This window comes from Rhinopithecus roxellana, chromosome 7 (assembly GCF_007565055.1).
Source record: "Rhinopithecus roxellana isolate Shanxi Qingling chromosome 7, ASM756505v1, whole genome shotgun sequence".
NCBI classification, from domain to species: Eukaryota; Metazoa; Chordata; class Mammalia; order Primates; family Cercopithecidae; genus Rhinopithecus; species Rhinopithecus roxellana.
Genome location: NC_044555.1, coordinates 33394730 through 33531684, shown reverse-complemented (window position 1 = coordinate 33531684; position 136955 = coordinate 33394730). Strand labels below are relative to the sequence as shown.

At 48.3% G+C, this 136955-nt stretch overlaps 1 protein-coding gene and 1 pseudogene across 3 annotated transcripts; one reads left to right on the top strand and one right to left on the bottom strand.

Annotated features, from left to right (window-relative positions):
• Positions 1-36240: 36240 nt before the first annotated feature.
• On the bottom strand, positions 36241-38411 carry LOC115898755 (annotated as a pseudogene).
• Positions 38412-39014: 603 nt separating this feature from the next.
• Positions 39015-129914, top strand: IQSEC2 (IQ motif and Sec7 domain ArfGEF 2). 3 transcript variants are annotated; one of them, XM_030934550.1, is made up of 15 exons: positions 39015-39951; positions 69740-69769; positions 106016-106277; positions 107246-107647; positions 110977-111872; positions 113268-113429; positions 113914-114036; positions 115344-115510; positions 119336-119475; positions 120882-121007; positions 123506-123605; positions 124497-124658; positions 126296-126469; positions 126961-127010; positions 127608-129914. In XM_030934550.1, the coding sequence occupies exons 1-15, from the start codon at positions 39245-39247 to the stop codon at positions 128571-128573; spliced, it is 4467 nt and encodes a 1488-aa protein (XP_030790410.1). In that variant the 5' UTR covers positions 39015-39244; the 3' UTR covers positions 128574-129914. The 3 variants fall into 3 exon arrangements, 2 of the variants coding, with proteins under 2 accessions (XP_030790410.1, XP_030790411.1); XM_030934551.1 differs by lacking the exon at positions 126961-127010 and having other exon boundaries at positions 127608-128289; XR_004058428.1 differs by lacking the exons at positions 39015-39951; positions 69740-69769; positions 106016-106277; ... (10 more) ...; positions 126961-127010; positions 127608-129914 and adding exons at positions 80117-80220; positions 95171-95904.
• The last annotated feature ends 7041 nt before the right edge of the window (positions 129915-136955 follow it).

Here is a 136955-nt window from a genome sequence, read left to right as displayed (position 1 = left end):
GCGTGAACCACTGCACCCGTTCAAATTCTGACTCTTTGGACTTCCTTGCTCAATTCATATCCATGGGCCTCAATTTTCTTCTCTGTAAAATAATGTTCCAGGTAAAATATAGTCCCAGGTAGAACAGTCATGTCTACCTGATAGGGTTCTGGGAAGATTTTCTTAGATACTGTATGTAAAGCATCCAACACAGGGCTTGGTATACACTAGGTGTCAAAAAACTAGGAGTGATCACTTTTTTTTTTTTTTGAGATGGAGTCTCACTCTGTTACCCAGGCTGTAGTGCAGTGGCACGATCTCAGCTCCCTGTAACCTCTGCCTCCCGGGTTCAAGCAATTCTCCTGCCTCAGCCTCCTGAGTAGCTGGGACTACAGGCGCGTGCCACCATGCCCAGCTAATTTTTTTGGAGTGATCGCTTTTTAATGGAAGCAAGCGGCAAATGTGATTGGAAAGATTTGAATCAGGGTTTTGGAGGGCCTGGAATACCAGGACTTCTTCTTGTGACACTGAGAAACCTTGACCATCTTGTGAGAATCTATGAGATTGTTCCCTCAGTCTGGTCTGAGGAGGGAGCAGGAAGCCCTTGGCCCAGCAGCTCTTGGGTTAAAATCTTCGTCTGCATCTGAGTTATTTGTAACCCGTTGTCATGGCAACAAGTTTGGCAAGCAAGTCAGTGCTGCAAGCTCCTGACAGTGCGGAGGGGAGGGCAGTGGGAGAAGACGGAAGATTTGGAAGGGGGGTGGTCTGTGACCAGCGCCTCACTTTCCTCTGATTTGTCTGAAGCTTTCAGCTGGAGGTGAGAGTGACCGTCCTCTAGGGAGAATCATTGGACGCTGGAGACTCTCCTCCCCAATCTCCTGATATTTCAGATATGAAAATAGGGCCAGAGAGGTCCAGCAACTGGCTCAACACCACACAGCAAGTCAGAGACAGGACTAGACTTTCCTAAAAAGGACTTAGGGCCATGGAACTGAAGCATAACAAACCAGGAGGGGACCTTTGGAAATGTTTCGTCCACCTCCCCACCAACACACACATGCCTTTTTGTGTTGTTCATATGAGGAACCTGGACCCAGAGTGGTTCAGAACAGACTCAGCTTCACACAGCAATTCTGGTGGTGACTTGGGATCAAAACCCAGAGGACTCGGGCCTCACAGACCTGGGTATTTCCTGAGGAAGTGGCAGTCTAGGAGTCACAGTCCAGAGAAGCCCCTCTCTGCTGACTGCCAAGACAGGGCCTCCCAGAGTAACATTGATTTGACCGCCTTGGCTTCTGACTGCCTTGGCCTTTGAGCTCCTCAAATCCAACACGCATGTGTCCGGGTCACATTTCCCCTCCCCTGCGCCCTCTTTTTTCTGCATTTATGTGTGTCCTCCTGCCTGTGACATTGCTGTTGCCCAAATGGCAGCCCAGCCCCACCCCACCCTGGACCAAACACACCTGCCACATGCTTCCCATCCATATTGCCTACGGGGCTAGGCATTTCTTGAACATTCTCTTATGTAATTCATTCCTCCCAATTATCATTCTCCATCTCCCAGTTTAGCAGGTGGAAACCTAAAGGACCAGAGAAAAATAGTGACTGGCCCAAAGTCACACAGTGAGTCTTAGCCCGAATCCCTCCTCCTCATAATGATCCTTCTCATTTTACATGTTTCTGCCCATTCTATCCCACACTGATTTCTCAGCGCTCAGAGTTCCTCTGGCACTTATCTTTGTCTTAATCACCCCCTTAAACTTGTGCAATTTCCTCTGTGTTTTCTGCCTTATGTGCAGCCTAAAATTCTCCTGTCTCCTCATAGCTGATTCCTCACCAAGTCCAGTTGAGTCTCTCCTTTTTGTATGTCAAATCTACCTTCTTTCCTCATCTTCTGCCACTATCCTGTTCCAGTCTCAACATCCCTCACATGAATGACCCCAAATCTACTCCCTAGCTTCCAGACTGGCCATTTTCAACCTAATATTCGGCACACCACCAGTGAGAGGGCATTGATGCGAGTCAACACAACCTTTCCTTCTATGACACTCCATACCCCACAGGGTAAAGTCTAGCTGCTTGATTGGTAATTAAGGTCACATAAGTTCTGGCCCCTGTCAGACCTCTTGAGTCTCATCACCTGCCACTCTTGGCCTCACACCCTGTGCTCTGACCACTGAGCACATAACTACAAGTGTTTCCTAGACTGCACGAGTTTTGTTTTGTTTTGTTTTTTCCCCTAGGTGTCTTTGCAATGTCTTCTGCATGAAAGGCCTTTCACACTGATACCCAAACCCCATTAACTCAGCTGTTCAAGTGTCACTTTATTCATGCAGCCTATGTTTGTTCCCAAGTTGGATGGGATCCCGTCTTCTGGGCTCCCACAGCGCCCCTCTGCTCCTGTACGGTGCAGAATTGTTGTCTGGGGCTCTCTCCTTTCAGACAGGAAGCTCCCTGAGGGCAGGAATTCTATCTCCAGCAAAGCCCAGCACCTGGATGGTCCCAAAAGGAAGGGTCGGCGAATTTTCATTGAAGGAATCCAGGAGCATGAATGGCTGAATGACGAATGAAATTTCTTTTCCGCTCGTTGATTGCGCACTCTAGTTCGAGGGCCTGCGTGACGTCACTTCTTGCCTAGCAACAGTTTTCCCTCCGCCCCGGGTCGTGGCTTATGGGGGCGTGGCTTGTGTCAGCTGACGCAGGGTAAGGTGGCCGAGCAGCCCAAACCAGATAGATCTTCAGCAGGGAGGTATGGTAGAAGTGCGGATAGAAAGTGAGAGCCTTATGAAGAATGTGATATTATTTCCCCTCCCCCGATAGGTAAGAAAACTCAGGCACAGGGAGACTTAGGTGACTCGCCAAAGTTACACAGCTAAGTACCGATGTGGTGGGCGCCCAACTCTGATCAACTCCGTCACTTTTCACATTGTCCCGACCTCTCAGCATTCCCTTTGGACAACAGGGTAGTTAATGGCGAAGCCGTGCCTGGAACCTGGGTCTTACAGAAATAACTGTCAAGGTAGAAGAGAGAGAAGAAATTATATTTTGAACACCTACTGTGACTTTGTGCAGTGGATGGCCCAGAGGTAGAATGCCAGGCCAGACGGGGCACTTTTTTCATATTTAAAAAAAAAAAAAAAAAAAAGAGCCTGGGCCCGGTGACTCACACCTGTAATCCCAGTGCTTTGGGAAGCGTAGGCGGGTGGATTACTTGAAGACAAGAGCTTGAGACCAGCCTGGACAATATATTGTGACCGCGTCTGTATAGTAACAACAAAAATTATCCAGGTGTGGTGGCACACGCCTGTAGTCCCAACTACTTGGGAGGCCACGGTGGGAGGACCACTTGAGCCTGGGAGGTGGAGGCTGCAGTGAGCCGAGATCACACTACTGCACTCCAGCCTGGGTGACAGAGCAAGACCCTGTCTCAAAAAATTGTTAGGAACTCCTTAAAATATATAGACATGTGCAAATGTTTCTGATGTTAGAAGTAAAATTCATTAAATACATTGAAATGTTTATCTTTGGGTGTAAAGAGAGTAGAAATACAGGAGAAAAAATAGAATTAACAAGCAAAAGGAATCAAGAGAGGAGCCTTGAACAAACAAATGATGACTTCTGTCCCACCGGAAGTAATGTGTTCATTGATGAAAATTTAGGGAAAGAAAAACTTCCTACCGTCTAAATACAACCAATGTTAGCATCTTGGTGTATTTAGGCTTTTATCTAGGCCTAGAAAAACCATATTTGGGATCATGCTGTATGTTCAATTACATACTGCCATTTTCACATAAACTTTTCCCATTAAAATTTTTATAAACATCCTTTAAATGGCCACAAAATATTCCATTGAGTGGATATACTTACGGAATTCCTTTCTGTGTGGGTTTTGGCATTTATTTTATTTTTTTCTTGCTTTCTTTAGATTTGTTTGGCCAGGTTTTAGGTTTGATTTTCTCTGTGTCTTATTTTGGGAGATAGCATAGAGAGATTGTTGTTTGAGAGAAGTAAGGGACAGCAGGGTAGGCTTTTGGGAAGCAATAGTATTTGAGGGGAATTTTGAAGCATGTAATGCATGCATAGGATAAAACCTTCAAGTGACACAAGAGGTTATACAGTGAAAACTCTTTCTCACTGCTTATCCTCAGTTCCCCAGATCTCCACTGGGGCTCTCCACTGTTACCAGTTTTTTGTAGGACCTTTGTGTGAACATTCTAAGGCTACACAAGTGTGTGTGTGTGTGTGGGGGGGTGTGTGTGTCTATTTTTTTGTCATTTTAAACAACTTTATTGGGATATAATTCATTTACCATACAATTCACCCCTTTAGAGTATAGAATTCAATGGCTTTTAGTATACCCATAGAGTTGTTCAATCATCACCACAATCGATTTTAGAATATTTTTCATTGCTCCTGTCTGTTTTCACACTGCTATAAAGAACTGCCAGAATCTGGGTAATTTATAAAGAAAATAAGTTTAATTGACTCACAGTTTTGCATAGCTGTAGAGGCCTCAGGAAACTTACATGGTGGCAGGGGAAGCTGGCACGTCTTACATGATGGCAGGAGAGAGAGAGTGCGTGTGAAGGAGGAATTGTCAAACACTTATAAAACCATCAGTCCAAGGAGGTTGGGGAGATTGTCAGTAACAGAACTCCCTTGGTAAAAAAAAAACAAAAAAAAACAAACAAAAAAAAACCATCAGACCTCGTGAGAATTCTCTCACTATCATGAAAACAGCATGGGATAAACTGCCCCCATGATCCAATCACCTTCCACTAGGTCCCTCCCTCGACATGTGGGGATTGCAATTCAAGATGAGATTTGGGTGGGGACACAGAGCCAAATCATATCAACTCCAAAAAGAAACCCTATACCCCTTAGCCATAACCCCCCAGTGTCCCCATTTCCCATCACCAAACAACCACTAATCTACTTTCTGTCTCTGTAGATTTTCCTGTTCTGAACATTTCATATAAAAGGAATCATACAAAATGTGACCTTCTGTGATTGACTTCTCACTAGCATGTTTTCAAGGTTCATACATGATGTAGCATATATCGGTATTTCCATTTCTTTAATAAAAACATAGAGACTTTATTTTTATTTTTTGTCTGTTTGTTTTATGAGACAGGATCTCTCCCTGTTGCCCACGTTGGAGTGCAGTGGTGTGATCATGGCTCACTACAGCCTTGACCTTCCACCTCAGCTCCCTGAGTAGCTGGGACCACAGCCATGCACCACCACACCCAGCTAATTTTTAAATTCTCTGTAGAGACGGGATCTCCCTATGTTGCCTAGACTGGTCTCAAACTCCTAGGCTCAAGTGATCCTCCCATCTTGGCCTCCCAAAGTGATGGGATTACAGGCATGAGCCACCATGTCCAACCCTAGACTTTATTTTTTTGAACTGTTTTAGGTTTACACAAAAATTGGGTGGAAAGTACACAGAGTTTCCATAAACACCCTCACCCTACTACAGTTTCCTCTATTATTAACATGTGATACATTTGCTAAAACTGATGAGCCAATATTGGTACGTTATTATTATTATTATTATTTGAGACAGAGTCTCACTGTGTCACCCAGCCTGGAGTGCAGTGGTGTGATCTTGGCTCACTGCAACCTCTGCCTCCTGGGTTCAAGTGATTCTCCTGCCTCAGCTGCCTGAATAGCTGGAATTACAGGTGCACACCACCACACTAGGCTAATTTTTGTATATTTAGCAGAGAAGGGGTTTCACCATGTTGGCCAGGCTGGTTTTGAACTCCTGACCTTGTGATCCACCTGCTTTGGCCTCCCAAAGTGCTGGGATTACAGGCATGAGCCACCGTGCCCAGCCCGGTACATTATTATTAACAAAAGTTCATAGTTTGCTTTAGGGTTCACTCTTGGGGTTGCACATTCTGTGGGTTTTGACAAATGTCTAATGTCATGTATCCACCATTACAATATCATACAGAGTAGTTTCAATGCCCTAAAAAATCCTCTGTGCTTGACTGGGCGTGGTGGCTTCTGCCTATAATCCCAGTACTTTGGGAGGCCAAGGCTGGTGGATCACGAGGTCAAGACATTGAGACCATCCTGGACAATATGGTGAAACCCTGTATCTACTAAAAATACAAAAATTAGCTGGGTGTGGGAGGCTGAGGCAGGGGAATTGCTTGAATCTGGGAGGTGGAGGTTGCAGTGAGCCGAGATCGCGCCACTGCACTTCAACTTGGCAACAGAGCAAGACTCTGTCTCAAAAAAAAAAAAAAAAAAAAAAAAAAAATCCTCTGTGCTCTCTACCTATTCACCTTTCTCCTTCCCTCAAACCCCTGGCAAATATTGACTGACCTTTTACTTTTCCATAGGTGGCTTTTCCCGAATATCATATAGTTGGAATCATATAGTATGTAGCCTACAGTATGAAGAAAGGATTGGTGTCCTCCACTTAGCAATATGCATTTAAGGTTCCTCCATGTCTTTTCATGGCTTGATAGCTCATTTTTTATTGCCAAATAGTATTCCATTGAATGGATGTACCACAGTGTGTTTTCTCAGTCACCTTGGTTGCTTCCAAGTTTTAGCCCAAGTTTTAGCAACTTTGAAAACAACTGCTATAAACATTCATGTGCAGATTTTTATGTGGACATAAATTTTCAGGTCATTTTGGGTAAATACCAAGAAGCACGATTGCTGGATTATATGGTAAGAGTGTGTTTATCTTTGTAAGGAACTATTCCAACGTGGCTGTACTATTTTACATTCCCACTTTGCAATGAGGATTCCTGTTGCTCTACATTCCTTGTCAGCATTTGATGCTGCCAGTGTTTTGGATTTTAACCATTCTAATAGGGGTGTGGTGATATCTTATTGTTATTTTAATTCTCAATTCCCTAGTGATACATGATGTTGAGTATCTTTTCATATGCTTCTTTGCCATCTGTATATCTTCTTTGCTGAGGTGTCTGTTCAGATCTTTTGCCCACTTTTAAATTGGATTGTTTACGTTCTTATCGTTGAGGGTTTTTTTCTTTTTAAAAAAGAACTATTGGCCGGGCGTGGTGGCTCACGTGTGTAATCCCAGCACTTTAGGGGGCTGAGGTGGGTGAATCACGAGGTCAGGAGTTCAAGACCAGCCTGGCCAACATGGTGAAATCTTGTCTCTACTAAAAATACAAAAAATTAGCTGGGCATAGTGGTGGGCGCCTGTAATCCCAGCTACTTGGGAGGCTGAGGCAGTAGAATCACTTGAACCTAGGAGGCGGAGGTTTCAGTGAGCTGAGATCACACCACTACACTCCAGCCCAGGCGAGAGTGCAAGACTTCATCTCAAAAAAAAATTTTTTTTTAATTGTTTTTTCTTATAGGGATGGCAATTTGCCATGTTGCTCAGGCTGGTCTTGAACTCCTGGACTCAAGCAATCTACTCACCTTGGCCTCCCAACGTGCTGGGATTACAGGCATTAGCCACCGTGTCCAGCCTTATTGTTGAGTTTTAAAAGGTCATTGTATCTTTTAGATACCAGTTCTTTATTAGATATGTGTTTTGCAGATATTTTCCCCATTCTGTGGCTTGTCTTTTCATTCTCTTAAACGTGTCTTCAGCAGAGCACAGGTTTTTAATTTTAATGAAACCAAATTTATCAGTTTTTTCTTTTATGCATTGTGCATTTGGTGTTTTTTTCTTTTATACATTAGGCATTTGGTGTTGTATCTAAAGAGTTATTGCCAGCCTAGGCAACATGGCGAGACCCCGTCTCTACTAAAAATACAGAAAATTATTTGGGCATGGTGGTGTGCACCTGTGGTCCCAGATACTTGGGAGGCTGAGGTGGGAGGCTCACTTGAGCCTGGGGAGCAGAGGTTGCAGTGAGCCTGGATTGTGCCATGCACTCCAGCCTGGGTGACGGAGTGAGACCCTGTGTCAAAAAAAAAAAAAAAAAAAAAAAATTAAAAGTCATTGCTAAAGCCAAAGTCACCTGGATTTTCTCTTATGTCACCTTCTAGGAATTTTGTATTTTTGCGTATTATACTTAGGCCTATGATCCATTTTGAGTTAATATTTGCGAAAGATGTATGGTCTGTGTCTAGATGAATGTTTTTGCATGTAGATGTCCAGTTGTTCCAGCACCATTTTGTCGAAAAGGTTATCCTTCTTCCATTGAATTGCCTTCACTCCTTTGTCAAAAGTCGGTTATATTTGTGTGTGTCTGTTTCTGGGCTGTCTATTCTGTTCCATTGATCTATTTGTCTATTCTTTTATCAATACCACACTATCTTGATAACTGTAGCTTTATATAGTAAGTCTTGAAGTCAGATAGTGTCAGTCTTCTGACTTTGTTTTTCTCCTTCAATATTGTGTTGGTTATTCTGGCTCCTTTGCCTTTCCAGATAAAATTTAGAATTAGTGGCCGGGTGCGGTGGCTTACGCCTGTAATCCCAGCACTTTGGGGCAATGAGGCGGGTGGATTGCTAGGTCAGGAGTTCGAGAGCAGCCTGGCCAACATGGTGAAACCACGTCTCTACTAAAATACAAAAATTAGCTGGGCTCAGTGGCGGGAGCCTGTAATCCCAGCTACTGGGGAGGCTGAGGCAGGAAAATTGCTTGAACCCGGGAAGTGGAGGTTGCAGTGAGCCGAGATCGCATTACTGCACTCCCAGCCTGGGTGACAGAGCAAGACTCCATCTCGGAAAAAAAAAATAGAATTAGTTTGTTGATACCCAACAAATAACTTAGTGGGATTTTGTTTGGGATTGTGCTGAATCTATAGATCAAGTTGGCAAGAGCTAATGTCTTGATAATATTGAGTCCTCCTATCTATATACAATAAATAGCTCTCCATTTATTTGTATTTTCTTTGATTTCTTTCCTCAGAGTTTTATAGTTTTCCTCATGTAGATCTTGTACATATTTTGTTAGATTTATTCCTAAATATTTCGTTTTCTTGGTGCTAATGTGATACTGTGTTTTTTATTTTAAATTCCAACTATTCATTGCTGGTATATAAGAAAGCACTTGAGGCTGGACACACCTGTAATCTTAGCACTTTGGGAGGCCAAGGCAGGAGGATCACTTGAGCCCAGGAGTTCAAGACCAGCCTGGGTAACATAGTGAGACCCTGTCTCTATTAAAAAAAAAAAAAAAAAAAAAAAAGAAGGCACTTGACTTTTATATATTAACCTTGTATCCTGCAACCTTGCTATAATTGCTTATTAGTTCCAGGAGGGTTTTGTTGTTGTTGTTGATTCCTTGGGATTTTAAACATAACAGTCATGTCATCTGCAAAGAGAGATTGTTTTATTTATTCCATCCTTATCTGTGTAGCTTTTCTTGTCATATTGCATTAGCTAGGACTTCTAGTATGATATTAAATAGGAGGAGTGAGAGCAGACATCCATGGCTTGTTCCTGACCTTGGGGAGAAAGTTTCTAGTTTCTCACCAGTAAATATGGCACTAGCTATAGGTTTTTTGTAGATTTTTTTTTTTTTTTTTTGAGACACAGTTGCGCTCTTGTTGCGTAGGCTAGAGTGCAATGGCACAATCTCGGCTCACTGCAGCCTCTGCCTCCTGGGTTCAAGAGATTTTCCTGCCTCAGCCTCCCAAGTAACTGGGATTATAGGCATGCGCCACCACACCCAGATAATTTTGTGTTTTTAGTAGACACAGGGTTTCACCATATTGGTCAGGCTGGTCTTGAACTCCTGACCTCAGGTGATCCACCCGACTTGGCCTCCCAAAGTGCTGGGATTACAGGCATGAGCCATCGCACCTGGCCTTTTTTGTTTGTTTGTTTATTTTGAGGTAGAGTCTCGCTCTGTTGCCCAAGCTAGAGTGCAGTGGTGCAGTTATGGCTTACTGCAGCCTCAACCTGCCAGGCTCAAACACTGCTCGCACTTCAGCCTCCTGAGTAGCTGGGACCACAGGTGCATGCCAACACCCTGGCTAATTTTTGTAGAGACTAGGTTTTGCCACATTGCCCAGGCTGGTCTCAAACTCCTGGGCTCAAGCAATTCGTCCACCTTGGCCTTCTAAAGTGCTGGGATTTTTGTTTTTTTGAGATGGATTCTTGCTCTGTTGCCAAGGCTGGAGTGCAGTGGTGTATTGTGGCTCACTGCAATCTCCGCCTCCCTGGTTCAAGTGATTCTCTTGTCTCAGCCTCCTGAGTAGCTGGAATTACAGGTGCCCACCACCACGCCTGGCTAATTTTTGTATTTTTAGTAGAGACAGGGTTTCACCATGTTGGCCAGGCTGGTCTCAAACTCCTGACCTCAAGAGAGCCACCTGCCTTGGCCTCCCAAAGTGTTGGGATTACAGGCATAAGCCACTGTGCCCAGCTTTAGATGTTTTTTAGCTATGTTTTTTCCATTAGGATTTTTTTGAATTTTTATTTTGACAATTTCAGACTTACAGAAAAGTTTCAAGAATAGTACAAAGAATTGCTATATACTCTTCACCTAGATTTGTTAAATGTTCACATTTTACCACATTTGTTTAGCCTACTCTGTTTCTTCCTCTGTCTCACAGATGTATTCTGTTCCGTTGATCTATTGATCTATCTATGTATCTATCTATCTTTATATTTATATGTGTATTCTTTATATATATTCTTTGTATGTATATTCTTTATATATATTTCTATTTTCCCCTGAACCAATTGATAGTCAGTTGCAGACATGATGCCTTTTTATTCCTAAATACTTCAATGAGTATTTCCTAAAATAAGGAATTGTGTTATATAAACACTGAATAATTATTAAAAATCAGGAAATTCACATTGATAACAATACTATTATGTATAGAATCTACAGACCTTATTTAGAACTCACAAATTTCCTCAACAATAGTCTTTATAGCAAAAAAAAAAAAAAAAAAAAAAAAAAAAAAATCCTCTGAATAATGTGCATTTGGTTGTTATAGCTCTGTAGTCTCCTTCCATATGGAAGAGTCCCTCAGTCTTTCTCTGTGTTTCATGACACTGACATTTTTGGAGAGTGCAGGCTAGTTATTTTTGGACAGTCCCTCAATTCGAGTTTGTCTGATGCTTTCTCATAATAATAAGACTCAGGTTATGCATTTTGGTAGGAATCTCACAGAAGTGATGCTGTATCTCTTTTTTTTTTTTTTTTTTTTGGAGACGGAGTCTCCTCCCTCTGTCGCCTGGACTGGAGTGCAGTGGCGGGATCTCAGCTCACTGCAAGCTCCGCCTCCCGGGTTTAGGCCATTCTCCTGCCTCAGCCTCCCGAGTAGCTGGGACTACAGGCGCCCGCCACCTCGCCCGGCTAGTTTTTTGTATTTTTTTTTTTAGTAGAGACGGGGTTTCACCGGGTTAGCCAGGATGGTCTCGATCTCCTGACCTCATGATCCACCCATCTCGGCCTCCCGATGCTGTATCTCTTTCAGTGCATCATATCAGGATGCACATGATGTCTGATTGTCCCATTAATGGCAATGCAAACTTGCATCACTTGGTTAAGGTAGTGTCCATCGGGTTTCTCTGCTGTAACGTTACCGTAGTATCTTGTGGGGAGATGCATTGGGTTTATGTAAATATACTGTTACTCAAACTTTCACCCACTAGTTTTACCGTTCACTGACGATTCTCACCTGGAACAATTATTATGGCCTAGGTCGACAAATGTTGATTTTCAAATGCCATCTTTCTTTTGACGTGTCTTGGTTGGCTTTCCAGTATAAGGGAGCACTTTTCTTTCTCCTACGTTTATTTATTTATATCCTCATGGACTATGGTCGTCTCCTTTACTCAGTGGGTTATAACACATTAAACTATTCTTTATTTTGATGTTTAAATGTCCCATATTTGACCAGTAGGACATCTCTAATCTCCTCTGTCCTTGGACACATCTTCATCTCTCTTTGAACAATTCCTTGTTTTCTGGCACCACAAGATGCTGCAGGCCCATCTTATACTTTCCCTGCCGCAGCCCTGGAACCAGCCATTTTCCCAAGGAGCCCTGTCTCTTTTTACTAGAGAACGGCATTTAGTAACCTAGATTTGGGTACTAGGTGTTATAGCTATATTTTAAGAGTTTTCTTTCTTGTTTGAAAAAAAAAAAAAAGCTGAAGCCACGTTACTGACAATCAAATGCTCTCTGTTGGAAGTGTTGGGAAATAGGCAATATCTGCCTATAAAGGTTGTTGGGTGTTGGTGTCTTCTGAAAGCAAGTTGTACCTTGGGATGTGGTACCACAGAGATTCGGGGGAAGGAGCAGAAGTAGAGGTGACTAGCAATGAGGGTGGGCTGGAACAGTTGAAAGGATAATAATAGCTTATAATATGCATTTAGTGAGCACTTACTGTGTGCCAGGCAGTGTGCTGGGAGTTTCACATTTTCTCTGATCCCTACAATAATTCTAGGAGGTGAAGTAAGGTTGACTTACTGGCTAGTAATAACTGAGCCAGGATAAGAACCTAGAGAGGGGCTGGGCACGGTGGCTCACGCCTGTAATCCCAGCACGTTGGGAGGCTGAGGCGTGCGGATCACGAGGTCAGGAGTTCGAGACTAGCCTGACCAGCATGGTGAAACCCCATCTCTACTAAAAATACAAAAATTAGCCGGGCATGGTGGCTTGCGCCTGTAATCCCAGCTACTCAGGAGGCTGAGGCAGGAGAATCACTTGAACCTGGGAGTTGGAGGTTGCAGTGAGCCAAGATTGCGCTACTGTACTCCAGCCTGGGTGACAGAGCGACACTCCATCTCAAAAACAAACAAACAAATAAAAAGAACCCAGAGGGGGAGGAAAATGGTGGGAGAAGCCATTGAAGGGTGAAAATGGCATATCTCTGGATTTTGGATAAATCACTCCAGTGTAATAGGTTAGGAATTTGAAGACTGAGGCTCTAGTCCCAGCTCTGCTACCCACTGATTGTGAGATCAGGGATAGCCACATAGCTTCTTTGAACTTTTGTTCTCTTGCCTGGCTACCTCACAGAGTTGTTAAGAGAATCAAATTAAATAATGACTCCAAAAGCAGATTTGTAAACCATAAAGTGCTATACAAATGGAGGTGGTTACTATTTATTTATTTATTTATTTTGTTTTTTAGAGACAGGGTCTCACTCTGTCCCCCAGGCTGGAGTGCAGTAGTGTGATCACAGCTCACTGCAGCCTTGAATTCCTGGGCTCAAGCGATCCTCTACCTTCACCTCCCAAGTAGCTGGGGCTACAGGTGCATGCCACCATGCCGAGATAATTTTTTTTTTTTTTGGTGGGGACAGGATCTTGCTTTGTTGCCCAGGCTGGTCTCAAACTCCTGGGCTCAAGCCATCCTCCTGCCTCAGCCTCCCAAAGTACTGGGATTATAAGCATGAGCCACGTCACCCAGCTGGAAATGGTTATGATCTACTTAGCCTTATGAGCCTAGGGGTTTCCTCTTCCATCAGAGACCATAATTCTCTTGAAAATATAATTGATCACCGGGCATGGTGGCTCACGCCTGTAATCCCAGCACTTTGGGAAGCTGAGGCGGGCAGATCATTTGAGGTCAGAAGTTCGAGACCAGCCTGGCCAACATGGTGAAACCCTGTCTCTACTAAAAGTACAAAAATTAGCTGGGCATAGTGGTGGGTGCTTGTAGTCCCAGCTACTTGGGAGGCTGAGGCAGGAGAATTGCTTGAACCTGGGAGGTGGAGGATGCAGTGAGCCGAGATCGCACCACTACACTCCACCTTGGGTGACAGAGTGAGACTCCGTCTCAAAAAAAAAAGAAAAAAGAAAAAAAGGCCGGGTGCAGTGGCTCAAGCCTGTAATCCCAGCACTTTGGGAGGCTGAGACGGGCGGATCACAAGGTCAGGAGATCGAGACCATCCTGGCTAACACGGTGAAACCCCGTCTCTACTAAAAAAATGCAAAAAACTAGCCGGGTGAGGTGGTGGGCACCTGTAGTCCCAGCTACTCGGGAGGCTGAGGCAGGGGAGTGGCGTAAACCTGGAAGGCGGAGCTTGCAGTGAGCTGAGATCCGGCCACTGCACTCCAGCCTGGGTGACAGAGCGAGACTCCGTCTTAAAAAAAAAAAAGAAACAGGCCGGGCGCGGTGGCTCAAGCCTGTAATCCCAGCACTTTGGGAGGCCGAGGCGGGTGGATCACGAGGTCAGGAGATCGAGACCCTCCTGGCTAACACGGTGAAACCCCGTCTCTACTAAAAATACAAAAAACTAGCCGGGCGCGGTGGCGGGCGCCTGTAGTCCCAGCTACTCGGAGGCTGAGGCGGGAGAATGGCGGGAACCCGGGAGGCGGAGCTTGCAGTGAGCCGAGATCGCGCCACTGCACTCCAGCCTGGGCGACACAGCGAGACTCCGTCTCAAAAAAAAAAAAAAAAAAAAAAAAAAGAAACAGAAAGAAAAGAAAATATAATTGATCTAGGTTACAGGAGAACCCCAGTGATCTGTGTCCCTTATTTACCTCATGTGCCAGTGAATTTCAGGGACACTCCTTCAGCAAATTTTGAGTTAGTTAATGCTACCAAACCTACCATCACTTATACTTCTTAGTAACTGTGGCAGGTAACCTCTAAGATGACCCCCAATGATCCAGACTCTTGGTATTCACCCCTTTGTTATTTATTGTTTGTTTGTTTTGTTTTGTTTTGTTTTTTGAGACGAAGTTTTGCTGTTGTTGCTCAGGCTGGAGTACAGTGACGCGATCTCGGCTCACAGCAACCTCTGCCTCCTGGGTGAATGGTGTGAACCAAGTGAGCCAAGATCGTGTCACTTCTCTCCAGCCTGGGTGACAGAGCAAGACTCTGTCTCAAAAAAAAAAAAAAAAAAGACTGTGACTTCTGACCGGGTATGGTGGCTCACACCTGTAATCCCAGCACTTTGGGAGGCTGAGGCAGGATGATCGCTTGAGCACAGAAGTTTGAAACCAGGCTGGGCAACTTATTGAGATCCCATCTCTACCACAACAACAACAAAAAAAAAAAAAAAAAAAAAAGAAGAAGAGAAGAAAAGAAAAGAAAATTAGCAAGGCGTGGTGGCATACACCTGTAGTCCCAGCTACCCAAGAGGTTGAGGTGGGAGAATCACTTGAGCCCAGAAGGTTGAGGCTGCAGTGAGCTGTGATCACGTCACTGCGCTATAGCCTGGGCAACAGAACAAGGTCCTGTCTCAAAAAACAAAAACAATAACAACAAAAAACTATAAAACTATGCTTTGTAGCTTGCTAGACTATGATTATCTCTTTTTGTTGGCTTTGATGAAGCAAGCTGCTATGTTGGGGAGGTCCATGTGGCAAGGAACTGAAGAGCAGCATCCAGCCAGAAACTGAGGCTGTCAGTCTAACTGTCTTTGACGAATTGAAAACCTGCCAATAACTAGGTGATCTTGGAAGTGGCTCCTTCCTCTGTCAAGCCTTCAGATGAGACTCCAGCCCTGGATGACACCCTGATTACAGTCTTGTGAGGGACCCTGAAGCAGAGGACCCAGTTAAGCTATGTGTAGATTCCTAACCTACAGAAACTATTAGATGAATAAATGTTGTGGCTTTCTTTTTTTTCTTTTTTCTATTTTCTTTTCTTTTTTTGAGATGGGCTTTCACTCTTGTTGCCCAGACTGGAGTGCAGTGGTGTGATCTTGGCTCACTGCAACCTCCGCCTCCAGGGTTCAAGTGACTCTCCTGCCTCAGCCTCCCAAGTAGCTGGGATTACAGGCATGCACCATCACGCTGGCTAATTCTTTTTTGTATTTAGTAGAGATGGGGTTTCATCATGTTAGTCAGGCTGGTCTCGAGCTCCTGACCTCAGATGATTCACCTGCCTCAGCCTCCCAAAGTGCTGGGATTACAGGCATGTGCCACTGCGCCTGGCCGAAATATTGTTTTAAGCCACAAAATTTGTGGCCATTTGTTACTCAGCAATAGATAACTAATACAGTAACCATCTTTTATATAAGCCCCTTTTATCATCTGCTCGCTCCTGTATTTCTTTTTATTTTTTGAGGCAGGGTCTTGCCATGTCACCCAGGTTGGAATGCAGTGGCACTATCATAGCTCACTGCAGCCTCAAACTCCAGGGCTCAAGAGATCCTCCCACTTCAGACTCCTGAGTAGCTGGGACTACAAGCATGCACTGACACAACTGGCTAATTTTTATTTTTATTTTTATTTTATTTATTTATTTATTTTTGTAGTGACAAGGTCTTGTTATGTTGCTCAGGCTGGTCTGGAACTCCTGGACTCAAGCAGTCCTCCCATCCCAGCCTCCCAGAGTGCTGGGATTGCAGGTGTGAGCCCCTACACCTGGCCTCGCCTGTATTTCTTACACTCTACATTTTCCCTCCCTTGAGCCATTCTTGAACTGCTTTGCTTCCTTCAAAACCTTTCTACTGTACCTTCTGGAAATCTCACTCTATAGTTAAGAAGCTCCCCTTGGCCGGGCGCAGTGGTTCACGCCTGTAATCCAGCACTTTGGGAGGCCGAGGTGGGTGGATCACGAGGTCAGGAGTTCGAGACCAGCCTGACCAACATGGTGAAACCCCGTCTTTACTAAAAATACAAAGATTAGCCAGGCGTGGTGGTGGGCACTACTCAGAAGGCTGAGGCAGGAGAATCGCTTGAACCTGGGAGGCGGAAGTTGCAGTGAGCCGAGATTGAGCCACTGCACTCCCGCCTGGGTGACAGAGCTAGACTCCGTCTCAAAAAAAAAAAAAAAAAAAAAAAAAGCTCCCCTATAGGATATAATATATTTGGGGTTTTTGTGTTTTGTGGGGGTTTTTGTTTTGTTTTGTTTTGTTTTTTGAGATGGAATCTCCCTCTGTCGCCCAGGCTGGAGTGCAGTGGTGCAATCTCGGCTCACTGCAACCTCTGCCTCCCAGTTTAAGCAATTATCTTGCCTCAGCTTCCCAAGTAGCTGGGATTACAGGCGGCCTCCACCATGCCTGGCGAATTTTTGTATTTTCAGTAGAGACAGGGTTTCGCCATGTTGGCCAGGCTGGTCTCAAACTCCTGACCTCAGGTGATCCACCCGCCTCGGCCTCCCAAAGTGCTGGGATTACAGGCATGAGCCACTGCCCCCGGCCAGGTTTTGTGTTTTTTAGAATGGGGTCTCAGTCTGTCACCCAGGCTGGAGTGCAGCAGTGCGATCATTTCTCACTGCAGTCTCTAACTTTGGGGCTCAAGCAATCCTTCCACCTCAGCCTCTGGAGTAGCTGGGACTGCAGGTGTGAGCCACCGCACCTGGCTGGATATAACATATTTGAATAAACAGGGAGACATACCTGGTTCCTGGATGGGCAAACTCATTTATTAAAATGTTAATACTCTCCAAATTAATTTATAAATTTAATGCAACCCAAATAATTTTTAGTTGATATTACATTTCTAAACTGTATCCCTTTAGAAGAGTAAACATCTAGAAATAATCAAGAAAATTCTGAAAATGATTAATGCGTACCAACTATTCTTAGCACTTATTGAAAGACATTGTGAGGCTATAGGAATTAAACAGTGATACCAGCACAAAACTGACTAGATCAGTGGAACACAATAGAAAGTTCAGAAAAAAACATGGACAGTTTAGTAATTGACAGATATTTTAATTCATTGGTGAAAATATAGATTGTATAATAAATGGTGTTGGGATAACTGGCTTGTGATTTTGGTGAAAATGAAATTGGATCTCTATCTAATTCCTTACACCAAAATAAATTCCAGGTGTATGAAATAAATAAATAAATAAATAAGGCCGAGTGCCCAGCCTAATTTTTGTATTTTCTGTAGAGACAGGGTTTTGTCATGTTGCCCAGGCTAGTCTCAAACTTCTGACCTCCCAAAGTGCTGGGATTACATGCATGACCCACCATGCTCAACCCTGTTCCCCTTCTAGGAGTCAGTCTTGCATCTTGTCCCTGGGGAGGGGGGGGCAGCTTAGTCTGCTCAGGTGCCCAGGCCATATAGCCTGGGGTGTCAGAGGAACTGGTACTTCAGGTAGGACAGATATGTGTCCCAGCCCAATGTCAGGCCGTTGATGTAGGTGACTCAGAACTGGGAGTGGGGTGGACACAAAGGGAAAGTTCACCAGCGTGCAGCCGGCCACATGCACCAGTCAGCCTTGTAGAATTCCCAGAACTTGTCCTGCAGCTCCTGGCAGCTCTCTCCCAGCGTCTGGCCTTTCAGGCAGCCAAGGCCCAAGAAGTATCATATGCTCGGCATGGGAGAGGCTACCAGCTGATCCATGAGGACCTTCCTGAGGGCATTTGGGAGGCCACAGAGGCTAGACACAGGGAGTAGGCAGTCCAGACAGAGGTACCAGTAGTGCGGGAAAGGATCCACGTTGCCATCCACTGCAAACATGCTCACTGAGTGCCACCTGTGGAACATCTGGTCAGGCTGGGTGCAGACTTCCCAGGACTGTCACGCACTGTCCCGGGCCACCATAAGCATACCACAGCCCAGTGTATTGATGACCAGCAGCACACAGCCATGGAACAGGGACTCCCCCATAGTCCACAGGCCATGCAGCCAGTGCCAGTAACATTTGGCCCTGTTGTTACTCAGTTGTTGTCTGAGTAACATTTGGCACTGTTGAGCTCTCCCCTCCATTTGGAAGATTGGCCCTTGGTTTCTGTGACACCACACTCTCCTGGCTTTACTCTTTACTCTTTGGCCACTACTTCTCAGTCCCTTTTGTGGGCCCCTCTTCCTCTGCCCTTTCCTTAGAATCTGGTGTTCCATAAGGCTATGTCCCAGCCTTTTTCTCATTTTTGTGGAAATAAATGAAGACTCACCAAATAAGAAAAGCAAAGCCTATTTTTTCAGAGCTTGCTATAGCAAGGGAGTCGGCCACCATCACTTTCCTATTGGCAGAGACTCAAAGGCAGGCAGAGCAGTGGGAAAGCTTTAGCATGGAGAAAAGGGAAGGCTTCAGGTGTGCCCTGACTGGAGGCTGTTGGTGGGGGAAGCTGGAGGCGGCTAGCTAGAAGCGGGGTGGCCTTTGTGGTTGGTTGGGGATACATATTTGTCTTTCTCTGGTTAGTACTAAGTTGGAAGCAGGGACAAAAATTAGGGAAACTGTTAGTTATTCATCAAGTCCTGGCCATTTGGGCCAATTTTTTTTTTTTTTTTTCAGACACAGTTTCACTCTGTCACCCAGGCTGGAGTGCAGTGGTATGATCTTGGCTCACTGCAGTCTTTGCCTCCCAGGTTCAAGTGATTCTCCTGCCTCAGCCTCCAGAGTATCTGGGATTACAGGCACATGCCACCACGCCCAGCTAATTGTTGTATTATTAGTAGAGATGAGGTTTCACCATGTTGACCAGGCTGGTCTCGAACTCCTGACCTCAGGTGATCCGCCCACCTTGGCCTCCCAAAGTTCTGAGATTACAGGCGTGAGCCACCACGCCCGGCCGGGGCCAATTGTTAGAGAAATATTTGCTTAGCTTCCTGGATTGTCACTAGAGGTGGCAAGCTGGTTTCCTGCAAGTCTGACTTAAGGCAGGCTGGCTTCCTGGGCTGTTTATTATACATAAGAAGTGGGCTTCCTGGGCAGGTTACTGCAGGTTGTAGGTCAGAGTTCTGTTTTTATATACGGTCTGGCCATTGTCCATTTGTACGTTCAGGCTCTCATTCTGTGCAGTCTTGGTAGACGACCTCACCCATTCCTATAGCTTTAATAACCATCTACGCGTTGATGGTTCCCAACTTTTTCGCTCCAGCCTATATTTCTTTCCTGCACTTCATATTCATATGTCCAGCTACCTCCTGGAAATCTCCCCTTGGACATTCCAGACACTTGAAATTTGGCAGGTCCAAAATTGAATTCAGTATTTTCCCCAGAAACCTGTTCCCCTTTGGGTGTTCTCTGTCTCAGTGAATGGTTCCATCATCCACTCGGCTACCTCAGCCGTTAAACCCAGGCTTCCTCTCCGACCCACTCTGTCAACCATCACATACAATCCATCACTAATCATGTTGATTTTTATATCCTAATATTCTATAAGTCGGAGATTTGACACATAGGCTCATGGATCCTGGAGGATTCCAGAGCATCCATGAATGTGCTGAATTATAGACAAAATTTGGTATGAAGATGTCTAGTGGCATTTTTCTGGGGGAGAGTGTGCAGGCCATCACTTTCATCACATTCTCAGACAGGTCTGTGACTGAACAAAAGGTTTAGAACCACTTCTCTAAATGCATCCATTCCTTGTCATCCATCCTCCCACCCTGACCAGATGCAGTCACTACAGAGGACTGTGTCTCCCAATAACAGCCTCTTTGCTCTCTTACAGCTGCAAATGAGGGGATCTTGCTGTGGCCATGGACAGAGGCCAGCAGGGCTGGATGCTCTGGGCCCCAGGTGTGCCAATGTGGCCTGCTCCCCTCCCCACATGCCCACAGATCACTTACTCTTTTTTCCTTTCCCCCCTCCCCTATCTCTTTCTTCATCTTCTTTTCTCGTTCACTCATTCTCTTTCCCTTCCCCAGCTTGTCTCTTGCTTCAGTAACACACTGATTGTAGGGCACTGGGATCTTTGACACACATAGCTTGAAGCCTCTTCAAACCAAGACTAGAGGCAGCATTTACCCTGCTCATTGGCTCCCACTGGCAGAGCCCTCAACACCCTTCCATAGAAGAGGAAAGGGAAGTGGGAGTGGGACTGATCTTGGAGGTATGGGGCCAGTAATTAGGGAGACCTCGGCCCCAAGAATAGCTGTACTGTTAGGAGGAATATGGGGGGCAGCTCAAAGAATCATAGACCCGAAAATCCTTGATTAAAACTTAAAGTTGGGAAGACATTTTACATTCTCTAACCTGATCTTTCCCCCATCTCTTACAGATAGTCCTCGATTCCTTCTTTTTCCTCAATTCATATTTACAACAACAAGTTCTGTTGGCTTTACCTCAAAATATATTCCACTCTGTTCTATTGATCTCTGTGTGCATTCTTTCTTTAACACCGCGGTGATTAATATAAAATGTGTATTTGGTCTTCCCCATTTCCTGATATACAACTCCTAAAATCCTTTAAAATCTCCAAAGTGATGGCTTTTTATATGTTAATGAGTTGGCTGATGGCCAACAGCCCCTAGGTAGCTTCAGGACTGGGGATTGGTCCCCAGAAAAACCAAGGCAGGATTAGAGAGTTGGGACTTTCTGCCCCATTTCCCCACCTCAGGGGAGGGGAGAGGGGCCCAGAAGGTTCAGCTGATCACAATGTCAATGATTTAATCAATCATGCCTGCATAATAAAGCCTCCATAACAACCCAAAAGGCCAGAGCTTGGGGAGATTCCAGACAGCAAAACACGTGGAGGCTCCTGGAGGGTGGCACACTCAGAGAAGGCGTGAAGCACTGTGCCCCTTCCCACAGGCCTTGCCCCATGCATCTTTTCATCTATATCCCAAGTAATATTCCTTATAATAATCCATTACCCTTTTGCTGCCTGACCTCTGCCATCATGGGTCGCATGCATGCTCCCGGTGGCTGACATTGACTTCCAATGACGTGAAGGAGCAGATTGACAAACTGGCCAAGGGCCTGACTCCCTCACGAATCAGATAAGGATGCTAAATGCTATCTGATTCTGATAGCCGGATTCATCATTTGGCCCGATATTATAACACCAAGCGAGTCCTCCCTCTTGATTGGAAATATGAGTCATCCACAGCCTCTGACCTGGTCACATAAATTGTCTATGTACTCAAGCAATAAAATGATTATTTAACTAAAAAAACCCCAAAATCTAATAAATATAAGTGCCGGGCGTGGTGGCTTATGCCTGTAATCCCAGCTCTTTGGGGAGCTGAGGCGGGTGGATCATGAAGTCAGGAGATCGAGACAATTCTGGCCAACATGGTGAAACCCCGTCTCTACTAAAAATTAAAAAAAAAAAAATAGCTGGGCATGGTGGCATGTGCCTGCAGTCCCAATTACTTGGGAGGCTGAGGCAGGAGAATCACTTGAACCTGGGAGGTGGAGATTGCAGTGAGCCGAGATTGAGCCACTGCACTCCAGCCTGGGGACAGAGCAAGACTCGTCTGAAACAAACAAACAATAAATAAATAAATAAATGTATGTATGTATGTATGTAAGTGTTTCCTTGAGTTCTGTGAAGACCATGTCTAATGGTGAAATAATGAAACTTTGACAACTTCCCCTTTTCATTGTATCTGGAATAGAAACTTTTCTGTGAGCTACTCTAACAAATTAATGGAACTCAGTGAGGGGGTTGTGGAAACTCAGTTTATAGCCAGTCTGTCAAAAACACTGGTAAAACAACCAGGAGTCACATCTGAAGGCGGAGGTGAGGATGAGGGAGGGGAACATGGCATTCTTGGAGACAGCTCTCAACCTGTGAGATCTGACGCCATCTCCGGGTAGTTAGTATCAAAATTACATGAAATTAGAGGACATTCATCTGGTGTCCACAACAAAACTGATTGCTCATTTAGTGTGTGTACTCCCACACATCTGGTCACAGAAATCTGTGTTGATTGTTCTGTGAGAGCAGAGCAAAAACAGTTTGTTTTTTTCCACACTCAACCACACTGTCTTGTGTACCATAGCTTTATAGTACTGTGGTATCTTGACATTAGATAGTGCGAATCCTCCAACTTTGTTTTTCAGTATTGCTATAATATAGCTTGCTGAGATTTTGACTGAAATGATACTGAATATATACATTAAGTTGGAAAGAAATGACATCCTAAAAATATTGAGTCCTCTTTTTCATGAACATGGAATAGCTCTCCCTTTATTTAGATTTCTTTCATTCATGTTTTATAGTTTTGTAGATTTGGGTCCAGTACATATTTTGTTATATTTATTCCTAAGTATTTCATTGTTTTACTGCTATTGAAAACAGTATTGCGGCCGGGCGTGGTGGCTCATGCCTGTAATCCTAGCATTTTGGGAGGCCGAGGTGGGTGGATCACTTGAGGTCAGGAGTTCGAAACTAGCCTGGCCAACATGGAGAAACCCTGTCTCTACTAAAAATACAAAAAAAAAAAAAAAAAAAAAATAGCCGGGTGTTGTGGCGTGCACCTGTAATCCCAGCTACTTGGGAGGCTGAGGCAGGAGAATTGCTTGAACCTGGGAGGCAGATGTTGCAGTGAGCCGAGATCATGCCACTGCACTCCAGCCTGGGCAACAGAGCAAGACTCTGTATAAAAAAAAGAAAGAAAGAAAGAAAGAAAACAGTATTTCTTTCCTAAAATTTCAAATTCTAATTGTTCATTGCTGGTATATAGGAAAGCAATTGATTTTTTTGTGTATTGACCTTGTACCCTGTGACCTTGCTATATATATTTTCATTAGTTCCAGGAGTGGTGCCCCCTATAGATTGTTTGGGATTTTCTACTATCCCACACATTTTAATAAGTTGCATTTTTATTTTCACTTAATTTGAAATACTTTAAAATTTATCTTGAGACTTCTTCTTTGACCTCTATGTTATTTAGAAATTTGTTGTTTAATTTCCAAATATTTGGGGATTTCCTAGCCATCTTTCAGTTACTGGTTTCTATTTTATTTCTTTTTTTTTTTTTTTCGAGAAGGAGTCTGGCTTAGCCACCCAGGCTGGAGTGCAGTGGCACGATCTTGGCTCACTGCAACCACCATCTCCCGGTTCAAGCGATTCTCCTGCTTCAGCCTCCCGAGTATCTGGGATTACAGGCACCCGCCATCATGCCCGGCTAATTGTTGTATTTTAATAGAGATGAGGTTTCACCATGTTGGCCAAGCTGGTCTTGAACTCCTGACCTCAGGTAATCCGCCCGCCTCAGCCTCCTAAAGTGCTAGGATTACAGGCATGAGCCACCGCACCTGGACGGTTTCTATTTTCTTTCTTTCTTTTTTTTTTTTTTTTTTTTTTGAGACAGAGTCTCGCTCTGTCCCCCAGGTTGGAGTGCAGTGGCGCGATCTCGGCTCACTGCAAGCTCCGGCTTCCGGGTTCATGCCATTCTCCTGCCTCAGCCTCCTGAGTAGCTGGGACTATGGGTGCCCACCACCACTCCCGGCTAATTTTTTTGTATTTTTATAGAGACGGAGTTTCACCATGTTAGCCAGGATGGTGTTGATCTCCTGACCTCGTGATCCGCCCGCCTCGGCTTCCCAAAGTGCTGGGATTACAGGCGTGAGCCACCGTGCCCGGCTCCATTTTATTTCTATTGTGATTTGAGAGCATACTTTGTATGATTTCTATTATTTTAAATTTGTGGGTTTTCTTTTCCTTTTTTTTTTTTTTTTTTAGAGAGAGACAGGGTGTCAATCTGTCATTCATGCTGGAATGTAGTGATGCAATCATAGCTCACTGCAACCTCGAAATCTTGGGCTTGTGAGGTCTTCCTGCCTCAGCCTCCTGAGTAGCTGGAACTACAGGTACACACCACAATGCCCAGCTATTTTTTTTATTTTTAATTTTTTTGTTGAGACGGGGTCTCGCTATATTGCCCAGGCTAGTCTTGAACACCCAACCTCAAACAATCCTCCTGCCTTGACCTCCCGAAAGTTCTGGGATTACCAGTGTGATCGCCACACTCAGCCTTTTGAATTTGTTAAGGTGTGTTATATGGCCCAGAATACAGTCTATCTTGGTGCATGTTCCATGTCAGCTTGAGAAGAATGTGTATTCTGCTGTTATTGGATAGAGTATCTATAAATTTCAATTAGATCATATTGATTGATAGTGCTGCCCAGGTAAAAATCTATTTCAAATCTGTCCACATATCTTTCTCCACAATCACTATCCTAGCCCAAGCTATCATGGTCTCTTGCCTGGACTGTCTAACTGGCTTCATAACTAGCCTCTTAGCTGACCTTCTTGTTTCTGGTTTTGCCTCCACTATAACCCATTCTCCACACATCAGACAGAGTAAGCTTTAAAAGACAAAATTCAGATCATGTCACTTCCAGCTCAAAATCCTCCAGTGGCTTTTCATTGTATCTGAAATAAAAACTAAATGTCTTCCATGGCTGTCATGGCCCTACACCATTTTACTCCAGAACTTCTTTCCTACCTCATCTAGTACCAGTCTTTCCTCTTGCTGTCTCTAGTTGGACTTCTTTCTGAATTCCCTTGGATACACCAAGCTCATCTCTCACCCTGGGATCCCATGCCTCTGGTTCCTCAGGAAATGACTGACGACTTCTTGTCATTCAGGCTCACCTCAACTCTCACCTCCATGGAGAATCCTTCCCTGACTAACCTATTTCATCTTGTTCTCCATCCTTACCCTATCATACTACCTTTGTACTGTTTTTTGTTTTATTCATTTGTTTTCATAACACTTTTGACTTTTTGAAATGTTCTTGTTCATATATTTGTTTGGTTGTTTGTGTCTGTTATCCTTTCTCTAAAATGTGAGCTCTGGGAGAGCAGGGATCTTCTTCACCACTAAGTAGCCAGAACCTAGAACAGTGCCTGACACCCAGATATTTACTGAGTGGCTGCACTTCTACTTGAACATTTCCAGTGACTTGGAATTGACTACTTTGGTCCGTGGGGTGGCTAGTGCTTCTTTGGATAGTTTTGTATGTTAGAAATTTCACCTATCTTCTTGAACTAAATGCTGCATTCTTGACCATATAAACAGATTAGAAGAGAAAAATGTATGATCATTAGAAAAGATGCTGAGGAAGCATTTGATAAAACTTAACTCCTGTTCATAAAAAAAGAGGTTCTTAGCAAGCCGGGCATGGTGGCTGACACCTGTAATCCCAGTACTTTGGGAAGCTTAGATGGGAAGATCGCTTGAGCCGAGTTCCAGACCAGCCTGGGCAACATGGTGAAACCTCATCTCTACAAAAAATAGCCAGGTGCGGGGGCACACACCTCTGGTCCCGGCTACTTAGGGGGGCTGAGGTGGGAGAATCGCTTGAGCCTGGGAGGTCAAAGCTGCCGTGAACTGTGATGGCGCCACTGCACTCCAGCCTGGGCAACAGAGCAAGATCCTATTAAAAAAAAAAAAAAAAAGGAATGAGAGGAAACTTCCCTAACCTGATAAAGTGTAAAGAGTATCCTCCAAAATCCTCCGAATACTCCAGTGAAGACCATGTCTAATGATGAAATATTGACACCTTTCCCCTTTAACATAAGTAACAGCAAAAGGATGCCCATTATCATCCCTTTTGGTCAGAACTGAACTGGAGATCCTGCACAACAAGGCAAAGAAACAAAACAACAGGAATACAGATTTAGAAGGAAGAAACAGAACTGTCATTTAAATCTGCCTTCTTGGGTGGCTCACGCTTGTGACACCAGCACTTTGGGAGGCCGAGGCGGACAGATCACTTGAGGTCAGGAGTTCAAGACCAGCCTGGCCAACATGGTGAAACCCTGTCTCTACTAAAAATACAAAAATTAGCCAGGCGTGGTGGTGTGTGCCTGTAATCCCAGCTACTCAGGTGGCCAGGGCAGGAGAATTGCTTGAACCTGGAGGCAGAAGCTGCAGTCAGCTGAGATCATGGCACTGCACTCCAGCCTGGGCAATGACAGTGAGACTCTGTCTCAAAATAAATAAATAAATACATAAATCTGCCTTTTCATAAATCGTACTCACTGGTCCTCCTTGTTTTTTCTGGAGGCCCACAGAACAAAGCTGTCCCCTCTTCTGCATGGTAGCCCCAGGTCTTCTTCCCTCTCTGGGCCTCGATCACCTCATCTGTAAAATAAGGTTATCCAAAAAGCTCCTTGTGTTTCTATGCTTCCAGGCTCCTCTGAGTCCATATCCTCCTTCCTACAGGCAAGGCATCTCCATTTCCCTAATAGCGATGATTTCTACATCCCTCCTTTCCTAGCAACATACTCCATTTTGTTTTGTTTTGCTTTGTTTAAATATGGTGCCCAGAACTGGAGCAGAAGGTGAAGAAAGGCGAGGGCACAAAAAGATGAAAATAGAAGGAGTTAGACTGAAAACAGAGCTTGAAAATGGTAGAGACAGGCAGCCAAGGGGAAGGGCTTGGGGGAGGGAGGACAGAAGAGGCAGGGGACAGCCTCTGAGACAGAAGTGGCCTGGTAGAGCCAGCTTGTGGGCAGTGCCCGATCTCCTTATTTCCCTGGGAGGGGAGGAAGGTCCCCTCCATAGTTTGGGAGACGGTGATGACCACAGAGTCTGTGGTCAGCCACAGCCCTGGGTGGCTCTGCCAGTCCTCCCTTCCAGCTTTCCTCCTCCTGGACTCCAGGACTGTCTCTCTCCCAGAGCTGGGGTGGGGGTAGGGACAAGGGGCATTGACAAAAGCCAGCTCCAGATGGGAAGGGGAACTGCACAGCATCGGGTCCCTGTCCAGGAGGCAGGAGCAGCCGCCACAGTGGGAGGGAGCAGCAAGCCAACAGCTGAGTGCGACAAGGCCTGGGTTATTTTTTTTCCAGTTTGTTGGCATGTGGGTGGATTTTTTCTCCTTTTTTCTTCTCTCCTGCTCTCTGCCGTTTCCACAGAGATGTGGGAGTTTGCAAATTTGTCTCAGTGGAGGGGAAAGGCAAGAGCTGATTTTGGGGGTCCTTGTCAGGGACCAGGGGAACGGAGAAGGGCACTTCAATTTTGGCAGCAGAAAAAGCAGGACCCATTCCCTGGCGGCATCCCTGGGGCGAAGAAGGCTCTCACTTTCTCCTTTTGTCTTGAGGCTGCAGGGATGCCTTCTCACCTCTCCTCAGCTCTTGGCTCTCAAATCCATCCCACCTGGTGATTGCAAAAGCCTCCCTCTGCTTCCTTTCTTGCTCTACAGTGCCAAATACACTTTCCTCAGGGCCCTGGACCAACTAGGGCCACTCCTGAGACTCTTCTGACCAGAGGCTGCTCTCCTTGTTAGTATCTCTGGGGGTTGGGCTTGCGGGGAGCCGAGGAGCTTTCCTTTTTTGAGCTATACATTTAAGGGATAAAAAACGGTACCTATAGCACATGCTAGGTGTCAAATGAATGTTTCAGGCTTTCAAAGGAGGAAGTTTTCTGAAAGGATTAAGGGGTGAGTACTTTAGCGAGTCTGGAGGACATGGGACCCAGACAAACTGACAAAGTAGCTGAGGGCATGCCAGCCAGGGGCAACAGTGCCCGGGGCTGTGGGCCTGGACACCTAGATGCTGATTTTCGTTCTGCCATTAATTTGTAACGTATTGCTGAAGAAGGAAATTCTTTCCCTTCTCTTGGGCTTTGTTTCCTCATCTGGAAAATGGGCTGGATCTCTAAAGCTCTACAGATCTGTGGAGACTGAATCCTGATTCCTGGCATCGAGGGTTAGGAGCCGTGTAATGAGATCATGTGTATACGAGTGCGTTGAACACCATCAAGGAATAGGCTTGCCTGAGACTCAGAGGTTTCTTGAGATGTGGGTCTTTCAAGTGATAAAACAATCTTGGGCAAACGGGTATGGTTGATCTCTCAAGCAAGGACCACATCCACTAGTTGTTATTATCATTATCATTATCGTTATTATTACCACTAGAGGGCAATACTCTCTTATGCCTGGGAGTAGGTCTTACCCCCACCGGAAAGGTGCAGAACTGATCCCTCATTCCAGGACCAATCAGATCTCTTTTTCTTTTCTTTTCTTTCTTTCTTTTTTTTTTTTTTTTTTTGAGACAGAATCTCGCTCTGTTGCCAGGCTGGAGTGCAGTGGCGCGATCTCAGCTTGCTGCAACCTCTGCCTCCCGGGTTCAAGCAATTCCCCTGCCTCAGCCTCCCGAGTAGCTGGGACTACAGGCGCGCACCAACACGCCTGGCTAATTTTTTGTATTTTAGTAGAGACGGGGCTTCACTATGTTGGCCAGGATGGTCTCGAACTCCTGACCTCAGGTGATCCACCTGGCTTGGCCTCCCAAAGTGTTGGGATTACAGGCGTGAGCCACCACACCCGGCCCCAATCAGATCTCTCATTCTTTCTCCTGGAGAGCAGAATCCTGAGAAATAGAGAGATTTGTGAATTCCGAATTCCAGGAGTTTCCCTTCAGTTCTGCCCTGTGGTCTCACTGCCGATTGTGCCCAAATCCAGATCAGCAGGTGGTGACCAGGCTGTCCCACTGTGGCAGAACTGCCTGCTTCCTAGGGGACTGGGGAAATGGAGAGATGTTGACAAGTAGCTTTGGTTTGTCTGACCACAATGGGCGCTTTCACGAGGCTATACCGTTTGCGCCATGCTTTGATTGTCTGGCCGTATATGCATTCTGCAAGGCTAGCCAAGGCCAGCTCCATAGATGCAGGAGCTGGCCTCCTCCTTTCTAAAGAAATGATTTCGGCCAGGTGTGGTGGCTCACACCTGTAATCCCAACAATTTGAGAGGCCAAGGCACACAGATCACCTGAGGTCGGTAGTACGAGACCAGCCTTACCAACATGGAGAAATCCTGTCTCTACAAAAATACAAAATTAGCCGGGTGTGGTAGCACATGCCTGTAATCCCAGCTACTGGGGAGGCTGAGGCAGGAGAATCGCTTGAACCCGGGAGGTGGAGGTTGCAGTGAGCCGAGATTGCGCCATTGAACTCCAGCCTGGGCGACAAGAGTGAAACTCTGTCTCAAAAAAAAAAAAAAAAAAAAAAAAAAAAAAAAAAAAAAAAAGAAAGAAAGAAAGAAAGAAAGAAAAGAAAAAGAAAGAAAGAAATGATTTCTCTATTACCTTATACTTCTTATCACGTTGGATTGTAGTTATGATTTATCTGTCTACATACCTGATTAGGTTGTCGATTCATGCATTCAACAAACATGGACTGCTTATCCTGGGTTTTGGCCAGGCTTATGGTACACAGCGGGGAGCAAAACACAGTATCTGCCCTTGTAGAGCTAACAGTCTAATGAGGAGGTAGGAGATTAGCAAACCAAGAACTGCACAAATCAATATAGAATTACAAACTTGCTAAGTTCAGGAACAAAAAGGACTCACTGAGAGAATGTATCAGAGGGATCTGCCCAGTTTGGGAGTGAGAGAAAGGGCGACTGATGAGCCAACATTTGATCTGAGATTTGAAGGATGAATAGGCAGTTAAGTGGGCAAAGGCAGCAAAGAGAACTTTCCCCGCCAAAGGAACAGCAGGTGTGCAGGGCCCGAGGTGGGAAGAGCCTAGCTCCCTGGAGGAACGTTTGCTTCTTGAGGGCACAGCTTGCCTCTGGTTTATCTTTTACTGTAGCTCCAGGTCTGGCACATAGAGAAACCAATAAATGTTTGTTGAACTGAATTGAATGAGATTTTGTTATGGAAAGCATCATAGGTTGGGGGTTGAAAGGCCTAGCTTCTGCTTGCAGCGCCTCTGGGCAATTCAGTTCCATTTTCCAACTGCTTACTGTTCACCCACAGTGGGCAAGAACCCAGGGCCAAGCCTGGCTGGGGGATTGAAAGGTCAACAAAACTGTCTCTGCCTTCCTCAAACAATCCTCCTGCCTCAGTCTCCTAAGTAGCTGGGACCACAGATGCATGCCACCACATCCAGCTAATTTTGTTTTCAGTGAGACAGGGCCTCTCTATATTGCCCACGCTGGTCTTGAACTCCTGCGCCTAAGTGATCCTCCCACCTTAGCTTCTCAAAGTGCTGGGATTACAAGCATGAGCCACTGTGCCTGGCCAAAATTATCTTATTCAACTCCTCCATTTAGTGTTTCCATTCCCTGGGCAACAGACCGTCCTGCTGAGGTTGTCCAGCCACTGTTTGAAGACCTCCAATGACAGTGACCTCCACCACAGCCTTGGTGTAGTAGTGAACAAGGAGACAAGTCCTTTCCACTGTCTGAGCCTCTTTTCATCCGGTTATAAAATGAGGGGTTTGGATTACATGATCTCTAAAGTTCTTTCCAGCTCCAGCAGTGTTGACCTCTTCTTCCTTGAATAATAGCCAGTTAGATGGCAGTGGAGAGCAATGGAACGGATTTTTTGATTTCTCCTGCCCTGTAGGAGTTACATGCAGTAGGACTGGGGAAATGCAGGCTTGAGTTCTGTGTATGGACCATTCTTCCTTTCAGGAGTGTCTCAGGGGCTGTCAGGGTTCAGTGCTTCTGGCTGGAATGTTGCAGTATTCAAAGGACCTTTGTTTCTTTTTTTCCTGTCCCCCCTCCTTACCTCCCGGCCAGACGTCTTTTCTACATCTAGGACTGTGTAGTGCAAATCAGGGCTGGAAGGAGCCTTTAAAATTATCTTTTTTTTTTTTTTTCTTTTTTAGAGACAAGGTCTTGCCCTGTCTCCCAGGATGAAGTGCAGTGGCACAATTATAGCTCACTGCAGCCTCAACCTCCTGGCCTCAAGCAATCCTCCTGCCTCAGTCTCCTAAGTAGCTGGGACCACAGATGCATGCCACCACATTCAGCTAACTTTTTTTTTTTTTTCAGTAGAGACAGAGTCTCACTACGTTGCCCATGCTGGTCTCGAACTCCTAAGCTTAAGTGATCCTCCCACCTTAGCTTCTGAAAGTACTGGGATTACAGGCGTGAGCCACTGTGCCTGGCCAAAATTATCTTATTCAACTCCTCCATGTAGTGTTTCCATTCCCTAGGCAACAGACCCTCCTGATGAGGCTGTCCAGCCACTACTTGAAGACCTCCAATGACAGTGAACTCGCCATCTTCGCCAAGCATCGCCTGTGAGAGCTTTCTTCCCTCTGGGATCATCTCCCAGTAATTTTTACCCATTGCTTCTGGCTGTGCCCTTTGGAGCCAAGCAGAATAATTCCACTACATTGCCCCCCTGACAGCCTGTTGGGTATTTGAAGACAGTAATCATGTCCTCATAAGCCTGCTCTCCTCTAGGCCAAATATCATCTGTTCCTTCAAATGTTCTTCATTGTTTCAAATCCCCTTAGCATCTGTAAATATAGTTTAGTTTATGTAAGATTTATGTCCCGCCTACTTTAAAGAGGATATTAGGCGACTCATCAGTTTATAACATGAAAGAAAGACAATTAGGGATAAAAATGTGGAAGAAAACAGACCAGAGACCATGTAAAGGAAGCACGAATAGATGTTGCCAGGTACCTAAAATGAACTGGATTATAATTGGACTCTGAATTTGGCTCAAAGTTTTATGGCAGCTAGGACAAAATTGGAAACACATTGGGTTATGTGGTTTTATGTTCTGACAGGATCAAGCTTACAAATCATCTTCAGAGAGAAAATTTTCCTAAAACGAAACCCCAGACTTGCCTATTAGAATTGCTTTCTGTGCAGCTGTTCGAGACCGATAGGTATTTTGGTTACATCTCACCCCTTCCCCCACTAGGGGAAAGGGGGCTGGAAGGATAATTAATTAATTAGCCAAATGCAGTCTCAGTTTTAAGCACTGCTATCTCTTTAGGGATCCCCAGAGAGAAAAGAATCTTCCTTTTCCCTTTCTTTTTTCTTCTATGTTCCTCACAGGTGGCTACTTTCCTACCTTTCTGTCCTCTAAAGTCTGCAATCTTAAGACTCTTTGGAACACCAGACTGCGGGAAATAGCCTAAAAAAAGGGTCATAGCCTAGTGGTGACTGATCATAGCAATTGTGTGCAAATCACTTCTCTCTGGTCCTCAGTGTTCTTATCTGGAGAAGGAATTCACCTGTACGTTCCTTCTTTTCAGCTCTGATATTCTGGACTGTAAAGTCTGAGAGAAAGACCAATTTTTTTTTTTTTTTTGGAGACAGAGTCTCGCTTTGTCACCCAGGCTGGAGTGCAGTGGCAGGATCTCAGCTCACTGCAACCTCCGCCTCTTGGGTTCAAGCGATTCTCCTGCCTCAACCTCCCCAGTAGCTGGGATTACAGGCATGCGCCACCACGCTCGGCTAATTTTGGTAGAGACAGGGTTTATGATGGCCAGGCTGGTCTCAAACTCCTGGCTTCAAGCGATCCTCCCACCTCCGGCTCCCAAAGTACTGGGACTACAGGTGTGAGCCACCGTGCCCAGCCAGACCAGTGTTTTTTTCATTTTGATTTTCCCACCTCGTGCTTGGCAGCTAACAGGTTTGGGAGAAAAGGTCTGCTCACGGAAGGGAGAGAGCTGTGAGGATCCAGTAGGAAAAACCAATTTGAACAGATGCCACCTTTGGATCTGAGGCAAATGCTTCATGGTTCTCAGTATTCTGACGGGTTCTTGTTGACTGGAACCTGGCAGTGGTGAGATGCGGTTTTTAAGGCTCTTTCCTGCTCTAGCTCCACGTTCCTTGGCAAAGCTGGTCCCAGGGATTGAGGCTTCTGGGAAATGACTCTGGGAGGCAGCAGGTGGGTAAAGAAGGTAGTACCACAGTTTTTGATGAACAACAACAATGAACCAATGCTAAATTCACCTTGTAGTGTGTGATACTCGGTGCGTGCAATATCCACGTGGGCCCCTCACCTCCCACCATGTCACTCTTCTGCTACCATGTCACTCTCCTGCTCAAAAACCTTTCATGGCTTTTCATTGCCTCTAAGGGAAGATCCAGATCCTTCAGTTTGGCAATGGAGTCTTCTCTAAGCTGAATCAAGCTCTGTCTTCCCATCTCCCATCCCTTGCTACACACATACATACACACACCACACACGTCTCTTGTGCTGTCTTCAACCAAACTACACGTGGTTTCCTAAACAGACACTGTTTTCCTGACCCTGTTCCTTTCCTCACAGGCACAGGGTTCCTATTAGCAGGTCTTGCCCAGTTCTAGTACCTTCTACCTGTTGAAATCCTAGCTTAGCTCAAAGACCTTCACATCCATAAAGACCTCCCAACCCTTCCCCGCCATCCTTGTGCCTCAGCTCTAGCGTTTTGTACATTCTGTCTCATTAGTCATGTTTGTGACTTATGGTCGTGACTCTCTGAGTAGATTGGGAGCTCCCTGAGGGCAGAGGCTGTATCTGATTCACCGAAGCCTCTCTATCATCTTTTGCTGCCTTGTCTTTCTCCAGAGCACCCATCACCGTCTGTATTAGTGTCCCAGGGCTACCATAACAAAATACCACAGACAGGGTGCTTACAACAACAGAAGTGGTTTCCCTCACAGCCCTGGAGGCTGAGAGTCCAAAATCCAGGTGTCAACGCGGCCATACTCCCGCTCAAGGCTCTAGGAGCGAATCCTTCCTTGCAGTTTACAGCATCTAGTGGCTGTGGCAGTCCTTGGCATTCCTCAGCTTATAGATTCATCTTTCCAATCTCTATGGCTAGATTCATGCAGCGTTCTCCTCACGTATGTGTGTTTCTGCATCTAATTTTCCTTCTTCTTTTAAGGACACTAGTCATTGGATTAAGGCCTGTACTCATCCAGTGTGATCTCATCTTAAGTTGATTACGTCTGCAAAGACCCTTATTTCAAATAAGGTCACATTCAGTTTCTGTGTGGACATGAATTTTGGGGGGCCATTATTCAACCTCATTCGCCATCCAATGTGCCCTACATATTTCATTTGCTTCTTGTCTCTCTCTCCCACTAGAATGTTAGCACTATAAGGTTAAGGATCGTTGTCCTTTTTTCTTCATTGCTATATCCTCAGTGGTCGACAGCAGTGCTTTACTCATTGTAGACACTCAAAATGGTTTGTAAATGAATCTAAATACCCATCTGCTTTCAACCCCACAGGGCATCTAAACAATAGAAGAAGCAAGATAAGGATGGGAACATACATATTGCCTAGAACATAATGTTCTGCAAGTGTTTGTTGGATGAATGGACATATTTGGTGGATATACTGTATTACTTTAACATTTATGGAGCACTTATTTTGTACAAGGTACTGAGGGAAAATATAAAGTGAGAAGTGAGAATGAATCATCTGAGTATCCTCACTATGCCTCTGTGTGACCCTGGGCAAGTCACTCAACCTCTCTGTTTCACTTCCCTCATCTGTAATCTGGGAGGTAATAATAGTACCTACCTCATAGGATTGTCATGAGGGTTAAGTGAGTCCTTATATGTAAAGTGTGTAGCACAGTACCTGGCACACAGTAAGCGCCAGAGACATGTTAACTATTACCATTGTAGTTGTTGTTATGTGATAGCTCTGTGCAAGGTGTTGTTTTTTAATAAAGCTTTATTGAGATATAATTAATATACCATAACATTCAGTGGTTTTTAGTATATGGACAGGATTGTGCAAGCATCATCACAGTTTAATTTTAGAACATTTTCTTTTTCTTTTTTTCTTTTTTGAGACGGAGTCTCGCTCTGTCGCCCAGGCTGGAGTGCAGTGGCCGGATCTCAGCTCACTGCAAGCTCCGCCTCCCGGGTTCACGCCTTTCTCCTGCCTCAGCCTCCCGAGTAGCTGGGACTACAGGCACCTGCCACGTCTGTCGCCCGGCTAGTTTTTTGTATTTTTTAGTAGAGACGGGGTTTCACGGTGTTAGCCAGGATGGTCTCGAACTCCTGACCTCGTGATCCGCCCGTCTGGGCCTCCCAAAGTGCTGGGATTACAGGCTTGAGCCACCGCGCCCGGCCTTCTTTTTTTTTTTTTTAAGACTAGTCCAGTGCAGTAGTGAGAGATGGGAAAAGAGTAGAACAAGGAGTTCGATCTGTAATTGACTGTCAACAACCAATTGAGATAACTCACTGCCTTTGGACCAGCCTCATTTTAGAACATTTTTATCCCCCTCCAAAAAAGCCCCATACCCGTTAGCAGTCTTTCCCCATTTTGCCACTCACACTCCAGCCCCCGGCAACCATTACTCTAATTTCTGTCTCTATAGATGTGCCTATTCTCGGATTTCATATAAAAGGAATCATACAATATGTGGCTTCTCTCATTAGCATAATGTTTTCAAGGTTCATCCATGTTTTAGCATGTATTAGTTCTTGATTCCTTTTTAATGACTGAATGCTATTCCATTGTGTGGTCATACCACATTTTGTGTATCCATTCATCAACTGATGAGCATTTGGTTGCTTTCACTTTCAGGCTATTACAAATAATGCTGCTGTGAACATTCATGTACAAGTTCTTGTGTAGATGTATGTTTTCATCTCTCTTGGATATATACCTAGGAGTGGAATCCCTGGATCATATGGTAACTCTATGTTTAACATTTTGAGGAACTGCCAGACTGTTTTCCAAAGTGACTGCACTATGTTACATTCCCATCCGCAATAAATGAGGGTTCCAATTTCTCCACATGCTCGCTAACACTTCTCATTGTCTGTTCTGTGGATTTTAGCGATCATAGTGGATGTGAAGTAGTATCTCTCTCTCTATCTCTCCCCACCCCCCGCCGTGTGTGTGTGTGTGTGTGTGTTGTGTTTAAGAAACTGATGTTTATTTTCCATCAACCCGATTTCAGTTTTCTATTCAAGAGCCTGTGGAAGAACAGCTTAAGACCACTCAGTGGTTATTCCTATCCATTCAGCTATCTGAGAGTAACTGCTACAGACCAGCCTCCAGTGGCAGGCTGAGTGCTCCAAACTTGAGTAGAGAATTATTGAATAGGTACAAAGGGCACCTGCACACTTTCAGACCAATCTGCACCCTCAGGTTGAATAGCAGTAGACTCAGGAGCTGGCGCAGTCCATTCACCCTGAAGTTCCTCCTTGGTCACAGCCTTTTCTGCAGCAGCCTGCTCTTCCTTTTCAATCTTTTCAGGATCTCTGCAGAAATAGAGATCAGGCATAACTCCCATGGGTGTTCATGGGAGGTGGTACAACGCACGTGCAGAACCTCCTGGGTGAGCATCCATTACACTAGACCCCCTGAGGGAACTCCCGTGTTGTTGCATGGGATGGCAGTGTCCACACAGTGCAGGGGAGACTCTGTGTGACCCAGAGCAATGGTAGGCAAGTTAATATAAGATGCCTCTGTGAGAGGTTAGTGGTCAGCCCTGGGATCAGTAACCACCAGCAGACGTGGCTCCTGGAAGGCTGCCTGGATCTGGTTAGTGAAAGTTCCGGGAGTGAAGCGCCCAGCAATAAGAGTGGCCCCAGTGGAAACAGCAAACTTTAGCACAACCCACTGGCCAGTATTCCTGGAAGATATAACACTAACATCAGTCTGGTTTTCAATGGCAACAATGGCAGAAGCTTCTTCCAGGTCCTCTTCAGATTTATGATGTAGATGCCATCACTTTTCCTTTTGTAGATGTACTGTTCCATTTGGAAGTCAAGGTTGGTGCCATTCAAGTGGGGTTCTGCTGCAAGGAATTTGAGGATATCGTCTTCCTTTATCTGCAGGACATTAAGGTCTCCAGACACTGTGAAAGTTTCCCTTTAGGTTATGGGAGAAGGTAGGAAACACCTGATGGGTAGCACTGAGAGCTCATTGTGGTTTTGATTTGCATTTCCCTGATGGCTAATGATGTTGAGCATCTTTTCATGTGCGTATTGACCATTTGTATATCTTCTTTGGAGAAATGTTTATTCAAATTCCTTGCCCATTTAAAAAAAAATAGTTGTCTTTTTTTTGCTGTAATAGTTATTTTTTTTTATTTTTATTTTTTTGAGACGGAGTCTCGCTCTGTCACCCAGGCTGGAGTGCTGTGGTGGGATCTCAGCTCACTGCAAGCTCCGCCTCCCGGTTTCACGCCATTCTCCTGCCTCAGCCTCCCGGGTAGCTGGGACTACAGGCGCCGCCACGTCGCCCGGCTAGTTTTTTGTATTTTTTAGTAGAGACGGGGTTTCACCGTGTTAGCCAGGATGGTCTCGATCTCCTGACCTCGTGATCCGCCCGTCTCGGCCTCCCAAAGTGCTGGGATTACAGGCTTAAGCCACCGCGCCTGGCCTAAGAGTTCTTTATATATTCTACGTACAAGTCCCTTATCAGATACATGATTTGCAAATACTTTCTCTCATTCTGTAGGTTGTCTTTTCTGTGCAAGGTGTTTTTGCATGCTTTTATCCAAGACCACCCTGTCAGGTAGCTGTTATTGATAGGGAAATTGAAATTAAGAGAGGAGAAGATGGAATTTAAATTCACTTTTGTCTGACTGTAAAACTCATGTTTTCTTCTCTAACCCAACCTGCTCACAAAGATAAATTAAGACACGTTTCTGTCTTTAAGGAGCTCCGTCTGGCAGAGGACATAAAAACAAGAACACAAACGAATGTGCTGTAAAGCAAGTTCCACTTGTTCCACAAATGCCACAAGATAGGGAGTGCAGCAGGAGGTCAAGAGGAGGGCGGGAGAGAGAGAGAGGGAGGGAGGGAGGGAGGGGGGGGGGGAGAGAGAGAGAGAGAGAGAGAGAGAGAGAGAGAGAGAGAGAGAGAGAGAGAGAAGCAGCTCGCACTGTTGGCTGAGGAAATCAGGGTTGGCTTCAGTAAGGTGGCATTTGAGTTAAGTCTTGAAGGACCAGTACAGTTTCAGTGTATGGGGATGATGGAGTGAATGGGGAGAGCATTTCTAAAGGAGAGCAGGAAATGAGGGTTGGTTGAATGAATGGAGCCTTGATCCCAAGACTGGCTGTGATGTGGAGTCCTAGGGCTTGTTGAGTCCCAGGGCTTGTTGAGTTGAGAGATCCTGGACTGCCTTGGTTAGAGGACCCGGGGACTGGCTGAGATGGGGAATTCTGGGGTTGGCTGGGGTAGGAGATCTGGGCACTGGTTTGAATGGAGAGTGTAAGGGCTGGCTGGAGTGGGAGATGCCTGCGATGTTGTGCATGAGTGTGTGTGTGCATCCTTTGGGAGTCCCAAGGGATGCCAGGGATGAGGGCAGCTGCAGACAGTCAAGGGACTGGCTAGGATGGGAGACTCAGGGACGACTGCCCATGATAGGGGCTGGAGGGAGGTCGCCTGAGGTAGGAGACACAGGGGTTGGCTAGGAAGGGGAATCTGACACTGGTTGGGATTGGCAGACCTAGGGGATGGGGAGTCCACGGGTTGTCTGGACCCGGGGACTGCCTGGGATGGGGGTTCCTCCCGGGGTGGCTTTGGATGAAGATCCCTAGCCCGAGGGACTGGCGGACTCTGGGAAGGAGCTCTTCTTTAGGCTGCGTTAAGTGAGGACCCTGGGACTGGTGGAATGGAGAGATCTCTTGCGGGCTGTGATGGGGCTGGCCCTGACCGGGCGCCGGTGCCTTGGGGCCAGTCCAGCTGCGGGTGCGGGTGGCAGCCGCAGGTGGGGCGCGTGGGGGCGGGCCGGGCGAGCCGGATGGGGGCAGGGGCGGGGGGCGGGCCGGCGGCCGGGGCGGTCCCGCGCGGCCGCGCTGCGCAGTGACTCCGCAGCGGGCGGAGCGCCGTGGGCCGCGTCCTCCCGAGCAGTGGCTGTGGTGGTGGTGGTGGCGGCGGCAGCGGCGGCAGCCTCAGCTCCTGCTCCCCGTGCCGCCGGCCCCAGCGCTGTCTCCCGGGCCCCCTAGGGCCCCCGGGCCCTCAAGCCCGGTGCGCGCCCTCGCGTCCCGCCGGCCCCCTCCCCCGGCTGGGCCCGGGGGAGGGTGGCGCCGTGAGAGAGCGGGGACCGGGCTCTCCTGCCCGTTCCCCTGCCCCTGGGCCGCCAGGATGGAGGCGGGGTCGGGGCCCCCGGGCGGCCCGGGATCCGAGAGCCCAAATCGGGCCGTGGAGTACCTGCTGGAGCTGAACAACATCATCGAGAGCCAGCAGCAGCTGCTGGAGACCCAGCGGCGGCGCATCGAAGAGCTGGAGGGCCAGCTGGACCAGCTCACCCAGGAGAACCGCGACCTGCGAGAGGAGAGCCAGCTGCACCGCGGGGAGCTGCACCGGGACCCCCACGGCGCGCGGGATAGCCCGGGCCGCGAGAGCCAGTACCAGAACCTGCGCGAGACCCAGTTCCACCACCGCGAGCTGCGGGAGAGCCAGTTCCACCAGGCGGCCCGGGACGTGGGCTACCCGAACCGGGAAGGCGCCTACCAGAATCGGGAGGCTGTGTATCGGGACAAGGAGCGGGACGCCTCCTACCCACTCCAGGACACTACCGGTTACACAGCCCGCGAGCGTGACGTGGCCCAGTGCCACCTGCACCACGAGAACCCAGCCCTGGGTCGCGAGCGTGGCGGGCGGGAGGCCGGGCCGGCGCACCCGGGCCGCGAGAAGGAAGCGGGCTATTCGGCGGCGGTGGGCGTGGGGCCGCGGCCACCGCGGGAGCGGGGCCAGCTGAGCCGTGGCGCATCCAGGAGCTCCAGTCCCGGCGCCGGCGGAGGCCACAGCACTAGTACCAGCACCAGCCCGGCCACGACCCTCCAGAGAAAGTAAGGAATGTGTGTTTGTACCCCTGGCTCTTCCCTCTAGATCCCTCTCCAACTTGTCCAGCTGATAGAGTAAGAAGCCAGTGTCTGGTTCCATGTCTTCCTCTCCTGTCCCAACCCGCCAGGAGAAGCCCGGTCCCCCTCATCCAGCTGACACCCCTTCCCTGGCCACCCCAGACGGGGTTGGCCAGATGAGTGCAGGCGTCTCTTCTTTCCCGGTACCACGGCCAGCGAGGGACTAGAGCAGTCATCGTCGCCTCCCCCGCCTCCACTTCTTCAACCCCTAGCTGCATCCTTGCCAGAAGATGGATTTTCATTTATTTATTTATTTTGGATATGCTGATTGGAATTTTTATGGTCGGCGAGGGTGTCTACTCAGAGCCCCAGGGGAGAGAAAGACCCCCCACCCCCGCCTTTTTTTTTTTTTTTTTTTTTCCGTTTTCTTTTTGCCTGATCTTTTCTCCTCTGGCCGCCTCAGCTCCATCCCTTACCAGAGAGGCAGGTGGGGACCAGAATGGCTGCTGGAGGCTGAGACATCCCTCTGAGGGGAACTGCAGCACATTCTGGCAGAGGGGAGCAAAGATGGGGGAGCAAAGATGGAGGCCAAGCCCTTGGCTAGTTCCTCAAAGTCCACCCCCTCTCCACCCTTCAAGGAAAACAACACCCATTTAAAGAGCCCTACCGGGAAGGGAAGTCTAGATTGCCCCTCTGCTGAATCGGTTCCAGTTCCTGCACTGGGGTCTGTGTGTCTATTTGGGACACCTTGGCACTATCTCTTGGGTTGGTGGGACATGGGCTGGGTTCACTTTTTCTGTGTAGATAGCATGGTGAGCTGATTGGGATACATGTATCAGGCTGAGAGAGTCAAGGGCGTGCAGGCTCCCAAGGCTGCCCTAAAGCCTCCCTTATTTCTTTTCTGCCGTATTCGAAGGAACACTGAGCTGGGAGTTGGGAGACCTGAGTTCCCCTTTCAGCTCTGTTGCAGATTGGCTTTGTGACCTTGACTGAGTCTCTTTCTCTCTTAGGCCATCAGTTCCCCTGTATCTTTTTAAATGGCAAGGTCTGCCTTGGATACTCTTGAAGTACCCCTCCAGCTCAGATTTGATGGTTCTGTGTTTAATCCAGCTACACTACAGAGCAAGTCTGAAGTCCTGTAGCAAATGGACAGGCTTCCCCCTCCTCTCACTGCTCAGCTGGTCCTACCATGTGCCACAACCAGTGGAGTGTCTCTTGGAGGCTGGGTTGGGGGTGGGGAAACCTTCTGCCTCAGGAAATCTGCCGAGAGACAGCGCTCTGCAACTCCCCCGTGGTGAGGCAGCAGGCTGGGGTGCTGGGTTGAGATGGCTGGGCCCCAGGAGCAGCAGCTGGAGCTTGAGGGCTCGGCTGGGCTCCACTGCAGCACACTCTAAGCTGAGTTTTAGTGTGGACTGCCCCTGAGGAGTCTGGGGGCAAAGGAAATGGGCTTTCCTGCCCAGGCAGGGCTGCTGCGAGCTCAATCCGGGAGGACTGACTGTGTGCCTTGGGGCGCCACACTGGAAGAGGGACAGAGGTAGACCAAGGTCCATTCAGGAGAGGGCCGTGGTGGGCCGGGGGCAGAAGAAGACTGCATGGGGTATGGTGGTCTTTGAGCCTGGCTGCAGAAGACTTTTCTAGAGGGGTCAGGCCTGTGACAGAGGGAGCGGATTCATTATGTGTGGCTTCAGTGGGCAGAACCCGTAACAGTGAGAACATTTGAGATAGATTAGGAAGAACTTTCCAACCTGGCCTTCTGGTGGTGCAGTGGACTGCCTCAAGAGATGGAGGTGGGAGCTGGCTGGACCTGGAGCTCTCAGCCGAGCTCGGGTGGGAGTCTGGGAGAACTGGAGGAAGCATGATTCCTGAATGAGGTAGAAAGCCCAATGAAATGATCTGGTGGTCTCCAGTTATGGGCTTCCATGACTCTGGCTCTCCACCCTGCAGACATTGGTCTGAATCTCTTGGCTGACTGGTTGCCTGTTTGCTCCTGAGCTCCATGTTTCTGGTATCCGTACAGGCCTACCTCTTGGTCCTTCCCTCTTTTTGTGAACCCCCAGGTCGCTTGTTGCGTTTCCTTGCTTTGCATTTCCTACTGGATTAATAAAGGGGTTTAGATAGTACTTTAAGTTTCTCTCCTGATCATATGTTAACTGTTTGCACACCCATTATTACCTCTTTTGGACTTCACAACAAGCCTTCTGCAGTGAGTGTTGGCAACTGCATTTTAGAGATGGGGAAACTGAGGCTCCAAGATGAAGGGACCTCGCTCAAGGTTACCCTACTAGTTGCTAATGGAGCTGGGAGTAGAACCCAAGTCTTCCTGTCTCCAAGGCCTGGTATTTTTTCTCTAAAGCTCTCCAACCCACAGGAGTCTCCTAGCCTCAGGACCTGGACTGGCACTGAGCTGGGAGAGGCCAGGAGAGCCTTAGGTCTCTAGAGGATTTGAACAGGAGGAGATGAGTCTGGGATGAGTGGGGAGTTGACGGCAACAGGGAAGAAGGCTCTGTCTCCCTCCTTTCCACTCTCCCTCCTGGCCTGGCATCAGGAGGGCCTGTTGATGCAGTAGCCATTGCTGTCACTGCTGCTGCTGCAAGCGACTCCCCTGCTAGGTCTGTTCTGGGTTTGTAAGGAGTGGGTGAGAAGCCGCTGGAAGCGAGGGCAGGCAGGGTGGGAGTTTAGCAGCAGAGGCTGCAGCATTGGGGGAGGCTAAGTGGAGCGGGTATAGGCTGGGCTTTCTTGGTCCCCAGGCTCCCCCTGGTGGAGGAAGAGGGGAGAGTGGTGCCTGGGCCGAGCTGCAGCTTGTTGGGGGGCTCCGCTGTGCCTAGGGACTTTCTTTAGTCCTCCCAATGATCCTGTGCTTCTGTCACCACGATCCACATTTTACAGCAGAAGAAACTGGGGGATCAGAGAAGTGAAGCCCACCGGAGGTTACATTACTAATAAGACAGACTCCCAATCCTGTGAACTTTCCCTCTACTGCATTGGGCATCAGCTGTCATGTCCACCCCCATCCATGTCATCCACCCAGGATTCCCATATCCTCCTGCACCGTCCCCTCTGGACAGGTTTCAGGATGCCAGTATCCCTTTTGCTGTGCTCAGGGTGTGGCCTTTCCAGTGCAGATAGAGTGAGATGCGTCCCTACCTCCTTTTGGTCCTGGGTCCTCTGTACGCGAAGGTTTTGTTTGCTTGGTTTTTAGTAGTCGATGGTCCTGACTAATGCTCAGGTCTTTTTACCTGGAATTGTCCATATACGCCACCCCCCCCCTCCGCTCCCTCCAAGCCTGGTTGATTAGAGAATAGCTCTGCTTTTGTTGTTGATCTTGGCTTGGCCCCCTTGCAGTTCTGCCACCTAGAATGATTTATAGGAGTGCTAGGGGCCCCTGCTGAGTTGCTCCACACTGAAGAGCTGCATTTCCCACGCTTTTTGCATGGGCCCAGCTCAGGCTCTGCTGTAGGCGGTGGTGGGCTGAAGCTGGTATGGTGGCGACTCTCCTTCCTTTACCCCCACCCCCACCCACCCCGCAAGTTGGCTTACATTTGGAGATAGCAACTAAAGGGGCTGGCCTGGTGGTGTTTTTTGGTTTTTTTTTGTTTTTGGTTGTTTTTGGGACAGGGTCTTGCTCTGTCACTCAGGCTGGAGTGCAGTGTTGCAAACATAGTTCACTTAAGTGAGCTCAGGAGTTCGAGGCTGCAGTGAGCAATTATTGCAAAAAAGAACATCAGGCTGGTCCTTCTGGTTGCTATCCCCCCAAATTTTTTAAGCAGAGATGGGGTCTCTCTGTGTTGCCCAGACTGTTCTCAAACGCCTGGGCTCAAGTGATCCTCCCTCCTTGGTGTCCCAAAGTGCTGAGCCACCAAGCCCAGCCCAACATGGTATTCTTGACAGCTAGGGCAATGTATGGTCTACCACATGCTGTCCTCTGCTTGCAATGGGATGTCAGCATGCTCCCCGCGGGGCTAAGGCCACTGAGAGACAGCACATGAGACAGCGAGCCCAGGGAGAGGCTCAGGGGAAGTCTCTCCTTCGGGGTCTTGGGTACTTTTCCCAGGGGGTGTCTCTCCTTCCCAGGAGGGAAAACCATTTATCTTCCCTCCCACTGTGTTGTGAGCATTATCTTCATGTGGGAGGAAATGGTAATGTTGAATTTAATGAGAATGAGAGTCTTGCTTCTCTATCTAGATCTGGGGCAAGAATGGGGTTGTTATCATCTACAAACACTTCTTGGCTGTGTGCACAGTGCAGGAGGGGCCACCAGGCTGAGCAAACACCACGCTCTTAGTGCTTGCAGAACCCCTGCTCCCCTCCATCCAGGGAGACAGGGTTGCAGGCCTAACCATGCCATAGAGACAGTGCTCAGGACAAAATGAGTGGCAACGGTGGTGAGGAGTGGAAGTTCTCAGAGGAAGGAGGGATCAGGGCAGGCCAGGCTGCTGTTTGAGTACCTGGGTGGCAGGTGAGGGATGAGGGGTATGGAAGGAATGTGAGTGGTCTCTTCATGGAGGTGGCTGCCAGGAGGAAGACGTCAGACCAGACTTGCTGCCTGCCCTTTCCTCATCTGTCCCACCCCTGCCTACCATGGTCTCTGAATTTGCTGGGAGCAGAATAAAGGCCTGGAGCATGGGGAAGAGGCCACACGTGTACCGAGTGAGTCTCAGCCTTCTGCCAGGCCCCATGCTATGTGGCTTTATGTAATAATAGCTAACATTTTTTCACTGCTCTTACTGTGTGCTAAGCACTATTTGTTCTAAGCGCTTTCCATGTATTAATTCATTCAATCTCCACATGAGTCCTCTCATGTAGATATTGTTATTAACTCCATTTTACAGATGAGGAAACTGAGGTCCAGAAAGGTTGGATAGCATACCCAGGATCACTCAATGAATAAGTGGCAGAACTGTGAAGGAGCTGGAGGAGCCCAGGGAGTTGGGCTCCAGGGTCTGCAGTGTTCTAACCCACCCTGGAGCACTACTTCTTGTCTCATTTGCACAGAGACCCTGCCAGATGGGTGTGTTTGTTCGATTGTTTTATGGAGTTTCGCTCCTGTTGCCCAGGCTGAAGTGCAATGGCACGCTCTCGGCTCACTGCAACCTCTGCCTCCCGGGCTCAAGCAATTCTCGTGCCTCAGCTTCCCGAGTAGCTGGGACTACAAGCACATGCCACCACCCCCGACTAATTTTTGTATTTTTAGTAGAGATGGGGTTTCACCATGTTGGTCAGGCTGGTCTTGAACTCCTGACCTCAGGTGATCCGCCCGCCTCTGCCTCCCAAAGTGCTGGGATTACAGACATGAACCACCGCGCCCGGCCTATTATCTTCATTTTTTCAGACAAGGAAACAAGGATCAGAGAGGTACAGTGACCTGCCCAAGGTTATTCAGGCAGATGGAGCCCAGAACTGTCTGGCTTCCAAGCCTAGGGTACACCACTGCCTCCCGCAGGCAGGCTTTAAAGGCATCAGAGCTGCTCCAGGTGTGTGGCTCTAGCTTCCTCCAGCAGAGCTCCCAGGACCGCTGCTCTAGGCAGGCTCCCTCTCACCATCACCCCCTGAATTTTGGCCATGGTCTCCTAGTAGATTGCCCCTCCTGCTCTCACTCCATCAAGCCTCTGATGAGGCGCAGCCAGACCATGTTCTGCGGTCCAGCTCCAGTAGTTTCACTCTCTCTTTGGCCTGAAAACTCCTCTGCCTGTCCTGCAATGTCTTCTTAGGATCTGTCCCCAGTCTGCCTTTTTCCTCTCATCTTTTTACGGACTATGCTCTAGCCAGGCTGACCCGTTTGTCCCCCTGGTTAGCCCACTCAGGCCTTCTGCTAGCCTCTAGGTCTTTGCTCATGTTGTTCCCTTCTCTTGGGCTGCTGTACCCAGTTCCCAGGCTGGACACAGCTGTTACCTCTCCTGTCTGTTTGCTGGTGTCTCTGATGTTTGGTCTATCCTTGACCCTCTCAATGAGCACTCTGCCCCTTTTTATTCCTTCATGGTTGTTTACGTCTCATGTCCCCTCTGTTAGAACGAGAGCCCCTTCAGATTTACATTTAACTGACATACACTGAGTGCATTTTTTGTGTCAGGTTCTGTGTTACGTGCTGCGGGCATGCATGAAGGAGCTATAAGCTTGGAAACACGTAGCACAGCACATAGTAGCTGCTTAATAAATACTGAGTAGACGAATGAATGTCTGATTGAGTCCTGCTGAACTAATGGCCAAAGGTGCCTAATATTTTCTTCCTTCCAGGACTCCTGTAGTAAGAAATGACAACTTCAGAATCCTCTTGGGGTAGGCACAGTAGCTCCCAGCACTTTGGGAGGTCAAGGCGGGAGGATCACTTGTGCCAGGGAGGTTGAGGTTACAGTGAACTATGATCGTGCCACTGCACTCCAGCCTGGGCAACAAATCGAGATCCCGTCTCTAAGGAAAAAGAAATTCTTTTGGCTTTTCTTTGGCTTTTTTCTCATGCTCCCTGGAGCCATTTTGGCCTTTGCTGTCTCTTCTCATGCTCACCAGCCTTCCGATTCATAGAATGTCAAGATAGCAGACTTGGATGAGACTTTGGAGACATTTAGACCAATCTGCTGTTCATTATCTCTCCGTGCCCTGTCAGGCTGTGGTCCTGACCCTCGATGCCAAGTCTTCTGTTCTGAAAGGAGCAAAGAGGCCTGCACAGGATCTGTGTGCAGTTCACTCAGCCCAGTAGGAAGTTGTTTATTTATCCATCAGACCTTCCTTGAGCTCAGACCCTGAGCTGGACATGGTATCTCAGGATTGATGTAAGACTTGGCCCCTCTGCCTCACTCACTGCGGTGTTCACTGGCAGGATCATAAACATTGGTCATGGGGAAGAATGCTTAGTAAGTGACTTACTTCCTCTTTTGGGGAAGCTCGTTTAGGGCAACATAATTTGCCAGTTACCACAGCTTCCTGAGGGTATTTGGTTTCTCTCCAAACCTGCCTGTTGGAAGCATTTACACGGGGAAGCCCATTCCCCAGTGCTTAGTAGTTGAAGCTCTCTGGGACCTTAGCATTCAGAGAAAGCATGGTGCCATGGAAGGACTTTGTGTGACTCTAGGCAAATCACTTTCAGAGCTTCAGTTTTCTCAAGTAGTAAATAGGAATAAAACTCTATTTTCTGATGCATGAGATTCATGTTGCCAGCCCCCTACCCCCCTCAAAAAATTGTGTCAGAAAATTTCCTGGCTGCCTGGCATACTGTACATCAAGGTCCTAATCAGGCTGGGAAGCTGAGAATGGAAAATAATACATGAGACTGCCCTGCCCCCTAGAGGCGGAATGTGGCAAAGACACAACAATGCAAAGACCGATGCATCGCATCCCTTTCAAAGCAGAGATGACAAGCCAGAGCTACACGGCTGATCAGGATTATTCCTCTAACATTTTATTTTATTTATTTATTTATTTATTTGTTTGTTTTTTGAGACGGAGTCTCGCTCTGTCACCCAGGCTGGAGTGCAGTGGCTGGATCTCAGCTCACTGCAAGCTCCGCCTCCCGGGTTTACGCCATTCTCCTGCCTCAGCCTCCCGAGTAGCTGGGACTACAGGAGCCCAACACCTCGCCCGGCTAGTTTTTTGTATTTTCTAGTAGAGACGGGGTTTCACCAGGTTAGCCAGGATGGTCTCGATCTCCTGACCTCGTGATCCGCCCGTCTCGGCCTCCCAAAGTGCTGGGATTACAGGCTTGAGCCACCGCGCCCGGCGCCTCTAACATTTTAGATGTAAATGTATCACTGTCATCACCTGATAGGTACCATTTCACTAATGTTTCACTAGTGCATTTCTTTGGAGCGATGTGATTTTTATACCTTTTTAAGGGAGTGATATGACTGCATATCCAGGCCCTGTGATTTCCTACTGGATTCCAGGATACAGCATACTGCATTCACCTGAATAAAACTGATATTTTCCTTCATATAACCACTTTAGAATTATTGTCATTAGATCTGTAATGAAAAGTATCTAACTTGGCCCTTCTCCCACATTTTCTTGTAAATCTGGAAGGCATCTCACACAACTGTATATCTGATATGCCAGCCAATTCACAAACAACCCATCTCATTGTGATTGTTGTGAAAATTAAATAAGATGACGTAGGTGAAGCGCTGAGCACACAGTATGTGTTTACTCAGCGATAGTCATTATTATTAATAGTAACTCTGTAAAACTGTGTGCTGTGGGAGGACAGGAGGAGAAGCCATGTGGCAGCTCACCACATTTCAGAGAGAGAGGTCAGTCCAGTGAATATTGCATGCCAGGATGTGCCATGCCTTGTGCCATCACAGGCAGAGAATTCCATGATTAGTATCATATAGTTCCTGGTTTCGAGGTGCTCATAATTGGGTGGAGAAGGTGGTGGTGGAAATAGACGATTGCAGTGTGCTATCCAGTGTGTTATGCCAGAGGGGAGCACAGGGGGCCACAGGCGCTCAAAGGAGGGACATCACCCCGGACAGTCAGGGAAGGCTTACTGGAGGAGGTGATACCTGAGCTGAGGCTTGGAGGATGAGTTGGAGTTAGGTAGGTGAAGAAGGACAGCATGTGGGTTGGTGGGAATTGGGGGCAAAAGGGAGGTTAAGGCAGAGGGGCCAGCATGAGCAAACACACAGAGGTATGGGCCCAGCAGGATATATGTATGGGGAGGTTTTTTCTTTCTTTTTTTTTGTTTTTATGAGTTCAATACAAACTAGAGCACAAACAGGGAGGCTCAAAGGGGAGTCTGGAGGGTTGGTCAGCTCACATCATGAGGACACTTCACTAGCAGCGTCAGGAGCTTTCTGCTGTTTTGTTTTTGTTTTTGTTTTGTTTTTATTTTTGTTTTTTTTGAGACAGAGTTTTGCTCTTTCGCCCAGGCTGGAGTGAAGTAGCGCGATCTCAGCTCACTGCAACCTCTTCCCCACCCCAGGTTCAAGCAATTCTCCTGCCTCAGCCTCCCGAGTAGCTGGGATTACAGGCGTGCGCCACCACGCCTGGCTAATTTTTGTATTTTTAGTAGAGACAGGGTTTTGCCATGTTGGCCAGGCTGGTCTCAAACTCCTGACCTCAGGTGAGCCACCCGCCTCGGCCTCCCAAAGTACTAGGATTACAGGCACGAGCCACCGTGCCTGGCCAAGTAACATTTTAAACTGGGGGAGAGGTGCCTATTGTGTGGTGTGGGAGAACATGTCAAGAGCCACATTTTGGAGAAATCCCTCTAGAGGGCAGTTTGGAAGATAGATTGGAGGGTATCCGGGGAGGAGGCTGGTGCAGCAGTCTAGATGAGAGATGATCAGGCCTGTGCTTGGGCAGTGGGAGTAGAGATAATCTATGTGGGGAGAAAGATGATGACGGCGGGGGAGCGCGGCCTGCTATGGAAGCTCAGAGGAGTGGCAGCGTTCATGACCAGTAGGGTTTTAATAATACCAGCATAGAAATCAAGAAACTACAAGTTGGAAGGACTCTGACAAATCATCCAACCGAAGCTGTTCATTTTACAGATGAGAAGACTGAGGCCCAGAGAGAGAAAGGACTTGTATAAGGCCAGTCAGGGTGTAAGCAGAAAAGAGAAAGCTGATTAGAAGAGTCACCCTAGTATGAATGCCAGCATTCAGAGCATCTTTTCTTTCTTTCTTTTTTTTTTTTTTTTTTGAGATGGAGTCTCTGGTTCTGTCGCCCAGGCTGCAATGGTGTGATCTCCGCTCACTGCAACCTCCCCTTCCCGGGTTCAAGGGATGCTCCTGCCTCAGCCTCCCGAGTAGCTGGGATTACAGGCATGCACCACCACACCCAGCTAATTTTGTATTTTTTAGTAGAGACAGGGTTTCTCCATGTTGGTCAGGCTGGTCTTGAACTTCCGACCTCAGGTGATCTGCCCACCTTGGCCTCCCAGAATGTTGGGATTACAGGCATGAGTCACTGCGCCCGGTGCATCTTTTCTTAAATGTGCTGCTTCAGCTAGGTGCGGTGGCTGACACCTGTAATCCCAGCACTTTGGGAGGCTGAGGCAGATGGATCATAAGGTCAGGATTTCGAGACCAGCCTGGCCAACGCAGTGAAACCCTGTCTGTACTAAAAATACAAAAAATTAGCTGGGTGTAGTGGGGGGCACCTGTATCCCAGCTTCTTGGGAGGCTGAGGCAGGAGAATCGCTTGAACCCGGGAGGCGGAGGTTGCAGTGAGCCTAAATCTCACCACTACATTCCAGCCCAGGTGACAGTGTGAGACCCTGTCTCAAAATAAAATAAAATAAAATAAAATAAAATAAAATAAAATATGCTGTTTCCTGCCTTGAAATCCCATGAAAGTTGCAGGGATTATCATATTTATGTCCCACAGATGAGAAAACTGCGGTCAAAAGGAAGCTAGGCGACTTGTTGGGGAGAAAGTGATGAAGGGGCATCACCTAAAGGACTCTTGCTTTGATGGCAGACAGACCAGCTGCTCTGTTCCAACCTCTCTGAAATCAAACCTAGAATCATGGCTGGGGAATGAACCCAAGGTTCTCTTTCTCCCCCTGGCTCAGGCCCAGCCTTCTTTCTGCTGTTTTTTGTCTTACATGGTTTCATTTACTATAACTGAGGCAGCTCAGAGGCAGTTTCTGACCTGACAGCCAGGTCTGTCATCCCTGTTTTTCTGTTTTTATGGAAGAGAGTGGACCTGTGTCTGTCTTTAGTATATCCCCATTACCTTGGGCGGGGCAGCTCTACCTCAGGTGTCTTTGTTTTGAGGCCCGATGATACTGATTCACAAAGAATGAGCTTTGGAGACAGACAGACCTGGGTTTGAATCTATGTTCCACCCCAACCCGTGGGATGGCCTCAGCTAGGTCATTTTACCTTTTCTGAATTTTAGTTTTTCTGTAAAATGGGATAACAATGCCTATTTCTCAAGTTTTTTGTTTGTTTGTTTGTTTTGAGACAGGGTCTCTTTCTATCAGCCAGGCTGGAGAACAGTGGTGCGATCACAGCTCACTGCAGCCTTGACACCCTGGATTCAAGTGATCCTCCTACCTCAGCCTCCCAAGTAGCTTGGACCACAGACATGTACTACCATGACCAGCTAATTTTTTTGTAGAGACAGAGTCTCCCCATGTTGCCTGGGCTGGTCTTGAACTCTTAGGCTCAAGCAATCCTCCCACTTCGGCCTCCTAAATTGCAGGGATTATAAGCATGAGCCACCGTGCCTGGCATATTTTTCAAGGTTAGCCAAGATAATTTGGATGGCATTCCCTGATACTGTAGGTGCTCCATAAATAGTCATTTTTCTTCTCTTTCATGAAATCTCCCATGGACAATGACTTAACGAATCAAAGCTTTGCTTCCCCTGAAAACTGGTATATTTCTTCCTTCCTAATGTGAGGCTGTCATAGCTCATTGTATCTTCCTTTTTGCCTCAGCCACCAGTTAATTTGAAGCATAGCTCTAGCATCTTTGTTGATTTCTTTTTCGGAGTTCTTATTTTTGAGTTCAATTTCTATTCTGTGTTATTGGAGTAAGCACCCTCAAATCCTTTGTGACTTGAGCAGGTATAAGTAACTAATGGGTGTAAATAGTTGAATGAATGTAAGGCTGAAGAGGCTGGACTGGCGATGGTGGGATTTGAAGAGGACCAGAGGGTGGAGCAGGCTGGGGCAGCTGAGACAGTATCTGCGTGGATGGTTGTGAGGAGCCAGGGGGTCAGTTAGGAGGGGCCAGCCCTTCACCCGCCTCTCTTACCTCCTGTTCTCAAAAGAAGCCTAGATTGGAGAACAGGACCTCATGTCACCCAGAATCATCAGCCTCCCCATTTCATATTTACAGTGTGGAAGCCAGAGTTCTAAAGAAAGAGAAGGACTTGTTTTGACAAATTAAATCAAAGCAATGCACATACACAGTTTTTGAAAGGCAAAATAGTACATAAGGACTCGTGTAGTAAAAAGCTGATGTCTTCCTATCCCCTGCTTCTCAGCCCCAGATGCAACCACTTTTCCCATTTAGTTCTTCTGATGGTAACTTCATATCTCTAAATAACGTGCTTGAATGGGTATTTCCTATTTATCAACTTTAAACATTATCTTGACTTTTTCCTACTATGACAAAATAATTTAGCTTATTTACAACAGCTGACTCTTTCTCAACACTCCCTCCCAGTTGTTTTTTTTTTTTTTTTTTTTTGAGACAGGGTCTTGCTCAGTGGCCCAGGCTGGAGTACAGTGGTGTGATCAAAGCTCACTATGACCTCAAACTCCTGAACTCAGGCAATCTTCCTGCCTCAGCCTCCAGAGTAGTTAGGACCACAGGTGCATGCCACTACACCTGACGAATTTTTAATTTTTTTTTTTTTTTTTTTTTTTTAGAGACGGGTTCTCGCTATGTTGCCCAGTTAGGTCTCGAACTCCTAGGCTCAAGTGATCCTCATCCCTCAGCCTTCCAAAGTGCTGGGATTGCAGGGGTGAGCCACTGCGCCTGCCCCCTCCCAGATTTTGAGAGTTTTATTACTGTTTGGGCTCCTTTATTAGTTATTATTAAAACTATTTTAAACTGTGACTTCTTATTTCATCAGTTTTCCACAGCATCTCTTGACCATATACTTTGTAAGACATAGTTATTAGTGCCATCCTTCCCTCCATCTCTCCTTCCCCCTTCCACCTCCCAGTCTCTATGTTCTGTACTTGTGTATCTAGCAAGGTAGATTACGTTTGCATTCTATTCTGTAAAAATAATTATGTCTTCAATGCTTTATCCAGAGAGATTGATTATAAAAATTACCTGGCAGTACACTGTTTATGTGATTATGACTATGTCACTATTAGTCATCACAGGGCCAAATAGTGTACTGTAATTATACCTCATCACTCACAGTTACACAACCTTTGTACTCCCAGGATTGTTTTAAAACTTCATACCGAAATATAATGTGAATACAGAAAAGTGCTCATATCAGAAGTGATATGACCATATCACAAGTTATATAGTCACGTTTTATAAACCAAACCCCTAGGTAACCAGCATTCCGAACAAGGTCTGTTTTTTATTCACCCTGAGTGGTACTCAGGCAGCTCTTTCAGTTTGAAGTACTAAGTAACCTTTTTGTTTTGAGATGGAGTCTCGCTCTGTCGCCCAGGCTGGAGTGCAGTAGCATGATCTCGGCTCACTGCAACCTCTGCCTCCCGGGTTCAAGTGATTCTCCCATTTCAGCCTCTCTAGTAGCTGGGACTACAGGTGCCCACCACTATGCCTGGCTAATTTTTGTATTTTTAGTAGAGATGGAGTTTCGAACTCCTGACCTCAGGTGATCCACCCACCTCAGCCTCCCAAAGTGCTGGGATTATAAGCGTGAGCCACGGTGCCTGGCTTTTTTTTTTTTTTTTTTTTAAGACAGGGCCTCACTCCATTGCACAGGCTGGAGTGCAGTGGCTCAGCCTCCACCTGCTGGATTCAAGTGATTCTCCTGCCTCAGCCTCCTGAGTAGCTGGGATTACAGGTATGCGCCACCACGCCCAGCTAATTTGTATTTTTAGTAGAGATGGGGTTTCACCATGTTGGCCAGGTTAGTCTGGAACCCCAGACCTCAAGTGACCTGCCCACCTTGGCCTCCCAAAGTGCTGGGATTACAGGCGCGAGCCACCATACCTGGCCCTCTCCTTATGTTATTTCTTTGATCATTCCCTTCCCTTAATTTGCTCTGTTTTCTTGTTTGGGAATGTCTGTTAGTTGGGTGTTGAACTTCCTGTAGGCTGTTGATCCGGTAAGCTGCTTACCTTTTCTCTCATACTTTCTATTTTATGGTATGTGAATAAGTTAATAGAAAGTCTGACTGAGCCAGGCATGGTGGCTCATGCCTGTAATCCCAGCACTTTGGGAGGCTGAGGCAAGAGGATCGCTTGAGCCCAGAAGTTCGAGACCAGCCTGGGCAATATGATGACATGATGAAACCCTGTCTCTACAAAAAAAAAAAAGAAAAGAAAATCTGACTGAGCGGTGAGCTGCCTGAGTATCCAGGCTTGCTTGTCCACTCACTGGCTTCATTTTGGCGAGCTGGCAGGGAGTTGGTTGTTATAATCCCCAAAGACCAGAATGAATAGCACTTTATTTTGGGGGCACCAACATGCCACTAGGTGTCTTGACTCATCCCAGATAGTTTAATTCCTTTAGCAAGCAGTCCTCTGATACTTTGCCTAGGGGTGAATGCCAGGCGGCCCGTGTTCTAGGTCTCAGGATTGGGGTGGCAGGGAAGGAAGGATGTCGTATACTTACCTTCCATTTATCCCTGTGTCCAGTGCCCTGGTTCCTCCTACCCTCTCTTGCAGCTACCATCTCCAAGTCTGGAGTCTCTCTGGGCCTCTGCTGGCCTGACTGTCTCCCTCCTCAGCTGCAAGCCCCTAAGTGGTGTTCCTGGATCTCCCTCAACTGTGAACACCCTGCTGTTTGTTTTTTGCTTCCAGAAATTTGTTGGAATCTCTCACCCACTGATCTCACCCTCTCCCATCCTCCTCCCTGTTACGAGTTCATACTTTATTTTATTCCTTCACTTTCATTATGGTGGGGTCCTGGGAGAGAAAGGAGATAAACATGCCCTTGAGGTGGAAACTAAGGCAAAAGCTACTTTAAAAAATGATTGTTTTGCTTTTTCAACCCAGACTGAAACTGGAAACTATTAGTAGGCCCCCCACATAGCCAAGTTTGGATGACCTCATTTGGGCCTGTGTTGCTTCTGGCCCCAGCCCTTATCATAAGCATTCCTCCAGTGGCCTCCAGAGCACCCCTTGCCTCAACCTCTGCTTCCTAGACCATGGAGTCAAGCGAGCCCTCAGCTGAGGAACCGGACACCTGGGTTCTGATCCCAACCCTGCCCCTGCCTCCCTCTGGACCCCTGGGCCAGCCTCTCCACCTCTCTGGGTGCCCTCTCTGTGGCTTGAGAGGCTCTCCGTCTGCTATGAGCTGGGCTTTGCCGGGATTGGCTGGGTGCTTGGAGGGCAGCCCAGCCTCTTTGTCCAGGCGGTGGGAGCATGTGGGCCAGAATGGGCCCCAAGCGCTCAGGAGGGGGCTTGGAGGCTGAACTGAGGCTTCTGCAACAGCAGGCTGTGCTAGTTGCTCCCCCTTCTGCCCACTCTTTCCCATCATGGCTGAACCTCTATCCCTCTGCCTCCAGCAGAGGGAGGAAAGAAGGCAAGGCTAGAGAGCTAGTTCTGTTTTCCTTTGCTTCTTCTCTCTCTCTCTCATTGTAGTACTGAGCTGATCTGTGCTACAATACCTGTGCTTAACCCCACCTTCCTTTTTTGGTGTTCCCCCTTTCCGTCCTTAAATGATTGTCTCTTCTAGAAGGGCTCCTTGAGTGTTCGTGGGGTGGGGGCTTGGGCTGCACTGTGTGGTGGGGAGACAGGAGACAGATGAGGGAGAGGGGCCAAGCTTGTAGGCTGGGATGGGAGATGAAGTGCTACTTGGCTCTGGGATGATAGAAGGAAGCAGCAGCTATAGCAGTTAAAAGCATTGGTTTTGGAATCAGACAAACCTAGACTTGAATCTCGGCTCCACTACTTATTAGCTGTGTGAGTCTGGGTAAGTCACATTGCTCCTCTGTACCTCAGTGACTGCATCCATACAATGAGAAGAACTACTTTGGACAACAGTTAATGAAGATTGCGCAAAGTAGTAGGTACAACTGTGGACCATTGTAGGTGCAACTAAATAGTAACTTTATGGCTGGGAATGGTGGCTTATGTCTGTACTCCCGGCACTTTGGGAGGCCGAGGCAGGATTGCTTGAGGCCAGGAGTTTGAGACCAGCCTGGGCAACATAGTAAGACCCCATCTCTACAAAAAATGAAAAAATTAACTGGGCATGGTGGTGTATGCCTGTAGTCTTAGCTACTCAGGAGACTGAGAGCAGAAGATTGTTTGAGCCCAGAAGTTCAAGGATGTAGTGAACTATGATCATGCCATGGCACTCCAGCCTGGGTGACAGAATGAGACCCTGTCTAAAAAAATAAATAGGGTGGGTCATCCTTGTAATCCTAGCACTTTGGGAGGCCTAGGCAGGTGGATCACTTGAGGCCAGGAGTTCGAGACCAGCCTGGCCAATATGGTGATTCTCCATCTCTACTAAAAATACAAAAATTAGCTAGACATGGTGGTGCACACCTGTAATCCCAGCTACTTGGGAGGCTGGGGCACAAGAATCACTTGAACCTGGGAGACACAGGTTGCAGTGAGCCGAGATTGCGCCACTGTACTCCAGCCTGGGTGACAGAGTGAGACTCTGTCTCAAAAAATAAAAAATAAGAAAAATAAATAAATAGTAACTTTATGATTATTTGGATTATTATAAGGCAGAATATGCTAAGGCCCAAATAAAGTCTGCTTGTTACTTTATTATGATTATATAACATATAGTATTTGCTTATGATTGAAAGGAGCATGAGGTTAGGGAAGGTATTCTCTAAGAAGGCAGCTTTTGACCTCATCACTCCTTGGATCAAGCCTCCCAGGGGCTCCCTGGCAACTACAGAATGAGGTTCACGCTGTGCTGCCTGGTATTCGAGGCTCTCTTGGTTGTAACCTCTGCCTTTCTTCTCTTCAAAATGTAAATGTGAAGTGATACTTGTCTCTTTATTTCCTGAAAAAGACATTTAAAAAGTGATAGACAAATATTTCATTTGAAGTATATAGCAATCTTCCTCATCATTGTCATCATCATCAACATCATTTTTATCATCCCAGAACCTGTACAGTGAGTTGTGTTAACAAGGACTATAGGAACAATAATCACTCGCAAAAGGATAGCCAGCCACTGAAACCACCATGGCCTTCATTTTGCCATTTACCTCCATCTTTGCTTTCAGGATTGTTTGGCTCCATTACTAAAAGTGATTCCAGTATCTGACAAACTTTCTGATTTGTCCTATGGTTCTTTTTTTTTTTTTTTTTTTTTGAGACGGAGTCTCGCTCTGTCGCCCAGGCTGGAGTGCAGTGGCCGGATCTCAGCTCACTGCAAGCTCCGCCTCCCGGGTTCACTCCATTCTCCTGCCTCAGCCTCCCGAGTAGCTGGGACTACAGGCGCCCGCCACCTCGCCCGGCTAGTTTTTTGTATTTTTTAGTAGAGACGGGGTTTCACCGTGTTAGCCAGGATGGTTTCGATCTCCTGATCTCATGATCCGCCCGTCTCGGCCTCCCAAAGTGCTGGGATTACAGGCTTGAGCCACCGCGCCCGGCTGTCCTATGGTTCTATTTATTCTTTTTAAATAATCTTCATGAGACTTTCTTGTGTAACACCATTACCTCATCCACCTGTTCTCTATACTTTTTGTCATTACCTCATCCACCTGTTCTCTATACTTTTTGTCATTTCTGGGTCTGATTCTTGACTTCCTTAGAAAGGAGTTTTCCTCTTTACCTGAATCATCTTTCTTTTTTTTTTTTTTGAGACAGAGTCTCACTCTGTTGCCCAGGTGGAGTGCAGTGGTGCAATCTCGGCTCACTGCAACCTCCGCCTCCCAGATTCAAGCAGTTCTCTGCCTTAGCCTCCCAAGTAGCTGGGACTACAGGCGTCTGCCATCACGCCCAGCTTTTTTTTTTTTTTTTTTTTTTTTTTTTTTTTTTTTTTTTTTAGTAGAGATGGGGTTTCACCATCTTGGTCAGGCTGGTCTTCAACTCCTGACCTTGTGATCCACCTGCCTCGGCCTCCCAAAGTGCTGGGATTACAGGCGTGAACCACTGTGCCTGGCTACCTGAATTGGCTACCTGAATCATCTTTCAAAAGGTTTTCACTTTCACTTTTTTTTTGTTTAGACGGAGTTTCGCTCTTTCACCCAGGCCGGAGTCAAATGGCACGATCTGGGCTCACTGCAACCTCCGCCCCCCAGGTTCAAGCGATTCTCCTGCCGCAGCCTCCTGAGTAGCTAGGATTATAGGTGCCCACCATCATGCCTGGCTAATTTTTGTATTTGTAGTAGAGATGGGGTTTCACCATGTTGACCAGGCTGGTCTCCAATCCCTGAGTTCAGGCAATTCACCCGCCTCAGCCTCCCAAAGAGCTAGGATTACAGGCGTGAACCACTGTGCCCGGCCTACTTTCACTTTTTACATTGTCATGATTTAGGTGTCACTTGAACTTGGGAATCATCTTTACCTCCCCCTAGTGCTTTTCTCCTTCCTCACTGTCACAAGTAGGTCTTCGCGCCACTAGTGGTTTAGGGAAGTGCTTGCATGCTCCTTTGGGTAAGGCTACAGCTCCACTCATTCCTCAAGCCACTCTGTTTCCTTCCTAACCCTACACTCAAGTTGTACTGAACTATGTAGAGTTTCCTAAGCATGTCAGGCTTCTTTATGCTTCCATGCCTTTATTCTGACTGTTCCTATGGCTGAATGCCTTTTTTTTTTTTTTTTGACAGAGTCTCACTGTGTTGCCCAGGCTGGAGTGCAATGGTGTGATCATGGCTCACTGCAGCCTCTACCTCCTGGGCTCCAGTGATCCTCCCAGTCCAGCCTCCCGAGTAGCTGGGACCATAGGCATGGGCCACCACACCTGGCTAATTTTTTGGTTGTTTGTAGGGACAAGGTCTCCCTATGTTGTCCAGGCTTGTCTCAAACTCTTGGGCTGAGGCAGTCTTCCCGCCTCAGCCTCCTGAGTAGCTGGGACTATAGGTATACACCATCATGCCCGCCTAATTTTTGTATTTTTGTAGAGACAGAGTTTTGCTTTGTTGCCCAGGCTGGTCTCAACCTGGGCTCAAGCAATCCTCTCACTTTAACCTCTCGAGTAGCTGGGACTATAGGCACACACTAATATGCCTGGCTAATTCTTATTTCATTGTAGAGACGGAGTCTCACTGTGATCCCCAAGCTGGTTTCAAACTCGTGGGCTCAAGCAGTCCTCCTGCCTTGGCCTCCTAAAGTGCTGGGATTACAGACATGAGCCACCATGCCTGGCCCCAAATGCCTTTTTACCCTTGTCTACATGGCAGATAACTAGTTAACTGTTTTTTTTTTTTTTTTTTTTGACACAGGGTTGTGCTCTGTTGCCCAGGCTGGAGTGCAGTGGCATGATCATAGCTCGCTGAAGCCTCAAATTCCTGGGCTCAAAGTGATCCTCCTGCCTCAGCCTCCCTAGTAGCTGAGGGAAGCCTAGAAACTTATTTCTCTCTGTTGCCACCACACCTGGCTAACTATTCAAATTTGAAGGACATCTAAGTACCTCACACTGTTCCAGGCACTTGGAAACAGTGAGCAAAATAGACAAAACCTCTGCTTTGTGGAGCTGAGATTCTAGTGTATGGATGTCTGGGATGGGCGTGGAAAATAAACAAATAAACAGGAAGACACATAATATGTCAAGTAGTGGTAAGTGCTATGGGGAAAAATAAAGCTGCACGAGCCTGGGGAGTGCAGAAGGCCCAGTCGACTCCACCACAGCCAGTGTTTGCACAACCATTATTGAGCAGCATTTTCTCATTTAAGCATTTTCCAGTGTTATCACATATTCTTTACAGCCATAATCCTCCCAACAGCCCTATCATATTAGTGCTATTATTATCTCCATTACATTGATGAAGAAACTGAAACTTAGGGTCGTAAATCGCATAGCTAGGAGAGGCAGAGCTGAGACTCAAATCCGGGCCTGTCTGATCTAAAGCCTGGACTCATAACTACTGTCATTCTACAAACCTCAACACAATTCTCTGAAGTCAGAATTATTATGCCTATTTTATAATTGGGGAAACTGAGTTCAGAGAGGAGAATGGATTCATCCATGGGTTGCACAGCAAATGAATGGATTTGAACCCAGATCTGTGAAGGCTAGGGCCTTCTACAAACCCTGGGGCCTAAGGCTCTATAGACTTGCCTGCTTCTACATTTCTAGGGCCCAAGCAAGTTATCAGTAGAAGCCCTTGGCCCTCCACGCTTCTCTTCCCTCCCATAGTTCATATGGAGCCTTGAGATATGTAGATGCCCCAGCCAACATGTCCAAGCCCTATCTATCTCCCCTTCCCCTTAGGCCACTCCTTGGGCTTAACAGATGGACCTGGGTAATAAGACCATGCAATTCCCGAAAGTAAGCCCAAGAAATTTAGGCAAGAAATTCTGAGGTCCTTGGTGCTTGAAGTGCAGCCTAGAAGGGACAGGGCCAAAGATCCTGATGGGTCCTGATGGCATTACAGACATTTTGCCTGATGGAGAGTGGCCCCTAAAGTGTGGGCCCCAGTGTAGGGCCTTCTGTTTATCAGTACAACCCATGAGATTGCGATTCGTAATAGGCTGGCCTCCAAGATCCTCCTCCTTTGACTTCCTAAGCTAGGTCCTACTTTGCAGGGAAGGGAACAAGGGGTGTTCTGTGGGCCTGGGCCTTCAGAGGCTCTGGCTGGTGAAGAATGGAGCTCTCCCAGCAAGCCCTGGTGGACATGTGCACTGATTCTTACTCCCCCCACTTCACAGTATTTTGTTCCCAGTACTCTCAGGCTACTTAACCAATTTAATTTCTTAGTAGCTTTTTAAACATTATACTTTCAATGCATTTTTAAATTAGGAAATTTAGAAAAACTAGGAAAAGTAGAGGAGAAAAACATTACACATAATTACAGCACCCAGCGGCAGCCGCTCTGAGCATCTGGTGTATTGCCCTTGTTCTCTGCATTTTTTTCATGTAGTTGAAATGATTTTACACATACAGTATTTTTTCTTGATTTTTCCATTTGCGCATTTCCCCATGTCATTGCATATTCTTCATAACCATCATTTTTAGTGGCAACTGATATACCACGATGGACTTAATCATCCTCTTAATGTAGGGTGTTGCCGGGCGCGGTGGCTCACGCCTGTAATCCCAGCACTTTGGGAGGCCGAGGTGGGCGGATCACAAGGTCAGGAGATCGAGACCACGGTGAAACCCCGTCTCTACTAAAAATACAAAAAATTAGCCAGGCGCGGTGGTGGGCGCCTGTAGTCCCAGCTACTCAGGAGGCTGAGGCAGGAGAATGGCGTGAACCTGGGAGGCGGAGCTTGCAATGAGCTGAGATCGCGCCACTGCACTCCAGCCTGGGGGACAAAGCGAGACTCCCTCTCAAAAAAAAAAAAAAAAAAAAGTATAAAAATGTAGGGTGTAGAAGCTGTGCCCATTTTTTTTCACTGGTTTAAATCATGCTGCGATAGGCTTCCTTGCACACACAGCATCAAAGGAACTTATATCTTTTAGGGAATTGATCTTATATGGGGACAATTGTATTCAGCTTATTTCCCTTTCTAGATGGTCCCTCTAGCTAGGTCCAATTCATTTTTTTAGTCATTCATTTATTCATTAATTTCATCACCACATATTTACTCCATACACCTGGAAACCAGACTCTGAGATATGCGGGTCCAAGCAGGAATGAGACAGAGCGCCTGACTACCAGGAGCTCCCAGTCGCTGGGAGAGTTAGCCATGGAAATAGACAATTTCAGAATAGTTTGATCAGGGCCGTGATGGAGGCAAGAAAAGGATACTGTGGGAGAACAGAGGAGGGGCTCCTAACCCAGTCTAGGGATGTTAAGATACGCTTCCTGGAGGAGGTGGTGCCTAAATGAGTCATGGAGGATGAATAGGAGTTGGCTGGAATAAGAAAGGGAGCTTCCTGTTAAACACAATGAGTTGGATAAACTTATTTCTCTCTGTTGCTTTCCCAAATCTCATTAAAATATGAAAAAAGGAATAAAAAAGGTAGAAACACATAAGGTCTGGGATGCTGACCAGAAGTAAACTATTCTAATCCCAGCAGTGCTCAGGATTGAGAGGTACTGAAGGTACATCCTCAGAAGGCAGGATGAAGTATGGACCTGAGAATGGGAATGTTGAAAATCTTTTCTGTTTGGGCACAGTGGTTCATCCCTGTAATTCCCCCACCACTTTGGGAGGCCGAGGTGGGAGGATTGCTTGAGCTCAGGAGTTTGAGACCAGCCTGGGCAACATAGTAAAACCCTGTCACAAACAAACAAACAAACAAACAAACAAACAAACAAACCAAAGATTGGCTGGGTGTAGTAGCATGTACCTGTGGTTCTAGCTACTCGGGAGGCTGAGGTGGGAGGATCGCCTGAGCCCAGGAGGTCAAGGCTGTGAGCTATGCTCACACCACTGCACCTAGTCTGGGCAACAGAGAGAGACCTTGTCTTAAAAAAAAAAGTCTTGTTTTTTTGGTCCTTCCCCAACCCCATCCAGACAGTGAGTCCCCCACTCCCAGCTGCATCCCTGCAGATGGAGGTTGCTTCTTTGGAGAAAGTGAAGTTAAGAGGCTTTGACTTGAAGTCACCAAGTACAGTGGAGGATGGGGTGAAACAGGCCTGCAGGCAAAGGAATCTGCAACCTAAAACAGTGGAACCCCAGCTTCCTTCCATTTAAAACAGTGGGACTCCAACTTCCTTCCACTCCCCCACTTCTAGGACACCAAAGTCAGGTACACAGATGAGATCAAAGGATTGTTCTCTGGGGAAACTGAAAGGCCCCAGAAAAAAAGGCCTCCAAAAGCTGACACTTGGAAGTCTTCTAACAAAAGAACAGGCTTTCAGCCCAGTAATTTGATAGTGAAGCCCACCACCTGGCAAGCCCCACCTGCACACAGAGCTTCCACGCAGCTTGGTAGTGTCATGGGAACTAATCAAGGATCACCAGCCAAGGACCCTTAAGATAGGTATATTTTATTTTAATGTAAACTAAACCTCAGTACACTGGGCCAGGCATGGTGGCTTATGTCTGTAATCCCAGCACTTTGAGAGGGCTGAGGTGGGAGGATCACTTAAGCCCAGGAGTCTGAGACCAGCCTGGGCAACATAGCAAGACCTTGTCTCTAAACCAAAAAAAGAAAAAAGAAAAAAGAAAAGAAAAAACCTCAGCATATGTTTTTAAAAACCCCAAGCTCTTGGTAGCCAGAGATGATCAGATAGTCCAAGGCTATTTGAGGAAAACCATCAACTTGGAAGACAGATTGAAAAAGCAAACAAACAAACATAAGAAAGGAACTTGGAAGGTAATGAAGGGAGGAGAAGAAACCTGGGACATTAAAAATAGTGAGAGCTAAAATAAAAATTTCAGCAGAAGAATTAGAAAATAAAAGGTGAGGAGATATACTAGGAAGCAGAATAACAAGACAAAGGGACAACAGAAGAGAAAAGATGAGAAAATTGAAGGATCAATTGAGGAACTCCAACAGCCAACAATAGGAGTTCCAGAAATAGAGAATGGAGGGAACAGCAGGAAGGAAATTCTCAAAGACATAATACAAGAACATTTCCTAGAACTGAAGGAATGAAAACTCCTGCTGAGTACCCAGCAAGATAAATGATAAAAAGACCCATGCCAAGATATGCCACTGTGACATTTCAGAATACCAGGGATTGAAGGGAAGATCCTAAAAGCTTCCAGAGAAAAGACATCATATACAAAGAATCAAGAAAAGGAATTACGTTGGACTTATCAACAGCAACACTGGAAGCTAGGGTATGATAGAGCAGTGTTCTCAATATTCTGAGGGAAAAGAATTTCCAACCTAGAAGTCTATACTCAGTTGAATGATCAATCAAGTATGAGGGTATGTAAGATCTAAAGGTTTTAAGTCCTATGCCTCCTTTCTCAGGAAGCCCTGGGGAATGTGCTCCAGCAAAATATGGGCATAAACTCTAAAAAAAAAAAAAAAAAAAAAAAAAGCCACGGAATCTAGGAAACAGAAAGCTCAATGCAAAGGAGAGGTGAAAGGAATTCCTAGATGATGGAAAAGAGGTTCTTTTTTTTTTTTTTCCAGACAGAGTCTCGCTCTGTCATCTGGTCTGGAGTGCAGTGGCGCGATCTCGGCTCACTACAACCTCCACCTCCCAGGTTCAAGCTATTCTTCAGCCTCAGCCTCCCGAGTAGCTGGGATTACAGGCATTCGCCACTGCGTCTGGCTAATTTTTGTATTTTTAGTAGAGACAGGGTTTCACCATGTTGGCCAGGCTGATCTCGAATCCCTGACCTCAGGTGATCTGCCCACCTCAGCCTCCCAAAGTGTTGGGATTACAGGCGTGAGCCACCACGCCTGGCCTGAGAGAGAGGTTCTTAGGGCAACATCTGGGCAGGCCTAGAGAGCAGCCAGCCTAGGTTGCAGGAGGAAGGTGGGTGTTTTTAAGGGAAACAAAGAGTAGGATGGATTACCTGATATGTCAAAGCATATTGAGAGGAGAATTGCACTTCTGACAGTTTGGGGAGAATTGATCATTTGTATGAAGAGAACTAAGCTGACAAAAAAATAATGGACAGTAATCAGGCTGGGCACGGTGGCTCATGCCTATAATCCCAGCACTTTGGGAGGCCGAGGTAGTTGAATCTCTTGAGCCCAGGAGTTCGAGACCAGTCTGGGCAACATGGCAAAACCCCATCTCTACAAAAAACACAAAAATTCTCCAGGTGTGGTGGTGCATGCCTGTAGTCCCATCTACTCGGGAGGCTGAGGTGGGAGGGTCACTTGAGCCCAGGAAGTTGAGGCTGCAGTGAGCTGTGATCGTGTTACTGCACTCCAGCCTGGGCAACAGGATGAGGATCTGTCTCAAAAAAGAAAAAATATAGACAGTAATCAATAGCAGGGAAAATAAAAAGTTGTATGGGAAAGGAAATGTAATCATAGTATGTCATATGATTAATCCATTATTAGTATCCATGCAGTCATAATAATGTAGACCACCAGCCTAGGCAACATGATGAAATCCCATCTCTACAAAAAATACAAAAATTAGCCAGGCATGATGGTGCATGCCTGTAATACCAGCTAATCGGGAGCTGAGGTGGGAGATACTGCTTGACCCCAGGAGCAGAGGTTGCAGTGAGCCGAGATCGTGCCACCGCACTCCATCCTGGGTGACAGAGCGAGACCCTGTCTCAAAAAAAAAAAAAAAAAAAGTAGACCACCAATGTTGATTTAACCCAAACTTTGTGATATAACTCTGATGGTAGAATGAGAGGAGGGCACAGTTATTCAGTTGCAGGACAGTTGGAGTGAATGGAAGTGGTCACTGCATAGCATTTAGGCTGGGTACAGTGGCTCACACCAGTAATCCCAGCACTTTGGGAGGCTGAGGCAGGATTGCTTGAGCCCAGGAGTTTGTGGCCACCCTGGCCAATATAGTGAGACCCTGTATCTATTTAAAAAAATAATAAACATGGTTGGGTGCAGTGGCTCATGCCTGTAATCCCAGCACTTTGGGAGGCTGAAGTGGGCAGATCACTTGAGGTCAGGAGTTCGAGACCAGCCTGGCCAACATGGGGAAGCCCAGTCTTTACAAAAAGATACAAAAATTAGCTGGGCACAGTGGCACATGCCTGTAATCCCAGCTACTCAGGAGGCTGAGGCAGGAGAATGGCTTGAACCCGGGAGGCAGAGGTTGCAGTGAGCCGAGATCATGCCATTGCACTCCAGCCTGGGCAACAGAGTGAGGCTCCATCTCAAAAAAAAAAAAAAAAAAAAAAAAAAAAAAAAAAGTTCCTTTAGCAGTCAGTGTGAGAAAGGAGCTGTCCACAAAGACATTTGCAGTTAGGTGTAAGGTGATATTCAGGAGAGAAAGTGCAAGGCTGCTTTGGGGCTGGTTCTCAGCTTTTGGAGAGACCCGCATGATTTCTGGGCCAGGGCACCTGTCTCTTTTTCCTCAGGACACTCCTGGGAGGAGCCCTGTTCATAGTTGCCCTTCAAGTTTCATTCTTAAAAAAATCTACTTCTGGGCCAGGTATGGTGGCTCATGCCTGTAATCCCAGCACTTTGGGAAGCTGAGGCGGGCGGATCGCCTGAGGTCGGGAGTTCGAGACCAGGTTGACCAACATGGTGAAACACCATCTCTACTAAAAATACAAAATTAGCTGGGCATGACGGCAGGCGCCTGTAATCCCAGCTACTCAGGAGGCTGAGGCAGGAGAATCGCTTGAACCCGGGAGGCAGAGGTTGCAGCGAGCCGAGATTGCACCATTGCACTCCGGCCTGGTGACAGAGCGAGAGTCTGTCTCAAAACAAAACAAAACAAAACAAAACAAAAAAATCTACTTCTGTTGATGTCCAGTCTCCTTTCTGTGGGAGACATGATCTTTTAGGCATGTTATTCAGATTCTGGCTTGAGGACCAGTCTGTGATCATTGAAGTTACTCCACATATCTCATTTCTGATGCATTTTGTATTTATTTAATTAGTTTTGCTTTCAGGGACAACCTTCTTGATCTAATTTCAGGTTCCTGGGAAGAGGCACCATATTGTTCCCCAGTTGCTGCTTATGGATGGCTTGGAGCATGGCAGGCAATCTAGTCAAGAGGCAAGGGCAGAAACTCCAACACAGCAGCTCCAGGGCCTCCGTTCTTTTCAGCCATTCTGCTCTGTCTTCCCCATAAGTCCCCAAAAGGCTCAGGAACTTTCAATATTCTGCCATTTATTCTCCCATCTTCCAAATTGCTTCTTATACCTGGAAGAAGCAACATTAAAGTCCCTGGTCAGATTACATGCCTGTTTTTGATTAAGAAAATATGGTTACTATCCTCAAAGCTCCAACAAGTTACTGTTTATTGGCCGTCACTACTGAGGATGGGAGTTGGCACATCCGAATCTCTTGAGAATCCTGGGGCCTAAGCGGCCTTTCATTAAGAGAAGTCTGGCCAGGCGCAGTGGTTCACGCCTGTAATCCCAGCACTTTGGGAGGCCGAGGCAGGTGGATCACTTGAAGTCAGGAGTTCGAGACCAGCCTGGCCAACATGGCGAAATCCTGTCTCTACTAAAAATACAAAAATTAGCAGAGTGTAGTGGTGGGCACCTGTAATCCCAGCTACTCAGGAGGCTGAGGCAAGAGAATCACTTGAACCTGGGAGGCAGAGGTTGCAGTGAGCCAAGATAGTGCCATTGCACTCCAGCCTGGGCAACAGAGCGAGGCTCTGTCTCTAAATAAATAAATAAATGGCTGTGGGGAATAGCAGGAGAAAGCGGTCTTCTTTACTGACATGGATTGATGAAGAGGGATCTAGTCCTTGGGTCTATTGCTTCTCCTTGCAGACAGCAGAATCTAGTTGATAAAAGAGATAAACTTTGAGGTTCTGAAGAAATAGAATATTTTAAGACTTAAAGATTGCTTAGAACTCAACTAACACAGCCCCATCACTTTACAGGTGAAGAACCAAGGTCCAGAGGGAAATGATTTGTCCAAGTTCATACTGCCAATTAGGGAATGAGCCATAAAAGGACCTAGCATTCTTTCTACCACCATTCTTTTGGGAGGCATTCTATACTGCCTCCCAAAAGAATGGTGGCCCAGCTTCATGACCATTGGGCAGGATATGAGCCTCTGAGGAGGTGTAGGATAGCACTGATGGTTGTTCTATACATAATGAATAATATGCTAAATGCATAAAGGGTGATGAACCCTGGGGTGAGCTGCACCCCCACATTGAGAGTCATATGATGCTGTGCACCCTCAAGCTAGTAAGAATCAGTCCATAGCGAGAATTGGCGAATTCCCCACTGCATCATGATTTGGAGCTCTTTTGCTCCCCTTTGCTGCCTTCTTGAGGGTTGTCACATATCACATAGAAATACTTCTGGAGCAGAGATGCATTTCTCATAATCTCTCAGATGAAAGAGCACTGGAGAGGAAAGGTCTGTTGGTGCCTCTCTGGCTTGATATTGAGGAACGAAGATAAGGGAACTCACCCTCATAGTGCGTATGTGCCCGGCACTGAGCTTGTGGTATAGTGGAGCGTGGTGGTAAGAACATGAACTTTGGGGTTCACTCTGAGCTCCTCCACTTGTGTGACCTTGGACAAGTCATTTTGACCTCTCTGAGTCTCAGTTTCATCATCTTAAAATTGGATGAATAACCCCCACATTGCAGGATCAAAGGAGACAATGTACAAAAAGAGGCTAACACTATTGCCTGGTACATAGTAGGTACTCATAGTTTGTTCACAGTGGTGGTGGGGGTGATTAGAAGTGTTGTTTAAACACTTGGGTAGATTGGGGCAAGTGGCCAGTCCATGAGCTCCTTGAGAGGTTGTATTCCCAGGGCAGGGCCTGGTAGACAGCCGACTGAACACATGTGTGCTGGGTTTGGGGGTAGGTGGGTGGTGAAGAGATCGGCCTGCCTGGAGCAGAGGGTTAGTGTTAGGGAGAGAGGCTAAGAGGCTTGGCCTCAGTTCTGTAGGCATCTGGGGAGTCACTGAAGTCAGGTCCCTCAGGCCTTGTACCTGAGAATAATTGGGCCAGGCCTCAGAAGCAATCTTGTTGCTGCAGAGGGAGATGGAACATTTTAATAAATGTGATAAGGCATGCTGTGGCCCTGGTCCTCTGTTCCTTCAGGGCGCTGAGAAGGCTAAGGGTTGGTGCTACTGGCATCTGCTGAGCATGTACCATGTGCTGGGCACTGTGCCAGGCTGAGCCTCACAGCCACACCCCATAAAGGGAGTGACTCTCACCGCAGCCCACCCCCAAAGCCCCATTTTACAAGGCAAAGCACTGACACTCGACAAAGTGAAGTATCTTCCCTAGGATTCCATGGCTTGTGAGTAGTGGAACCAGGAGTGCTGTGGTTGCAGCACCCTGTTGCTTGCCTGCCCCACCTCGCCAGCGGGGCCTCCTTTCATTCTTTCAACAAATGCTCCCTTCTGAGGCCCACCTGCTCCTCTCCCTGTGTGTACCTATGTCATTTAGCGCTTAGCATAGGTGGACACTCCCCTCACTAAAGCCATGTCTTGGCTCTCTCAGCTGAGGACAGAGTCTGTGCTGTATTCATCTCTGTCTCCTTTGCAGCATGAGCGAGGGTGGGAGGCCTGAGGTGAAGATGGAGAAAGATGACGAAGGGGAAGTCCGTGTCCCACACGCTCCCACTTTCAACTTCCATGGTCCTCTTCCGTCCCTTCACTGCACGCAGCGGACACCAGCCCCACTGTCCTGATCCTCCCTCCCCTACGCACACACGCGCGCACACACACACGTGTACACGTGTGTGTGCACTTGCGTATACACTCTCACACTCTTCTTTTCTTGGGAAAGCGTAGTGGGAGGGGAAGGGTATGGTTCAGATTTCACTCATTCCCTGGTACCCTCAGTGATGTCCCAACTCCATTCTCTTCTCTTACCCTTCTTTTGCCTCTAAAGAGGCCTCACAATGAAAACGGCAGACCAGTGTAGTAGAAAGGAGCCCAGCGGCTGACTCATTTATCCCCTCAACCTCGTTCCCTTCATCTGGAAAATAAGCAGGTTGGACCAGGCAGTTGGCAAAGCCTCTTCTGTGGTGTTAATAATACCTGGCATTTGCCTACCGGGTTCCAAAGGGTTTAATTATCCCAACAGCCCTGTGAGGATCGGCCTCATGTCACAAATGGGGAGACTGAGGCTCAGACTCAGAGAGGTGAAGTGACTTGCCCAGGTCTTGGGGCTGGTAAGTGGCAGAACCAATATCTGAACCTAAGTCTTTCTGTGTTTCAAGCTTGGGCTTTGCCCCTGCCCACGGCTGCTGGCTGCCTCGAGGAAAGCCACGCTCCTCACTGCGATCCACTAGGTCCCACATGGTTGGTTCCTGGTGCCTCTTTGACCTCACTTCTGACCACTCTTCCCCTTGCTCACTGCACCCCAGCACCACCGTCTTCCTCTCCATCCCTTCAGCTGGTGAGGCACTCTACTGTCTCTCAGCCTTGCACTTGCCATTCTCTTCTCTCTGCATGAAATACCCTTCCCCTCATTTTTGTGATGTGCATTAGGCCTCAAGGCCCCCAAAGCCACTCTACCTAGGACAGAGGGAGAAAAGTAGAGAGCATATACTGACTGTTTTGGTTTTTTTTTCTCTGTTTCCCTTTCAGATCTGATGGTGAGAATTCCAGAACAGTCAGGTCAGTACCTCCTTTCTTTAGTACTAGTTGGGAGATGGGGCAGGGCCTGGGGTGGGGGCCTCTGGTTTGTAACTGCAGGATCCATGGGCAGGGGGAGGGGCCAACTCAAGGGTGTCTTCCCTGTTGGTATTAAGGGTGGCTATGGAGTGGAGTGGGAGGGCAGTTGGGGGGTGTGGCAGCTGTGGGGAGGGGGTTCAAGACTGTTCCTTAGTCTTTCTGACACTAGTTGACTTGGGGGCTTGGCTGAACACCATAGGGGCTCATAGGAGCTGCCCAGATGTGAAAGCTGAGAGGTCAGCTCTGGACTCAGGACCTTTTCCACCTTCTCCTCCCGGGGGAAGAGGGCATGATTGATGCTGAGCTTCCCTGGTCTAGCGTTCACATTCTACCCTGAATCTGTGGCAGCCCTGAGTAGTGGGATTTGAATGGACTCTGGATGTAACACATTCTAGACATTAGAACTATACATTATGGCGACAAGGAAAATTTTGTGTGTGCGTGCTTGGTAAAAAAAAGTTTACAAGCTTTGGTACGTTTTATTTTATTTTATTTTCTGTTTTTTGTTCTTGTTTTTGTTTTTTGTTTTTTTTGTTGTTGTTGTTATTGTTGTTACTGACCCATTGGTAGACATAGTAAGCTTTAAAGATGTGTTCAATCTGCCAGTTGGGGAGGCAGGAGTAAAACTTGGGTAAAGGTAAAGACAAGGGACCTTCGTGCATTTCCCAGGCCTTACCCCATCAGAAGCTTCATGAAGGCAGAGGTGTCAAGTATAGGAAGGCAGAGGATTATATAGGAATGATGAGGGTGCTCAGGATAGGACCCACTCAGCCTTAACATCTAGGCTGGGGGCTTTGGGATAGGCCACTGAGCTGAGCTGAGCCCAGGCAGCAGAGGCACAGATGGGTACAGTCCTTCCCAGCCACAGCTGGCAGTAACATAATTGGCACCTTTGTGAAGAATAGAAAAAGATGTCCCATTCAAGGGCACCCCCTCTGAGTGGCTCCATTGAGCATAGCACGGGTTGGATATCAGCCCCTGTTCGTATCCTTTTGGCTGTGACCTTTTGTGCAAGGCACAACTTGCCCGACTGTATGCAGTAGCCCTGGTCCTGTCATTCAGGCAGGGGATATGGGCTGGGGACAGAGGATGCCAGCATACAGACAAAAGTGTCTAATGAGACACCCTCTGTTCTAGCACCCCAGACAGGGGATCTGGGGTAAACACACGGATACCCAGAGCCAAGATTGGGGCTGTGGGATGAACACACACAGGCCAGCCTTAATGTAATCAGTCCCTTAATGCAATCAGTCCCAGTGTCCAGGAAAGGGGTTTGTGACAAGACATAATTAGACCCAGCATGCAGCCAAGGAGCATGTCACGGGCACAGCTTGTTCTAGCACTTAGGAAGGCACCTGTCTAGCAAAGGGAATAGATCTCAGTGTCCCACCGTGGGTTTGGAGAGAGGCCACCTCAGCTGACCCCGAGCACGGGGCTCCTGCAAGCATCCCCAGTGATGTACCTGCTACTTGTTGAAGAAGAAGATTGAAAACATCTCTAGTTATCAGCTCTTTCCAGCAAGGAAGTTCCTGGGACACAGAGCTCAGGACATTTAATAATGAGCATAATCATAAGTCATGTGATGATATACATTTGGGCCTTTACAACTTACAGAAGTTGTCAGGGACTTTCTTTTGTTTGATCCTCCCAGTGACACTGTAGGTAGAACCTGGGCTGGCCTTATCGTTTTACAGCTGAGGAAACTGAGGCTCAGAGTGGTTATAGGTTTTGCCTGCAGCCAGGCAGCTAATATGTGGATTCAGCTAATATATGGATCCTGAGCCAGGATTCAAACCCAAGTCTGCCTGGCACCAACCTAGAGTGCTACCCATACCATCACCACGGGAGCTCTCGACAGCCTGGCAGATAATAATCATCATCCTCATCCTCATCCTGATATTAGCAATTATAGCAATCATCATTTGTTCCTCACATACTAACAACTTGGAATATAATGCTCACAACAGCCCTAATAGGCATGGATTACAATCCCTGATTTACAGATTAGGGGAAGAGGTTCTGAGAGAGTCAGTGCCTTGGGCTGTCTGGTTCCAAAGCCAGCATTTAATTTATTCAGACACGCTTCCTGACATCCGTCCTGGGCCCACAGTCAAGGAGGCTATAGGGGCCTAGAGAAGTCAGCATCTGGGAGGTGAGGGTCAAACTCAGGCTATGGGAAGGGGCTAAAGCATGGCGTGTGTGGGGCAAGATCTTGACAACATGGTGGGAAGGCAATTTGAACTTGCAACCAGGGCTGGGTAGGGACCCACTTGTAAATTTTTGAATCCGCTCCAGTTAGGGTGAAGGAGAGCTTCCTGGAGCAGGCAGTGTCTGAGCAGGGCTGTCAGGGACTGCCATGCAGATTTGCATAAGGAGGGTGTCCCCGGAGGTGGGATCAGCTTGTGGAGGAAAGAGAGGGGGGTGGGTTTAGAGTCAGGGAGCGATCCGTGGGGCTAAAATAGAAGATTTAGGCAGGAAAAGAGCAGTAAGGTCAGAATGCGGGTCAGGGCTGGGTCACAGTGACCTTCTGCCATCAGCTGGGAGCTGGGGAAAGTTGGAGCAGAGAGGCGAGGCTCTGTGGCATAGGAAGGGCAGAAACATTGGATCCACGCACAGGCCTCCATTTGGGGGTAGGTTGCTTTCTAGCTATGTGACTGGACAATCTGTTCGTCTCTTGGAATCCCAGTTTCCTCATCTAATAAACGTCATGTGTGCGTGCATGCGTTTGTGGAAGGGGAAGGGCTAGGGGGGTAGAAGAAACACCGAGGAGAGGCACTAGGCCTGGGCTTTTATGGGAACTGAATAACAAGGAGAGAGCAGAGTCGGTAGATTGCAAGCCACCCTTGGCATGACCCAGGCCTGAGGACTTCTAAGTATGGGGTGCCAGAGGAAGTGTGGTGTCTAATTAGAGCAGAACAGCTGGTGATGGGGGTGGGGGGTAGGCATGGGCAGAGAAAGGTGCCTGGACTTCTTGTGGATCCCTGAGAAGTTGTCACAGATTTGACCTAAAGGCACCTTAAGCCAAAGTCCAGAGAGGGATTGGCCATGGCTCGAGGTTACAAAGCTAGCTAGCAGCAGACCCTGCTTCCTAGCTGTGCGCTCTTTGCAAAATCACTTAACTTCTCTGGTTCTTAGTTTCTCATGAGTAAAATGGAAACAATAGTCTTGACTTTTCTGGGTTGATGAGAGAACTTAAAGTAAAGCAACGCTCAGTGTGAAATAGTGGCGCAACAAACTGTAGTGTCCTCCGCTTTCCCCTAACCCAATCCGTTGTCATACGCTATATAGTCAGGCTGGAAGAATGTGAAGAGGTGTAGAACTTGAAAACAGAGAGGGCAGGAGGGGCCTGATGAGGCCCTCACCAGAAGATGAGGGGGCCCAGGCCTAGAGGCACTGCTGCAGTGAGGGTCAACCTGAACTTGTTGGCTCTGAGGACCAGGCTGGGGTTGCTAGACACGCAAGGATGAAAGCAGGAGGAGGTGGCCTGTTGCTAGGGAAGGAGGGAGCGGGTGGGGGAGCTGCTGACACCCGCAGAGACAGGGACGTCCCTATGGCAACGGGAACCACTGCAGTTGGAGGAGAAGTGGGAGGAGGAGCCTCCCACTCTGGGCCTCGGTGCCCCAATCTGTCCTACAGGAGTTTGGATTAGATAATCTCTTGTTTTGACCTCTTGGCAATCTGGGATGGCCAAGACCTCATGAACGATCCGTGGCTCTCCCATCCACATGTCCAAGACACTACCCGTCCCCAGAGCCATCCAGCTGCGTCACCTCCCATGATGCCTCCCATTTGGCTCAGCCTGGTTACCCACCTTGCCCTGTTCCTACCACATCCTTTGCCTGGAATCTCGCCACTAACTGCTTCCCAGTCTGGGGTTGCTGCAGACACAGATGAGCCAGCTCGGGTCAGCCCAAATGGGAGCGTGATGATGGGGTAGACAGTCATTTTGTAAGGACGGAAGTCTGGAGGAGTCAGAACTGGATTCTGACAGTGGACAGAGGAGGAGGTACCTTTCCAGAAAGCCAAAGAAGGGCAAGAAGGGGTAAGAGATTTCTCTTCTCCTCCCCTTCCTCTCTGTGTTCTGCCACCGCCTGGCCCAGCCCCAGGAAGTGGGTGACCCCTAAACTGGCTGAGTGCCTGGTTGGCACCGAAATAAACTTGCCTTCTCTCTCTTCCCCTCCCCTTGCCTCTGTCCCCTCTGTCCTGGCTTTAATTAGCAGCCCTGGGGATGAGTCACTTGGCAGCTGGGGAGGGAGGCTGCATGGAGCTCAGTGAAGCTTCGACTCCTGCCCTGAGCCTTACGGACAGCACCTCTGTGTTCATGCATGTGGGTGTGCACTGCTGCATGGCAGTGTGGCTGTGAAGAGCAAAGTGCAACACTGCATGCTGGCACGTGGCCCTGCATGTCAGGGGGTCTGCAGAGAACCATATCGGGTTGCTGCTGCGTTTGTTTCTGTGTACCACTGAATGTCAGCATGTGTGAGCGTGTGGCTGGAGCGTGTGGCTGTGGTTGTAAGTGTCAGGGAACAAGGGAGCTTCTGGGTGAACAAACACAAATGCTGGACAATTGCATTCACCCCTCTACCTAAGTGTTCTTTATGCAATTTTGCTTACACAAGCCCTGCACTTACATTCCCAATTTTCACTTGTCTTAGTCTGGGTACACTTTGTTGTGAGGAATGGAAGCCCACTCAAGCTAGCTCAAGAATAAAGGGCTAATGAGGGGGACTATTGTGAGGCTACATTTCACAGAATCTAAGAACAGTTAATGAAATACTGCCAGGCCTCACACCAACTGGAAGTGGGACCAGGAAGTCGAGGACCAAGGTTGCTGTCTCGCTCTCTGCATCTCCTGGGCCCATGTCTCATCTTTCTCCATCTCTCATGGCTTGCCTGGTCCCTGTCATCTCTTTTTCTTTTTCTTTTTTCTCTTTTTTGAGATGGATTCTTGCTCTGTCGCCCAGGCTGGAGTGCAATGCCATGATCTTGGCTCACTGCAACCTCCACCTCCCGGGTTCAAGCAATTCTCCTGCCTCAGCCTTCCAAGTAGCTGGGACTACAGGCGTGTGCCACCATGCCCAGCTAATTTTTGTATTTTTAGTAGAGACGGGGTTTCACCATGTTGGCAAGGATGGTCTCCATCTCTTGACCTCGTGATCCGCCCACCTCAGCCTCCCAAAGTGCTGGGATTATAGGCGTGAACCACTGCACCCAGCCTATCATCTCTTTTTCATGACCTTCTCTCTCTGGACCAGCCTCCTCTGCTTGCCCATGGCCTGACATGGCCACCAACTTGGAAGCTATATGACCTTTTCCAGCATCAGGATCCGCCCCTCCTGCCATTGAACTGCAGTGATCCTCCAGCCTGTTGGTAACACAAGGCGGCAAGGGGCCATGTGAGATAATTGATTCCCTTAGAATTGGATGAGAGGAGAGAGAGAGAGAAAACACTTGGTACTTCGTGTTTCTTCTGCAGTAAGCACAGTTTTTATGTGTACCCAAGTGAGGTCAGAGCCTGGTCGGCTCAGAGGCAAACGCTTGTAAGATTGTTTTTGGTTCCTATTTTATAGCAAGATGACCTTTGCTCACTGTGCTTTCAAGTTCCATATCCTTGCATCAAAACATGCTGTTTTGTCTAAAAGTGCCCTCTTATTTTATGCCGAAAAAGCTTTTAAATGTACAGTGAATATTACCATTGCTACCAGCTTGTGGTAATTTTTCATCACCTCAGAGCAACTGGTATAAAGCTACTGATGGGGCAGCTGCTACCCAGCTCTTGGTGGCCTCAAGAATTTTGACATTTTATGAGTTCAGTGACTGAATTTATAGTTATCTCCAGTGTATAATTACAAGTACACATTATCAATGTTATCAGCTTGATGATGGAGCTTACTTTTCCATTAATACAAACCCTGCAGGTTTTACATTAATTACAGAGGGAATTAATGACCCTTTAGACAAGTTTTTACCTATGAATAAAGAGTCTGGAACCAGCCGTGCCAGTAATGACTGTTCTCCAGACACAGGAGCGATGTCCACAGCTCTGGCCTCGGCCCTGGCCTTCCATCCTCTGGCCGAGATTAGGGGCTTCCCACCACCTCCTCAGAGGCCTCCTGATTCTGGCCTGGCACACAGTAGGTGCTGTTACTTTTAATAAAATTGGTAGTTTTATTATTGCTGTTAAAGCCATCTTCCATATCTAAATGGTAAACCTAAGTGGGAGACATTATCCCAGGTTCTGGGCAGTCTCCTTCAACTCCTCCCCCTGCCCTTTTCTCACTGTTCCAAATAGTAATAATTGCTTTGAGTCAGAAAATGTCTGCTAAATATCAGGTACTATTACAGAGCACTGGAGACACATTATCTTTAATCCTTGTGGCCACCCTGCTAAGTAGGGGTGACTTACAGGTGGGGAAACTGAAACCTAGAGAGGTAAAATGACTTGCCTCAAGTTGTCCATCCACACATCCATTCATTTATTCCTTCATTCAAGGATTTATCCAGTGCCTACAATGTGCCAGACGCTGCTAAATGTGACTGATGGGGTGGTGAGTAACAACCCTGCTGTGATGAAGCCCACTGTCAGGTCAGGAAATAGACAAGGAGACAGACAATTACAGACAATTATAAAGGAAGTGCAGGGTGCTGTGGGAGCACCATGGAAATATACCCAACCCAGCCTGAGGGCCAGGGAGGCTTCTCCAAGCCGACATCTAAGTGGAAGCTTGGAGCATGAGCAGAAGTTAGCCAGGGGAGGGGTTGGCTGGGGCAAGGAGAAGTGCAGAGTGTTGCAGGCCAGAACTGCGAGAAGAGTGTTTGGCACCCACATTTGTGAAGAACTAAAGGAGTATCTGCAGTGAGATGGCACTGTCATGAGAAATGGTCTGGTCTGGAAAGGGAGCAGAAGGTTTATCGGGAGGCTGGAACTGTGGCCCTGGTTGCTTAGGTCCAGAGCTGAGGAGCTGCAGGACCCAGCAACAGTTTCCATGTGACAATCGTGGGCCTGGGAGCCTCCTGGGTCTGCCTGGCCAGCAGCAGGCTGGGATTCTAGTGGCCACAGCGCCCTCTAGTGTCCACTGGCCCACCTTGCAGCCTCCACCTCTGTCCATTGTCCCCCACCATGTGTGACCGGGTGCCCTGGTGCTGAGTGCTGGGGACACTGGGATGAACAAGACACAGAGCTCTCACAGAGCTCCTGACAGAGGAGGGGCAGCAGGCATCTGAACACAGTGTTGAGAGAAGCCAGCTGAGAGAAGAGCAGGGTGGAAGGACACAAGGAAGGTGACCCAACCTGCTTGGGTGGGGTCAAGGCAGGTTCCCAGAGAGCACAACATCTAGCTGACTTTTGAAGAACAAGGGGGAGCCAGCCAGGTGGGGAGATGACAGTGGGGGCACAGTGGGACAACAGAGGTACTATTACAGAGCATTTGACACAAATTCTCTTTAATAAGGCTTGGAGCAGCAGAGTGTAGCTGAGAGTTGCAGGTGCTTCTGTCTGGGTGAGGTGCAGGTTGAAGGTGGGGAGAAGGCTGAGACTAGCTGGAGGTGTGGGATAGGGGCTAGCTCACGGAAGGTTCTAGGATGCCTGCCACCCGCTCATCACGGGCACTTAGCGAATGGAATCATGTAAGAAGCTTCCTTACCCTTTGGGATCACAGACCCATGCGAGGATCTGATCAAAGCTAGAGGTGTTCTCCCCGGAAATTAAAGCTTTTCATACAACTTTAGGGGCTTCAAAGATACTCCCCACCCCACATGCCTGTCCACAAACCACAGGCTTCCAAACTGCTCTTCCTATAGATATGGAAACCCGCACGGAGGCCTCCAAGGCTCTACATGCTGGGCCCCCACCTCCATCTCCAGTCTCACCTTTCTCCCCTGCACTTTTCCCACCCCACCACGTGAGCCTCTTCATGCTTGCTGGAATTACCACCTCAGGTCCTTTGTCCGGGTTGTTTCCTCTGCCTGGAATGCTTTCCTCCTGCCATCTCTACATTTTGCTCAGTTGAATTGCATTAGTTGGTGAATGTCTGTCTCCTCTCACTTGGCTATAAGCTCTGTGAGAGCTGGACATTGTCTACCCTTAGCCACTGCTGTATCCAGCACTGGGGATAGTGCCTGGGCCACAGTATCTGTCAAATAAGCACGTGAAGGCCCTACCAGTGCCCCGTGGCTGGGTCAGGCTCCTCACCCTTCATTCCTTCCTCCCTTCAGACCCTGGTGGGTCATCATCTAAGTCTGTTCAGCATGCTCAGCTATGACTTAATTCCAAAAGTGGTCCCAGGTTCAGGGATATTTTCTTAGAAATCTTCCTCACTGTCCCTGAAACAAGCAGGCTTCCCGTGGGTCTCCTCTGCCTCTCTGGGAGAAGGGTCAGACTCTCTCAGGTTCAGGCTGAGACTCTTCACCATGTGCACACTTTGTCTACCTACCAAATCCCTACAAGAACTGTGAGGTAGGAATTGCCACTCCTCTTCTATAGATGAGCAAACTGAGCTTCAGAGGCTTACCCAGCTAAAAAGTGACAGGGCGAGGACTTGTGCCCAGCTTTACCAGGCACCAAAGTTTAGGTTCTTTGTCTCACCAGAGAGGGAAAGGGGCTTACCCAAAGTCACACAGCATCATCCCTTAAAGCTACCACTACACTTTCTTTTTTTTCTTTTCTTTTCTTTTTTTTTTTTTTTTGGACAGGGTCTTGCTCTGTCACCCAGGCTGGAGTGCAGCAGCATGATCTCAGCTCACTGCAACCTCCACCTCTGGGGCTCAAGCGAGCCTCCCAAGTAGCTGGGACTACAGGTGTGCATCACCACGCCTGGCTAATTTTTGTGTTTTTAGTAAAGTCAGGGTTTTGCCATGTTTCCCAGGCTGGTATCAAACTCCTGAGCTCAGGTGATCCACCGCCCCCCACCCGCCCCACTGCCCCCGGCCTCCCAAAGTGCTGGGATTACAGGCATGAGCCACTGCACCCGGCCCAGCACTACACTTAATGTCTCTCCACTCCTGCCAGGTCAAGAGAGTCCAGCTCTTAGGGCAGTAACTACAAATGGGCACAGGGTGAAGCTGCTGCAGGAGACAGGAGAGTTCCTCAAGGAGAGTTTAAAAAAAAAAAAAAAAAAAAGGCAGGGGCTAAGGCCAGAGCCCTGAGGACCAGGGCTTTGAGGGGTGGGCAGAGGGAGAGGAAGCCACCAAGGACCCACAGATGCCAACGTTGTGGTGGTCCGGAGGGCCTCTCTCTCTCAGTAGCTTTGGCTTTCTTGAGAGGAACCAGCTGCCCCAGCAGGGAGGCAGGAAGGCTGGCCTGTTGCCTGTCAGCTTCTATTTCTTCTAGATCACTGGCCCCCTGGCCCCTCCCAGGGCCGCCTTCTGCTCAGAACAGCCAGGGGCCTGGGCTCCTGGGCCGTGAAAGGACAGGAGCACTTTGAGCTGGACCTGTGATATTCTCAGGAGCCCTACATCCTTCAAAGCCAACAAACTCTCTCCTTTCTCCAGTCCCGCCCATGTGGAGGACAGAGAGGTTGCTGTAACAGGCAGACACGGAGCCAGGGCACCTGGAGTCTGCTCTGACTTGCTGCATGAACTTTAGTAAGACCCTTCTCTCCAGGCCTCAATTTCCCCATCTGTAAAGTCAGGCTGGGCAGTTTCCTTGGAAGAACAGCCTCTTGGCATTTCTTTTGATTTTCTGTCTTCTCTTCAGGAAGCATTTCTCTCAGCCAGTCTAGAAAAAAACACAGAAGAGTGAGAGCTTATTGCAGTGGGAAAGAATATTGACTGGGGCCCCATCTTGATACCCCAAAATGGGTGATTTGAATTTTACTTAATATGCAGAGTCCCAGAACAACTCCTAAACATAGTCTCTTTAACTGTGCTGAAAATAAGGATATTTGTGAAAAGCTTCTATGGAAAGGTTTCTGTATTCACAAGGTAGCAATATGGCTGAAGGGGCAGATTCCAGGTTTGGGAATAGCCAAACCGGATCTTGATATTGGAGTTCTGCCACTTACTAGCAGTATTACTTCACCTCTCTCCATCTCAATTTTCTGTTCAGGAGACTAGAGCCAGCGATACAAACTTGATGGGGTGCGTGGGGAGATTCTAGCAGAGGTGCACTGAGGGAGCCCAGCCTGGGGTTTGGCCCAGAGGAGGGACTGAGAGCTCTCCAGGCCGCTTCCTTCTAGGAGGGGTTCCCAGCCCTCCTGGAGGAGTAGGGGAAGGAGCAAAGTTTCCAGTTGCAATCTGGCCAGCAGCCCAGCTGGCCTGGCCCCGCCTTCTTGGTTCCTCCTTCTAGGGAAGGGCTGGGGAGGAGGGGGTGGTGACACGGTGGAGACACCGGCTAGGCCGGGGGCCTGCCCTTGGGACAGGTCCAGACCCATGGAGCCCCCCGGGAGGAGCAGCAGGTAGGAACCTGGGCCCCGCAGCCTGGCCCCCTCCCTTCCTGCCTAGACCTGGACCCAGTCCCTGGGCTGCTGATTCAGCAGCCTCCTGGCTTCCTGGTTCCTGGCTCCCTTCTTGGACTCTGAGAGGCCTTTGGCCTGGGGGAGGGAGCCAGTTCAAGTGGGAGAGCCCATGGGCATCCAGGTGCCCAGCTCTGGAAGGACCCTGGAACCCTGAGCAGCACAGCTTGTGGCCTGTGACGGGTGAGCTTGGCTCCTACCCTGCTCCACTAGCCTTGTGTGCGAGGCACTGCAGGGCTCCAGGCTCGAGGCCTCTGAGATTCTAACACCAACATTCCAGCAGCCTAAGGGTCTCTGAGTCTCAGATTCAAAAGAGATAATGAGTCAAGGACTTGGGTTGGAGACTGGCACCTGAGAAGCAGTCGCCCTGATGATGATTAATTCAGAACCTTCGATAAGAAGAGTCTCAGATTCAAAGATTCTCTGTAAGGTTCTCAGATTTGGACATCCTCGAATTCACAGCTGGCCTGGCCACGTCTCCTGGCTTTTACATGGGCTTTGGAATGGCCAGGCCCTGACCACAGTCTGCCTCTATGGGCTTGTGGGGGACAGGGGCTGGCTGACCTGGAGAGGTCGGCTGCACTCCCAGCTTGCTCTGGCTCCAGCTGACTGGCACACCTCTGGCATCTGCACTGCACTGGGTAGGGCAGGGACCAGGCCCTCAGCCTCCCTGCCCTGCTGTGCCTCCTCCTCCCCTTGGCCATTCTCCAGACTTTAATCGCAGGAGGCACAAGGTGGAGGGGTCTTTGGACCCTGCAGTAGGGGTGGTGGGGGCGCAGCATCAAGGGTGGAGTGTGGGCCCTGCCTTGGGGTGGGAGGGTAAAGCACTGGCCTTCAAAGCAAAAGACTCCTACCTGGAACCACCCCATCTTCTGCCTCACCCACTCAGCCCTGAGTCCCATCCTGTCACCAAGACCACTGAGACCTTGTCAGCCTCCTCCGCCCTCACCCTTCTCTGCTCTGGAGCTCTCTGCCTCTCTCTGGCTTCTCTCTGTGTCTTTTGTCTCGCCCTTTCTCTGTCTTCCTCTTTCTCTGTCTTTCTCCTTTTCTGTCTCTTTCGGTTTCTCTCTGTCTCTCTCCCTCTCTTCCTTCAGTGTTCCCCCTACCCACCCACCTGGGTTCTCCCCTTTCTTTGGGCCCAGAGCCTCTCCTTCCTCCGTCCCTTCCTCCCTTTCTGTGAGTGGTCTTCTCTCAGGGGAGACCCCATACATCTTTCCCCCCTCTCTTTCATCCCCCCTTCCCCTGCCATCCTCCCTACCCCTGTGGCGTCTGGTGTGAGGAGGGCTGCCTTCCCCCTTCCCTGCTGTGGTGTCCCAGCGTCTCTGTGGCTGAGGTCCCCACGGAGTCACCTGGAACACAGGAGGCCCAGCCCGGCTCTTTCGTCTTCACTGCCCCCTGTTGTCATTGTGTTCTGTATGTGGTTCGAGTGCCGTCCTCTCTTTCTTGACTTTGTGGTTTTTTTCTTTTTTTCTTCCTTCCTTCCTTCCTTCCTTCCTTCCTTCCTTCCTTCCTTCCTTCCTTCCTTCCTTCCTTCCTTCCTACCTCCTTCCTTCCTCCTTCCTTCCTTCTTTCCTTCCTTCCCTTTCCTTCCTTCCTTCCTTCCTTCCTTCCTTCCTTCCTTCCTTCCTTCCTTCCTTCCTTCCTTCCTTCCTTCCCTCTCTCCCTCCCTCTCTCCCTCCCTCCCTTCCTTCCCTCCCTTCCTTCCCTCCCTTCCTTCCCTCCCTCCTTCCTTCCTCTCTCCCTATCTTCCTCCCTCTCTCCCTTCCTCTTTTCCTTTCTCCCTTCTTATCTTCCTTCCTTTCCTCCCTCCCTGCCTCCCAACCCTCCTCTTCCATTTCCCATCCTCCATTCCTCCCAGCCTTCCCTTTTCCCCTCCCACACTCACTCTCACCTTCTTGTCCCCATCACCCACCCTGCCACTTCCCTCCCTCCCTGTCTCTCTCTCTGTCTCTCTCTCTGTCTCTTGCTGTCTCTCAGGTCCACAGCGTCTCATACTCTACACCAGTATTGCTGTCCTACTCAGGTCCTTGACTCCATGAAGCTTACCCCCTCAGGCAGGCTGGCAGAGAGCAGGTAAGAGCTAGACCCATCCCTCCCCCAATTCCTCCTCCTTCCAGGCAAATATACAGTGTCATTGCCAGCCCCTCCCACCTCCCTGAGCCCCCGCTGTGCCTGTGGAATGGGTGTCCGAGTGTATGAGGAGAGTGCCTGGGAGATCAGGTCAGGAGACCAAAGAGGACATTCAGGATCTATCTGTAGTTTGTCCTTCCTTAAAACAATCCTTCCCTGGAGACCTGCCCAAGAGGCCTGAGTGGTTGGTCCTAGACTATGTGAAATTCCAGCTTTTTTAAAGGATGAATAGGAGTTTGCCAGTTGGATAGACTGAGGAAGGGCGGTTAGGCAGAGGGAACAATCTGCCCATATCTTTGGAGAACGTTATTTCTTTTTTTTTTTTCCCATGGCGGAGTCTTGCTCTGTCGCCCAGACTAGAGTGCTGTGGCGTGATCTCAGTTCACTACAGCCTCTGCCTCCTGGGTTCAAGCAATTCTCCTGCTTCAGCCTCCCGAGTAACTGGGATAACAGGCATGTGCCACCACACCCAACTAATTTTTATATTTTTCTTTTGGTAGAGATGGGGTGTCACCATGTTGGCCAGAGTTGGTCTCGAACTCCTGCCCTCGTGATCCACCCCCCTCGGCCTGCCAAAGTGTTGGGATTACAGGCATGAGCCACCACGCCCAGCTGGAGAACATTATTTCTAAGTTAATTAGAAAACCCATTTTATGTTTTCTAATTACAACTCAATAAAAGGAAATATTAACAGCAACAGCAAAAAGGCTAGGCCCTCCTCCCCATTTGAAAGTTTAAAAATACTTGTGCTAAAGAGGAAATAAGAGTGGAATTTATAGACTGTTTAGAATAAATGTCAGTGAGAATACTACAAATTGGCCAGGCGCGGTGGCTCACGTCTGTAATCCCAGCACTTTGGGAGGCCGAGGCGGGCGGATCACGAGGTCAGGAGATCGAGACCATCCTGGCTAACACGGTGAAACCCAGTCTCTACTAAAAATACAAAAAATTAGCCGGGCGTGTGGTGGGCGCCTGTAATCCCAGCTGCTCGGGAGGCTGAGGCGGGAGAATGGCGTGAACCCAGGAGGCGGAGCTTGCAGTGAGCTGAGATCGTGCCACTGCACTCCAGCCTGGGCAACAGAGCAAGACTCCATCTCAAAAAACAAAAACAAAAACAAACAAACAAACAAATACTACAAATTAAAACCTATAAAATACGGGCACAGGGATTCCCAGAGGAAAATATATAATCTTAATTGCTTTTATTAAATAACAAGATGGTTTAAATTAAATGGACTAATTATTCCACTCAAGAAGCTAGAAATAACCAAAACAAAGCAGAATCATTACTACAAATAAAACCAGAAATTAATTAAATGGAAAACAAAAGATTTGATAAAGTATTAATAAGTAAATATGACTTTTGGAAAGACCAGCTCTACCTAGTTTGGTAGACATTCTTTGGCAGATATGACTAAGAAAAAGGCTAAATAAATAAATACAATAAAAAATAAGGAAGGGGATTTAACCATAGATTCTAAGGAGATGAAAAAAAAAGTTATTATAAAGAAAATATTGGGTCCGGGCGCAGTGGCTCACGCCTGTAATCCTAGCACTTTGGGAGGCCGAGGCAGGCAGATCACGAGGTCAGAAGATCGAGACCATCCTGGCTAACATGGTGAAACCCAGTCTCTACTAAAAATACAAAAAATTAGCCGGGCGTGGTGGCGGGTGCCTGTAGTCCCAGCTACTTGGGAGGCTAAGGCAGAAGAATGGTGTGAACCCGGGAGGTGGAGCTTGCAGTGAGCCGAGATTATACCACTGCACTCCAGCCTGGGTGACAGAGTGAGACTCTGTCTCAAAAAGAAAAGAAAAAAAGAAAATATTGGTTGGCCTCAGTGGCTCATGCCTGTAATCCCAGGACTTTGGGAGGCCAAGGTGGGCGGATCACCTGAGGTCAGGAGTTCAAGACCAGCCTGGCCAATGTGGCAAAACCCTGTCTCTACTAAAAATACAAAAATTAGCTGGGCGTTGTGGTGTGCGCCTGTAATCCCAGCTACTAGGGAGGCTGAAGCAGGAGAAACACTTGAACCTGGAAGGCAGAGGTTGCAGTGAGTCAAGATCGCACCACTGTACTCCAGCCTGGATGACAGAGCGAGACTCCATCTCAAAGTAAAATAAATAAAATAAAATAAAAAATAAAATAAAAATTGTATACACTTTTATACCAGTAAGTGTGAAAATATAGATTAATTGGGTGGTTTTCTAGGAAAATGTAAATTACCAGAGTGACTTAAGGAGGGACAGGAAACGTGAATAAAATGGAAAAGTGTGGAAGAAACTTAAAAGACGGTCAAAGTGGCTGGGCGCGGTGGCTCACGCCTGTAATCCCACCACTTTGGGAGGCTGAGGTGGGTGGATCACGAGGTCAGGCATTCGAGACCAGCCTGGTCAACATAGTGAAACCCCGTCTTTACTAAAAGTAAAAAGTAAAAAATAATGAGCAGGGTGTGGTGGCAGGCACCTGTGATTCCAGCTGCTCAAGAGGCTGAGGCAGGAGAATCGCTTGAACCTGGGAGGCGGAGGTTGCAGTGAGCCGAGATTGCGCCACTGCACTCCATGCACTCCAGCCAGGGCAACAGCGTGAGACTCCATCTCAAAAAAAAAAAAAAAAAAAAAAAAAAGGCTCAAAGTTTTCTCCCCAGAAATGGTACTAGGTCCAGTTGGTATTCTGGAAGTTCTGGTATGATGGACATTCTAGCAAATCTTGAAAGATCAGATAATAGGAAAAGATAGATAGCTTCCCAGTTCATTCTATAAGGCTAGTATAACTGGACAGGTTTAAACAAACAAACAAAAAGAAATATAGCCTAATGCCACATATTAATAGAGCAACAAATATTTTCAATAAAAGATTATCAAATGGAATCCATCAGTGTAGTAAAAGAAGAATATATTGTGACAAATGAAAGCTTGCCCCAAGAGTGCAGGGATTGTTCAACATTAGGAAATGTTATTGTAATTTATTGTATTAAGATATTAAAGAGAAAATATCATATAATCATCTCCATAAATGCTGAAAAGTGATCTGATTAAATTATACATCTATTCTGCTGTATTGGGGTAGTTTGTTACACAGCAATAGATGACTAATATAGTAAGCTAAGAATCATGAAAACTTCGTTAACTTGGTAAAGAATTTTTATCAGAAACCAAAGAGAATCATCAAATGTAACAGTGAGGCACTAGATACATTTCCATTGAATTCAGGAACAAAATAAGGATGGCTGGTATCACTGTTATTAACCAATATTTTTCTGGAAGTTTTAACCAGTGGGATTAACAAAAGAAATATATGATATAAATGTTAGAAAGACAGAGTTAGAATTAGCATTATTTGAGGATAATATGATTGTCTACTTAGATAATCGAAGAGAATATAATAAAAAATTAGTAGAACTAAGAAGAAAAGTCAGTGCACTGAGTAGACACAGACAAATATACACACAAACCATTAACTTCTCTGAGTACCAGCAATAACTAATTAGAACACATCATAGAAAAGATCCCATTCACAATAGAAAAAATAATTCTATAAAACCACTATGAATTTACAAGAAATGTGAAATATTTCTCTATAGAAAACTATAAAATTTCATCAACGGTTGTAAGAAGACTTGAGTAAAACAAAGTTATATCTTGTTCCTGGATGAGAAGAGTCACTGTGGTAAAAATGACATTTTGTTCCCAATTTGATCAAAACATTCATTGCATTCCTTATTAAAATTTCAGTGGTATTTTCTTTGGGATTTGAGTGATTGGAGTTTAAAGTTCATTCGGAAGAGTAAATGTTCATGAATCACTAAGAAAATTTTGAAAAAGAATTAGGGTGGCCGGGTGCAGTGGCTCACGCCTATAATCCCAGCACTTTGGGAGGCCGAGGTGGGCGGATCACGAGGTCAGGAGATTGAGACCATCCTGGCTAACACAGTGAAACCCCGTCTCTAGTAAAAATACAAAAAAAAAAAAAAAAAAAAAAAAAAAAATTGGCCAGGTGTGGTGGCGGGCGCTTGTAGTCCCAGCTACTCGGGAGGCTGAGGTGGGAGAATGGTGTGAACCTGGGGCACAAAGCTTGCAGTGAGCCAAGATCTCAGTCACAAAAAAAAAAAAAAAAAAAGAATGAGGGCAACTTGTTCTGTTAAATATAAACTTACCAAAAAGCTGCAATAATTTCAAATGTTCTGTCATCACAGAAATAGAGGACTACAGACATGAAAAAAAATAGAGAGTTTAGAAACAAACTCATGTTCATATGGGAATTTAATTTATGACAAAAGACATCTCAGATCAGTGGGGAGTCAATAAACGATATGGGACTATTGGTTACCCATTTGGGAAAAAAATTTAAGTGAAATCCCTGTCTCATATGAAAACAAAGCCAGGTGCAGTGGCTCATGCCTGTAACCCCAGCACTTTGGGAGGCTGAGGCGGGTGGATTGCTTGAGCTCAGGAGTTCAAGAGCAGACTGGGAAACATGGCAAAACAGCAAAAATACAAAAATTAGCCGGGCCTGGTGACACATGCCTGTAATCCCAGCTACTCGGCAGGATGAGGCAGGAGAATCGCTTGAACCCGGGAGGTGGAGGTTGCAGTGAGCCGAGATCTCACCACTGCACTCCAGCCCTGCAGCCTAGGCAACAGAGGGAGACTCTGTCAAAAAAAAAAAAAAAAAAAAAAGCCAGAAAAGTACCAGAAAAATATCTGGAATATTTTAATAATACTAGGGTGGAGAAAGCCTTCCTGAGCATGACTTAAAAACCCATAAGCTGTAACATAAAGAGTAATAATTTTGGCTACATTAAAATTTAAAACTGTGTGGAGAAAGATACTATACACAAAATTAAAACATAAGCAACAGGCTAGGAGAAAGTACTTGCTACACAGATATCAGGCAAAAGGTTAATATCTCTGCCTATATCTATATCACCTTCTGGAAACTAGAAAGGAAAAGACACAAAACCCATTCAAAATGGAGCGATAACATGATATGGCAATTCAGGGAAGAAATAGACAATTAGCTAATAAATGAGAAAAGATGCCCAAGCTTACTAATAGTTAAAGAAATGTAACTAAAGCAATGAAGTGCCATTTTTAGGTATCCAAATTAAAAATATCGGAAGGGTTTTGGAGAAACAGAACCTCTCAGATACCTTGTGCAAATTGGTAACATTTTTTATGAGGCTAGTTTGTCAGTTACCACCAGAATCCTAAATTCTTCCATGCTGAGAACCATATCTTGGAGCTAGATTTCTCCAAGATATTGCTTCCAGAAGGACCCCAACTTGGCCAGCCAGAGGCCTTTTCTAAAACACCGCAATCTAAACTGCAAACATAAGCCAGACCGTGCAACTCTTTATCACATGCCCTTGTAGGATATCATTCTCAACCAACTCTTAACTAAAAGGTGCATGATATATGCTTCTCAAAAGAAAGACAAGATTATGTGAGTAGGAATAACCTTTCTTTGTAGCCAGTCTGCAAACATGTTAAAGTAACGGAAATAACTTTTATGTGCACTTTAAACAAAATGTGCATTCCTTTGACCCAGCAGTTCAACTTTTAAGAATCTAACCCTCAATACTTCGAGACATATGCAGAGATGTTCAGTGCAGCATTGCTTGTGATACTGAAAAATTAAAACAACCTAAATGTCCATCAGTAGAGAATAGATCTTAGTCCATGATATACCCATATTATGGATTACTCTGTAGCAGATCCAAAGAAAAAAGGTAGATCTCTGTATACTCGCACAGCAAGATCTACAAGACTTACTGTTACATGGAGAAAGCAAGTTGTAGAACAGGGTTTATAGGCCGGGTGCGGTGGCTCACGCCTGTAATCCTAGCACTTTGGGAGGCCAAGGCGGGCGGATCACGAGGTCAGGAGATCGAGACCATCCTGGCTAACACAGTGAAACCCCGTCTCTACTAAAAATACAAAAAAAATGCCGGGCGTGGTGGCAGGCGCCTGTAGTCCCAGCTACTCAGGAGGCTGAGGCAGGAAAATGGCATGAACCCGGGAGGCGGAGCTTGCAGTGAGCCGAGATCACGCCACTGCACTCCAGCCTGGGCGACAGAGCAAGACTCCATCTCAAAAAAAAAAAAAAAAAAACAAAAAGCAACAACAACAGGATTTATAGTATGATCCCATTTTTGTAAGGAAAAGATAACCCCCATAACAACAATGAAAACATGTTATGAACACCCTGTCATAATTTCAAAATTACTGGCCTTTTTCCTTGGTCTAATTTCCTTGCTTTTATTAATTCATTTCCCTCCTCCTTTATACCTTCTCCCTGTATCTAGCTGTTCAGATTTTGTTTAGATCCTTTTAATAATTAGCTCAGATACCACCTCATTCATTCAGCAAGTATTCTGTCTTGCCTGCTTTAGATAAGGCCTTGTGCTGACCCTTGGTGGAATACCGGAATGAATTGTATTTGATCCTGCTGTCCTGGAGCTGAAGTCTAGAAGGGAGAAAGGCACGTAGACATTGACACCATAGTGTGATTTGGGATGGGACAGAAGTAGGCCCAGAAGGCTGCCAGATGAAGGGCAATTAACCCCATCTGGGAAGGCTTCCTACTGGAGGGGACGTTTGTAATGAGTCTTGGAAGAGTGCTAGCTTTCCTTCATCCCCTTCCTCCACCAGAAATGGTCTTGTTCACTCTTTGGCCCTCCAAGTAGGATGACTTCATACGGGAAAAATAATTGAGTCAGTACCTTTATTCAAGCCCGAGTTCTGCCACTTACCAACTTGGTGACTCTGGGCAAGTCATTTATCCTCTGAGCCTCTGTTTCCTCATCTATGTAATGGGGCTAATGCCAACTTACCTCTTAGGGCTGTCTTTAGTATTGGAGATAATGCATGGAAGGCTCCTGGGTGACTGTCAGCTCTAGAAGAGGAGGAACTACCTGTGTCTTGTTTTCCTCATAGCCAACTGTGTAGCATTGGATTGGATTCAATCTCAAAGCTGTGTGTATCTGGAGATGGTTCTGGAGCAAAGAATGGGCCTGACCATAGCAGGGCTTTGGGATGAGAAGGCTGAGAGGAGTACAGGGTACACAGGTTGCATCATAAGAAGAGAGAACCAGGTGCCTGGTCCTGGCTTACATAAAGGTGATGCAGGAGGGAAAGTAAGAGTAGGCGTTCCTGGGAAAGGGATTCCAAGTAGGGAGTTCTGGCCCTGGTTCTTGGTCCTCTCCTACTGATACCATCTCTTAATCTCACAGTCCAGGGCAGTGAGGCATGGTGGACCACTACTTGCCACGGCATTCATGGCAATCTCAATCCCAACTTTGTCACTCACTAGCTGGCTGACCTTCACCAACTCACTTCACGCTTCTGAGCCTAGTTCCTTATCTGTTAAATAGGACTCAATACCACCAACATCATGGGGTTCATTTACTGAATGAACTGAGCTCATTCAGGTGAATGCATTCAGAATTTGAGTGGCTGGCACATAATGGGTACTCAGGAAAGAGTAGCTGTTATTAGTGTTCATTTCAGTAGATACTTTTGGAGTACTGCTGTGACCAGGGTCTCTGTTGGGTAACAGTTCTTGCCCTCCATGAGTTCCCAGTCACTCAGGGAGACTGAGAAGGGCTCTGACAGAGGAGAACACTGAAAGGTATGGAAGCCCAGAGGAAGGAATTTGGCCCTGTCTGGGGCTGGTACAGGTCAACTCAGCCTAAGAGTTGGGTCTTAAAGGTTAAGTAAGAGCCAGGGACAGAAGGGTGAAGTGTGGAAGAGCACTCCAGGCAGAAGGAATAGCATATAGCATATGGAAAAGAAACGAGATGTTATTGGGAAGGTCCAGAGGTTCTTTACCTGGGGTGCATGGGTCTCAGATGGGCTTCAGGAACCCCAGGAACCTCCGGAAATTGAATGCAAAATGTTGCATGCATGTACCTATGTGCATTTTTTGGTGGAAAAGATGGTCCATGGCTTTCATTAAATTGGTAAAGGGGTTTGCATTCCCCCCAAAAAGGTTGAGAACCAATATTTTTGGTGACAAAGTGTCAGTTGAATGGATTCTAAATAGGAGAGTAATTTGGCAAAATTTGTGTTTTAGAAACATCACATTAGCAGTCAGTATGAAAAATGGGTTGTATGCAGGGAGACCAGCTGGAAGGCCTAAACTGGGGTATTGGCAGAGAAGAAATGGATTTGAGCAGGGCTACTGTGTTGCACGACTCCAATGAGCACCATTTGTTGAGAAGCATTTTAATTTCAAATTATAGAATCCAAATCCTTTGAGAGTTATTAATGAGATAGACTCAATAGAAGTGTCAGATGATATAAACTGTTGTGGATGTGTAAGGTGAGGGAAAGGGAAGAGTCAAGGATGAGTCAAAGTTAGCAGAGGGCCAAAGGGACGTGAGTCCGTGCCAGGGTAATAGTGCAAGGGGAAAAGGGAACGTCTATTAATGCGCACCTAGCATCCAGAGTCCTTGGTCTCAGACATATTTACTAACTTTCATCCTACCCCTGGTTCTCAGAGATCCCAAATGACACTGGCAATACTCATTTCCCTGCGGATTTTGCAGAGGAATTACTTTTGCTTTGTGAGTCAGTCAAGTTTCCTGAAGAAAGCTGTGTTTAAGCTAGTCATTCAAGGTCCGTGAGGATTCTGAGAGTTAGAGATGGGGGAGGAGGTGCTGACAGTGTCTGCAAGGGCCTGGAGGTGAGCAAGGTGAAATCAGACATTGGAGGGTGCAGAGGTCAGGCTTACCTCAAGCAGCTGTCTGAAGAGTACAGGCTTTTTATTTTATTTTTTTGGTAGGCAGCTGGAGAGCCATGAACAGTTCTTGAGTAGGAAAAGAGGAAAAGTGACATGATCAAATTAGCATTTTAGCAGGGAGATGAGGGAGGAGGCTACTGCAGTAATTCAAGGGAGAGAGAAGCCAAGGTCGTGGGCATAGAGCCGAGGAGATGGATTTGAAAGATGATCGGGAGGAAGAGAGGACTGGAGTCAGAGACTGAAGAGGTAACCGGGGAGAGAGGAGGAGGTGGAGATGACCGAGGCTGGAGTTCGCAGTAAGTTAGAATGTTCATGCCTGGCGCTGGATTCATTCATTCACCAAATATTTATTGAATGCCAGGCACTGTGTTAGGCACTAGGGGTTTAGCACTGAACAGAACAGATGCCTGTCCTGATGGATCTTACAGTGACTGAGACAGATAAATAAATAAACGACTAAATGTCTAGAGTGTATCTGATGTCAGTAAGTGCTATGAAGAAAAATAAAGCTGGGGTGATAAGGTAGAGAATGTTGGGGTGCCTTGTGAGAGGGAGGGCCTCTCTGATGAGAAAGTATTTGAGCAGAGGCTTGAAGGAGGTAAGAGAGTGAGCCGTGTACCTCTCAGGGACGATGTTCCAGATAGAAGGAAACTCAGGTGTAAAGGCCCCAAGGCAAGAGTGTGTTTGGTCTGTTTGAGGAGCAGCAGGGAGACCAGTGTGATGGGAAAAAGGCTGACGAAGGAGCGAGAGGAGTAGAAGATGAGATGGCAGGGGCGACATCACAGTCTATCTTTTGGAGCTATTTAGGAGGTAGAGTCCACAATAATTGGTGACAGACTTGCTAAGGGGGCAGGAAGAATCTAGGGTGACTCCAAGGTATGTTTTGGGCTCAGGTGACTGGATGAATGGTGGTGCCTAAGGACAATGGTGAGATGCTAAGTCAGAGATCCCTATGAGAACTGAAGGCCCAAAGGGCCGTCCTGGTAGAGCTGTCCAGCAAGCTCTGGGCTCGACGGGTCCGGGACCCAAGAGAGGGATCCACACCTGAAGTTATGAAATGGAATGAGATCACTGAAAAAGTGTGGAGTGAAAGAGAAGAGGACCAGAGCAGAACTGGGACAGGGAAACCAACATGTAGGGAAGGAGCCCAGGAAGAAATGGGGGCGGGGTCAGAGCAGTAGGAGGAAAAGCAGTGGGGGTGGGCTCACAGAAGCAGAGGAAGGAAAGGGCCATGCAGAGGAGGGCCTTGTTAAGAGTGTCAAATGTTGCAGCCTGTGGGGAGTAAGCTGAGGGCGGAAGAGAGTCTATTGGCTTTAACCATCAGGAGGGCCTGGGCGACCTTCCTCAGAACAGCTTCCGTGGAGTGGTGGGCGCATGAGGCAGATTGCAGTGGGTCGAAGAGCTTGTGGGAGGTACCGAAGTGAAGCAGAGATGGCCAGTGTAGACGGGTTTCTTAAGAAGAAGCTTAGCTGTGAAGAGGAGAGAGGGACACAGGGGGATGTGGGGGCAGATAGAGGGTTTTTATTCCCAGATGGGAGAGACTTGAGCTTCTATAAATGTTGATAGGAAGGAGGCAACAGAAGGGGAGAGGTTGAAAACGCAGGAGGGAGAGGGGATGATTATTGTGGAGGAGGTAATGGGGATGGGCTCCAGAGTCCAGGTGAAGAGACTGGCCTTAAATGCTAGAGGGGCCCCCTCTTTCTTACAGAGGAGCAAAGCGGTGGTAGTGGTGAGGATACAAGGGTATTGGGGGGTTAGTGAAAGAAATGCTTCAGGAAAGTTCAAAGCAACAAATGGAGAGCCCTGGCCAAGGGAATGGATGCTGGAGCTGGGAGGAAGCAGAGAATACTTCTGGCTAGGACTTCCTTAGGAAGTGGCACTTGAGCTGGGTCAGGAAATTCAGAAAGGATGGTAATAGGCAGATCTCTGTGCAGAGGGAAGAGTATTCTAAGTGGAAGAAACAGAATCAGCACACACATAGAGATGTGAAAAGGCTGGGCATGCTGATGGAATAATGAACAAGCTAGCTTGATGAAGGTTGGGCATGAGTGAGTAGGGAACATGAATACCACTATAATGGTTGTTATAATAATAGTTACCATGCACTAAGCACCAGCCTTGCTTAGTACATATTTGAATTCCTTTAGTCCCACCGCACCCTGCAGAATAGGTATTTCCTCAGTTTGCGGGTAAGGAAAGTGAGTCCTGGAATGGTGAAGAAATGAACCCAAGGTCATCCGGCTAGTAAATGACGGGGCTGGTATTGAAACTCAGGTCCGTCTGACTCCATAGCCTGCACTTTTGCCATCTAACAGGAAAGGCCTGGTAAGGCCATATGATGGGAGAGCCTCGAATGCCAACTTGAGGACCCTGAACTTTATCCAGGAGGCAGTGAGTGTCTGAGTAGAAGAGATGCATGCTTGAAGGTGGGCTTTAGGAAGGCTAATGTGGTTCAAGAATGGAGGGAGAAGAAATCAGGAGGTGACTTAAGTGTTAGGGGGAGAGGAAGCAGTGGCCTGGCCTGGAAAAGAGGGGAGTGAGTGGTGGGAATGGAATATTATTTGTTCCTCATGACAGCCTCGAGAGGTGTGGATCTTCTCTTTTTATAGATGAGGAATGGGACACTCAGAAAGGGAGGGCTACTTGCCCAGAACTTGTGCCCTGCTTCATGTGATTTTGCTGATTCAGGAAGTCCGTGGAACAATGTGTCAGAGGGAGCTCTGAGTCTGAGAAAGGCGTGTGCGTGCGTGTGTGTGCTTGTCTGTCCGTCAGATGGACAGCAGTGCCCTCCCTTCCTTTCCCTTCCCTTCCCTGTCTGCATTCCTTCCCACCTCTTCCCATTCTTCCAGTTTCCTGGATTCCATAATTCCTGTATCCCCTGAGCCAAGGGGTCTGGGAATAAGGGTAACTGTTTCCTTGCCTGTCCCCAGAAGGTCAGCCTTGTCACTCCCAAGCCACCTGGTCCCCTCCCATCCCAACTGTCTGTCCATCCACCATATGAAACTGTAGCCCAGCACCAGTGAATGCCACGTGCAGCCTGGCCCCTGGTACTGCTCAGCAGCACCCTAGGGATAGGTGCTTGTTCCTTCAGCAACTCTTCTCCCACTGCTATGGCTGCTTCTGTGTGGGCAGACGGCCACTTTGGGAATTAGATTTGGCTTACGAGTAGTTAACAATAATTACCACCATGTTCCCATTGCTGTTGTTTGCCAGACACTTGATATATGTTCTAGTTCTTGCAACAGTCCTGGGAGGTTCACATCACGAGCCCCATTTTTACAGATGAGGAAACTGAGGCTTCAAGAGTGACAATAATGCGCTAGAGGGCATATAACCTGGAACCACTTGTAGAGCTGGGATTTGAACCCAGGTCTGTTTGCTTCCAAAGCTGTGGGCTTCCCATACTCCATTTCCAAGTATCTCCCATTTTCCTGAGCCTGAACCTTCAGGAAATACAAATCCTCGTCCTTCAAGAACGGGGTGGGTTTCTAGAGATAGTGCCAAGTTCACCCAAAGGACCTAGTGGGATGAGTCTGAGACTTGGAGCTCTAAGAACTCTGGGTTCAAATCCTGACTCTACCACTTACCCAGCTGTGTGACCTGGAGCAAGTTATCTAACCTCTCTGAGCTTTAATTTCCTCATCTCTAAAATTTTCCTCTGCAGAGCTGTTGTAGGGGCTAAGTGAGATGATGCGTGCAAAATGAGAGCAGGTTGCTGTTATTATATTAAAATGAGGGTCAGGCACCAGGCAGGGTTAGAAAGGGAGTTGATATACGCTGAAGGTGACCTTAAGACTGAGCCCAGGCTGGGTGTTGGGGAGGGCTGTCCCAGCACACTGAGTTGGGTGTGGCCTTGGATAATCCATCACACTGGCCTCCCGACCCTGACCCCCATTCTCGTCCCAACTTCTGGTTCCGGTCCTGGCCCTTCGCGTATCTCCCCTGCTCTGCAAACTAATGCCTCTGCCTCTCTCTGTCACCCGCCGCCTGTGGCCTCTACCCCGCCCTTCCTGGCCCCAGGGAAGAGGAGGAGGAGGAGACTGAGGAAGAGGAAGAGGAAGACGCTCACCAGTTCTGCTGTCCGGCCTCCGAGTGCAGTAGTCCCTCCTCTCGGTAACTGAGAGGACAAGGGCCATTTTCTATGCAGAAGCAAAAGCCTTAACCAGCCCCTCCTTCCCCCTGCCCATGCCCCCACAGATCCCCCATGGGACCCTGTCCCCTGCTTCAGGAACCAGATGGGCAAGCATCATACCCCTTCCTCCCCCCACCTCCTTCTTGGAATTCCCATCCCCACTGCTGTCTCCTCTGGACTCCAGCCCCTGAATTAAAGAGAGCTGGAGCCCTAGGTCCGACTAAAATGTGGGAGAAGCAGAACTTGGAGCTTGGAGCGTGGAACCTGGACCCTCCTGTACCCGCACTCCCACTTCCCAGGCACCCTGGAGCCTGCCACTACTGGAGAGGTCTCCAAATGACATCCCAAGGACCTACCTCTGTCCTCTGTGAGCACAAACAGAGATGCAGGGTGCCTAGGGCTCAGAGGACCAGACGGGGGCAGGACCCAGCCTGCCTAGTTCCCTGTCATTTGTTCCCTTGCTGTGGCCATTGCTGCCATCTCCACTGCTTGAAGGCCTCACCCCACGCCCTCTGCCACTCCCATAGTGCTCTGTAAATATGATCAGGAGGAAAAGGCCTCTCAGAGTACGTGTTGCTGTGTACAAAGGAATTTCCATCAATAAAAGCTGATCTCTTCTCTCTGTCTGATGTATATTCCACCCACCCCTACTTCCCTCTTCCCATCCCCACCAGGGCTTTGCCCTCTTTCCTATCCAGGGCTGGGAATAGGGGCCGGGAAAGAGAGTAGGGTTTGACTCGTGGTTTCGTCAACACCCAGGAGGCACTCGATAAATGCATGAATGACTCCCAACATGGGCAGGCTAACCTTGGACATGTCGCGTGACCTCTCTGACATGTAGTTTTCCCATCTGTAGAAAGGAGAAGGGTTGGATTAGAGGGTCTCCAATGGCTCTTCCAGCTGTGACATTTTGTGAATCTGAGATGCTACAGTTTTAAGAAGCTATGATTATGTGAATTTAATAGACAATGATTCAGTGACACATTCCACTGCAATTTTATGATTTCTATTTCTACAATGCAGTGATTTTGGGATTCTCCAATCCTGTGGTTTTAAGATTGCATAATTCTACCATTTGAACAAATTCTGAAGATGCAATTTTAATATTCTGCAATGTTTAGATTCCTTGATCGTTTACTTTTAAGGTTCTGATTCTACAACTTTAGGGATCTCTGAATCTGAGAGGAAGCCATTTCCCCCCTATGCAGCAACCCTAAATATTCCCTGCACTTGGCCAGAGGCTGGTTCTAAGACTCCCTGGAGGCTGTCAACTGGAGGGTGGAAGATGTCCTTTACGGGTTTGTAGGACTCACACTTTCCATGATGTGTCTGTGTTAGGAGCACAGCCGGAGACCCCAAAGTGGGCTCATACCCCCGACTTTTCCTCTCTGGGCCTTTGGTATTAGACAAATCTGAGTTTACCTTCTGATTCTGCCACTTACATCTGTATAACCTTGAGCAAGTTTTTTCTTCTCCTTGAGCTTTGTTTTCCTCCTGAGTACAGTGAGAATATATCTACCTCTCTGGGTTTTCATGAAGATTAGCAAGAAAGAACACAACGAGTCCAGCATGGGGGCTTGTGCACTGTTGGGCAAGTGTGCTGTGATTGGTGGCTCTTATTTTGATTAAGGCCCAAGTGAGAGTTTTCTCCTGTCTTTTCTTTCCTCCCTCCCTTCAGCATCCCTATCACATTGAACCTCTAGGTTTCCTAGAACCTCACCTCCTTCCCTCACTTATTGCCTTACTTGCTCAACTCATCTACTCATTCACCCATTCAAAGTCTCATTTATTTCTCCCCTCCCTCCCTGCCTGTCTCTCTTATTTACTCTTCCTCATTCTAACCAACAAAGCATTGTTTGAGCCCTTACTGGGTACAAGACCTGACGCTAAATACTGTGAGAGATCCAAAGTAAGACAGAGGCCAGGTGTGGTGGCTCACACCTGTAATCCCAGCCCTTTGGGAGGCTGAGACAGGTGGATGGCTTGAGGCCAGGAGTTTCAGACCAGCCTGGGCAACATAGTGAGACCTCATCTCTACAAAAAGATTTTTTTTTTTAAAGCATGACAGTGGCTATGTCCTCTGCGAGTTCTCCATCTCCCGGGGGAGATGGGAGATGAGAAATCCTTTGGGAAAGTAGGGAGGATGCAAAGGGTTAAAATGACTGGACAGGAATGGCTTCAGTAACGAGCACATTTTGTTCCTGGCCCAGAGAGGAAGGAGATGTCAAGGTGGGTGGGGAGATGTGGTGTCCAGGAGGGCTTGCTGGAGGAAGCGGTGCAAGAGTTGAGCCTTGAAGGCTGGTAAGGGTTTGAAGAGGTGGCAAGGGGTGAGAAGGCATTACAGGAGACAGGGGCCACATAGACAAAAACCTGGGGGAGAACTCCAGGGTCATGCAGGGGAATGCTGGGTACATTACTCTGTTCACACCGCTCTCCAAGGTGTGTGAATGTAGGAGACCTGGGACTGGGGACGAGGAGACCATTCCATCCTTCCACTGAATGGAGAGAGAAGCAAGTGTGGGGGTGAGGACGGGAGTTGAACTACATAGAGGGAGGAGGCAAGTCAGGGTCAGATGGCCCTCCCGACCTGTGGGCAACTGAATTGACTGAATCGGGCAGAGGGCTTGTGCTGTGGGAAGGGGGCAGGGTTTTGATCAGCCGTGAGACAAATATGTGTGCACGCATGGTCTCCATGTGCCCGGGCATCCTCACACATGTCTTTGCACGAGGCTCTGCAGGTCTCACAGTCGCGAGACTGTGCACACTGCTGCAGAGCTGAGGAAATGTGATGATGTGAGACTGGATGCGAGGTTGATTGTGTGAAGTGGTGACTTTATGTACCTGGCAGCCTTGATGTGTGTGTCTGGTGGATGTAATCACAAGGCTGGGTGTGGGTGGCTTTTAAGCATGTGAGGCTGTGGCCTTTAGGGTGACAGTTGTCAGGCAGGATGGTCACACACACACAGACACACGTGATTTCTACCTGTGGTCTTCGAGGACCCAGGGTGGCTGCTGAGTAACTGCTGTGTGCTTAGCTCTGGCATGAGCGCCATAGGTTCGAAAAGGTGAATCACACCAGGTTGCTGCCCTTGGGAAACAGGACGGGGGTGTGGGGTAGGAGACGGACACTTTAAGAGAGAACCACAAGTTAGCCAGGGAGAAAGACTGACTGTGATATATGCGTATGCACAAGACACAGGGGAGGGAGTCACTGACCCTGTCATGTTCTGCGAGGGGCAGGAGTGAGTCAGCATTGACTTCCCAGAAGGACCAACCTGCTCAGGGTACTGCAAGACGAAGATGAGCTCACCCAGACCGAACAAGTTCAGGGGTGAAGGGGAGACAGAGGACATTCTGGGCAGAAGAAACAAAGGAAGAGTATGAGCATGGGCTTGGTGATGTGGATCAGCTTGCTGTAGTATAGGAATTGCAAGTAGCCTGCTGTTGCCTATGACACTGAGGAACTTACAGGGCAGGGTGGGAGGTGAGAGGTGGTGAGACAGGCCAGATTCAGAGAGGCTTCTGAAGCTAAGAGTGGGATGCTGGCCAGAAGTGAGGGGGATTCTTGTCCTGTGCAACCCTGGGCAAGTCACTTTGACTCTCTGGACCTCCGTTTGGGTCTGTGGGATTGGATAGTTCATAAAGCCTAGTCCGTCCAGTCCATCCCAGCTCTGTGCATCTTCTACCACCCTTGGCCAGCCACATCCATGAGTCATTGCTCTTGAAGTCAGGAGCTTCTTCCATCTAAACTCAGTCCTTCCTGCTTCCTCCTGGGTTGCTTCCTCATTCACCCACTCCACAAATATTTACCCAGCATCCAATCCCTTGTGTGCCACTGTGGGAAGGCACGGGGAGATGAAGAATGCAAGGACTGCACCTTGGAGGGACTGCTAGTGCCTGCAACAGACGGTGGGGTGGTGCTAAGAGCACGAGCTTTGTGTTCAGATACATTTTTGTTTGAATCTTGGCTCCACCAGTGCCGAGCTTCAAGGCTTCGGGCAGGTTTCATCATCTGTGCTGTCCTCCTCAGAGAGAACAACCCAGACCTTGCAAAGTTGCTCAGCCTAGCAAAGTGACAACTCAATAAATGACAACTATTATTTTTAGGGCTGCACAGCAGCAAAGCTGGGATTCAAACCCAGGTCTGTGCGCTCCCAAAGCCTGTGTATGCCCACTGCATACCCAGTCAGCTCAGCTCCTTCAAAGGCTTCTTTCTCCCCTGTCAGTTCCTGTGCCAAGCGAGGCTGGACTCGGGCTTAGAATCCCTGTGACACTGGGATTGGGCAGCAGAACTAGTTTGCCGAAGAAATATTGGAGGGAGAGGTGGCTGCAGTCCCCCTGCCTCCTCTCTCCCCTGCCACTGGGTCCAGTCTTCTGGCCCAGTCTGCTCCTTCCAGAACCCAAAGCCCCTGGCCCCATCCAGGTGCAATGACCTCCTCGTCTTGTCTTCTTGTCTCTACTTCCGGTCCGTCCCGTTCCCCCCACTGCCACCTAAGTTGTCATGGGGATAGTCCTCACCATCCCTAGCTTCCTCTTGCCCTCATCTTATGATATCCATGGCAACAGCCCCCATTCGTTTCCATGGCAACTGCATCCTGATCCCATCCCCTGCTGGCTGCCTGGTTCCGGGCAGTGCCAATAAAGGGAAGGAGGGAGAGAAGACTTCCCATTAGGAGCAGCATTCGAGGAGGGTTAGTGCCCCTGCCATGGGCAGGCCAACCCCAGATCCCTGTGGAACATCGTACACTGCTTCTCCCCATCTTAGTGCTTTGGCACACAATGTTCCCTCACTCTTCATCTCTACCAACTCCTTCCAGGCAAGACCCAGTCCACAAGCTTCCTCCCCAAGGAAGCCTTCCAGGCAGCAGAGGAACTAGCACAAGCTTTGGGGTTTGAATCCCTGTCCTGCCACTTGCTAGCTCTGAGACCTTTGGCAGTCATTTCCCCTCTTGGAGTTTTTTTCTTCATCTGCAAAATAGGAATCCTAATTCTTCCCTCACGTTTGCCATGCAGATTAAATAATGTGTGGAAAATGCCTGACACAGGGAAGGTGCGCAGTAAGTGCGAGTTTATTTTTATTCTGCTCAACCACCCCCAAACAGAAGGGATCTCTCTCCTGCACTCCCCCAGCACTTCCTCTGTTCCCCAGCCCTGATAACTTTCTGCTTTGTACTGTGGTTATTTGTGTAACATAGCTTATTTCCCCCTCTGCAGAGGATGCTCTCCAATTTCCCCCACAGAATAGCCCAGCAGACAGTGCACATGGGCATGTGTGTGTGTGTGATCGTGTCCGTATATGTGCATGTCTGCATGTGTTTGTGTCTATTTTCATGTGTCTGTGGATGTGTTTTTGTTTCTACGTTTGTCTGCCTTTGGATGTGTCTGTGTTATTGTACCTCTGCGTGCATGTGTGTGAGTGTGCGTGTGTGTGTGCACATGCAGATGTTTTGCTCCTGGCTGGGAAGAGTCCGGGGTGAGGGGGAGCTCCCAGACCCTTTCTGAAGTCCAGGAATCCAAAGAAGGAATTGGTTTTGCTTGACCCTGCACAGATGAGAAACTGAGGTGCAGAGAGGAAAAGTGACATGCCTGGGCTTACACAGCTGGTTAGTGGCAATCAGGACCTGAGCCTCGGCCTGCCCAGCATCTTACTCTACAACAGGCTTTCTCTCTGTCTCTGTGTGTGCATGTGTGTGTATGTGTGCGAGAGAAAGAGAAGAAGAGAGATTTTCCATGTGATCAGCATGTTCCCGAATGTTGTTCTGGGGGCTCTGACTTGAGGGATTCCACATCCCCAGTGCTGTTTCTTCAGCAGTATGTATGATATCAGAAGCAACGCCCTCAAGCACCCTCCTTTTTTTGCTAGGCTCCCTTGTGGGAGGCTGTGCTGACAGCCCGACCTCCCTGCCACTATTCCCTTTGCAACCAAAACAGGGGGTGAGCTCTCAAGGGAGGAATTGCCAAAGAGTGCAGAGCCAGGGGCAGCACGGAGCTGGGAGTGAGGAGAGGCAGCAAGATGTCATGAAAAGCCTGGGCCCTGAGTTTGAATCCTAGCTTTTTTACTTAATAACTATGTGACCTTGAGCAACTTTATATCACCTCTCTGAGCCTCAGTGTCTTCATCTATAAAATGAGGCTAATGGTGCTTGCCTTGATAAGTTTCAAGAATTCAATGAGCTAAGTAGTGCCTTTGTCCTAGGAATTAGAGGTAACAACAGGGCCCTACAGCAGCCTGAGAGGAGCAGGTGTAAGGCAGCCTGTGTGGAGCAGGCAGGCAGGCATGGAAAGGCACACCTGAGCTGAGTGTTGAAGGCTGAGCAGGAGGTAGCCAGGTTGGGGCAATGGGGCAGAGAATATATGAGGTGGGGGGACAAGTCAGGAGAGCCATCCATGGCCACATTGAGGAAGTTGAAGGTTATTCCATGGCTGCTGATTCCTGGAATACCCAAGTTAGATCATGTCCCTCCTCTGCTCACCTCAATCAGAGCAAACACCAAAGTCTTTATTGTAGGCTCATGCCCTTTCCGATTTGGCCCCCATGACCTCTCTGATCTTATCTCTTATATCCTCTCATTCACTCTGTTCTACCTCTGGGCCTTTGCACTGGCTGTACCCTCTCTCTGGACTGCTACTGCCTTTGCCATGCAACTTACTCTCACTTCCGTCAGCACTCTGCTTATATGCCATTGCTCCAGAAAGGCCTTCCCTGAGCACCACATCTCAAACAGCACCTTTTTGCAATCTGCTTTATTTTCCTTCCTAGCACTTCACCGCTACCTGAAATGGCAGGATATATTTACTTGTTTCTTCTCTAAGCCTCCAACCTTGTGCCCCCTATAATGAGACCATTCTCTGGGTCCCAGCCACACCCATTCCCTCGCTAGAACATCACCTCCCTGAGAAAGTCCTTGTGCATTTTGCTCACTAGTATATTTCCAGCACCCAGCACTGTGCCTGGCATACAGAAGGTGCTCAATTGTTGTTTGTTGAGTGAGTTATCTGGCACTGTGGAAGGGTTTTAGTGAGAGAATGAAATAGTTAGGTTAGTATGGTTTGTTTATGTTTTTGTTTTTGTTTTTGAGACAGGGTTTCACTCTGTTGCCCAGGCTGGAGTGCAGTGGCACCATCACGGCTTACTGCAGCCTTGACCTCCTGGGCTCAAGCGATTTTTCTGCCTCAGCCTCCCTAGTAGCTAGGACCAAAGGCATGCGCCACCATGCCTGGCTAATTTTTTATTTTTATTTTATTTTTTTGAGATGGAGTCTCTCTCTGTCACTCAGGCTGGAGTGCAGTGGCACAATCTTGCCTCACTGCAACCTCCACCTCCCGGGTTCAAGCGATTCTCGTGCCTCAGCCTCCCGAGTAGCTGGGAATACAGGGGCCTGCCACCACACCTGAATAATTTTTTTGTATTTTTGGTAGAGACGAGGTTTTGCCATGTTGCCCAGGCTGGTCTTCAACTCCTGGCCTTAAGTGATCCTTCCATGTCAGCTTCTGGAGTAGCTGGGATTACAAGTATGAGCCACTGTGCTCAACTAGATTTGTACATTTTTTTTTTTTTTTTTTTGGAGACAGTCTCATTCTATCTCCCAGGCTGGAGTGCAGTGGTGCGATGTCAGCTCACTGTAACCTTCGTCTCCTGGGTTCAAGTGATTCTCCTGCCTCAGCCTCCCAAGTAGCTGGGATTACAGGCCCACCATGCTCAGTTAGTTTTTGTAGTTTTAGTAGAGATGTGTTTCATCATGTTGGCCAGGCTGGTCTTGAACTCCTGACCTCAGGTGATCCACGTGCCTTGGCCTCCCAAAGTGCTGGGATTACAGCCATGAGCCATGGTGCCTGGCCTAAATTTGTACTTTTGGTTGTTGTTGGGTTTTTTTTATTTGTTTGTTTTTTATTTGTTTGTTTGCTTGTTTGTTTTTTTAAGACAGAGTCTCGCTCTGTCTCCCAGGCTGGAGTGCAGTGGCGCAATCTCGGCTCACTGCAACCTCTGCCTCCTGGATTCAAGCGATTCTCCTGCCTCAGCAGGAGATTACAGGCGCCCACCACCACGCCCGGCTAATTTTTGCATTTTCAGTAGAGACGGGTTTTCGCCACGTTGCCCAGGTTGGTTTTGAACTCCTGGCCTCATGCTCGCCTCAGCCTCCCAAAGTGCTGGGATTATAGGAGTGAGCCACGACGCCCGGCCCAGATTTGTACTTTTGAAAGCTCTCACTGGCCACAGGGTGAAGAATGGGTTGGAAGAGGAGATTGGAGGCTGTGGTAAAAGTTCAGGAGAGAGTATTTCTTAGAGCAGCCTCCTGAGCACATTCATTGACTCCCTCTGGACGGCAGTTTTTATTGATCACCTACTGTGTTCCAGGCCGTGTGCTCTGTGTTAGCTGGGAGATTATCAAACTCTCTTCCTGAGCTGGGATTCTGGGAGTCATGAACACAAATAGCTGTCACGCTTTGCCAAAGCTAACCTGTGCCATAAAAAGCAGGACAGACATGTGCTGTGTGTGGGAGCTCTGAACAGGATCAGCAATAATTTCTGGCTGGAGGCGGGATTCAGGAGGGCTTCTTAGTGGTGGCATATGACCTGAATCTTGACGGAACTAGGATGTGGGGGAATTTCTCAGATTGCAGATGGCGGAGACGATGGGGATTGCATTTCAAGTGGTAGGTACTGTATGAGCAGTTTTGGAGATAGAAAGCAGTGGAGCATTTGGGAAAAGCAGGATCTGGGCCAGGCTGGAATGACAGGTGGATGGAGTAGGGGGCTGGCAGCCAACCCTGAAGTATGGCTTAATGTTTAAGAGTGTGGGCTCTGGAGTCAGACTGCCTGGATTTGAATCCTGGCTCTATCATTAGTAGCTGTGTGACCATAGATATGTTACTTAACCTCTCTGGGTCTCAGGTTCTTTACGTGTAAAATGAAGATAAATTACAGTACTTATTTCATATGGTTGTCTTGAAGAGTAAACAGGTTATTCAGTGTGAAGTGGTAGCAATTGTACCTAAATGTACTAAATGGTCTATAAATATTAGCTGTTGTATCTTGGAGAAGCCTCAAATGCCAGAATAAGGGACTTGGGCTATCTCTTCTGAGCAGTGGAAGTTATAGATGATGGTTCATGCATACAGGAGACAGTTGATCAAAACTGGGCTTGAGCCGTGTGCTGGGAGGGGAGGTTTGAGAGATTAGTGGGCATGATCCTGCAGTCCTGGCAGGGAGGAGAGGAACATCCTGGATGCCAGGGGTGGGCTGAGCTGGGGCTGAACCCTGGAGCGGGGGTGATGTCAGGGCCACCGTCCCAGGCTCCGGAAGGAAGAGAATTTGGGGTGGAGGGAGAGCTGGGGTGGAGGGTGGGGTGGAGGGAAGAGAATTTGGGGTGGAGGGAGCTCCCCCTAGGGCGGAGCCGAGCTCCACAGTGCTGCAGCCCGGGACCGGGCCTCGTGGGCACAGCCTTCACGCCACATCCAGCCCCCAGTGCAAAGCGCTTTGCTGCAAGGCTGGCAGGCCTGTTGCAGCTTAAGCTCCTGCACTGGTAGGGTCCCCCCCAGTACCCACCCCAGCCTATTTCTGCCCTTTGCCTTCCCCTCTGCTAAATAGGGGCTGGGGAGTACCCCTTTGCCTGTTTACCAGCCAAGAGCCTCCAACCTTATTCCCCCCATGATGAAACCATTCTCTGGGTCCCAGCCACACCTATTCCCCCCACAGCCTCCTCCATGCCTCACCTTCGTGTTCCTTCCCGCCCGACTCCTTCCCTGTCTTCCCCACCTCTGTAGCTCTTCACCATGCAGGCTCGGCTCAAGGCCCCTGGGCTCTGTCGCCACCTGGGTTCCCTGGCAGCCTGGTTGCCATGGCACCATGGGAGCAGTTCTGGTGGAGCAACAGCTCTGGGAAACCAGGGCGGGCAATCCCAGGGCCCAGCTCCTGCCACGCGTGGAGAACCCCCTGCCCCCTTCCCCCAGCTGAGCAGAGGAGGCCATGAGGAGAAAAAGGAAGCTGCCCCGCAGGGCTGCTCTTTACCTGTGAGGATGCTGGATGGGAGGCGCCTCCCACTGTCGCTGCTTGCCCTGCCCTGCTGCTGGCCCTGCCCTCGCAGCCAGGGAACCCTGGGAACTGGCTTGGCCTGGCCTGGAGTTCAAGCACCAGGGGCAGGGGCCAGGCTGCAGGGGGCAGGGCTGGGCAGGTGAGGGGAGAGTCTGGGTGGGCAGGGTGCAGGGGTGGGCCTCACACAACTGGGACAGGGCTGGGAGGGAGTGGCGCTTCGAAGGAGCTAATCTGGGGTGGTGCTGGGACTCGGACTGGGAGGGAAATCACAGTGCACTGTGTTGGGGACAAGGCCAGGAGGGGATGGAGCTGTAAGGGGAAGAGGTCTGTGGGAAGGGGTGGAGCTGTGAGGGGACAGAAAAAAGGGCATGAAGAGACAAGACTGGGAGGAGAGTGGTCTAGGGGAGAAGGCTGTGAGGGGTGAGGAGGACAGGACCAAAGAGATCCTTGAGGGAAAGGAGTCTAAGAGGATCTTGCTGTGAAGGCAAGGGGGCTGGAAGGGAAGAGACTTGGGTGGGAGTGGGGAGACAGTCCAAGAGCTAGGACTCACCCTGGCCTGTAAGTGTTGGGTCCCTATATCTGTGAGAAAGCTGGGGTGGATGGGATGGGGGGCAGGGATCAGGCTCACCCACTCTCAGTCTGGCCCAGTAGGCCCCTCTCCTGTCCCAACATCCTGGCTCATCTTATCTCATCCCCACAGTGTGGAGGGTGATGCCCCAGGCAGTGACCTGAGCACAGCGGTTGATAGTCCTGGGAGCCAACCCCCCTACCGGCTGAGCCAGCTGCCCCCCTCCAGCAGCCACATGGGGGGCCCCCCTGCTGGAGTGGGCCTTCCCTGGGCTCAGCGGGCACGCCTCCAGCCAGCCAGTGTCGCCCTGAGGAAGCAGGAGGAGGAGGAGATAAAGCGCTCCAAGGCCCTATCGGACAGCTATGAACTCTCCACAGACCTGCAGGACAAGAAGGTGCAGCAGAGGCAGTCTGGTTGGGAATGGGAGTCGGGATGCAAGAGAGCGCCAGGGGAGGGTTTGGGATGTGGCTCTTAGGGGTGGTATCAGGGAGGGATAATGAGGCTGGAATTGGAGAAGACTGGCCCAGGACCCTTCACCCCACTGGGGATGCACTCATTCACCACCCATCCACTGAGGCTTGTATTCACTCAAGAAACATTTACTGAGCTCCCTGCCCAGGTCTTGGAGATGTAAAGATGAATGAGTCCTGGATCTGGTCCCCAAAAAACTCAGTCTAATGGGAAGCACACATTATCAGTTGACCTTTTCAGAAGAGTGCCATACAATAGATTATTTAGCTAAAAAAAAAGGTGGAGGGAAAACAAAATACTACATATAGGAAAAAACTGGAAGGACATATATGAAAACACATACCCTAAACCAAAGGACATATTCTAGTTAGGTGTTTGGAATGAAGGTAATTCCTTCCTTCCTTCCTTCCTTCCTTCCTTCCTTCCTTCCTTCCTTCCTTCCTTCCTTCCTTCCTTCCTTCCTTTATCCCTCCCTCCCTCCCTCCTTCCCTCCTTCCCTTTCCTCCTCCCTCCTCCCCTTCCTTCCTTCTCTTCCTTTCTTTCTCCCTCTCTCTTTCTCCTTTCTCATTCTCTCTCTTCCTCCTTTCTTTCCTTCTTGCTCTCCATGTATTTTTACCTTGCTTTCTTTTTATCGGCTTCTCTGTTTGTTTCCTGTTTTCAAATAATCAATATGTTCTTCTTGCAAATAAGAAAACAAAACATAATCCAATCCCATTTGACCAGTGTTATCTGAAATTCAAGTGAGGAGACAACACTGAGTACCTAGCCTGGTGCTTTTTGTGGCTGTAAGCAGTCAGCCGTGACTCCAGTGGGGGTGGTGTGGTTGAGTGCCTAGGGAGATGAGGCTGCCATGACTTTCTGACTTTGTTCCCCTCGACCCTTCTCTGCCAGGTGGAAATGCTGGAGAGGAAGTATGGGGGCTCCTTCCTGAGCCGCAGAGCTGCCAGGACCATCCAGACAGCCTTCCGCCAGTACCGCATGAACAAGAACTTTGAGCGGCTACGCAGCTCAGCCTCAGAGAGCCGCATGTCCCGCCGCATCATCCTTTCCAATATGCGGATGCAATTCTCCTTTGAGGAGTATGAGAAGGCACAGAACCCCGCGTACTTCGAGGGCAAGCCTGCCTCGCTGGACGAGGGTGCCATGGCTGGTGCCCGGAGCCACCGGCTTGAACGGGGGCTCCCATATGGGGGCTCCTGTGGTGGGGGCATCGATGGTGGTGGAAGCTCCGTCACCACATCTGGAGAGTTTTCTAATGACATCACAGAACTAGAGGACTCCTTCTCCAAACAGGTCAGGATCCCTGAAAAGGGCCTTTCTTCTCCATCCCCATGCTCTGGCTACTCCTGCTACTTTTTACCTAGATTGCAAACTGAAAGAAGTTGCGTGACAGGCGTTTAGTAACAGCAAATAGCTACCATCTGAGTTGGGACTGTAAGAATAATGAGAAAGAACTGGCAAGATAGAAATTACTTTTTTTTTTTTTGAGACAGAGTTTTGCTCTTGACACCCAGACTGGAGTGCAATGGCACGATCCTGGCTCACTGTAACCTCCGCCTCCTGGGTTCAAGTGATTCTCCTGCCTCACTCTCTGGAGTAGCTGGGATTGCAGGCATGTGCCACCACGCCCAGCTAATTTTGTATTTTTAGTAGAGACAGGGTTTCACCATGTTGGCCAGGCTGGTCTCAAACTCGTGACCTCAGGTGTTCCACCTGCCTTGACCTCCCAAAGTGCTGAGATTACAGGCGTGAGTCACTGCGCCCGGCCAGAAATTACATTGTTAAAACAAGCAAGTTACAAATATGGGTGTTCCATGCTGTTCCCTTCTTGTGGGAAAAAATATATATGGGTGTATAGAACAAATAAGAAAAAAGTTCTCACTACTTGGAACTTGATCTACTACAAAATAAAGCTTAACTCACAGGTAATGAGCTCCTACTGTGTGCCAGTGCTGTGTATGCCTCACACCAGACCTGTGAGACAGGGATTATTATTCCCATTTAATAGAGGAGGAGACTGAGGAATTGGTCCTTGTCCTCAAGGATCCCAGTGCAGTAGGAAATGGCAGACATGTGTGCATTACTGTCTCCTGAAGTAGAGTGTGCTCTGAGCCGTGAGAAAGGCTGTAGTAAAATGTATAGTACCTTGGGAACCCAGAGGAAGGGGAGGAAACTTTCTTCTGGGAGAACCACAGAAAACCTACTTGAGAAAACAGCATTGGAGCTGGGCCTTGCCAGACAGAAAAGATTTAGCAAGTTAGAAATACTTGGAAGGGTGTTGCTTACATAGGCATTGCATCACCAAAAGCCTGGAGGGGTGGGATTGTAACGCAGTAAAGGTAGTGGGAGATCGTTCTAGGGTTGGGGTGTGTCAACATACTTGCCCAGGTGTGAATCCCAGTTCTGCCATTTCCCAACTGTGTGGCCTTGGCAAACTGTTTAACCACACTGAAACATGATCAATAAAATGGAGAGAAAATAAAATGGAGAGAAAACCCTTTTAGAGCTGTTTGGAAGACTCAGTGCAACTATACAGGTAATATATATGAAAACGCCTAGTACATAGTAGCTGCTAAGTACATGTTAGTTTTCTTCCTAAAACTAAGAAGGTACTTGGTAGAGATTGTTGAATGAATGGATGAAGCTTTATAAGAGAAAAAGTCACTCTGCTCTATCCTCTATGATCTGGTCTTGCCATCAGCCTGGGCATGCCTCCTTGGACCTGGTGAAGAGGTGGAGGGAAGGACAGGAATATTGAAGGGAAGATCTATATTATTCATCTGTTCATTCATACCACAAAGATTTAATTGAACATCACTTCTGTGTCAAGCAATGTGTTGAGCTGAGCTAGAAAGAGAAACCAGGCCTGGATCCATCCCTCAAGGGAGGAATGGGGAATAGGAGATCAGTCTGGGAACCAGGTCTGGCCCCAGCTCTGAGTGCTATTGAAGTCTGATGGGGAAGTATATCCGTTATTTGTTAGCTGTGTAACAAATTACCCGCAAATTTGGTAGCTTAAAACTGACCCAAGAGACTGAGCCTAAACAATAAACATTTATCATCTCATACAGTTTCTGGGGGCCAGGAAGCTGGGAATGGCATGGCTGAGTGGTTCTGGTTCAGGGCCTTTCATGAGGTTGCAGTCAAGCTGTAGGGAGAGCCTGCAATATCTGAAGACTAGACTGGAGCTGGCAGTCTGCTTTCAAGCTCACTCACTTGGCTGTTGGCAGGAGGATTCAATGCCTCACCCTGTGGGCCTCTCTATAGGACTGTTCGTGATGGGCTTTCCCCAGGTTGGGGGGTCTGAGAGAAAGAGTACAAGTGACAAGCGACCAAGAGTACTCAAGATGGAAGCTGCAGTCATTTAAATTTTTTTTTTAATTTTGTAAATTAAAAAAAATTTTTTTGCAGTCTTTTTTAAAAATTTAAATAATTTTTTTTTGGCCAGGCATAGTAGCTCACACCTGTAATCTCAGCACTTCAGGAGGCCAAAGCAGGCGGATCGCCTGAGGTCAGGAGTTTGAGACCAGCTGTCCATCATGGCGAAACCCCGTCTCTACTAAAAATACAAAAATTAGCCAAACGTGGTGGTGCGCGCCTGTAATCCCTGCTACTGGGGAGGCTGAGGGAGGAGAATCGCTTGAACCTGGGAGTTGGAGGTTGCAGTGAGCTGAGATCATGCCACTGCACTCCACCCTGGGCGAGAGCGAGACTCTGTCTCAAAAAAACAAATAAAAATTTTAGAGACAAGATCTCGCTCTGTTGCCAGGCTGGAGTGCAGTGGCATGATCATAGCTCACTGCAGTCTCAAACTCCTGGGCTCAAGTGATCCTCCTGCCTCACTCTCCTGAGTAACTGGGACTACAGGTGTGTGCCACCACACCCAGCTAATGTTTTTATTTTTTGTAGAGACAGAGTCTTGCCATGTTGCCCAGGCTTTTCTTGAACTCCTGGGCTCAAGGGATCCTCCCATCTTTGCCTCCCAAAGTGCTGGGATTACAGGCATGAGCCACCATGCCCAGCCTCTGCAGTCTTTTAAAACCTAATTTCAGAAGTGACATACATTCACTTCTGCCATATGCTGTTTGTCACACAGACTAACTCTGGTACAATGTGGTACCCTAAGGTGTGAATACCAGGAGGCAGGGATCATAAGCGGTCAGTTTAGGGTCTGGACAGGGAAAGAGCATTACCAGCTGTGGTCCAGACGCTCAAGGTCAAATGTTATGGATTGCCTAAGAGAATTCCCACAGAGGAAGCTGGGATTTTGGTTTACCCTGGGGGATGGCAGAGGCAAGAATGTGGCTTGAATCAGGGAGGAGGTAACATTTGGCTTGAGTCTAAATGGACACAAAGGAGGTATTGGGGTGTGAGCTGAGTGGGGGAACTCGTGGGCATTAGTCCCAGCTCCTGTGAGTTCACAATGGTTCCCTGGGAGTCATTTTATAGACCACAGAGAGCTTGTCAGGGCTGGGGGAGGGGAATCCACCCTCCTTGCTGACCTACCAGGAAGACTCCCTCTTTTCCCTTACCCACCCCCTCATTCCCACCTTCCATCATTCTTCCCTTTATCTTTCTTTCTTTTCTCTCCCTTTCCCTCCTCTCCTCCCCCGCCTGCACAGGTAAAGTCTCTGGCTGAATCCATCGACGAAGCCCTGAACTGCCACCCGTCAGGGCCCATGTCTGAGGAGCCAGGGTCAGCCCAGCTGGAGAAGCGGGAGTCAAAGGAACAGCAAGAGGACAGCTCGGCCACATCCTTCAGTGACCTTCCCCTCTACCTGGATGACACAGTTCCCCAACAATCCCCTGAGCGACTGCCCAGCACAGAACCCCCACCCCAGGGCCGGCCCGAGTTCTGGGCGCCAGCCCCTCTCCCGCCAGTTCCTCCACCAGTGCCATCAGGAACCCGGGAAGACGGTAGCCGTGAGGAAGGCACTCGCAGGGGTCCCGGGTGCTTGGAGTGCCGGGATTTCCGGCTGCGGGCCGCCCACCTTCCCCTGCTTACCATTGAGCCTCCTAGCGACAGCTCCGTGGACCTGAGTGACCGCTCAGATCGCGGATCTGTCCACCGCCAGCTGGTGTATGAGGCTGATGGCTGCAGCCCCCATGGGACCCTGAAGCACAAGGGGCCACCAGGCAGGGCCCCGATCCCACACCGCCACTACCCAGCCCCTGAGGGCCCAGCCCCAGCCCCACCAGGGCCCCTGCCACCAGCCCCCAACAGTGGCACTGGGCCCAGTGGTGTGGCTGGGGGTCGGAGGTTGGGGAAGTGCGAGGCAGCAGGCGAGAACTCTGATGGTGGAGATAATGAGAGCCTCGAGAGCTCCAGCAATTCCAATGAGACCATCAACTGCAGCTCCGGCTCCTCTTCTCGGGACAGTCTAAGGGAGCCTCCGGCCACCGGCCTGTGCAAGCAGACTTACCAGCGGGAGACAAGGCACAGCTGGGACTCGCCAGCTTTCAACAATGATGTGGTCCAGAGGCGGCACTACCGAATTGGCCTCAACCTTTTCAACAAGTGCGTGCTCCCCCTTCTAGCCTGCTCGTCCTTTCCTACCCTGCCACGGGTACTTGAGTTCCTGGGACAGAACTCCACGCAGTGATCCCGGTTCTGCCATCCTTTCATTTTGTGGAACGGTATTTCTCCCCAGACATTCAGGGAAGAGGATTGGCAACAGGGTGGAAGAGTAGAGAGTCCCTTAACACACCTGGGCAGTCCTAGTACTGTCTCTGGCTGACTGTGCGATCTTGGGTGAGATGACTCCACTAAATGGATTCTGAACCTTGTCCTCCCCACCTTCCCTTTTTAGAGGGGAGGTGATATGGTGTAGAAAGAGCCCCAGCCTGGGAAACAGGAGATCTGGCTCCCAAGTGGGCCTTTGGCCAGACTTGCTGCATAGCCCTGGGCAAGGTGCATTCCTCCCCTGGGCTTCTATTTTTCCACCTACCACTAGCAGAATGTGTATGTGAGACATGTTGGGGGCAGGGTGGTGTGCTGGACCCTTCAGTGACTGTGACTAAGCTCTTTCTAGGTGCCTGGTCTTCTGCCAGGTGTTTAGGAGTGAGGTGGGAGTGTGACATTTGATTAGAAAATAATTGGAAAACATTAGATGTAATTAGAAAACATTAAATGTAATGTAAGCCATTACTTGAATGCCTTACATTTTTATAGCTTATTAAACACTGCCACCTATATTTAATTCTTACAATAACTCAGCAAGGCAGGCAGTAGTGTTCCTGTTTTGTAGATAAGGAACCAAGGCTTGGAGAAGTAAAAGGAATTGTCCAAAGTCATACAACTGGGAAGTGATGGATCTGAGACTCCTATGGCACCAGTCCCTTCTAAATTTTAACCTTGTGGGGTCCTAAGGTTCTGGGGTTCTGAGTATGGGATAACTGTGACCCAGATTTTGGCCCAGCTCCCTGGAAATCTAGGGAGCACCTTGTCTATAGAAATACTCAGAGGAAGTTGGTGAGACCTGCCTGCGTGGGATGTGGGATATGGAACAAAGTAACCTCTTCACTTCTTCCCTACTCTGAGGGTCTGTGACTCACAGAGAAGGTGCTCAACCCTGCTCCTCGGTTCTTGCTGGGAATGTCAAAGCTCCTGGCGTAGAGTGGGCTCTCATTAGATACTGATTTTCTTTCAATTGTGGTGTAGGTCCAGTGAAGGGGGATGTTGGGTTGAAGATACCTTGGGATTTTGAAGCTCCTCGAAATGGGCAAGTGGCTTCTTCTCTCTGGGCCTCAGTTTTCTCATTTGCACCATGATGGGATTGGATCAAATTATGTATTTGACTTCGTTGGTCCTCTGAGGCCGGACTTAGTTGGGCCCAAAATGAGTTCAACAAATGAGACAGAGAGCACAGTTCCACGAGGACAGTCATCTCATCTACCTCCTCTCTTTCTGCAGGAAGCCAGAGAAGGGTATCCAGTATCTGATCGAGCGGGGCTTCCTGTCAGACACACCGGTGGGAGTGGCTCACTTCATCCTGGAGCGGAAAGGCCTCAGCCGGCAGATGATAGGGGAATTCCTAGGGAACCGGCAGAAGCAGTTCAACAGAGACGTGTTGGAGTGAGGACCCCAGGATGGGGCAGGCTGGGCCAGGGATTCCTGGAAAAGGACAGCAAGAGGGAGGAAGGGGGCAGCCTGTCCCTTTAGCTCAGATAAGCTTTTCAAAACAGGATGAATAGACCTTCCTGCCCCCTTACCCTTCTGCCCCAAAGGGGTCTGATCTTGGTTGGCTCTATTCCTAAAGTCTTCTGTGTGGCCCTGGGCAAGACGTGCTCATCCTGTGGCCTGTTTTGGGCCTCAGTTTTCCCGTCTCTGAAGTGAGTGGCTCGATGGAAAGGGCCTTTAGTGACCACATGCCTTGCCTCAATTTTCTGAGATGGATTTGATTTCAAACATTCTGTCCTCATGTGTACTTGCTCGGGCCACGGGTCCTGAATTTGGGAGTGCATCAGTGGGGTTGTTGGTCCATTTGAGCAGGTCCAGGTGGGTCAGAGGTTTTCTGCAGAGGAATTGAAAGCACCACACCCCCTTCTTTGCTCCTTAGCTGTGTGGTGGATGAGATGGACTTCTCCTCCATGGATCTGGATGACGCACTCCGGAAGTTCCAGTCCCACATCCGGGTTCAGGGTGAGGCCCAGAAAGTGGAGCGACTCATCGAAGCCTTCAGGTGTGCCTGTCTCCCAGTTGTGAAGCTGCCCCTCCCTTCTGTGGGCATCAATGTAGTATGTGTTTACAAGTCACTTCTCTGAGCCTCATACTTTCTTCACCATAAAACAGAAATGATAAATCCTATCTTGCAAGGCAATTGTGAGGATCAGAGGTAGTGCATGTAAAGTATCTAGCTCAGCCTCTGGGACATGGGCATTCGATAAGTGACAACATCATCAGCAATAACAGCTAACATTCACGGAGCACTTACTAGGTATCAGGTGCTGAGCTGAGCACTTTACACGATTATTTCACCGAATAATCACAACCACCCCATAAAGTAGGCACTTCTATTATTATTCCCATTTTACAGAGGAGAAATCAGAAGTTTAGAGAGGTTAAGTAACTTGCCCAGGGTCATACAGTGAATAAGTGGTAGAACCAGGATTTGAACTTGTGTGTGTCTAAGTCCATGATCCATCCATGCCCTTAACCATTTTACTCTACTATAAATGCTTTAGAGATCAGGTAGGCCGGAGTCTAAATCCTGGCTCTGCCACTTTAGGGTATTTAGAAGAGAAACAGGAGTTGCTGAGAACTTGTTTCTCACAATGGGGGAAGGATTTGCTTTGCAGTTAGAAATATCTGGGTTTATCATTCTCAGCAAACTATCACAAGAACAGAAAACCAAACACCGCATGTTCTCACTCATAGGTGGGAACTGAACAATGAGTTCACTTGGACTCGGGAAGGGGAACATCACACACTGGGGCCTATCGTTGCGGGGGGGGAGGGATTGCATTGGGAGTTATACCTGATGTCAATGACGAGTTGATGGGTGCTGACGAGTTGATGGGTGCAGCACACCAACATGGCACAAGTATACATATGTAACAAGCCTGCACGTTATGCACATGTACCCTAGAACTTAAAGTATAATAATAATTTTAAAAAAAGAAAAAATAAATAAATATCTGGGTTTTCATCCTGGCTTCACCATTTACCAGCTCTGTTACCTTGGGCAAGTTACCTTGTCACTTTGAGTCTCAGTCGCTTCATCTTTAAAATGGGACTGCCAATAGCTACCTTGCAGGATTATGATAGGATTACATGAAACAATGTACATAAATCCCCTGGAAGAGCTCTGTAAAAGGTAGCGATTGTAATTTTTACATGCTGGTCTAGGGGAAGCTCTGAAGAGGACAGACCCAGAGATCAAGAAAGTATTTCTTGCAGGAAAGGGTTGCTGGTGTCAGACTGGGTGGGTGGTGGGTAGGCAGAGATGGCTGCTTCCTGAGTCTGGCTTTGACCCCTCCTGCCCTGCAGCCAGCGGTACTGTGTCTGTAACCCAGCCCTCGTGCGCCAGTTCCGGAACCCAGACACCATCTTCATCCTTGCTTTTGCCATCATCCTCCTCAATACCGACATGTACAGTCCCAGCGTCAAGGCTGAACGAAAGATGAAACTAGATGACTTCATCAAGAACCTGAGAGGTGACTTCCTTATCAGCCTTTCCTGCCCTTCACCTGGGAAGGGAAAGTGGGGGTTAAGGTGGGGAAGGATGCAGGAGATCCCATCTGTTCCTTGGAAATTAATTTGTGATGCTGTCACTTTCTGGCCTAGCTGGATGTTCCCAGGATATTCACTTATTAATTCACTCAAATCGTCATTTGCCCATTGTACTGAGCTTCTACTGTGCACCAGGTTTCTGGGTCCTGGGGTTCAAGCAGTGAACATGATAGATTAAAGTCCTGACTCTTACAAGGCTTTATTCTGATTCATTCATTCAGTCATTCACTTCTCCTTTCCTCACTCCCTCTTTCCCTCTCTTATTTATGCCCATGAGGACTCATTTAATTATTTTGCGTACCTTTTCCTCTATTCATGCATTCATTTATCACTCGACCAAACAACCAGCCAGCCAGTCAACACTTAGCACTTAGTGTGTGCCAAGCCCCACGATGGGTGCCAAGGACAATGGAGAGGAATCTGCCATACTCCCTGTTCTGAGAGAGCTCCCCGTGTGTGGGAGAGGCTGACTTGTAGCACCCAGATAACTAACATAAGACAGAAAGTGAACAGTGACATCAGAGAGGCCAAAAGTGCAGTCAGAGCTCAAAGGAGGAAGAGCCCACCTCTAGCTAGCTTCCCGGAGGAGGCAGTATTTTTATTTTAAGGTGGGTCTTGAAGGCATGGAGAAGGTGACACAATAGAGATAGAGGAGGGCTTACCTACCAGTAAGAATACCAAAGACGCAGAGGCAGGAACATTTATTTTCTTTAGGGAACAACTGAGGGCTGGGTACGGTGGCTCACGCCTGTAATCCCAGCACTTTGTGAGGCCGAGGCAGGTGGATCACATGAGGCCAGGAGTTCCAGACCAGCCTGGCCAACATGGGGAAACCCCGTCGCTACTAAAAATACAAAAATTAGCAGGCATGTTGGTGCATGCCTGTAATCCCAGCCACTCAGGAGGCTGAGGTAGGAGAATTACTTGAACCCGGGAGGCAGAGGTTGCAGTGAGCTAAGATTGCACCACTGCACTCCAGCCTGAGTGACAGAGCAAGACTCTGTCTTCAGAAAAAAGAAAGAAGAACAATTGAGATGAGGTCATTGATGGGTTGGGAAGGTCCCAATATATGAGGGTCCCAATATATGAGGTTCCAATATATGGAAACAATATATGAGGGCCTTGAATGCCAGATGAAAGGTGTCACCTTGCTCTTTTTGCTTATTCTACTGATGTCGAGCCCTCCCTATCACCAAAGAGCAGCCTACTAAAAATGGTACAGATGTTAAGATTATTTAAGCAGAAAAGAAAGAGGAAAATAGAGTCAAAGAAAAAAAGCAAACTGAAAACAAGACAAATTGGCTGCCCATTGGGTTTGTGCAGCTGTGGCTGCTCTGGTAAGAAAGTCAGTGCGATATAGAATATTCCTTTAGCACCTGTCCAAGGAGGAGATGTGGCATTTCCAAGGAAGAAAACATTTTCTCCTTTTTGTTTTCTGTTTTTTTTTTTTTTTTTTATTTTCAGAGACAGGGTCTCACTCTCTCACCCAGGCTGGAGTGCCGTGGTGCTAGCAGAGCTCACTACAGCCTTGAACTCCTGGGCTCAAGCGATCCTCCCACCTCAGCCTCCTGAGTAGCTGGGACTATAGGCGCAGGCCACCATGCCCAACTAATTTTTAAATTTTTTTTTTTTTTTTTTTTTTTTTTTTTTGAGACGGAGTCTTGCTCTGTAGCCCAGGCTGGAGTGCTGTGGCCAGATCTCAGCTCACTGCAAGCTCCGCCTCCCGGGTTTACGCCATTCTCCTGCCTCAGCCTCCCGAGTAGCTGGGACTACAGGTGCCGCCACCTCGCCCGGCTAGTTTTTTGTATTTTTTTAGTAGAGACGGGGTTTCACCGTGTTAGCCAGGATGATCTTGATCTCCTGACCTCGTGATCCGCCCGTCTCGGCCTCCCAAAGTGCTGGGATTACAGGCTTGAGCCACCGCGCCCGGCCTAATTTTTAAATTTTTTGTAGAGACAGGGTCTTGCTATGTTGCCCAGGCTGGTCTCAAACTCCTTGCCTCAACTCGGCCTCCCAAAGTGCTGGGATTACAGGTGTGAGCCTCCACATCCTGCCCAGAAAACATTTTCTCTAGTAGAGGATTTAGAGAGAAGAGTGAGTAGGTTTCACTCAGCAATCAGAAATGGAGAAGGATGGTGAAAATGGGAGGAGGAAGTTAGATCAGAGGCCATTTGGAGCTGTCTCCTATAATTTTGCCATCATTCATTCATCCATTGTTTTTCCCTCTGTCTCTCAATATATGTGTGTGTGTGTGTGTGTGTGTGTGTGTGTGTGTGTGTGTGTGTCTGTATCTTTTCCCCTCTAATTATTAAATAAAGAAGCAAATAAATGAAGGTAATACATACTTGTTTCAGAAATGTTGAAAGATTCAGAAAATTAGAAAATTTCTTTTTATCACCCAAAATTTGCCCCCAGAGGCAATCATAGTTAATGTTTTGGTGCATTCTAATCTTTTCCCCCATGCATATGTAACTTTTTATATAGTTCAGATCATACTATACATGCAATTTGTCTTACTCTTTTCACATAATTTGCTACTGTAATTTTCTCAAGCTATCGAAATGTTTTTGTAAATGTCAAGTTTTTAATAGCTGTGCATTATTTTATTAAATGGATATACTATCCTTTACTTAACTGTTCCTCTATTGTTAAAATTTAGGCTGTTTCAAATTGTCCCCATAAGTAACACTTAGTGAGTATTCTTTTTATTTTATTTATTTTTTTTTTGAGACAGGGTCTTGCTCTGTTGCCCAGGCTGGAGTGCAGTGGTGCAATCATGGTTGACTGCAACCTCCTCCTCCCAGGCTCAAGCTATTATCCCACTTCAGCCTCCCAAGTAGCTGGGACCACAAGTGTGTGCCACCACACCCAGCTAATTTTTGTATTTTTTGTAGAGATGGGATTTTGCCATGTTGCCCAGGTTGGCTCTTGAATTCCTGGGCTCAAGCGATCCACCTGCCTCAGCCTCCCAAAGTGCTGGGATTACACTACGCCTGTCCTAGCAATCTTTTTTTTTTAGACAGAATCTCAATCTTGTTGCTCAGGCTGGAGTGCAGTGGCCCGATCTTGGCTCACTATAGCCTCTGCCTCCCGGGTTCAAGCAATTCTGCCTCAGCCTCCCGAATAACTGGGACTACAGGCACATGCTGCCATGCCTGGCTAATTTTTTGTATTTTTAGCAGAGATGAGGTTTCACCATGTTGGCCAGGATGGTCTTCATCTCCTGACCTCATGATCTGCCCGCCTCGGCCTCCCAAAGTGCTGGGATTACAGGTGTGAGCCACCATGCCTGGCCTGCACTAGCATTCTTGCACATATTTCTGAGTAGTTCCTTAAGGTAGATTCCTAGAAGAAGAATCACTGTGTACAAACATTTAGATTCTTGCCAAATTACCTTCCAAAAGAGTTATGTTACCATACATGCCCACTTCCCTGCACTCTTCCTAGCACAGGATTTCATTTAAAATTATTTTTGCTAATTAGGAAGGCAAACAATAGTATCTGATTGTTTTAATTACAATGTATTCTGAGTTGTTGAGAGAAAATTCCCCACCCCGGGGAAGATAGCAACTGGCTATTGTGTTGAAGGACATCCTCCCTGCCCCAATCCTGGCTAAGAGGCTGAGGATACCCACTGACCCTCAGTCCTGACTGTCATGGCCCGTGCCTGGGTGTGGGAGTTGTGGAGCATCCCTACCACCCAGTGCCCATAATTATGTGACATATCCCTGTGTTACTCCCTCCCCCAGGGGTTGACAATGGTGAAGACATCCCCCGAGACCTCCTGGTGGGCATCTACCAGCGCATCCAGGGGCGTGAACTGCGGACCAACGATGACCATGTGTCCCAGGTGCAGGCTGTGGAGCGCATGATTGTTGGAAAGAAACCAGTAAGTGCCTTGGAAGGCTGCAGAGGGGCCAGGGTTCAGGTCTGCCTCTGCCACTAAGTGCACCTCCTGAGTCACTGCACCTCCCTGAGCCCCAGGTGCCCTTTACCTGCAATACGGAGTGGGTGATAATGCATTCCTCAGAAGGCTGTGGTGCAGAGTGGATGCATCGAGCACATTCCAAGGCCCATAGTGGGTACTGTATAAATATTAACATCCTTTTCGCCTCTGGCTTTGCCTCTCCATCCTAAGTGAAGGGCCAAGCTGATGGTTATCAGAAAACCAAAGCAAGAACACACTTTAGGCCAGGTGCAGTGGCTTATGCCTGTAATCCCAGCACTTTGGGAGGCCGAGGTGGGCGGATCACCTCAGGTCAGGAGTTCCAGACCAGCCTGGCTATCATCGCAAAACCCTGTCTCTACTAAAAATACAAAAATTAGCCGGGCGTGGTGGTGCGTGCCTGAAGTTCCAGTTACTCAGGAGGCTGAGGCAGGAGAATCGCTTGATCCCAGGAGGTTGCAGTGAGCTGAGATCGTGCCAACGCACTCCAGCCTGGGTGACAGAGCAAGGCTCCGTCTGAAAAAAAGAAAAAAAAAAGAACAGGCTTTAGCCAACAAACATTTGTGGATGCCTTTCCACTAAGCCCAGCATTTTACTGGGCACCAGAGTTGGTGCTGGGCATTCGTATATATGAATCAGACGTGGTCTCTGTCCTTGGGGGCACTCACAGACCAGTTGGGGTGTGAGACAAAGACGCATATAATACTTCTGCCTTACGGTCCAGTTTAGGAGAGGAGAAAGGAGAAAGAGGCCATTTTCAGCCTGGAGAAATCAGGGAAGGCTTCTTGAAAGAGATAATTTTGGGATTGATTTTTTTTTTTTTTTGAGATGGAGTTTCACTCTGTCACTCAGGCAGGAGTGCAGTGGCATGATCTTGGCTCATTGCAACCTCCACCTCCTGGGTTCAAACGATTGTCCTGCCTCAGCCTACTGAGTACCTGGGATTGCAGGCACCAACCATCACACCCAGCTAATTTTTGTGTTTTTAGTAGAGACGGGGTTTTGCCATGTTGGCCAGGCTGGTCTCGAACCCCTGACCTCAGGTGATCCGCTCACCTCGGCCTCCCAAAGTGCTGTGATTACAGGTGTGAGCCATCGTGCCTGGCTGGGATGGAAATTTGAAGGGGAGTTGAAATATGACCATGCAGAGCTGGACAAGAAAGACATTCCAGACAGAGGGGCAAAGGCAAGGTAGAAGAAAAGTTTAGGCCCTAGTTGCTGATACCCCTTGTGTCAGAGTGATACACATGTATGAGAGGTAAACTTTTTGCGGTTGAAACTTAAGGTGCCAGGAGGCCTGAAGCTGATGGGCTGGCCTTGCTGACACCTGTTTCTCCATGCCTGTCTAGGTCCTGTCTCTCCCTCACCGTCGACTGGTTTGCTGCTGCCAGCTCTACGAGGTGCCAGATCCAAACCGCCCCCAGAGGCTAGGGTTGCATCAGCGAGAGGTCTTCCTCTTCAATGATCTCCTTGTGGTATGAGCACTGTGGGGGAGGAGATGGAGGGGGATAGTGAGGTTGACACCTGAGTCTGGTGTGAACTATGTTGATGTTGGTGTGTGGTGTGGTGTGTGGAGTGTCGCGGGCGAGGTGTTCTGCCATGCCATCTGCATGGTCTCAGGCAAGGCCCAGGCCTTCTCTGCCCCTCCTTTTCCTCACAGATTCATTTGGAGATAGTAACAGACGCAGAGGGACAGAATATATGAGGACCAAAGGGATGACAGACTTACAACCTGGGAAGTGGTAGGAAATATCCTTGTCCACCTCAATAGCCCATAGGGTTGTGTGAAGAGGGGTGAACCTGTGACCCCCAGGTCAGTCTAGAAATCTTCAGTAATCAAGATGCTTGAAGTGGGCCGGGCACCATGGCTCACGCCTACAGTCCCAGAATTTTGGGAGGCCAAGGCAGTTTGAATCACTTGAGTCCAGGAGTTTTGAGACCAGCTTGGGCAACATGTTGAAACCCTGTCTCCACAAAAAATACGAAAATTAGCCGGGCACGGTGGTGCGTACCTGTAGTCCCAGCTACTTGGGAGGCTGAGTCAGGAGGATCACTTGAGCCCGGGAGGCAGAGGTTGCAGTGTGCTGTGATTGCACCACTGCATTCCAACCTGGGCAACAGAGCCAGACCCTGTCTCAAAAAATTAAATAAATAAATAAATACATAAATAATAAAAACAAAATTTGAAAAAGATGCTTGGGCCAGGCACGGTGGCTCATGCCTGTAATCCCAACGCTTTAGGAGGCTGAGGTGGCTGGATCACCTGAGGTCAGGAGTTCGAGACCAGCCTGGCCAACATGGAGAAACCTCGTCTCTACTAAAAATATAAAAAATTAGCTGGGCATAGTGGTTCATGCCTGTAGTCCCAGCTACTGGGGAGGCTGAGGCAGGAGAATCGCTTGAACCCAGGAAGCGGAGGTTGCAGTGAGCTGAGATCTCTCCATTGCACTCCAGCCTGGGCGACAAGCGAAACTCTGTCTAAAAAAAAAAAAAAAAAAAGATGCTTGAAGTGATTCTTAAAACTGAGCTCATTACAAATAGAGATGTTTGTCTTTCAGGGATGGGACTCTTAGGACTTTGCTGGTTGGAAGGGACTTTCGGGGTCCAGCTTCCTAGATGGCCCACTGGATGTATGACTGCAGGGACAGAAAGCCGCCTTCCTCTAAGGCAGCCAGTTGCCTTGTTAGGCAGCTCTGACTGCTAGAATCTGTCTCCCTGTGGGTTTCTTCCAACCATCTGCACTTAACCTTTGGCATCACAAAGAACAAGTGTTGTCCTTCTGCTCCAAGACAACTCTCCAGGGATTTGAGGACAGTGATCCTGTTCCCACTGTGGTCTCTCCTTTAGAGCAGGGTTTCTCTGTCTCATCACTGTTGATATTTGGGGCTGGATAATTCTTTGCAGGGACTGTCCTGTGCACTGTAGGATGTTTAGCAGCACCCTGGTCTCTACCTATTAGGTGCTAGTAGCAACCCTTCAACCAAAAATGTCTCCAGATATTGCTCCATGTCCTCTGGGGGCAATATCACCCCCAGTTGAGGATTGCTGCTTTAGCTGAAGTATTCCCATGCTCCCTCTGAGCCTTAGTTTCCTCCTCTGTGAAATGGAGCTAACCCCTACCTCACAGGGTTGTTATGAGGATGAAATGAAATAAGATGTTATATGTGGAATCTGCCTTACCCCAAGGAGTACCTGGCCCACACAGTCAATGTGTAGACATCCCTCAGGTACTGAAACTGGTGTGTGTCCAGCTGTATGCTAGGCACTGGATATGCCAGAATGAATCAGAATTAGTCCCTGTTCTCAGGGAGCTCACAGCCCAAAGGACCTAAAAAAGTGCTTTGTGTCATTGTGCCATCCTGAAGTCAAAACATTTCCTTTTATGAGCCACTTGCAGACCGCCTGAGGTGTTTGCAACCTGTGTTAGTTGAGTCCAGAGTGCCCAAGTACTCGACAAAGACGTTGGGTTGTTGAGAGGAAGACTTGTTAACTCTCTACATGGGTTCAGCAGAGATTGCCATTAAGTGCAGGCTCTGGTGAGGCCCAGTGACAGAACCCGACAACCAAACTCCTGCCTTCCAGTCCAGCAGGGGGTGATCACACACTCAGAGGACTAGCATAGCGCCTGACAAGGGAAAGGTACTGAATCATCATTCTGGAGCTCAGAAAAGGGGTTTACAAATCTCTATGGGATGTTGGAGCAGGCTTCCTGGAGGGAGCAGGATTCAGTTAGTTCCTGGAAATGTGGTAAATGTCTGTGGTGCGTGGTCATTACGTCAGGAACTTGCGTTTTCTTCCATGTCTCCCATTCTGTCCCTCAAGCTTCCATTCTCCCCAGCTTGTGGGCATGTGTGTTTGTGTGTGTATGTCTGTTAATGGGGTGGGAGGGGAGGGTGGTTACCAGAAACAGGTGCCACGTGGAAATTCCCCACCCAAAACGCTGCCTCTTGTCTTTTTCCCACTCCTGCCAAAGGTCACCAAAATTTTCCAGAAGAAGAAGATCTTGGTGACGTACAGTTTCCGTCAGTCTTTCCCCCTCGTGGAAATGCACATGCAGCTCTTCCAGAATTCATGTGAGTCCCTTCTTGGATCCCAGCTCCCGAGAGTCTATGTCATGGCCCCCATGCTCACCCGTCATCTATACCAGCTCCAGTTTTTGGAGTCCCTTACAACCAGGCTAAGGGTCTCCAAAGCACCTACTTGGTCCCAGGATGAGGGGCAGGCCAGGGTGGAGTATGACTCGGGTCTAGCCCCTGGTTAGCTCATAGTCTTGCAGAGAACCACAGTGCATGTGTTCTCTGGTGGGCCAAAGAGATGGTGATCACGCTGTGCTCTGAAGGATGAACCAGGAGGAGCTTTGTTTCATGGTATTCTGGGCAGCAGTAGCAATGTGAGTTGAGGCAGAGGTGAGAAGGAAAGGGTTTCAAGACAGCAGTGCAGAGCTGTATGCCTTTACATCCTGCAGTACAGGGAGTAAGGGGGCCACAGCTACCAGGAGTTTGAGGGCTTTGGGGCAAAGGGGAGCTGCTAAACATGCTCAAATGGAGAAGAGGCATGATCAGAGTTAGACAGTAGAAAAATTATTTCATGGGCTAGGTGTGGTGGCTCACACCTGTAATTCCAGCACTTTGGGAGGCCAAGGCAGGAGGATTGCTTGAGCCCAGGAATTCGAGACCAACCTGGGCAATGTAGTGAGACCCCATCTCTACTGAAAATAAAAAAAATTATCTGCACATATGGTGCGTGCCCATGGTCCCAGCTACTCAGGAGGCTTGAGGCAGAAGGATCACTTGAGCCCAGGAGTTCAAGGCCGCAGTGAGCCATGATGACACCACTGCACTCCAGCCTGGGTGACAGAGAGATGTTATAGCAGGAAAAAAAGAACAGAAAAGAAAAATTATTTTATGTATGAGCCACCTTGCACCAATCCCAACAGAAGTGCCCAGTCTCCCCTTTCTCCACAGATTACCAGTTTGGGATCAAGTTGCTGTCTGCAGTACCTGGTGGGGAGCGAAAAGTCCTCATCATCTTCAATGCCCCCAGCCTCCAGGACCGGCTGCGCTTTACATCCGACCTGCGCGAATCCATTGCGGAGGTGCAGGAGATGGAGAAATACCGTGTGGAGTGTGAGTAGCCCAGCCACATCTCCTCCCCCATCTCCTGAAACAGTGCCCTGCAGAAACCAAGAATCCTATCCTCTGAGAATCTCAGAGTTGAGGGTTAGCTTGTCCAACCTTCCCAGGCTGAAGAATTCTTCAGCCTCTGCTTGAATACCTTCAGTGACAAGGGGCTCATTACCTCCCAGCCCCATTATTATCCCGAACTCTAATTATGAGCCAACTATTCCTTCTAGTGAAAGGTATCAGGGAGAAGAATCAGAGTACTGGAGGTAGGACTGTAGTTTTAGATTCCAGGTATGCTATTCATTATCTGGGTGAACTGGAGCTAATTGCCTAACCCGCCTAGCCCCAGTTTCTTCCTACACGAATTTGGGGTAATGAAGTCTCCTTCACGGAGTCAAGGAGATGAAATGAGACAAGGTAGCCGAAATGTCCCTACACATCTTAGGCATTCAAAAAATCTATATTCCCTGTCCCACCCTCTCTCCTCCTCTGCCCACATATCAATTCCTGAGCTGAGTCCCAGTGGCCTATCCTCTCCAGGGGTCACACCAAGTCATTTTGATCATATATATATAATGGAAAATAGTGATTACATCTCATTCCTCCCGATGCCCTCCAAGTTTTCTCTTCTCCAGGCTAAGCAGTCACAGTTAAGTAACATGGTGTTAAAGAGAAAGAGGCAGGCAGACAGAAAGAGAGAGACGAGGCGGCAGACAGCTCCTTGGTGAGGCCTTCACAGCTCCAGGGCCACTCTACTCCTCAGCGAGGCAGGGATAGAAATTTCAGTTCACCAGATCCTTTGAGACCCTGGGAAAATCCTGAGAGAGGGATTAGCAGCCCAAGACGAGGGGAGGCCAGTAGACATGTTTCTATGAGCTCTGTGGGGAGGTGGGGCTGTAAGGAGGCCGGAAGCACCCAAACTCTGGAATCAGGCAGACCTGCTTCTAGAATGTCGGCTCCGCCATTTCCAGCTGTATGACCCTGGGCAAGCTCTAAGACTTCTCGGATTCTCAGTTTCCTCCTCTGCACAATGTGGATGCTAATACTGACCTCAGAACTGTTGTGAGGATTGACAGAGATCAAGTATGTGTAGCGCCCAGCATACTGCCTGGCACTTAATAGAGGATTTGATTCCTGTCAGTTTCCTGCTCCTGCCCTTCCAGGAGCCCCTCTGCTCCGGAGCAAGGTATCTGAGAACTGACTGAACTCTGGAAAGAATGCCCTTTGCCATAGGCTAGAAGGGCCTTCCCGTCCTTACTGTGAACCATCTGCCATGAAGCTCTTTCTTGAAGGGCAGGGGTGCTTTGGGAGACCTGAATGCAAGAGGGCATGGGAGGGGAGAAGTCATAAGGGTGAAAGGAAGGGAAAGGGAACAGGGAGAGCAGGCACCAAGAGGGATGAAGGGAAGGCTGAGCAGGAAGGGAGGGTGCAAGACGGGAGCTGGGCACTAAGGGTACTTCGGTGATGGAGCTGCAGTTTTGGGAGAGACAAGGGCTGGTCGTCCAAGGCGCAAAACAGGAAGCCTGGGGACAGAGGGAGGGAGGAGGGAGGAGGAAGGAGGACGGAGGGCTAGGGTCAGTCAGATGGGCTCTCACTCCTGTTCCTGACCTTTGCTCCCTGTCTCCCCGACTGCCACCCAGCGGAGCTGGAGAAGCAGAAAGGTATGATGCGGCCTAACGCCTCACAGCCTGGAGGGGCCAAGGACTCAGTGAATGGGACGATGGCCCGCAGTAGCCTGGAGGACACTTACGGGGCAGGCGATGGGCTCAAACGGGGCGCACTCAGCAGTTCCCTGCGAGACCTCTCTGATGCAGGTAAGCCCTCTGGGCCCCTGCCCTGGCTGGGGAGACACGGGACCAGGTGTCCTCTTTGCCTCCTGTCACTGGCCACCAGCCTTCCCTCCACCTGCCACACACACACGCACCCTGCCTTCACCCAGAGTCCTGGGCGCTGCGCCACAGGGGGCCTGGGAGCCAGGTCAGAGCAGGGGGAGCCCGGCGTTTGGGCCAGGGAATGTGAAGTGGGGCCACAGTCTTGGTGCCTCTGTCTTGCTGCTCCACCTCTCCTCCTCTTCTCCCTCTTCTGTCTCTCCTGTACCTCCACTCCTCCTTCTCCATCTTTTCCTCCTCTCTCTCCTCCTTCTCCACCTCTCCTCCTCCCCACCTCCCCCTCTTCAATGGGGGAAAGGGATAATGGGGTGTCTGTCCCCGGGAGGGGCCCAGGCCTGGTGCCCAGCTCTGGAGCCCAGCAGGGTAGGGAGGGGGGGTTGCTGCTCTGACGCTGGGCTCCTTGCTTGTGGGTGCAGGGAAGCGGGGGCGGCGTAACAGCGTGGGATCGCTGGACAGCACCATCGAAGTAAGTGCCAGCTCCTGCCCCACTCGTCCTCTGCATGAGCCCTGCCCCGGCCATGGAGACCCAGAGGAGGAGGGGACCTGTTGCTCCCCCCTTCCCTGCTGAGAACCATGCGGCTGCCTCTCCCAGCCAACCACTCTCTCCATCTGTCCTCAACTCTGTCTGTCCTCATTCTGCCTGTCTCTCAGCCTGTCTTCCACTCTCCCGTGCCCCCTTTCAACCCCAGGGCCGACGGCGAGTAGGGATGCCCTTGGAGTTGGGCCACGAGAAGCTCTTACCTCCAAGTCCTACTCTTTGACCCTGGGCGAGTCACTCTGCCTCTCTGGGCCTAACCTTTTCCCTGCCTGCAAAATGGGGATGAGGAGGAGGTACTGCTAATTTCTCCTCTCCCAGCTGAGGCTCAGATGAGATAGTGGATGTGACAGCCGAGCTTTGCAAGCTGGGGAGCTCCACATATGAGTACAGGACTGTGATTTGGTTTTTATTACAACTTGGGGTTCGCTATCTCCCCAGCTCCAGCCCTCAGGGACAGGGGTGGAATTTAGGGCTGGGGGTTTAGGGCATCTAGCCTGGCCTGACTTCCCCCCTCCCCCCTTCCAGGGGTCTGTTATTAGCAGTCCACGCCCTCACCAGAGGATGCCACCTCCGCCCCCACCCCCGCCGCCAGAGGAGTACAAGAGCCAGAGGCCCGTCTCCAACTCCTCATCCTTCCTGGGCTCCCTATTTGGAAGCAAGCGGGGCAAGGGGCCCTTCCAGATGCCACCACCGCCAACAGGCCAGGCCTCTGCCTCCTCTTCATCTGCTTCTTCCACGCACCACCACCACCACCACCATCACCACGGCCACAGCCACGGTGGCCTGGGGGTGCTGCCTGATGGGCAGTCCAAGCTCCAGGCCCTGCATGCCCAGTATTGCCAAGGACCAGGCCCTGCCCCGCCACCCTACCTCCCACCCCAGCAGCCCTCTCTTCCCCCACCTCCCCAGCAGCCCCCACCCTTGCCCCAGCTAGGCTCCATTCCACCGCCTCCCGCCTCAGCCCCACCTGTGGGGCCACATCGCCACTTCCACGCCCATGGCCCAGTCCCAGGGCCCCAACACTATACCTTGGGCCGGCCAGGCAGGGCACCCAGACGGGGGGCTGGAGGACACCCTCAGTTTGCTCCACATGGCCGCCACCCCCTGCACCAGCCCACATCCCCACTGCCCCTGTACAGTCCTGCTCCCCAGCACCCTCCAGCCCACAAACAGGGCCCTAAGCACTTCATCTTCAGCCACCACCCACAGATGATGCCAGCAGCAGGCGCGGCTGGGGGCCCTGGATCCCGGCCACCAGGGGGCTCCTACTCCCACCCCCACCACCCCCAGTCACCATTGTCACCGCACTCACCCATCCCGCCCCACCCCTCCTACCCACCCCTTCCCCCACCCTCTCCCCACACCCCGCACTCACCCCTTCCGCCCACCTCCCCCCATGGCCCGCTGCACGCCTCTGGGCCCCCTGGCACAGCCAACCCCCCCAGTGCAAACCCCAAGGCCAAGCCAAGCCGGATCAGCACCGTGGTCTGATGAATGGAGAGAGTGAGCTGGGGAACAGGAAAGTCTGGAGAACCACAGGAGAGGGACCTTACACCCTCTTTGCTTCCTCGGTTTTTTCAAAAATATATATACACATAGCAACGTCCTCCTCCCCATGTCCTCCCTGCCTTGGGACCCGTCCCCTCACCCCCAGCAGTTGCCATGGGGTTTCCTTCCAGATTCGAGGATCCTTGCCACTTGAAGCCTGGACTCAGGGTGCTCCAGCGCTGGGGAGTGGTGAGGGCCTTCCAGAGATCCTCGTTGTCTTTCTCCTGTCTTCTTCTTCCCCACTTTTCCCTGGAGGTCTAGCTCTGTGGCCTCAGACCTCTGGGCCTATGTGAGCTCCCTGTCAGCTCTGGCTGGCGGAGAAGGGCAGGTGTCCAAAGCTGTCGAGGTGAAGGCTTCCTCGGGGCTCCTCTGGCCGTGTGGGGCTAGGAGAGCGCTCTGTAGAGTTGTGGCCAAACCTCAGCTGGCTTGGCCCTCTCTCTGACCTCAGGGCCTGGCCACACACTTCCATGTGTCTTCTTGCCTGCTGGAGGACACGGACCGTCGATTCACTCGGTGGGTGGGACCCTGCTTATGTTGGCCCCACGTGGGGCAGTGCTTCCTCTCTCGAGCCAGTCTATGCCCTTTCTCCAGTAGGCCCCAGCCCAGACCTCTTCGGCTTCAGGAACTTGCCTCGCCCTGCAATGTTCTTATCCTGATCAAAGTCCAGACAGGTTTTGGGGGGGGCTCAGGTCTGGGATGAGAAGGGCACTGCCCTCCCTCACCCATATTGCATGCCCCCCCATTCCCTTACACCTACCCCACCTACAACTGAAGACAATGCACTTTACAGATATCGCCCACACACACCTCGCTGGGGCAGGGCACCCAGCATCAGCCCTGGGGAGAGAGGCTCCCAAAGGGCCACCATGAGCCCAAGATGTCCTTCCTGAGGCAGAGATTGAAGCCATCAGACCTGGGGTTGGGAGCCAGAATGCCTGAGTCCTTCTGTCCATCAGAATCTCCGCTGCCTCTCCAGCCCTTTTGCAGCCCTGTTTATTTATTATAAATATATTTTTTACAAGCCCCAGCTCCTCTTCTTGCCCCGCATATCCAGCTCCTCACTCAGCTCCTGTCTCCTTCTCCCCTCTCCACCATGGGCTGCAGTACAGACAGACAGAGGAACCCTGGCTGTACAAAGGGCCAGGGCCACTGGAGCTTGGGGGCGGGGGAGGGTGACAGTGGGAGGGGCTGTATGGAGAGGAGCTGGGGTTCAGGCATTGTCTTTTTTCCTCCTTGTATATAAGAATGTATATTTGATGCCTCATAAAAGACCTTGTGCTCACCTCCTGCCTCTGCCTCCTACTTCTGCGCCCCTTCCCCACTGTGGAGCCCGTGGAGAGAGGCCTTAGCCCAGGAAGGTGATGCGCTAATGTTAGAAATTCAGGCACCTGGGTGGATGAGATGCTTTGCTTGGAGGGAGGTGGGAGTGAGGGAGGTTTTTCTATCTCATTTTATGCACAGTTTGCGTGACAGAGTGGCAAGAGTATGGGCTTTGGAGTTGATCCAGTTCACATCCTGGGGTTTTCATTTCCTAGGCATGTGAATTCGGGAGAGTCACCCTCTCTGAGTCTCCATTTCCTCAGTGTAAAACTTGGGGTGATAAGCCGTTGCCACATGGAGATATGATGATTCCCAGGAGTAATGGATGCCAAGGAACCAGGATAGAGCTGAGCAAGTTAGTTCCCTTCTCTTCCTTTCATAGGATGGATGCTTCCTTCCACTCTTGGGGCATCTCCTCTCACCCTGGATGTGGCTGGCCTGGCCTGGCTTGGGAGCTTCTCCCTCATCCCCACAATGGCTGGCCACATTTCTATCCTTGAGGGTGGGAGAGTGATTTGGAAGGCACAGGGCTAGATACATTTTAAGAGCTCTGCATATGTACTTGGGATGTTAGATAACAAAGAGCTGGACTCCCTTTCATTTACAGAGAAGGGGACAGGCTGAGAGAAGGGAAGAGTCTCTCCCGAGGCCACTCAGCAAGTCAGGATGGGGTTTCCTGACTTCTAGCCCCAGGGCCCTTTCCAGTCCTCCCAAACCTCTTCCCTCTGAAACGGACGTGTTTCTAGCATCACTGATTATGTCCTGGATCTTAGCCTAGTGCAGGAGAAGTGGGGTTGAGCCATGGTTCTTGGTTAAAGTCAGCAGGGTCCCCAGAAGCAGCATTCAGTCACTATTTTTGCTGCCTTCCTAGAATCTGGAATGGCCTTTAAAAGGGAATGGTTTGGATGGCCTCGCTCTTAGCAGCTCAGATCAATTCTTTGTTTTCTTCCTTGTATGCATGTTTAAAGGTGTCCCAGGTAAGACAACTAGCAAAAGCAGCAGCTGAGGCCACCTACACATTTGATGCTGCCTTATGGACCAGACGTGAGGGTTTGAACAGCTTAGACCCACAAGGTCCTGAATCAAGTCCAATCAACATTTTTTAGTTTTCTTCCCTGCTGAACCAAGCTGCACGATCGTTTCCCTACCTTCAGCTTGATTCTGGTCGCATTTTTCCAAAGCTCAGCTTTTAGCACTCAAATCCTGGCTCAGTGACTTGCCTGTGCTGCATTTGGCAAGTCACCTAGCCCTTCAGAGCCTGGCTTTCCACCTGTAAGATGGGGATAATAACCTTGCAGGACAGTTAACAGATGCATGTGAAGTGCCTACCTCATGGCCAGACACACAGTAAGTCACCTACAGAGACCACTTATCTTGACATGGGAGGTGTTCCACAAGGTGGCCCAGCCAATCTCTGTGGTCCTAACTCTCATTCCTCACCCACACATTGGCCATCCACTTACTGTTCCCCAAAAATGCCTCTGTGTACTTTCCGAACTCAGCATTTTACTTGTGCCTTTCCCCCCTGCCACGATACTCCCCGCAACATCCCTGATGAAGGTTTTCCCAACCCTTGCAAGATGGGCTTGAAGAACCCATCCTTCACAAAATGTGCCCTTCATCACATTCTCTGAGATCCTTCCCCACCATACCTTAAGTGGCTTGGGAGTGACACTGGTCTGAATCATCTCCATCCAGAGCATTGCCCCATATAGTGCCTGGCACAGCACAGATGGCACTAAAATTTTGTTGATCGAATGAATGAACGAACGGTTCTTTCTAAGTCTCAGAGTTAGGTATCTTTGCATTGGTTGATTTACTGATTGATGCAACCTGTGTACCAAGTTTCCGGGCCCCTCTGGGAGCTCCTCATGCTTTCTTCAACTGTTTCCTAAATTCTCCTCCTCCAGTCCTCATTGCAGTCCCAGTGCTGGGCTGTCCGTGCTCCTCACCCCCTCCACCCCTCCAGAAATGCACTGTCCAGACTGTGGAGGGGTAGTTCATCTCCTCACTTCCCCATTTCTCTGAGGACCTGAAGACAGCAAGCCCACTGACTATTCTTACATCAAAGGTGCTGCTGCCAATCTCTCTGGGGATGCAGATGGGGAGAGACAACACATAACAAAGAACAGAATTGCTTGAACCTGCCAGGCGGAGGTTGCAGTGAGCCGAGCAAGATCGCGCCAATGCACTCCAGCCTGGGTGACAGAGGGAGACTCTGTCTCAAAAACAAACCAACCAACAAACAAACAAACACAAAGGACAAAGGTTCTAGAATCTCAGAGTCTTATGTTTGTTCTCCAGTGCTGTCCAATAAGGTCTGTCTGTGATAAGCAAAATGTCCCTTACCTGTGCTGTTCAATACAGTAACCACTAGCCACATGTGGCTACTGAGCACTCAAAATGTGGCTAGTGCAACTGAGGAACTGCATTTTTCATTTTATTAAATTTAAATATAAATAAATAAGCACATGTGGGTAAGTGGCTACCACGTCAGACAAGAGTTTCAGGACAAGAGTTTCAGGAGTGGACAGACAGCCTGGTGGGGATAATGTGAAGATGATAAAGTAAGTACAGGCCCAGAAGGAAGCCCTGGGTGTGTGGGAACACAGAGGAGGGGAAAACCCAACTTGGGGTGTGTGGGTGGGGTCAGGCACCGTTTTCTGGAGTCGCCCCTTTTAGTGGAGTGGTCTTGAAGGGTGAGTAGGACTTAGCCTGACAGAGAAGGGCATTTGTTAGAGGGAGCAGCGCATGAAAAGGCCTGGAGGTGTGAGCGAATGCAATGTGTTAGTAGCACAGTAAGAAAGGAATGGGAACTGGAGCTCCAGCAGTGGGCACAGCGTGGAGACAGGCAGGTCTCCCCAGCTGCTCCCTGTTACTCTGTTGCCAACAGGTTTCTCACGCTGGCTTCAGCAGCAGCTAAAGTAAGACCAGGTAACAAATTGGGCTATCTAATATCTCCACTGTAAAGTTACCACTTTCCCCATTGTAGTGGATGAGTATCTTGTGGAGAGATGAATGGAAATGTTGTTACTCCTCAAACTTTCACTCACTAGTTTTAGCGTTCACTGGAACAATTATTATGGCTGAGGTTGTCAAATGGTGATTTTCAAATGCCATCATTCTTTCAATATGTCTTTTTTTTTTCTTTTTTGAGACAGGGTCTCATCCCATTGCCCAGTGCAGTGGTGCGATCATAGCTCACTGCAGCTTCGAACTCCTGGGTTCAAGTGATCCTCCCACTTCAGCCTTCCATGTAGCTGGGACCACAGCCACACACCACCATGCCCAGCTAATTTAAAAAATTTTTATAGAGATGGAGGTCTTGCTAGGTTACCCAGGCTGGTCTCAAACTCCTGGCCTCAAGCAGTCCTCCCAAAGTGTTGGCACTACAGGCATGAGCCACTGCACCCGGCCTGGGCATGTCTTAGTTGGCTTTCCACTATAAGGGAGGGCTTTCCCTTCTACATTTATTTGTTTATATCCTTATGGACTTAATGATGGTTTATTTCACTCAATGGTTTATATATAACCCATTAACATCATTCTTTATTTTGATATTCACAACCTCAGATTTGGCCAGTAAGAAGCCCTCTAAGCCCCTGTGTCCTGTGGCACATCTCTATCTTTTTTTGAGCCCTTCCAAGGAGCCCTGGTTTTTTTAGTAGAGAATGACATTTAGAAACCAAGATTTGGGCACTAGGTGTTACAGCAATATTTGAAGAGCTTGCTCTTTTATTTTGTAAAGGTTTGAGCATCCATTGATGATTTTCTAGCTCCATCATTCCTTCTATATAATTTAGAATTCTACTTTCCCTTTTCTCTCACTTCATTTACTTATATCAATGTGGAGTCATGGATTTTTATTTTAACCAGTGAGTTGTAATCCACTACTGTCATAATTCATTTTGAATTAACATTATTTTGGATAAATCATTTTGTTGTTATGTATATGTATTAAGCACATACTATACATCTGTATTTCTATACCAGACATCGATATTTCTCTCTCTGTCTCTGTCTAATAAACCATGAGTTCACACAGATACCTTGAGGAGGCTCTTTTAAGAGTAAAGACTAGAGATAGTAAAAGGCTCACAAGAGGAGTGGAAGATGGCGAGGAGGAGGGGATGGATTCTAGAGCTGTTTAGGAATCAGAACCAACAACTCAAACCTACTTCAGAACTGGAAGAGACCATATTTTACAAACCAAAAAAGTGAGACACAAAAGTCAGCGTTGCCCAGTTGATACACAAAACACGAATGGGGTGAGTGTGGTTTTGAGCCCAGATGAGCCTTCCAGTCACTGCTCTGCACCAACTCCATGTCAGACCCTGTCTCCCAGGTGGATAGGTGAGGCCAAGCCAGCCCCCAGCCTGGGGTGAGCTCCTTGATGCATCCCGGTTCTTAGGTCCTCAGCGCCTAGACTCTGGTTGGCCCCCAGCAAGACCCATGGCTTGGGGAACAAACCCATTTCCTGAATGCCTTACTACATTGGGAGCACCATCTGAGACTTTTACAGGCAGAGTTGTACGACAGTCAGACAGACCTGAGTTTGAGTTCTGGTCCTGCACTTACTAGCCATGTGACTTGAATAAGTTTACACTTCCCTGAGCTTCAGTTTCCTCATCTGTAGGATGGGGATAATAATACCTACTTCATAGCACCTGGCCCTTGATGAATGGCAGTCATCATTATCTCTAATCCTCCTAACAACACTGTGAGGAAGGGATTATTTCACTTCATTATATAAAGGAGAAAAGGCTCAGGAAGGTGAGGTACTTGGCAGATCTCAGTGGGTGCATGTCAGCTCCAGTAAAGTAGAGACTACATCTGTCTTGGTCACCATTATATTCCCAGTGCCCAGAAAATTTTCTGGTGCATAACAGAAATTTAATAAATATTTGTAAACGAATAAAGTCTATCTCACTGGCTTCAAAGACTACGTGATTTCTATTTAATTTTCCAGGACAGGGGTGTGTCTGGGCTAAAGTACCTCAAAGAAGCCTGTAGGAAGACTGTGCAGAGCTGAGACCCAAAATCTGGCCTCCTGATTCCTGACTCATGCTCTTTGTCCTTCCCTGAACTGCCTCTAGATGAAAGGCTGAACTTCCTTCAGCCTAGGATCTACCGTATTCTCCCACCTTCTAGATTCTCCTCACCCTTCCCTGGCCAGGCCTCTGCCTCCTTTTCATCTGCTTCTTTCACACACCACCACCACCACTACCATCACGGTCACAGCCACGGTGGCCTGGGGGTGCTGCCTGATGGGCAGTCCAAGCTCCAGGCCCTGCATGCCCCATATTGCCAAGGACTGGGCCCTGCCCCACCACCCTACCTCTCACCCCAGCAGCTCCCTTTTCCCTCACCTCCTCTACTCCTGGTGAGGGCAAACGACAGGAAGAGCATTTGACCAGAGTCAGCAACTTCCTGTGTAACATTGGGCAAGTTGTTTAACCTTTCTGAAACTTGGTTCCTCATCTACAGACTGGGTAAATTCACCTACATCTTTCCGAAGACTGTTGCAAAGACTAAGGGAAATAATTGGCATGAACTAGCCATGTAGGCAATTAGATGCTTATCCACGTGAGAGGCTAGTGATATTACTGTGATTAGCATCACTTTGCCTAGCTTTCCTGCTTCCTGTCCAGACAGCTGTTCAGTTGGACTATCCACCTGTGTTTCTGGTGGAGAGGGGCTGAGGTTTCCCCTGACACCTAGAAAACTAGAAAGATGTCACTTAATATCTTTGTTACTTGGGGCAAGTCTCCACGTCTCCACACGAGCCAAGTGGGGATAAAGATCTTGAACACTGAAGGTAATATAAGGATTCAGACGATAAAAAAATATAAAAGCACTAGCAGTGTCTGACACAAAGGAGATTCTTAATGAGTTTTGGCATATTGGTTGTTGACTCTCAGAAATAAAAATAACAGCTACCAGATACTGAGGGCCTGCTATGTGCCAAGTACACAACAATTCTGCAAGGTATGTAGTATCCCCATTTCAGTTACAGAAGTTGGGACTTGTTCAAGGTTACAAACTAGAAAATGGCAGAGCTGGTGGGACTGCAAGGCATGACTCTTTGAGCCCAGGGCGTGAGCTCCTACCTGTGTGCCCTGTTCCCTCAGCTAGGATGTCTTTAGCTCAGTCCTGAAGTAGGCAGGATGGACCTAAATGGCACAGTATCTGATTAGGAACAGTTAACTGCACGAAGGTATGACACTCCCTACCTGCCTTAAGCTTACAGTGGACGTTTAATATGTTAAACAGGAAATGTTTGCAAAAAGTATACATATTTTTCAGTCAATATATGCTAAGGACATTTATTCATTTTTCTTTTGTTTACTCAACATTAATTTACTGCTTAACACGCCAAGTGCTAAGGAGGTATAAGGCCACACGGTCCCTGCCCTTGAAGAATTCATAGTCTGATGGGGGAAAACAAAATTACTTAATCAGCATGTACACAAGTACTCAAATATTTGCACAGTAGGTGTTCAAACTATATGCAGTAGGTCCACAGCTGATGAATGACATAGATGATCCTCCAATCACTAGATGTCTGATGTATGTGTACAAAATACTGGTTTGATACTCATTCAAAGTACTGTAGTTGCAATGAACCTATTCAGAAACTGCTCAAGGAACATGCACACAATAGGACTAAATGTACATACAATTGGTACCAAATGCACAGGGGCTATACACAATAAATACAATCAAAGTACACGGATGTTTGGAAAGTACACTGCAGGCTCACAAATGGGCAAACAGGTGTTTTACATAGTAGACACTGAATAAATACGCCGCTGCTAAACATCCAATAGTTAAACAGGCTTATTTTGTCGGAGTGTATGCAACAAATGTGTACACGGTAAAAGTGAATACAGAACAGTTGAAAGCATTCATTAAAATGCTGATTCCCAGTGACTTTTGGGGGGTAAGAATCGAAACCCCATCGCTCTACCTGTAACCTTGGATGAAATAAAGATTTCCTCCTTT

Coding starts and splice junctions, on each gene's coding strand:
- IQSEC2 (XM_030934550.1), top strand. CDS start 39,245: ATGGAGGCGGGGTCGGGGCCCCCGGGCGGCCCGGGATCCGAGAGCCCA. Junction 111,873..113,267: donor GGCCTCAACCTTTTCAACAA/GTGCGTGCTCCC, acceptor CTCTTTCTGCAG/GAAGCCAGAGAAGGGTATCC. Junction 119,476..120,881: donor TGATTGTTGGAAAGAAACCA/GTAAGTGCCTTG, acceptor ATGCCTGTCTAG/GTCCTGTCTCTCCCTCACCG.